We start from the raw sequence: 141,869 nt of genomic DNA, 5'->3' as shown, positions 1-141,869 counted from the left end.
ACATTTGTGGGGCACCTGGGTGGCTCAGTCGGTTAAGCATCTGCCTTTGGCTCAGGTCATGATCCCAGGGTCCTGGGATCAAGTGCCGCATGGGCTCCCTGCTCAGCGGAGAGTCTGCTTCTCCCTCTGCTTGCTGCTCCCCCTGCTTGTGCTCTCTCTCTTTCTGTCAAATAAATAAATAAAATCTTAAAAAAAAAAAAAAGAACACTTGTATAAATGAAAAAGATACAACATGTTCCTGGGTAGGAAAACTCAAAATTGTCAAGATGTCAATCCTGCACAAATTAATATATTTGTTACAATTCCAATTAAAACACCAATGGATTTTTTTTAATATTATGTTATGTTAATCACCATACATTACATCATTAGTTTTTGATGTAGTGTTCCATGATTCATTGTTTGCATATAACACCCAGTGCTCCATGCAGAACATGCCCTCTTTAATACCCACCACCAGGCTAACCCATCCTCCCACCCCCTTCCCCTCTAGAACTCTCAGTTTGTCCAATGGATTTTTACATAGTAAAAATTCTGTATTTCTCAATTAATGTGAAATGTCACTTTTCTTATATAATACTTTCTATATGATAAAAGTGGCACTTCAATGAAGAATTTAAGTTTATATTTTATTTATTTATTTATTTAAGATTTTATTTTAAATGATACTGGTTAACTGTTAGAAGCAGGGGACAAGAGGTGGACCCCAGCTTCAAAATACACATTAAAAAAAATCAATTGCATTACAGAGTAAAAAAAAATTTTTTTTTAGAATTTATTTATTTATTTATTTGCTTTACTTTTTAGAGAGAGAGCACCAGCGCGAGGAGAAGCAGAGGGGGAGGGAGAGGGAGAGAGAAAGGGAGAGAGAATCTGAAGCTGACTCCAGGCTGAGCACAGAACCCACTGGGGGGCTCAATGTTGAAACCAAGAGTCAGACGCTTAACTGACTGAGCCATCCAGGCTCCCTGAGAGTCAAAAAAATTTTAAAGCCATTTCTTCAACAAAAAATGAGTAGAGGAAGGAAAGGGAGGCATGGAGGGGAAACCTACAGATTAAAAGAAACTTCAATACATATCAACCAAAGCAATGTATGGATCTTACTCAATTCCTAATTTCAAACTTTTAAAAATAATTATAATTAGGAAAATGACACTGAATGATGGATATTAGGATTCTTTACCTAAACTCTTTACGTGTGGTAATGGTCTTGTGGTTATGTTTTAAAAAGTGAAGCCCTTTTATCTTTTAGAGATACAACCCTAAATATCAGTAGATTAAATGATATTCAGATGTCTGAAATCTGCTTCAAAATGTGCCAAGAGGGTCTGGAGGCAGCGATAGATGGAATAAGATTGGCCACACATTGATATATCCTAAAGCTGAGGGATGGGTGCCACAGATTCATTATGCTTCTCCCTGTACTCTTAAATATGCTTGAAATTTTACACAATTGTTTTTTAAAAACGAAACCAAGAAAGAACCTGAAGAAAACAACTTATTCTGATATTGGATGGGAAAGGACTTTCTACAAATTAACAGGAAAAGATGCATAATGAAAAGGATTGAGATTTGATTAAAAATCTGTATAAAAATAACAAAACTTAGACACACACTGCCTGCAATATACAAGCGAAAAGGATGACTATTCTTACAAAAATGAGTAATGAAATAAATATAATTGATCAACAGGCACAATAATATACCCAGGCTTTATTGGAGTAAAATAAATAAAAATTAAAACAATGAGCTGTCCTTCATACTTAATTTTTTAAAATTTTAATGACAATATTCATGATTGGAAGGGCACTTAAAAAACAATGCCACATACCATTTCTAGAATGCAAATAACAAAAGACACCAGGACTAAAATATGTGTCTACGCTTTGAGATAATAATTCCCATTGTAGGAATTTAATTTAGGGAAGTAACCAAATACACACTCAAAGTTTTCAGTTCAAGGATGTTTATGAAAGCATTCTTTATACTGGGGAGACACTGAAAACTAGAATACTCGACAACAGGTGACCTGCTAACTGAAGTACAGCACACATTTACAATGGGATATTCCATGAGCACTAGAAGTCCAATGATGTGAAGGTGCTCAACATAGCCAGGATCATTTACTAACCTAATGTGGGGAAAAAAAAAAAATCTGTGTAGATAGGAGTGCCTGGGGGGCTCAGTCGGTTAAGCGTCTGAGTCTTGATTTTGGCTCAGGTCATGATCTCAGGGTCCTTAGATCAAGCCCTGTATTGGATTCCACGCTGAGTGTGGATCCTGCTTAAGATTCTCTCTCCCTCTCTCTCTCTGTCCCTCCCCCCACTTACGTTCACACTCTCTAAAAAAATTTTTTTTAATTTAATTTAAAAACATGATTAGATTATAAATTTTTGCTTATTTTTCTGTATTTTATGTTACTTTCATACTGAGAAAATTTTCAAGGAAATTATTTCATACTTTGGAAAATGTACTTTATTGGCTAGGAATTACTCTAATTTTTTGTTCTCTTACAAAGGGGTTCAAGTAAAAAGAAATATAGTGAACGCTACTGAAAATGAAATCACCATTTTCCCTTGTATGTTATCCAGTTGCTATTTTAAGTGAAAATTTAACTATTTGGAGTGTTAGAGTTTTTTGAAATGTGGATCTGTTTTCTCCCCCCAGAGTAAAGCCAACACGACTTAAATTCAGATTCGATACATATTTCCTCTTTATGAATTAGATGATCCTGTAAACCAAAAAGGAAATCTTCCTTCACACATGATATACTGTCTCCTGTGGGATCAACCAGTCTGGCTGAGTCTTGTCCCTGAAACAATCATTGATTTAGGACCAAAACCCTCCTCTTCAGTACTCCGTACACAAAGACTGCAAACGACTTAAGAGGTTTCTTCACCAATTTTCCAAGTATTATCCTAAGTTTTCTTCTTACTTCTCTCTGGCTGTGTGTGGGTGAAAAACACAAGCTATCCCAATTTCTCCTCTTAATCGTGGCCAAGGGAACATTTCTCAGCTAGTTGTATGGCACCTACTAAAAATCAGTTCAGGTATTTTCCATTAGATAAAGAGTAAAAATCTACAACCGCAAAATTGAAGCAGTTTGCACAAAACTGTGGCTGTAAATGAAAGTTGTTTAAGCCAAGTAGGCAAGTAAAATTTGTCAAAAACATTAGCCTTTCTAAAGCCAGCCGCACTCCAGTGCTGTTTTCACAGGTAAACTGTCTCCATCCTTGATCACGAAGGCCCTTAATGGGTTCTTACGAGGTTTGTAAATTTTAAAAGAATCTAGAAACAAAGTCTAACATTATCACAGCACCATCTTTCACTTAAATACTTCTTGAGCACTTGCTATGGGCCACACACTATCAGTCAGGAGAAGGAGTACTTGTAGATAAAGGATTTTTTTTTCCCCTGCTGCCTTCTAAATGTTCTATAAACTCAATATACCTCTATATACACTCTAGGCCTTCACCTATTCCTGGACTGATTTTTTTTTATGGGAATAAATTGACAGCTCTACATTTTTAATGAAAAGTGAGCATCATGATTAGAGAATACTCCTTTACAGATCACTTTTCAGGAGCTACTCAAAGGAAAACAAGAAATACCTGTATCTGAGACTATGAAATCCTTGAAAGAGAGAAGATCAAACTGCAAACCTTATCAGAAATGAATTCATTTTCCTGCTTCCTCCTGACCCAATTGAGTTTTAAATAAGCCTGATCATATTTTATTTTATTTTATTTTTTTAAAGATTTTATTTACTCATTTGACAGAGAGAGACACAGCGAGAGAGGGAACACAAGCAGGGGGAGTGGGAGAGGGAGAAGCAGGCTTCCCGCGGAGCAGGGAGCCCGATGCGGGGCTCGATCCCAGGACTCTGGGACCATGACCTGAGCCGAAGGCAGATGCCCAACGACTGAGCCATCCAGGCGCCCCATATCTTATTTTAAATATACTTTAGCTGCGGCGCCTGGGTGGCTCAGTCAGTTAAGTGACTGACTCTTGATTTTGGTTCAGGTCATGATCTCAGGGTTGTGAGATTGAGCCCTGCGTCAGGCTCTGTGCTGAGTGTGGAGACTGCTTAATTTTCTCTCCCTCTCCCTCTGCCCCTCCTGCCCCGCTCATTCTTTCTCTCTCTCTCTCTAAAAAATATATATATATATGTATATATATATGTTTAGCTATAACACATACTGGTTGTTCAGTATTACAGATTACAAAATTCTTATTAACAGAAAGACTTTACACCCTTTAGAGTCATTTACATATAAAAAAAATCAGGAGGCACCTGGGTGGCTTAGTCGGTTGAGTGTCCGACTCTTGGTTCAGGTCATGATCCCATGGGTTATGAGTTTGAGCCCCACCTCAGGCTCCGTGCTTAGCAGGGGAGTCTGCTTGAAGGTTCTCTCCCTTTCCCCCTCCCACTGCACGTGCCCATGCTTGTGTTCTCTCTCTAAAATAAATAAATCTTTTTAAAAATTAGTAAATGGGGACACCTGGGTGGCTCAGTTGGTTAAGCGTCTGCTTTCGGCTCAGGTCATGATCCCAGGGTCCTGGGATCAAGTCCCACATCCGGTTCCTTGCTCAGCAGGGATTCTGCTTGTCCTGCCTGCCGCTCCCCCTGCTTGCGCACTCTCTTGCTCTCTCTCTCTCTGACAAATAAATAAATTTTTAAAAAATCTTTTAGGGGTGCCTGAGTGGCTCAGTCGTTAAGCGTCTGCCTTTGGCTCAGGGCATGATCCCAGTGTCCTGGGATCAAGCCCCCCATGGGGCTCCCTGCTCAGCGGGAAACCTGCTTCTCCCTCTGCCTGCCACTCTCCCTGCTTGTGCTCGCTGTCTCTGACAAATAAATAAAATCTTTTTTTAAAAAAGTTAATTTTAGGAAGTCTTTTATATTCATTCAATAACAATTTATTGAACCTTTTAATATAAAACATTATGGTAGAAACTGAAAAATATAGACAAATCACAAGATACAAAAGTCAGTTATAATAACAGAGCATTTATGATTTTGGCTTTCTGATTTTGTTGACAACTTTGTGACTGTTTCACTGAAGAATGTTCTGGATCAATGGATTCATTAAACTCAGGCCTGAAGTGAGTGATGCTCAAAGATAATCATTGCACTAGGAGGAAACTTCCATTCTTCCCCTTCCCAGCCCTTAATCTGCTATCGTGCAGGTCACAGATCCATCATTACAAACAGAAGGAGACAGACATCAAGGAGTTAACTGATGGTGCAAAGTCAAAGCTGATGGGAATTAGCAGTTACAACTATCTTCCAGCTCACTCCCCATCATTCACATTCACTAGAGTCTGCACTTTGCTTCCAAGCGTAGTCTTGATCTCCACTACTACTCTTATGATCATTCTGATTCCAAAATGCATGTAAGGGATAAGTGGCACACTCTAGCCTCTCAGTGACTCAACTTCCTTACATCCACTGATCACATCCTCACTCTCTCTTCAATCGCCCGCTCTCAGAGTGATCTTTTGGATATTTAATGTAGCAATTAATGTATCGTGAGCAAAGTCTTAATTTCAAGCATCCCACTCCGACCAGACTCCTGCCTTTCCGGTTCATTTCCACTAGAGACAATGAGTCCAATAGTTCTTCAACCCCACCAGAACCTACGATCTCTTGATTTTTCACTCCCCACCCAAATCAGATTCCATAGACCACGTATCTTCCTGGGAATCTCTTCCTCCATTCTACCTGCCTAATAAAATCCAAGTTCTAGTTAGAACCAACCCTCCACTAATTCCACGCCTGCACCCATATAGCTCACCACGGCTGGAGGGAAATGTACACAGTAATGATATCTGCTCTCACTTGCAAGTTAGGCTAACAAACCTCATTTTACTTCAGTGCTGTCCAGTATTTCTATTACATTTCCTTATTCCATTCACTCTTCACACCTTCACCTCTCTTCCTAGAAGAGAGAAGAATGGAATATATCCAACTGCCTACTCACTTCTGGCACTGACATGTCTAACAGGCATCTCAAATTTAACCAAACTCAATTTCTTCACCAAATCTCATGCTTGTTAACTCTTCCCCAACCTTTAACTCAGCTGCTCAAACAGGCTTAGAGTCACCCCCTACACACACACACACACACACACACACACACACACACTCCATCTCCTACCCCCTCTTGCCAACCTCAGTGCTACCACCTCAGGTGAAGCCACCATTTCTTTCCTCAACTCATACAAAACCCCCAACAGCTTTCCCTGCTTCCACGTGTGAACAATACACTCTGTTCCCCAGGAAGCAACCAGTAATCCTTTTAAGGTAAGTCCTTTCACTTTATTCGCCTGCTCAACACCCTCCAGTGACCCTGGTCATATTTAGAATAAAACTCAAAGCACTCTCTCTAATGGCCTAATGAGACCCTAAATTACCAGTTAGCAAACTAGGGCCAAGATCCAAAATCTGGCCCATGGCATGTTTTTGTAAAAAAGGTTTTTCTGGAACACAGCCATGCCCTTTCGTCTTTGTAACGCGTCTGGCTACTTTCCTGCTACAAGGTCAAAGATTAGCAGCTATGACGGAGACCTGAAAGCGCCCAACTATTCCTTACAGAACAAAGGCTGACGTGCCTCTGGTCTCCCCTCACACGCTGGGTTCCCGCCACACTGGCCGGCTTTCTCTACGCGCAGCGGGCCGAGCCCGCTCCCATCTCAGGCCTGGAACTTACACCCTCTGCCCAGAGCATGCTTCTCCCACACGTCCCACGTCCCACGTTAGCCAGGCCTCTCTGCTCAAACGTCACCACCACAAAGAGAACTTCCCTGACTTGCTCACTAAAACAGCACCTACCTTTCTGGTTCCTCAGGCTGCTTCACTTCTCTGCCTGGCCTTCATCACTGACCTCACATATGTCGTCGGCTTATCCCTTACCTCCCCACAGAATGTTAAGTTCTATGAGGGCAGGCCTTCTGTTCTGTTCATTCCTGCATCCCCAGAACACTGCACACAGTAGGAATTCAATAAGTACTGAACAACTGTTTTTTCTTGGTCCTCATTTGAGCCTTCCTTGTTGCTCACTTGATTCCTCCTTTTTCTTCAAGTTCCTCTACTTTGAATAGATTGTAGAGGAAAAACAAAACTTAAAAATCATAAAAACGAGAATACTGTACTTTAATTTTGCCTGAGAATGCTTAATGTAAGATGATATAAATTACATAACATGCAATCTGAAAACACATCTCTGACCCTTGTATATACTTAACTCTCATTTACAGTAATGACACCAGAGCAATGGATAAATCAACAACAGATTACTATTTATTTCTAACAGTTTGAACTTCTGGTTTCTATTCTGGCATGTAAGGAGTTTGGAAGTCATCACTCTGTCCTAACAAATGAAAAAGCTGAATTGTAAATCAACAACTCTTCTTAGATCCATCAGAGTATTGGGATCACACGGCAAGCCACTGCTCCCAAAACTGGAGAGACAGACAGGTGGATAAAGAGAATCACAACTTTCCTGGAGCGGAAACCTCCATGGGAACCAGCACTGGGGTAGAAACACCTAAACCATAATTGGCAAATTGCTAAGGCGGAGTGTGGGTAAGTCTGAGAGGTAAAAACTGCAAGGGCACGCAGTCTTAGGGAAGGCCCTCCTACAGTTTTCTAACTTTTATCTCCAGGAATTCTAACAGATTTTCAGAGCGAAGACAGAAAAAAGTCCTCTCCTGCTTTTGGCAGAAGGAGGGGATTTTGAAATACACCCAACGCATTCTTCAATTTTTAACAAGACCTGTCCTCAAGAGCCTAAACTTACATAGTTTTATGAGAGCCTCACTGACCTGGGAGAAGTCTTCCAGGTGGGATAAGGTCAATACCCAACTCCAGCCTCGGCTAGCCGTCCTGCCCCAGCTGAGGAGGGAGAAAGAGGAAGCACTTGTGACGGTCACAGCCTGGGAGTCCACGCTCCCCCAACAGCCGGACTATAACACCCTTCCCCTCCGCCTACCTCGCCACTATGTTGCTGATGCCAAATACCACAGTTCTTTGTACCAGGCACATCACGTCCAGCTTTCAGCAACTAATGGAGGCTAAAAAGCAAAAAGCACATTTTAAAGAGACTGAGCAAGCATCAGAACCAGACCCAGATACAGCAAGCCTGTTGGAATTATCTGATTGAGAAATTTAAAAAATGAATATGGTAAGAGAAGAAGTATTAATATGCTAATGAAAATAAGCAGGCAACATTCAAGAACAGATGGGTAATGTAAGCGGAGATGGAAATTAAGAGAATCAAAAAGAAACGCTAGAAATCAAAAACACTGTAAGAGAGATGCAGAATGACTTTGATGGGCTCATTTGTAGACCAGACACAGTTGAGGAAAGCATCTGTGAGCTTGGGGATCTATCAGTAGAAACTTCCAAAACTAGAAAAGCAAAGGAAAAAAGAAAAGAAAAAGGGAACAGAATATCCAAGGACTGTGGGACAGCTACATGCAATGGGAAGACAAGGAGAGAGAGAAATGAACAGAAGAAATATTTGAAGCAATGGAGACAGAGAATTTCCTAAAATTAATGTCAGACAGCAAACCACAGGCACAGGAAGCTCAAAGAACAAGCAGGATAAAATGCCAAAAGTATTTACAACTAGGCATGTCATATTCAAACTACCGAAAATCAAAGATAAAAATTCTGGAAAGAAGCCAGAGGCAAAAAATACCACCTTCTCCATAGAGGAGCAAGGATAAGAATAACATCAGACATCTCCTCAGAAACCACACAATTAAGGAAAGTGGAATGAAATATTTAAAGTGTTGAGAGAAAAAAAAAAGCTAAAATTCTGTATCCTGTGAAATTATCCTTCAAAAGTGAAGGAGAGAGACAAATACCATATGATTTCACTTTATATGTGGAATCTAAAAAACAAAATAAATGAACAAAACAGAAACAGACTCATAGATACAGAGAACAATCTGGTTGCCAGAGGGGAGGTGAGGTGCGAAGAGGGGCAAAATGGAGGGAATTAAAAAGTACAAACTTCTAGTTATAAAATAAGTAAGTGATAGGGGTGCAATGTCCAGCATGGAGAATACGCTAACAATTTTGTGCGGTGACATATGGTGGCTAGATTTATCCTGATCACTTCATAATGTGTGTGTGTGTGTATATACATATATATATATATATATATATATATATATATATGTTGAAGCACTCTGTTGTATACCTGATACTAATGTAATATTGTATGTCACTGACACTTCAATTAAAAAAAAAAAGTAAAGGAGAAATGCTTTCTCAGGCAAACAAAAATTGAGAGAATTTGTAGCCAGTAACCTGCCTTGCAAGAAATATTAAAAGAAGTTCTTCAGGGGCACCTGGCTGGCTCAGTCAATAGAGCATGCGACTCTTGATCTTGAGGTCATGAGTTCAAGCCCCATGTTGGGTGTAGAGCCTACTTAAAAATAAATTAAATATTAAAAAAAGAAAAGAAGTTCTTCAGAGAGAAGGAAATGATATAGGTCAGAAACTCAGATCTGCATAAAGGAAGAACATTAGACAAGAAATAAGTGAAGATAAAAAACTTCCACTGTTGCTTTTTGTTTTTTTTTAACCCTATTTACCTTGTTATATGTCATAAATTAAAAGTAATTTCAAAAAAAAAATTTTTAAGGGGCGCCTGGGTGGCTCAGTTGGTTAAGCATCTGCCTTCAGCTCAGGTCATGATCCCAGGGTGCTGGGATCGGGCCACATAGGGCTCCCTGCTTGTGTTCCTGCTCTCGCTGTCTCTCTCTCTCTCTGTCAAATAAATAAAATCTTTAAAAAAAAAAATTTTTTTTTAATTTTAAGTAATTTCAATCCCTAGGCAATCAGAGTTGCATTAATAAGTGGAAATAGTTTGGAAGCAGACAAGAAGATGAGGAAAACTTGGTTAAGATTTCCTTGACACTAATTGATTTCTTCCTGAGATGCTTATTTAAGGCTTTCAACACAGCCTGGACAAATACATTCAAATAATTTACCACTTATGAAAAAGGCATAGTAGTGGGGCACCAGGGTGGCTCCGTCAGTTAAGCGTCTGACTGCCAGTTTCGGCTCAGCTCATGACCTCAGGGTCAGGAGATGAGCTCAGCCCTGGGTGTGGAACCTGCTTAGGATTCTCTCTCTCCCTCTTCCTCCGCCCTCCTCCTTCGCCCCCCACCCCACCCCCAAAAAAAAGCATAGTACTAAGGTCTCTGGGTTTAGAATCAGGCTCAGCAACCTGCTGGCTGTAAAGTATCGGGAAAGTTACCTAAGTAACTCATCTATAAAACAAAAATAGTGAAACCCGTATTTCATATGTTAATTGTCAAGATTAAATATGAAGGATATGCAAATTCACCCAGCTCTCTGTCCAGCCAATTCTAATGCTTAATGACAGAGTATAAACACTATGGATCATGTAACTTTCTCTTTACACTAGCTTCATAAATTAGCTTAAAGCTACAAGTTTATAGCCAATCTTTAGTAAATGTATACAATTCCAGAGCATGCATTTTGTGGACATCACCCCAGCTGTACCTTACTTTCCTGTATCTCGGGGCACCTGGGTGACTCAGTCAGTTAAGCATCTGCCTTCGGCTCAGGTCATGATCCCAGGGTCCTGGGATCGAGCCCCACATTGGGCTCCCTGATCAGCGGGAAGCCTGCTTCTCCCTCTCCCTCTGTCACTCCCCCTGCTTGTGCTCTCTCTCTTTCAAATAAATAAAATCTTTAAAAAAAAAAAAAAATCCCTTGTATCCTATATTTATTTTTATTTTTTTTAAAGATTTTATTTATTTATTTGTCGGAGAGAGGGAGCAAAGCAGGGGGAGCGGCAAGCAGAACAGGCAGAGGAGGGAGCCTGCTAGCAGGGAGCCTGATGCGAGGCTTGATCCCAGGACACTGGGATCATGAGCTGAGCTGAAGGCAGACGCTTAACTGACTGAGCCACCCTAGTTTTTTAAACAATAGTATCATGCTTCATCATAATAGTACGAAACCTTTAAAACATGAGGGGATGGGGCACCTGGGTGGCTCAGTCAGTTAGGTGTCCGACTCTTGATTTCAGCTCGGGTCATAATCTCTGGGTGATGAGATCAAGCCCTGAGTCGGGCTCAAACTGGGCATGGAGACTGCTTAAGATTCTCTCTCCCTCTCCCTCTGCCCAGCCCCCTGCTTGCACGCATGCACACGCTCACACACGCTCTCTCAAAAAAAAAAAAAGTAAAAAATAAATAAAACAAGAGGGGAAATAAAAAGGTAAAGAACAAACGATTCGTTTTCCATTTTCTCGAAGGGATGGATGAAATGATCCTAGGAGAGCATTTTAAAAGTACCTCAACCTCCAATCTTCATAATAGGGCACCTAACAGGAAATGCCCACTACATACATCTCTGTTGCTCACTATGATTCACTTCTATATTTTCCTTTTCCTTTTCCTAGCAGACAAAATTTGAACTGATATTAACTAAATTTGCTTTGAATTTCTGTCTCATGTTCAAATTTCTTTGTAACTATACATAGCAACTACTTTTTCCATATTAAATATTGTTCTCTATTTTAGGAAATATTCCCTATGTTGCTAAGTTCCTAAGGGATTTGCACAATGTCACAAAATAAGCCATGATGCTGAACACAAAAAACAATTTTTGGCTCAGTCCCACGGTAATGAGGTTATATATTTTCCCTATTTGGAAATACATCCAGGTAGGACTTGTCTGCCAGTTTGAATATGACATACCTTATAAAGGCGAGATCACTTTTTTAAAGATTTATTTATTTATTTGAGAGAGAAAGGGCAGGCACGGGGCCGGGGGGGGGGGGGGGAAAGGAAAGGGAGAGAATCTCAAGCAGATTCTCCACTGAGGGCAGAGCCTGACACGGGCTCGATCTCACGACCCGAGCCAAAATCAAGAGTTGGTCGCTCAACCAACTGAGCCACCCAGGCGCCACAAGGCAAGACCACTTTTAAGGACTTTAAGGGCATTTTTGATGTTTTATCTCTCACAAAGATAAAATGAGCAGTGTACTATATTCTGTATTACTCCATTACTTTTTTATATCCCATTTTAAAAGAAAACATGTAATGGTACAGATCATCACAGAGCAAAAAGGACACTTGTTCTTTTTTTTTTTAAGATTTTATTTATTTGAGAGAGAGTGTGAGTGAGAGCAAGAGAGAGAGCTCAAGTTGGGGGGAGGGGCAGAGGCAGAGGGAGAAGCAGGCTCCCCGCTGAGCAGGACCCTGGGATCATGACCTGAGCTGAAGGCAGATGCTTAACCAACTGAGTCACCCAAGCGCTCCAAAAAGGACACTTATTCTAGTCCCTCACCTCATTCCAAAGCAAGTCTGAATTTGATAGTATATTTGATTAAAATCTGATATTAACTTTCCCAGTAGTGAATTCCATTATTTTCAAACCTTGGAAAATTACTTTTCAGTAAAACTTAAACATCTCTGAAAATTGATCTACTCCTTTTTTTTTAGTTTTTATTTTTTAAAGATTTTATTTATTTGTCAGAGAGAGAGAGAGCACAAGCAGGGGGAGCGGCAGGCAGAGGGAGAAGCAGGCTCCCTGCTGAGCAAGGAGCCTGATGAAGGACCCGAAGATCACGACCTGAGCCGAAGGCAGACACTTAACCGACTGAGCCACCCAGGCGCCCCTGATTACTCCTTTTATTTTCCACTCTCTGGACAACAAGGCACAGCAGCAGCCTTTGGATGAGTCTTCGCATCGCTGCTCCACCAAACCCAGCTTCGTATCTACTCCTAGGCATGGTGGCCAAAACAAATCTGACCAACAGTTCCCTTGCTGCCACCTTAAATTGCTCCCATCAATCTTTCACATAGAGCCCAAACTGTGACACATGGAGGGAAGGTCCTCAGCAGGGGACCCTACCTCTGCGGACTTCCCACCCACCCACCACTACCACCGGCCCCGACCCCCGACCCCAGGCTGTTCCTTGCTGTGGCACATGGAGATCCTCCTGGGTTAAACCAGTCCATCTCCCCCTCCATTCTCTAGCACTAAGTCGGTCATCATCTTTAACAGGTAACTGAATGCTGCCTGTCTAGTGCTTCAGGACTGGCCAAATGCTCGCTGTGCTCCACAATACCCCAGGCGTAACTCCAACATGGCACTTCACACCGTACAGAAATTATGTTACTGCCATCTTCCCCCTACTCTCAAGTCTGTGAAGTATGAACAGAAAATATTCATTTTTGTTCAAAGTAGTTTAAGTAGGCGTTGGGTACTAAATATTTACACAATTGTACTAAACGTTTTGTCTTCTTTGAACATGCCATTTCCTCTGGCAAATTCCACCTGGCCCTTCTATGTCCAGGTTGAAAGTCACTTCCTCTGGGATTATTCTGGGAGAATTCACAAATTCTCCAAGAAACTTCTCCAAATATCTACTGTTTATGTGATCTTGGAAATATCATTTAACCTCTCTGCAACTGTTTCCTCCACCATAAAATGGAGTGACACCAACTTCACAGAGTTATTGTAGGGATTAAATGCGTTAATGTATCTGAGGTACTCAGAACAGAGTCTGGCACTTAGTGTTTGATAAATGTTCACTATTCCTACTATTTGAAGTGGTAGTGTTAATGCCTACTTAACCCACATTACTAAGGAAAAGATTTAAGATGATTCAGTTAATTGCAAATGATATCCAATAAGGGGCTAATATCCAAAATATATAAAGAACTCCTACAACTAAAAAAATAATAATCCAATTAAAAAATGGCAGATGACCTGAATAGAAATTTTTCCAAAGACACACAGATGACCAGCAGACACGAGATGCTCATTTATCACTAATCATCAGGGAAATGCAAATCAAAACCACAATGACGTATCACCTCACATCAGTCACAATGGCTAGTATCAAAAAGACAAGAAATAACAAGTGTCGGTGAGGGTGTAGAGAAAGGGAACCCTTGTGCACTGTTGGTGGGAATGCAAATTGGTGCAGCCACTGTGGAAAACAGTATGGAGGTTCCTCAAAAAGTTAAAAATAGAACTACCATATGACCCAGTAATTCTACTGCTAGGTATTTAACCCAAGGAAAACAAAACCACTAATTCTAAAATATATATGCATCCCTATGTTCATTGCAGAATTATTTACAATAGCCAAGATATGGAAGCAACCTAAGTGTCCATCAGTAGATAAATGAAGCTGTGGTGTGTATGTGTACATATATATATGTAAAGATGATGGAATATTACTCAGCCATAAAAAAGAGATCATCCTTTGCAAGATGGATGGACTTAGGGAGTATTACACTAAGTGAAATAAATCAAAGAAGAAGTCACAGGGATGAAAAGCACAGCATAGAGAATACAGCATTTTGTAATGTACAGAATTGTTGAGTCATTATGTTGTATACCTGAAACTAATGTAACATTATACGTCAACTAAATTTCAACTTTAAAAAATTTCTGGCTGGGGGCGCCTGGGTGGCTCAGTTGTTGGGCATCTGCCTTCGGCTCGGGTCGTGATCCCGGGGTCCTGGGATCGAGCCCCGCATCGGGCTCCCTGCTCAGGAGGGAGTCTGCTTCTCCCTCACCTCTGCCCCTCCTCCCCTACTCATGCTCTCGCTCTCGCTCTCTCAAATAAATAAAATCTTCAAAAAACAAAACAAAATAAGATAAAACATTCCCATGTTAAAAAAAAAAGTGATTTAATTGGGTTTTGGTACACAGGATGTAAGGATAAGCAGTTGTCTTACTATACTCAAATTTTTTTTTTTTTAAAGATTTTATTTATTTATTTGACAGAGAGAGACACAGCGAGAGAGGGAACGCAAGCAGGAGGAGTGGGAGAGGGAGAAGCAGGCTTTCCGCTGAGTGGAGAGCCCGATGCGGGGCTCGATCCCAGGACCCTGGGATCATGACCTGAGCCGAAGACAGACGCTTAACGACTGAGCCACCCAGGCGCCCCGCTATACTCAAATTTTTTAACACAATCAACTTGAACCATTGATCATTCTTTACCACCATTTGGCAGCTGGTACGCATATCAAGTAGTATCTGTTTCTACCAGGCCTTAGGTGGAATTACTGCAGCTCGCCGCTTGTTCCAAAAGCGCCCAGGGTCCTGCTTTTGCTCAAGCCGACTCTCAAGGAATTTATAAACTCTTCATTGGAAGTGAAATGATAAACTCATCTTTATGAATGTGTAGCAACTTCACCTAGATTTTCAAAGAAAGTATGTAAATTGCATTCACCGGTCTTCTACCTTAAATCATTTCCACTGTAAATTCCTCTAACTCAGGGCGCCTGGGTGGCTCAGTTGGTTTCAACTCAGATCATGATCTCAGGGTCCTGAGATCAAGCCCCGTGTTGGGCTCAGCCCTCGGCGTGGAGTCCGCTTGTCCCTCTCCCTCTGCTCCTCCTGCTACGCACGCTCTCTCATAAGTAAAATCTTTTTTTTTTTAAAGAAAAAAATAAATTCCTCTAACTCATGATACCTCTGCCTTGGCTGTCTGATAAGCAGCCCAATATAAATCATTCAAAGCTTAATTCAGCTCTCCCCAAACCCTGTCCATCTTGCAGTCTTTCCCATCACTACTGAGGCTGGTAGTTCTAGCCTTCCAATATTTCACGCCAAAGTAACCTGGAGACATTCTTAACTCCCATACCACATCTGAAGCCTCAGCAAATCTACCTCCAAATGGATTTCCAAGTTCCAACTTGTTACCACCACGCATTCTGGTTCCAGATTATACTTACGGCCTTTTAAATGCTCATCCAGCCTCCGTCTTTGCTCCCTTATAGTCAATTCTTCAGTCATTAGAATGACCCCTTAAAAACAATGCAGAACATAACTTTTCTCTGCTCAGATCCTTCCAATGGCTTCCCATCTCCTCAAAGATAAAATTACTTTTTAATGTTTTTTAATGTCTTGCTAAATGCAGCATCACCAATACCTGCAGTCATGCTAGGACAACGTGAGAAACGAATGTGTATTTGAATAAATGACCTTGCCTCAAGGGTTTTTATACTTGCTCTTCTCTCTGCCAGGAATGCTCATCCCTCAGATACCTGCATGGCTTCCCACTCAGCTCCTCCAAGGCTTTGCTCAAGTATCACCCATCAATAAGGACTTAATGAACTATCCTACTTAAATTGCATCACAAATTCTCTATCCCTCCCTCCATTTTGTTTTCCTTCATAGAAATTATACCACCTCTCTCCCTCTGTACGTATTACTCATTTACATGTTGCCTGTCATCTCCCATCCACACACTTTTAAGTTCCATGAGATCAAGAACATTTATTTTGTTCACTGCTGAACCCCTAGTATCCAGAGCAGCGCCTTACACTTTCAGAGACTCTTAAGATTCTGTGTTCCATTAATATTTTATTAAATCTGAAGGCTAACAGTTAACTTCAAGACATCCCTAGTACAACAGCAACAAATTTCTTTGCTAGAAATACTTGCTCTAACATCTCCAGTATAAATACCTAAAGACTTCCATCTTAGGCCACACAACTACCTTAAAAACTGATAATAAGTTACGATTAAACAGGTAACTGATTTTTAAAAACTCCCTTAAAAATATCTTTAACAGTGCCTAATCACATCCCAGAAATCTTTTCTATTTAATAAATCTCAAGTAATGATCTGGAATAATAATCTTAAGTCCGAAGAGTTCAGATAATTTTGTGCCCCCACTACCTACTTAAAATACAAATAGAAAACACAGAAAAAATGTGATCACTAGATAAGCAGAAAATGTAAATATTTAGAGTATTTATTGTTCCATTTCAAAATCATTATGCTGAGTGAAAGCCAAACACCATAGAGTACATTCTGTATGATTCTATTTATTTAAATTTCAGAAAATGCACACCAATCTACATTAAGAGACTATAGCTCAGTGGTTGGCTGGGCTGGGCTGCAGAGGACACGCTACAGACAAGCAAGAGGCAACTTATGGGTGGCAATAGAAATGTGTCTTAATTGTTGTTGATTTCACGGTTATGTGCATCTGTCAAACTCACCTAATTGTACAATTAAAACTGATTCAAAGATAAAATACTTATTGAAGTTAATAAGATGAAAATGAGCTTATTTTTGTGATTACACATGATTGGAGAGCTTATTCCCCAAGAATAATCAGAAAGATGAAGGAACTTACATGAGATTTCTTCCAATGACAAGAAAAGATGCATCTAGAGTGGGTTTAACGGGATAAGAAGATATAGGGGCATCTGGGTGGCTCAGTCATTTAAGACTCTTGATTTCGGCTCAGGTCATGATCTCAGGGTCATAGGACACAGCCCCAAGTTGGGCTCCATGCTCAGCAGGGAGTCTGCTTGTGTCCCCCTCTTCCTGCCCCTCCCCCATTTGTTCGCATGCTCTAAAATAAATAAATCTTTTTGGGGCACCTGGGTGGCTCCGTCGTTAAGCGTCTGCCTTCGGTTGAGGCCATGATCTCAGGGGCCTGGGATCGAGCCCCACATCGGGCTCCCTGCTCAGCGGGAAGCCTGCTTCTCCCTCTCCCACTCCCCCTGCTTGTGTTCCCTCTCTCGCTGTGTCTCCCTCTGTCAAATAAATAAAATCTTTAAATAAAAAATGAAATAAATAAATCTTTTTAAAAAAGGTGGGTAAGAAGATATAAAGATTAAGACTGTACTCTTTCAAACCATGCTCATCAAAACAAGGAGTATAAAATCCTATCAAGTTATAACAGCATGCCATTTACAAATGAAAAAACAGACACAAGGAGTTCAACTTCTCCAAAACCACAAAGTTTTCAGTTGAACTGAGAATCAAACCCAGGAAATTCTCATAACCCACTTTTCCACCTCAGACTGACTAAAATTTAAAGGTTGATAATATTTAAGTATTGGTACACTGAAGGGGAAAAACACATTCACATCCAGTTGACAGTTTATGTTGGCAGCACCTTTTCAGGAAAACATTTTGGCAATACCGAAACTTAAAATAGACACAACTCATTTAACTCTTTAAATCAGCTAATCATCCCTCCCAGGAGACTACAATATAGAAATCTCTCCAACGATATTTTCAAGGATGCTGCTGTATTAATCAGCAAATCTGTAAACAATGTGAACCAGTAGGGAATGACTAGATAATTTATGGAACATCATACCTGGCCATAAAAAAGAATAAAGATCTATACAGAGGTCTTGAGTAAGAGCCAAATCCTAGAACTGAGTGTGTAACAATTTAAGAAGCAAGCACAGAAGTAGTTGGGGAAGGATTCAACAAAATATTTATCTGGAGACCAGGAAAGCGTGGTCAGTTGAAAGTGAGGATTTTCACTTTTATCACTATTTCCTACACTATTAATTTCTTCATTTTGGCAATTATAAATAAACTAAAATATATTTTTTAAATACTACTGATGTTGAAGACAAATTTTGAATGAAGTGCTGACTATTCTGAATTACATTTAAATAGAAAACTAGGTATTTTGGTTGATTTAGGGAAGAACATACACAGAGGAGATACACAGAAACTTAAATAAGTTTCTTAATTTCTATAAAGAATGACATTTATGACACTACACTCTTTTAAAGCTATTATGCAGGTATTAAGAAAATATTTAAATATTAAGAAGATAACCAATTAGGCTCTCTTAATTTATGAAATTCAGGAAGACCTAACCTTGGAATCTTCTGACCTACTCTTCTGCAATGCTCGACGATGTTTATACTAAACTACTTACACTGGGCCCAGCTGTCAAGAGTAAATGCCCACATTTTACAATCTATTATTATTCCCTTGCTACACAGTCTCTAAGAAAACTGTTTTTCTAAAAGGAAAAAGGCCCAAAATGTAATAATCTTATGTAAGACGTATTAGGCATAAATGAATTCCTGAAATGGTTTTAATAGGAACATATAAGTGCTTGGCAATTTCTTAATAAATTCCTAAGATTTGTAATGCAGAGATTTTTTTTTAGCAGAAGCATATAAATACTGAAGAAGAAAATAGGTCCTTTGGGGGACAATGCTCTGGGACCATGACAAAATATTAAATAAAGAAATCAAATACTCGGTAACTCCTTCAAAGTAGTGTTATTACTTAAAAATGTTACTCATAGCACTGGGGGTTATACACAACTGACTACCGAACACTACATCTGAAACTAAGTATATACTATACGTTGGCTAATTGGATTTAAATTTTTAAAAATGTTATTCATATCATAAATTGAGGTCTTACTATAAAAAAAAAATGGAGCTCTACCAAAAACTAAATTGAGCCCCTTTTTAATAAACCCAAAATGGTTAATTACAATTGAATATGTAACACCAATAATCCTTTGAGAATGTTCAAACTGAAGTATAGCTCCCTTTGTAGGTTCATAAATAAAGGTACATAAACATTACCACAGTGTGGCTTAAGCCAGGTTGTTTCAACCCTACTGGTGTTTTATGGACATAATTCTCCAAAATATGTTCCTGTAACAAGTACTCACCTATGACACTCTTTCAACAAACGGACTATTTTACAGACTATTTTGTGCCATGTATCATGCTAGGGACTGGCTACGGCAGAAACACTGAAAACGACTTTACAGTGGTATTACAATGTACATTTATTTCTTCTCACACATTGCAAAAAGCAGTTTGGTATAGTGAAAAGAATACTGACCTAGAAAAAAAATGTGGTAATTACTGCTGTAGCTACTTACAACTCCTTTTTAATTTTCAGGGTAATAGAACCATGTATTATATACTATGCAAACCTGATTCAGAAAATAAATTGGACTATGTAAATATTTTAAGTTTTTTTAATTAAAAATAAAAATACAGTATTTCATTACATTTTTAAGGCTCCCGAGGCTCATAACCACCATTAGAAATGACAAAATACTCTTAACCTAAAAAGAAAAAAAAAAAATGCTGCAGACCCTTATTTATATTAAAGCTGTTGGGGCGCCTGACTGGCACAGTCGGTTAAGCATTCAACTCAGTTTCGGCTCAGGCTGTGATCGGGGTGGTGATGAGGGTCGCGAATCGAGCCCCACGTCTGGCTCTGCGTTCAGCGCAATCTGTTTCAGACTCTCTCTCCTACTCCCTGCCCCTCCCCACCAAATAAACAAATAAATCTTTAAAAAATAGTAATATGAAACTGTTAGTGCTGGAATTATAAAATCCTCCACCAAGTCACAGATTCTTTAAGAATTAAAAAAAAGGGGGTGCCCGGGGCTCAGTCGTTGGGCATCTGCCTTCGGCTCAGGTCATGATCCCAGGGTCCTGGGATCGAGCCCCACATCGGGCTCCCTGCTCAGCGGGAAGCCTGCTTCTCCCTCTCCCACTCCCCCTCCTTGTGTTCCCTCTCTCGCTGTCTCTCTCTCTGTCAAATAAAATCTTAAAAAGAAAAAAAAGAATTTAAAAAAATGTACAAAATTTTCTAATAAATTTTATCCTTTTAAGAAATAGTCTCTACATCTTCTAGAAGAATATTTTTCATTTTCAAAATGTACCATTACCTCTCCCAAAAAACCCAGAACATTCAGGGTGCCTGGCTCAGTCGGTGGAGCATGCAACCCTTGATCTCAGGATTGTGAGTTCAAGCCCCGTGTTGGGTGTAGAGATTACTTAAAAATAAAGTCTTAAAACAAAACTCCAAAACATTCAAATGATATACAGGATTTAACTGCCTTTCTAAGAAAGACTATATGTTTATTAGCATTTCCTTGTAGGTCTGCAACCCTAGGCCTTGTTTTACAGATAAATATCAGTTTTTCATACTGAGAAGCTACCTAAACTAAGAATTTGTGTTTGCCTTTTAAAGAACTCTGCAGAGGTATTAAAGACTTAAAAAAAAAATATTAAGCATATAGAAAGCCCCCACCAACTATTTTACAGACTTCAACCATATTTTCCCATTTTAAATTTTATCTGAGTATCTAACACTTCTGTTAATCATATATTATTAAAACAAGAATTCAAATAGCAAACGATAAAAGATGTTTTAAATAACTGTGGCAAATTCTAATCCTTTTAAGAGTACTTGTATATTTAAAACATTTTATTAAGGTGTGAAAGGGAAAAAAGTTTTACAGTCAAAGATTTACTGACATGATTATCAATGCTTTCAATCAGAGTAAAACAAATCTTAAAATATGCATTGAGAGGTAATTACTCTTCCATCTTAATTTCCTTTCTTCTGAAATTCAGAAGTCATGTGTGTCCACTTTAGGGAAGATTTATATAGGAAAAAGTTTATTAGAAAAATAAACAACTTTAAATTTTACAATATTTTCCACTTCCAAAATTCTTTTATATAGAGGAGATGTGCCTTATGATTTAAATATAATCTGATTTACAAAATCTCATTTAGTCCTAAGGATACAAAAACACAAATGGTGAAATGTTGGTAACTATTAAGAAATTCAATGTAAATTTTTTTTAAAAACACCATTTGTTGCAGGTACCTAATATAGCAATATTTACTGAAAAGTATAAATGACTTTCACTGAAATTTACTGTACTGGCTTATTACCAAAATTAGTACTGTAAGATTAAAATGTAGATTAATTTGTGTGACCTAGGTGTGTTTTTTCAAAAATTTTATCGACTACACCAGGAACTGGCAAATTTTTCCTTAAAAGGTCAGAGACGAAGTATTTTGGGTTTGCAGGCCTTCTGTTCTCACTACTCAGCTCTGCCACTACAGGGAGAAAGCAGTCACAGACAACGCGGACATGAATGGATACGCCTGTGGGCTGCAGTTTGCCTGCTGCTGAACTATACAATGGATTCTGAATAAGAGACTGATAATTTCAGGTGCCATATTCCAAATACATCATATATGGGGGTTAGGAGGAAGAATATAAATGGTAAACATCACTAAATGAACTATTTTTGGTTAAAATTTTCACACTTATTTCCCAATCTTAATTGCATGTGTGTATACATGTATATATACAAGTTATAAAACTATTTCGTTTTAATTCCATATTCTTTTTGGTGTGTTAATATATAGTATCAGACCAAAGTCAGATAAGCAGCAAAGTACCATGAGTGATTGAGTACTCAGAGGCTAGCTAATCAATAACCATGAAATTTGATTCTGACATCTAAATATTTCCAAACAATGAAAAAACTAATTTATTTGCTGTGCCCTTAAAGAAAATATGAGATGTGTATTTCAGATGTCGTTTTAAAATTTAATTGAATTGTTACAATTTTGAAGCTAAATGTGATTTGCTTTGTTTTATTAGAAAAAATACTCAGGCAAGGTCTACAATCATCGGTCAATTAAGAATGACTTACAAGAACATGAGGCAATAAAATAAAAAATACAGGTACAAACTATATATCTGAAACACTTCTATTTGGCAATTTTATAACAAATCAAAATTTTAAAAGAACAAAGGAGATTGCAGATTACTTCGTAGATACAGAATAAAGCAATTGATGAAGTGCTTAAGCAAAAGAAAACAAAAAAAAAAAGTAAAACACACTGCTTTTCTTTTCTTTTCAAAAATAAAATCACATTTGCTACAGATCAAATGGATAATACCCTTATTAAACAACCATTCCAGAATGTCTTCTAGTAGCAGTGCTTTTATTTGCACTTCATTTAATTTTATATGACTCATTTCATGTATATAGCTCTTTACCCCACTGTTAACGAATAAAGTCTCCCATAATTTTTATTCTTTTTAAAATTTTTTAAAGTAAATGAGAAATGACTTATGTATCATGGAACCTTTCCCATTTTGGAACCAAAGGCTTAATTCTATATTTTTGTCTATTCTTTAAAAAATTTAGTGTAAAAATTGCTGGTTTTTATATCACTGTAGTAAAGTGAAAACTCCTCAATCAGGAGTATTTTCTGCAGTTTGACTGCATATAACCACATATACTTTACAATATGTCCTTCCAACAGTAAGGAAATAATTGATTTCACGGTCACTGTCAGAAATGAGTGCCATAATTCTATTATGGGTATAGGTCCTCCCTCAAAGACTTTCTGGAAGGATGTTCAATGTGTTTTGTTCTTATAGATATTAACAGTAGTACATAGTCCCTTAAGTCTGCAAAGACATTTATTGTTAAAGAAGGTGCTTTATTAACAATTCCTCTGGCAGCACTAGTGAATTACAATATCCTTCAATATTATTTCTACCCATAATATATACATTTAACTTTCATGCCTCTAGAAAAACATCTACAGTACATTTCATAATATAAAAATATATTACAAATCTGCTGAATTATTTACAAGCAATGTTCTATTATCTCTATGCAACATTTGTTTGATACAATACTAACAAGTTACACATATTTCCATTTCTGTAAGTTAAAAAAAATCCATATGGCCTCTTGCTTACCAAGCAAGAAAGTGATTTTATTTTCCTTTTCAAAACCAACTTTGGTGCATAAAGGATTCAGTTTGAAAAAACTTAAAAAAAAAAAAAAAAAGAATACAATTTTTCTTACGTTAAGAAAAAACAACTCATAAACCAAATGCTTTCCTCAGAAAAAAAAAAAATTAGAGGCTTATATAGGTTAAAATGAAAATATGAGGATTATTCAAATAATTTGAAATAGAGGTTTTTCAAAAACCATTAACAGATTAGTTATATAGGTAAATATTAACATACTGTACTCCATGAGAAAACCCTAGTCCTGAAAAGGGAGCCACCAGACATACTGCAACACTCTTTAACAGAAATTTTCAGCCCTAATTCGATAGACGAATTTTTAGTTGATTGCAAATGTCGTTCACTGTTTGCTTAAATACAAATTGAACACTTTTCTTATCAGAGTTCTGCAAAAGAACACAAATGGCAACCAATCACATCTATTTATCATAATTGAAAGGTAAATTATCTCTTGATAATTTTCATTGTCTAAATATTTCCTAATATGACTTCAAATCAATAGACACTGTCAAGACAAATATCCTTACAGTGCTTTTGGTATTTTTAAGGGCACATGTTGTAATTGTTTTCTTTCCAATATAAACTACTGTAATCGCTAAAAGGGGGGAAAAAAAGCAGCTTAAAGCAGCAAGCATGCAAAGCCTTTAAGAAGCTGTTCCACTAAGTTGCCAGAAGAGTGTTTGCTCAGTCTCCCACAGTACCATTCCATGAAAATGTGGATATACAGTAATATATTAATATATTCCACAGAAGAGCCTACTTCATTCACAGAATGTTTACACTAAGCATAAATATTATTCTAAATACTGGATTTAAGAAAAAAAAAAGGAAAGGGGTTGACTCTAATGTGCAACTTTTACTAAACCCATTGTCAGTGACTAAGACTGCAGGTGTCCCCGCTTGTTTGCTTTTTATGTATTTATTTATTTTTTACCTCTTCAACCTCTTCTGCGGCATTGTTCTAAAAAAAGAGAAAAGGAATATTCTTTTATTCAACTGAATCAAAACACATTAAGTATTACAAGAGACATTAAAAACATTAAATAAGATATAGGCAATGTGATAATCATTGATCATTAAAATTTATTTCCAAAGCATTCACACTTTAATGGATGCAAACTCAGTTACCCAATACAGCTTTTTAATAAATCCTTTTTATGTAACCTGATTCTGAAAGAGATTCTCATGCTTAACACATGCACTTTAACCAACTAGGACTTTAAAACTGATGCTTAAATCTTAAATAAATTATGTTCTTTTTAGTTTCATTTTGAAGTTAGTATGTTTTTGGAAGGTTTGTCATGGTTTCATTTTGAGATGTGTATAAGCCACAAAGTAATTCTCCTAAAACAAGTTAGAACAAATGCTTTTTTACCTCATTTCACAAGTTTTCAAAATCAAAACCCAGCCCTTGCTCACATGTTACACCACAGCAAACGTTGCCAGTTCTATTAATCTGTACCACTTTAGGAAAGACTCAATTCTAATTTCCCGAACAGTAGAAGCATGAAAGTTTAAACTCAAAATTAAATGTTAAGACCCGGGCAGGGATTGGAGGAGGGGGGTGAAATACAGTTAAAGAAAATTAACTCCACAGATGCATTTAATATGTCTTAAGAACATGTTCATTACCCAAAAATGAAATCCATAAGAACTGTAGATGTACACTTTTGAGAACATGCAATGGAATTCCTACGCCCTTTTGGACAGTAATTCTGCACCTGAATGCTTTTTTTTTTTTAAGTCACTAAAAATATTCACTAAAATATCTAATTTGCTTCCTATATACACAAGAATTACAAAAATAAGCTGGTCTGTGAAAAAGGAAGACCCTTAGAGAGGGGGAAGTAGAATGCAGGGCAGAAACACAGAAGTTAGTCTGAATCTTATAATTAAGATTCATGCCCCTTTGTCAACCCTCTGCCTAAGGGATGTTTACAACCAGTTCTAATAGCAGGGTGGCTTTCCCAAAATATCACTCTTTTAGAATGCTAATTTTAATTACTACCTTCAAAGAGTAAGCAGAAATAAACCCTAAATTAAGTACCAGTAAATAAAGAATATTCAATTATTTTCTTATAAAGAGAAAGGTAAATCGTGACTTTCCCGTATTTTTGGTAGTGGATTTTCTTCAATCTTCTCCTTTAAGGTAATTTCACTATTTACTACACTAGTTAACCTCTTGTTAACATAGTTCATCCCACAAAAAAACAAGTTTTTATGGTACTTATTATTAGCACCTTCATCAGAAGACATTTAAAATAAATTTGGGAGGGGAGTAGGGAAAACTCAAGAGTCTCAATGTTTCCACATGGCAAGGCCCATTATGTTAAAATTTCATTCTCAGAAGATATCTCCAATTATAAGAAATCCTATTATACTGAATAACATTCCAAAAATTGAGTCATAGAATGAACAGAACCTTCAAAGTGTTTAACTGCTTCAGAATTTGGCATAGATCACGGTCTCTTTATGACAGCTAAAATTCATATTTGGGATTTTCAATTATTATATTCTATCTTATATTCTTATTCAACCTATCCCTATGCAAAATACATATCAAATTAAAACTGATTTTAAAAACACAGGAAGTTTGCTCATGAAGAGTGCTTTTAAGCATTTGTACCACTTTCTGAATCACCCTAGTATATGTCATTTGGATGGAGGCAGAAAGGAGAGTTCAGTCACATACTATCTGTGTAACCTTGGGCAAGCTACTTAAACTCTTGCCTCAGTTTTCCAATCTGTAAAACAGAGATAGTAACACCTACTTCACAGGCTGCTGTGAGGATGAAGTATATGTAAAGCACCTAGCAAAGTGACTCAGCACATAGTCAGAAATGTTGGTCTCTTCTCCTTCCCCCCCTATACCTTCATAAGCACAGCACACTAAAACAAAGGTCAGATCAGAAAGTTATTAGCAACGTGAACACTGAGCTACCTCTTAAAAACAAACACAACAATATTTAAACTGCTCTACTAAAAAGTTTGGGTGGAGTATAAGTTTAAAGATTCAACCATTTATGGTATTTTAGCGCACATGGGATATATTCCCAGACCCACAAAAGTCTGGTATTATAGAAAGAATTACATACTTAAACAAAAGGCACTTATTTTCAAAATACTATATATATTACAATCTAAGCTACATAAGATAAATCGGGAAGTAAAGTGGCATATAAACTTTACCAAAATATTATCTTTCTGGATCCTACAAATTTATAAACGTTTGTGATGGAATTTCCATATACAAAGCTCCAGAAAGCAAACTATGCTTGGTACTGAAATTCAGTACTTAAAAATAAGTCCTAACCTTATATCCAAAATTTAGGGAGATTTACGATTACAATTCAAAAAGTAAAACATCAAATCAAGAATTAAATTACCTGTATATGTTTGGATCCAAAAGCAAGGCAGTATCTTTGGGTAGCTTTGATAAATGAACTACTTTAGTTTTTAATTGATGTCGTTCACTTTCATTCACCCACACGTCAGGCAGACTATGTAAAAAACAAGTCATAAATGAAATAACATTAATCTTAAGCTTACTCTTCATATAACTTCACATTACCCAGACTTTTCTGCTGGGTTAACAAGCTTTTCAGGAGCCAAGAACAGCAATGGGATGCAGAGTCTCAGCTAAAAAATGGCAGTGAAATTTCAGGCATGAATTTGGGAATGAGTTAGGAATTTCTGGTGGCAAAGCCGTATCAAACTTGGAAACATGAATTATAAAACACTGTCTTAATTCACGGAGTAAAATTCATATTTGAGCTTGACTTGATGACATTTTGACAATGAGCTGCTTTTTATTTTTATTTTTTTATTGAATTACAGTTGACTTACAATGTTATATTAGTTTCAGGTGTACTACATAGTAAATTCAACAATTCTAGACATTACTCTGTCACCGTATCACATTATTATAGTACTACTGACTATATTCCTTATGCTGACACCAAGGTTTGTTTTTTTTTTTTTTTTTTTTTAAGATTTTATTTATTCATTCGAGACACAGAGATACAGAGAGAGCAAGAGCATGAGCAGGGGGAGAGGCAGAGGGAGAGGGAGAAACAGGCTCCCCGCCGAGCCAGGAGCCAGACGCGGGGCTCGATCCCAGGACCCTGGGATCATGACCCGAGCCGAAGGCAGACGCCCAACCATCTGAGCCACCCAGGCGCCCCGACACCAAGTTTTTTAATGAAGAAATAAGTAAACACTCCACTAGATTAAAACCCATGTAAAAAAATGCAAGTGATCAAATCCTGAATTCAAAGAAAGCTAATCCTACCGGGAAATTCAAATAAAAGCATTCTGATATTTGGACTGATCAATTTCCAAAATACTAAGAATACACATATATTTCAATATATCTTAAAGGAACTATGTTTTTAACCTTAATATAAAAAGAGCTCTTACAAATCAGTATGAAACAGGTGAATACTCATTGGGGGAAAAAGGGACAGGGGAGACAAAGGACACAAACCCAACAATTCACCAAAGATTAAAAAGTTTAAAAATTATATGTAATCATAGAAATACAAAATTTGTGATAATAATCAATGTATTAATAGTAAGCCAGAGAAATAAGCTCTCTAATGTAGTAGGTGGGATTATAATTGGCACAAACTTTCAGGAAGGCAATGTGTATCGAAAACCATTAACATTTTGCAGTTTGCGTATTGATTTTAATAGCTCTTAACAGTAGAGAAAAATGGGTAACTTCAATGTTTCAGCTAAAAAGGAGCTCATTAAATAAATTTTACAAAGCCATTTCAAAATATTTTACAGTAGCATATCCACAAAACCTGGGTGGGGAGGGGGGAAAGTGGTGGAAAGTATGTTCTGCATTAATGGCAGTTTGATAGTCACAGATTCAAAAAAAAAAAGCTAGATTTCTTTACCAATATGCTAGCATGTATTGTAAACTCCCAAATCTATTTAAGAACTCTTAATTCATGGGGCACCAGTGACTCAGTCTGTTGAGCATCTGACTCTTGATTTCGGCTCAGGTCATGATCTCAGGGTTTTGAGATAAAGCCCCACGCCGGGCTCCACACCCAACATGGAGCCTGCTTAGGATTCTCTCTCTCCTTCGGCCCCTTTCCACCCCCGCCCTTCTCTTAAAAAAAAAAAAAAAAGAATAAGAACTCTTAATTCACATCACATTCATTAACATCTCCTTAGAATGAGAAAATATTATAGAAAGGTATTTAATAACAAAGACAAATGTTAACCACATACTACTGATTTCTGAAAAACCAAGGATACATGAGATTCCATCCACTTAACTTTATTCTATTCTTGGTAGTTTTTTATTTTATCCAAAATTTCTATGATACACTTTCATTACCTTTTCTAACAAGAAAAAAAAATTTTTAATGAAAAGATAAAAGGAAAATTGAACATGAAATGTCTGATTAAGGGATGCCTGGGTGGCTCAGGTGGTTAAGCGTCAGCCTTCAGCTCAGGTCATGATCCCAGGATCCTGGGATGGAGCCCCACCATCAGGCTCTCTGCTCAGTGGGGAGCCTGCTTCTCCCTTGCCCTCTGCCCCTCCCCCTGCTTGTGCGCGCTCTCTCTCTCTCTGTTAAATAAATAACAATCTTTGGGAAAAAAAAAAAAGAAAGAAAAGAAAGAAATGTCTAATTAAGGAGCATGCGAGCCAGAAAAACATAACCTGCTAGAAAACTAGCCAATTGATTTTTCTTTAAAATACCTTGTGTGGTAAAAAACATTTAGAAATTTTTTAAATAAACGATTCAAACAAAGGCACAACTAAGGCTGCTTGCATACTACCTAAGGGTCACTGAAAAATCCTAAAAATAATCACATAATCACATCCTAAAAATGATGCTATTACAACTTTTATTAAAAACAGTAAAAAAGGAGCGCCTGGGTGGCTCAGTCGTTAAGCGTCTGCCTTCGGCTCAGGTCATGATCCCAGGGTCCTGGGATCGAGCCCCGCATCGGGCTCCCTGCTCAGCGGGAAGCCTGCTTCTCCCTCTCCCACTCCCCCTGCTTGTGTTCCCTCTCTCGCCATGTCTCTCTCTGTCAAATAAATAAATAAAATCTTTAAAAAAAAAAAAAAAAAACACACACAAAACAGTAAAAAAGCTAGTTGTAAAGCTTATACCTTGACCCAGGTACTCTAAGAGCTTTCACAGATTATCTTTTTAATACTGACAAGTCAAAATGTTTTGCAGTTTAATTTCTGTAATTCTTTTATGATATTCAAATCCAGTAACTTAAGTAATTTTTTAGTATAAAATTTTAATAAAAATAAGAGTCTATTCATTATACATAGTATTCCAAATACTTACATGTCTTCAGGCATCCAATGAAGCAAAAGTTTTATCTTTCCAGAATCCTCTTTTCTCTTAGCTATTACCTAGCAATGATATAAAAGAGATCATAAAAATGATTTGTAGAACATTATTTTAATATATCAATAAAAAGCACTTTTGATTAATCAAGATTTTTTAAGTGTTCATATCCTAGACCATTTATTACTACAATATTTTGTTCTGACCTGCTTTGAGAAGCTTCACCTTTGATAATGTATTTTCACAAAAAAGAGAAAAAAGGGGCGCCTGGGTGGCTCAGTCGTTAAGCGTCTGCCTTCGGCTCAGGTCGTGATCCCAGAGTCCTGGGATCGAGCCCCGCATCGGGCTCCCTGCTCTGTGGGAAGCCTGCTTCTCCCTCCCCCACTCCCCCTGCTTGTGTTCGCTCTCTCGCTGTGTCTCTCTCTGTCAAATAAATAAATAAAATCTTTAAAAAAAAAAGAGAAAAAAGGAGTTGAAGTTTTGCATTGCCAAATACTAACACCATGTTAACTTTATTAAGGGACTGAAAATGCTATTTATTTTACTATCAATTAAAGTCTGAAGATCAGCTAGATTGCCAACCAAAAATCCGTATTGGCTGGAATATCTTTTTTTTTCTAAATGAATGTCAATTCATTACCAGATTCTGAAAATTTAAGGAAATGCTTAAATAACTGACCAAAATTGTTATTTTATAACTCTTACAACTTCCATATTAACAAAATTAGCACTTTAGTGTTCTCATAATCTAAATCTCAGTATTTTTACCAAGTTTAAGCAGCAGCCACCTCAAACTATATTAGAACTAAGTAAAAACAGCACTTTATAAAAAAATACCTCTATTCCCATTATTTAAAAACCAACACTAACTCTAGACCTGGCAATGAGATTAATTTAAGAGCCCAAAGACAGATCTGAAGATGTTGAAACAAAATACCTCTACAAAAAAAAAAGACATGAAAACAATGCAAACCAACCAAGCACAGCAAGGCAACTAACTGGTAACTAGGATTCTGCTGACCTCTTCTGGAGAAGGCTCAAAAGAAAACGTTTCAATTAAAGAAGTAAGACAAATTAGGCCACCTGCACAGTACGTACCTCACAACCTATTTTTCTGCAAACTGTTTCACTATCAGTATGGTTATTTCCTGTAATTGCTTATTTGGTTGCTAGGAAACTTAAATTTGCAGTTAATATTGAATAGTCTGCCTACTAAAAGAAGATTCAGGGCGCCTGGGTGGCTCAGTTGTCGGGCGTCTGCCTTCAGCTCGGGTCATGATCCTGGGGTCCTGGGATCAGGCCCCGCATCGGGCTCCCTGCTCGGTGGGAAGCCTGCTTCTCCTCCCTCTCCCTACTCCCCCTGCTTGTGTTCCCTCTCTCACTATGTCTCTCTCTGTCAAATAAATAAAATCTTTAAAAAAAAAAAAAAAGAAGTGATTCTATTTAACACATACCACCTCCATCAAAACCTTCCTACTCATGGAATTTGGGAGGTCCACCTAACCCCCTTCTTTTCTATTGTGTCCAATGAAGTACCTTTTCCCATACTGTTACCTCTTCCTTCCACTTTCCTCAGGAAAAAGCACTCCTCAGATTACACACTACCTTTGTGGCTCTTCCTCAGTTCAAGGTATTCATGCATCCCCGATGTGACTTCAGGGTGCAAATCACTCTTATTCGTTAGTTTTTTATTGTATGGCAAACATTAAGTATCATGTTCTTAAAACCTCTCAGATATTTTCTACAGCTAAAAAACTGATTTTCATGTTCACAAACGATTTTGACGCAGTGAATTAAAAAAAATTTTTTTCCAGACTCCTAATATCACCAGTTTTTAGTTCCTTCATTCTTTTGATCATCTCTGTTCTTCCCATGGTGAACCTAAAGATTTCATCACAAGAAGCTGCTCTAATGAAAGCATGTGAACATTGGTGCTTCATTTTCAAAACACAAGCTTATTCACTGTCACCATCATTATTCCTTAATATTCATGATACTCGCTCATTACTAAACCATTATTTCATCAGATCTATTGCCCTTTAAAATCAGTGATAAGCCCCAAACCTCATTCCTTACACTTCTTCTCTATTTATACTTAGTTCCTAGGTGATCATATCCAGTCTGATTCCTTTAAATACCACTAATATGCTGAAAATGTCCACATTTGTATCTGCAGCCACACCTCTCTTGTGGGCTCGAACTCTTACATCCATCTGGCTAAGTGAAAGAGGCAATAGATTCTCTATTGAATGTGTCAAAAATTAAGCTCTTGACACTGCCCTCTCCCTCAATCTGCTCTCCCCAAATTCTCTGTGAGATGGCAACTCCATCCTTTTGTCCAGTTGCCCAGGCCAAAAGCAGTGGAGTTATCCTTTACTTTATCAAACACAACATCTGATCCATCCATAATTCTGGTCAGTACTTTTTTTTTTTTTAAGATTTTTTTTTTTTTATTAGAGAGAGAGTACGAGCAGGGGGAGCAGCAGGCAGAGGGAGAGGGAGGAGGAGCCCGATGCGGGGCTCAATCCCAGGACCCTGAGATCGTGACCTGAGCCGAAGGCAGACGCTTAACCGTCTGAGCCACCCAGGCCCTCCATGGTCAGTACTACTTTCTAAAGATATTCAGAATCTAACAATTCTTAGCATCTCCACTGTAACCATTCTGGCCTTTTCTCACCTCAGATACTAAAAGGACTGATCCTCTTTTCCCCATCCTGACCTACATTCTGTTTTCAACACAGAAACCCAAGTGAGCACATTAAAATCCACATGAGAGGAAAGAGATCAGTGAAGTTTTACACTAGAAAACTTTTGAGTGATGGGAATGTTGTATATCTTAACTGTGGCGGCCGGTGGTGGTTTCATAGATCAAGTGTCAAAACTCATAAAACTGTATACTTTAAACGGGTGCAGTTTATATTTATTATACCTCAATAAAAATTTCAAAACAAAAAATCACATCAGATCATGGCTACTCAAACTTCTTCAATGGCTTTCAATCACACAAAGAATAAAAACCAAAGTCTTAGTCCAACAAGATTCTCCCCCATTACCTCTCTGACTTAACTCCTACTCTCTGCCTTCTCGCATACTTGGCATATTTTCAGACATACTTAGCATATTCCTATTTTTCAATTTTATATTTGATTTTCCCTCTAGCTATGACGTTCATCCCCCTAATAATTGAATGGCTCATACCCCCACTTCCTGTAAGTTTTTGCAATTTACTACTATTTCATCTTGTTTATCATGTCTCTTCCAGTAGACACAGTTGTTTTGTTTTAATGGTTTTGTTCACTGTTGTATCATTAGTACACAGTAGGTGCTCAATATTTAAGTGAATGAACAAACAGGTACTAATGCCATACTTTGGGTCTGGTGACCACATCTTACTTACTGACCTTTGACAAAAAGAACAATTATAGACCTACCAAATCATAAACCTATGTTATCAAACTTCAAAGGAGGATTTCAGGGGCGCCTGGGTGTTCAGTTGGTTAAGCATCTGCCTTCAGCTCGGTCATAATCCCAGGGTTCTGGGATGGAGCCCTGTGTCGGGATCCCTGCTCAGCGAGGAATGTGTTTCTCCCTCTCCCTTTGCCCCTCCGCCCACTTGTTCTCTCTTCTCTTCCTCTCTCAAATAAATAAAATATTTTAAAAACAATAACAACAACAAGGGAGGATTTTAACCATTACTGCTGAACAAGTACCTGATCTTGCTGAATCCCAACAGAATTCCCAATACAGCCATTTTAACTTTGTCTTCTCAAACTCTAATTTTCCTTTCAACCCTTTCATTCTTATTTAGATAACTATATTTCCAATGTTCTTTTTTTAATCCAATGTTCTTTAAAAGAGAATAAATAACGGTGCACCTTTCCTCAAACCAAACTCACAACACATGCTCCAATCTCAGAAAATGTCCCTTGCTTTCGGTCTAATCTTTACATTTCTTGCCCTTCATTCTGGTAATCATAATCAAAATTGGGAATGTTTCACTGGAAGTATACATAAAAGAAAAAGTGAAAATGCAATGCAACAGAGTTATAGGAGATGGAAAAAATATTCAAACCAGTAGAGAAACTGGTATCAATACTGATTTTTTTAGGCAGCTCTTTCTGCCCACAGGTCCTGTCTCCATGCTATACTAAAACCACGTTTTTGCACCAATAATAATAATAATAGATCTTTTGTATTTAATTCTTGTGCATTCTGACTGATATAAGAAATAAAACCTAAATTTAGTATATTTTATATTTCAACAGTCAAAATTAAACAATCCCTTTCTCCAGGGTTTCAAATCACCAAGGTCTGGTCTAAAATTTATCTCTACTAACTTACCTACACCAAAATACACCAATTTAAGGATGACTGGATAATAAAATGGCAAGGGGCATGGGAATAAAGAACAACTCTCTGTTACTTCCTAGCTAACCAAAAATAAAAGTATTTATTGCTTTTTCAAATTTGACACTTGAAATTTGAACTTGATACTGAACATAGTCATTCAAACAAATATACAGACTGCCTACTATGTGTCAAGGCACAATTACAGAAATTTAGGATACATCAGTAGAATAAACAAAAACTCCCTCCTTCACAAATCTTTAATCTGTGCCCGTTATCTTATTTAATTCCAACTTTAGATGTGTTCTGGGGGGTGAGGGAGAAGCATGTAAGCACTTACGGCTATGAGTTAAAAAGAGTCTAATATTCTAATTTTACAAATGAGGAAAGCAGAAAAGACACCTAGTTTAAGGTTAGAGCCTGATCTTCAAATGCCTACAAGCCCAAATGTCACCCCAATATTCCTAAATAGCTCAAATTAAAGGCTAAAATATTCAATTTAATCATCAAAATGTTGAATTGTGGAAAATACAGTTAACTCTTGAACAATGCAGAGGTTAGGACTGCCAACCACCCATATTATCGAAAATCCACGTTTAACTTTTGACTCCCCAAGAACTTTACAACAGTCTACTGATCAGAAGCCTTACTGATAACATAAACAGTCGATTAATATATTTTATACATTATATGTATTATATACCATACCTTCTAATAAACTAGAAGAAAATATTAAGAAAATCATAAGGAAGAAAAATACATTTACAGTACTTTACTATATTTATTGAAAAAAAATCTGTGTTAAGTGGACCTGTGCAGTTCAAACCCATGTTAAGAGTTAACTGTATTTGCTTTATAACCAACAATACATGTAATTTTTAAAATATTGATAAAGCAGAACTTTTTGTGATTTTGTTAAAATATATTTTAAGATTTTGAGCAGTTTAGAAATATGATTGTGAAAGTCAAAATACATGTTCTTGCAAACCTACATTGATAATTAAAAAAAAAAACAATAACAAATACTTACAGTACTATGAAAAACAACACTGTGTCCCTTCCCTAAACTTTCTATATGAGCTGAGAGGTTAAAGCATATGGCTCGATGTCTTATCGCATCCAGTGTTTGTGCATCGAAGAAATCATGTGGTCGTGCTAAAAGTCAATACAAAAAGGTAAAGAATATTTAGAAAAATGTAACAATCTGCCAAGATTTTCCACAAAAATATGTAAGAAGAAGGATTGAAACAATTAACATACGTATCTGGTATTTAAATAAAAAATTTTATTTTGCTTTCAGAACACGGGGTCTACCTGACAAGAAGGATACACAAAAGTAGACTTCCAACTAATGAGTGAATGTGGGTTAACTATGCCCATTGGTGTGTGAGGTTCTAACCTTAGGCCTCATGATTCCACACTACAGCTACTATCTTTCCCATATAATTTCATATTTTATTTCAGTACCTCTCCTGAGCACCAGTCCTGTATTTTCAACAATCTGATGAGTATCTCATCTATCAGTATGCTGAGATCTAATTCACCACAGCCAAATATATAAAATACATGTCATGAATATTCTATATTAACATGTGATCAAAAATTTTCCAAATCTGGGGCACCTGGCTGGCTCAGTTGGAGGAGCAAAGGACTCTTGATCTCAGGACTGTTGAGTTTGAGCTCCACGTTGGGTGCAGAGATTACGTAAATAAATTAAAAAAAAAAATTTTTTTCCAAATCTGAAAAACCTGTAATATTATTTTGGAGTTTTTGGCAAGTATTTTCTTGAATATAAATAACTCTTCTGGGGCGCCTGGGTGGTACAGATGGTTGAGCATCTGACTCAGTTTTGGCTCAGGTCCTGAACAGTATCCTGAGATTGAGCCCCGTATCAGCTCCACGCTTAGTGGGCAGTCTGCTTGGGATTTGCTCTCCCTCTCCCTCTCAAATAAATAAATATTCAAAGAAAAAAAATAACTCTAACAACAATCTAAGAAAATTATAAATACAGTTTTCAGTGCCAATGAGTCTGCCAAAATTCTAACTCCCAACTCCACCAGTTATTAGCTGTGTGACTTTGGCAACTGCTTAATCTACTTAACCTGTTTCCTTATTTGTGAAATGAATATACAACAGCTATAGACTATGATTAAGTAAAAGAAATGCATATGAAAAATGTCTTAAATCACAAAGTGGTTTATATTAATAAGCTTATACTACTTTTTAAAATAAGTTCACAAATCTGGAGTAATCAATCTCTTAGTGTAATCACAACAAAACTATACACTGAAGATTTAATTTGGTAAGAACATTTTTTAAATTTCTATTTTCATCCCACTAGTATTATTATAAATTATGCTATTTTTATTCCTAATAAGAATGTTGCTCAAAATAAGGAAAGTGAATTTCCTATTTTACAATTGTGGAGCTTACTAATACATGAAAATTTTCAAGATCATCTGTAATTAAAAATTATATTTTATTGACAATAAATGAAATGGCCTGATTTCCTGGTACAGTATATTCTGAATTACATGTATGCTGATTTACCACACTATTCTGATTTACTACGTGAGGTGGATTTGCCTCTACTAATCATGGAGTTCTCAGAACATCTACACAAATCCACCAGAGCTTTTGTGGGAAATGTTTTCACCAGTTGGCATACTCAATAATGAATAGCTATTTTTTCACTGTACTTTTCTTCAAAAGGAAATAAGCAAAACATCAAGTAATAAACTAGCAGAACCCACAAAACTAGGAATGCAACAGTAAATCAGAAAAAAATATTTGACGTTTATGGGACCAAAAAAAAAAAGTCAAAAGGAAAAACAAACCCCCTTCCTATCAGATTTGTGCCTACTGGTGGGGGGAAAAAGTGTACTCTACTCTGTCCGTGCTCTCCAAATACGCTTTTTCCTGAGCAGGATAAGCACTTAGAGGAAACAGAGAAACTAGAACAATAGTCTCCAAAGCAGGTCTGTGTCATGATCCCTTAGAGTAAGGGAAGAAAATACTATCACTACTTTTGTTTTTCATCTTGATGTTTTTCAATATACCCTTCTTGGTAACTGCTTTATAATGTGTATCAGTAGCATTATCTGTGTGCACTATATAAGCACAGATGTTGGGACTGGGTGCTCAAGCATTTTTTTTTAACTGATGAGCTATATAATCAAAAAACCTTTGGAGACCACAAAAATAAAGACTGTGGCTCAAAACTATACACGTTACCTGATTTCTTTTTGCCTTTTTGGTGTGGTATTATGGGTATCTCCCCAAGAATGGTATTATGGCCATGTAAAAGAATATCTTTATTCTTAGGAGATGCATTCTTGTATGTTGGAATCAGGACACAAAAGTATGTATGTAGGGAGATAAATCAAATACGGCATATTCTCTAAATGAAAGATATACAACTATTTATTGTACTATTCTTTCCACTTTAAAGTATGTCAAAATTGTCAAACAGTAAGAGCTACAGTTCTACTATCTGTTAATGTACTTTTCACCCAGTTAAGTGAAAATGACCTCTCTGAATTACATGAAGAAGGTACTATCAAAGTGATTTTAGTACACTACTATAGACTTGTATATTTTTAAGGAAGGAATGGACTGCAATGGCAGCAGCTCTGCCATTCAAACCACAGCACTTAATAGTGGCTACTCACAGTGAAAGGTCTTGGATCTTTTAAAGTTCATATATTCAGGATTATCCTCATTCTCCCCCATAAAACAGGAAACAAAAAGATTTTTTTTCCACCTACCACAAGACCTCCCTCCCCACCACTCTCCCTGCGTAGCCCGTTTTATTAGTTAATATTGGAAAAAACATTCTCAAAAGAGGCCAGACTTAATTAAAAGCAGCCACCGGTCCCTCCATTTCTAAGTGAGGACTGGATACTTAACTGAACTGTTCTCCTTAAGAGAACTAGCAAACTGTACAGGTATTACCAAACAAATAATGTGAAAAAGTCAGTAAGTTTAAATGATTACTATGTATACACTCAGAAGAAAATAATGAGGTTATTAAGTGGAATAGGTGGGAAAGTTATTCTCAGTTTTGAATACCATAATATATATTTAGCAATTTTCTGTGATTGCAAGCCACCCAAATCAATAGTCAAGTAAAATAAACAGATGTCATTTCTGTTTTTACAAAATGGAAGGTAAAAGGAAAATGGATCCATAACCTAAATTCAATAGCCAACTCTGAAAAATACACTTGTTTATTTCAACAAGAAACTTAAGAGTTTAGAAAAGTTTGTCACCTATGATTTGTTCATTTGTCCACTGCAGCTTTGTAGTAACAAAAAAATGTTAACGTTCTAGAAACAAACCTTCTAATCTAGTTTACTGTCTGGAGTCTCTTCTATAATCAAATCTCAAGAGAAAGGAGGGTACAGTGCAATCTATTTTTTTCTTTCTAGTTCACCCTTGCAGTGGACTCCCTTTCACTGACAGCTGCAGTCAATCATACTTCTTCATTTAGGACATATTTATTTGCCAGTTGACACTAAGAACCAGGGCCAGTACTAGGCTCTGGAGGTTCTAAGTCAATTCCTGCTCCCTGCATTTGTAAGCCTCATCATCTTGTGTTCTATCCTAAATATTGAGGATACATTTCATAATCTGGTAATTGAGCACATAAGAGGTGTTACAATAGACTTAAGTACTGAGACACATACTACAAATAGTTTTTGCTATTCACACATACCGCTTTGGAGCAGACTAATTACTTTTATTTCATTATTACCTTTAACATGTCCAAATTTTCTAAAATACCAACATTGCCATATTTTAAATTTTCTTATTTTAGAACAGAATCAAAGGAGCCATCAAAATGTAATTCTATACAGATTTTATATTCTAAGGCCACATATACTTACCCTCCCTTAACTACTAAGATAAAACATTTATCACACTGAACTCTCACACTGACACCCAAGGGATCCTATCTGTTTATCATTGTTAACAAAAACATGCAAGCAGAGTTAAAGAACAGTAAAACCTGAATTCCATGAATGCCCAAGATATAAACAAAAGATATCTAATACACATACAGATTTTTAGTGAAACACTTACGTAATGAGCGTCGTCTTTTGTTCTTTAATTTTCTCCTTTTGTTCATCCCAGCTTTAGAGGGAGATTCTTCTTTGGCCTTTGGCTGGCTAGAAACTTTTGAGGAGTTCTGCTGACTGAAGTGTGTGGGTACATGGCGAGCTAGCCCTCCCTGAGAAGCAAAGCTGGCGTTGCAGCCACCAACAACACACTAAATAAAAATAAAAAAGGATGTCAGGGATGCCATGTAGGGCACAAGTATAATATGAATGAGGGAATATTTTGTAGTTTCACAAGTAAATCGGTAACACTATAGAACTATTCCAGATAGGAATTATGAGACTACTACATCCTTTATTTTTATAAGTTGCCCAAAATAATAACACACTAGGCAGTGGCAGAGCTGGAGAAGAAAACTCTATAGTTTCACAACTCTCCAGTTTACTGCGCTTCCTGCTATACACAAGACAAAAATAGTGAATGTTCTTCCCAGAAAAAATATGGGTCTTCAATTAATCACTTTCCTAAGAGAAACAGTAAGTTTTTATTTTTTTTAAGATTTCATTTGTTTATTCGTCGGGGGGGGGGGGGGAGGAGAAACAGGCTCCCTGCCAAGCAAGGACCCTGATGCGGGACCCGATCCTGGAACCCTGGGATCATGACCTGAGCCAAAGGCAGAAGCTCAACCGACTGAGCCACCCAGGCGTCCTAGTAAGTTGTTTTTTGGTTTTTTTTTTTTTTAAAGATTTTATTTATTCATTTGAGACACAGAGATACAGAGAGAGAGAGCATGAGCAGGGGGAGGGGAAGAGGCAGAGGGAGAGGGAGAAGCAGGCTTCTCGCTGAGCCAGGAGCCCGATGTGGGGCTTGATCCCAGGACCCTGGGATCATGACCTGAGCCGAAGGCAGACGCTTAACCATCTGAGCCACCCAGGCACCCCAAAGTTGTTTTTAAATCAAAGAATTAGATATCCGGGGGTGCCTGGGTGGCTCAGCTGGTAATGGCTCATGACCTCATGGGTAGTGGGATCAAGCTCCACATCAGCTCCACGCTCAGCTTGGGATTCTCTCTCTCCCTCTCCCTCTGCCCCTCCGGCCAAACACACACTTTCTCTAAAATAAATAAATAAAGCTTAGAAAAAAAAAAAGAATTAGATATCCTAACAACTACTTAGGACTCCTAGATTTTTCAAATTACTTTTATCTTAATGATACATACTACTTCAAGACCTTCGGCAGCCTCCCTACTGTTCTACACTGTTTTAACGGGAAGATAGACAGTGATACTGACTTTTAAACTACCAGATCCAGCTGCTCAGAGAAGACTTATGCCCAGGGTTGGTCTTATGCAACTCTCTATAAGTTCCATTAAATAATGCTCTTTAGCCTTCTGCACTTGCCAGATTGAGAAAACAAAAGGTTAACTCTCCAAGTCCCCTGGCAGAGCACTATCCCACAATGAATGCAGAATGTTTGAATATCACTAAAATCATAGTACACAAATTAGCTATAGTACAAGTGTGTGACTTCTAACAAATAAATGTTACTAATTAGAACAAACACCATTTTCAAAATGATCCCCAAACAGTAAAATCCACAGCTGGATTTCTGGTGGCTTTTCTAGTAATAACTCATCCAATTTACTTAGCTTCTGACTTAACAACCAAACTCCAAGCATGCACATCAGTCATGCTGAATACCAAATAAATCCATCACATTAGTCCTAGGTGGTTCAACTTATATTAGAGTTTATCTAGATAATACCACAAAAAATCTACATGTTTCCAGGCTCTTTCTTTCAATCCAGGCACCTTTACCATTTTAAACTTTTAAAAACACAATACAACTCTGTTGGTAGAGATCGTACCTTTATTTAGAAAGTCCCTCTAAATCTACCCAACTTTTAAAAAGCCCATCTTCCTCTGAGGATATCCTGACACTTTCCTGCTTATCTAGATACTTATGCCAATTCATCCTTTCTCCATGCATTCTGAAGGCAACAATATACTTTTAAGAATATATGCATATATATATATATATATATATATATATATATATATCCAGAAGCACCTTACAAATCCTATTTCTAAATATATCTGAAGAACTAAACTACTTAGAGATTCTGATAAAACTGATGCTGGCTGAAATATTTCACAGCAAGCTCCTTATACAGTGCCATTCATAATTATTCTATTTATTTTGATAGACAAGAGACATTTTATGGGCTCTAATGGTACTCAGCATTACTAATAAAAATCTTTGCCCATTTTAAGGTGCACACTAAGAGGCAGAGGAATGAGTCAAGGTTTTAGTTCAAATATTTACCTATTCTATGTACTATGTAAGATGCTAAAAGTAGGGGCTTCTGGGTGGCTCAGATGGTTAAGCATCTGCTTTCGGCTGGGGTCATGATCCCAGGGTCCTGGGATGGAGCCCCACATCGGGCTCCTGGCTCAGCGGGGTGCCTGCTTCTGCCTCTGCCCCTGCTCGTGCTCTCTATCTCAAATGAATAAAATCTTAAAAAAAAAAAAAAAAAAAGCTAAAAGTCTAAGAATGAATACTTAAGTTCCCACCCTTAAAGTGCTGACATGTGGTCAGCAGACATACGAAATGACAACTTCAACTACATTCAGGGGTAAGGGACAGAAAGGAACAATCACCCCTATCCAGTGTTTTATTTTTATTTTTATTTATTTTTTATTTATTTGAGAGAGAGAGAGTGAGAGAGAGTGCACGAGAGGGGGCAGGGTCAGAGGGAGAAGCAGACTCCCCACCAAGCAGGGAGCCCAACGCGGGACTCGATCCCAGCACTCCAGGATCATGACCTGAGCCGAAGGCAGTCGCTCAACCAACTGAGCCCCCCAGGCGCCCCTATCCAGTGTTTTAAAATTAGTATTTCATTTAATTCTTACAATGACCCTATCCATAGTGTCCTCAGAGAGCCTGCATCAACAATGCTCAGCCACAGATGCTGACAATGAGAAGTTTAGCAACTAATGGTTACTGAATTCTCAGAATTTAAAAATTTACTATGTATATTTTGAGTGCCAAGAAATAATGCTTTAAAAATTTCCATCTCCTATAGGGGCGCCTGGGTGGCTCGGTCGTTAAGCATCTGCCTTCAGCTCGGGTCATGATCCCAGGGTCCTGGGATCGAGCCCCACATCGGGCTCCCTGCTCAGCGGGAAGCCTGCTTCTCTCTCTCCCACTCCCCCTGCTTGTGTTCCTGCTCTCGCTATGTCTCTGTCAAATAAATAAATAAAATCTTTAAAAAAAAAAAAAAAATTTCCATCTCCTATAGATTACCAATAGAACACTGTCTACTACAAAATCCACTAGGCAAATGTTGCTACTTAAAACTTTAAGAATACTCTAACCAAGAAACAAAACTTTAATTTTATTTAAATTAATTATTAATTGAGGTAAATTCATAGAACATACCATTTTAAAGTGTACAATTCAGTGGTCTTTAGTGCATTCACAATGTTGTATAACCATCAGCTAGCTCCACATCCTTGCCAACACTTGTTATTTTCAGTTTATTTTATTAAAATCACTCTAGTATGAGGTAGTAACTCACTGTGGTTTTTATTTGTATTTCCTTAATAACCATTTAATTAAAAAAAAAAAAGTAATGTCTTTTTACTGTAACAGTAAGACCAGCCCTTCCACTTTAATTTTCAATTGAATACCTGATACTCAATTTCACTACTGAAAAACTTTTAAGTATATGTGAACAGCTTGGTATGTGAATCTACCTCTCCAATTGCAAATTTTGTGATATCTAAATAAAGATGAAATGTTTAGCATCTGAACTGAGAATGCTTAAGTAGAATTACCCTAATGGGTTAATTTTACACTGTCCAATACATTTTAGGCATTGCACACATATAGTTAGTGAGCACTTGAAATGTGGCTATTCCAAATTGTAAAGAATTTTAAGTATAAAATATACACTGAGGGTACCTGGGTGGCTTGTAGGTTAAGCGTCTGCCTTGGGCTCAGGTCATGACCCCTGGGTCCTGGGATCAACTCCCTGCTCTGCGGGGAGTCTGCTTCTCCCTCTCCCTTTGCCCCTCCCCCTCGCTTGTGCCTGCTCGCTCTTTCAAAATAAATAAATAAAATCTTAAAAAAAAAAAAAAAAATACACACTGAATTTTGAAGATTTAGTACCCAAAAAAGCAAAAAATTTCATTAACTTTGTATACCGCTAAGATGTTGAAATAATAAAATGGGTTAAGTCAAAGATACTGCTTAAATTATTTTCATCTATTTCAATTATTTTAATGAAGCACTGGAAAATCTGAAATGATATATTTGGTTCACACATATTTCTATTATACAGTACTGCCACAGAATAAAGCCATACAGTATTTATTTCTCTTACTTTTTAATTTTAGAAGATATCATCCCTGTATTTCCTAACACCTAGTTAAAAACATACATTGTCCTTTGTGGTCCTTGTGTCATGTGATTTAAGGAATACAATAAAATAAGACCATCTTTGCCCTGGAATTCCCAGTTTAATACTAGTTATTCAAACAAATTTGTTGAAAAACTCTGTATTTCAAATTTTAGAATAGCTACCTGACTACAATTAAGGAAGAGATGACAGTTCAGATCCAAGCCCTCAGGTTTAAATTCAGAAGGACTTTGTGATATAACTCCACCCAGGAATATCCTTAAATGTAAGAGTCCCAGTAGGCTAGCAGATTCATTTTGTCCCAGAATCCTTCAATACTTCAACGAACAGGCCCTGATAGCATCTAGAACTGAGTAAATATCACAAATGTATTTTAATCAGCAACGCTTCAATGTTCTGGAAATTAATAATGAGAATTCTAAAAGAAAACAGTTTTGATTTTAACCATTCATCCATCAAGAATCATAAATAAATCTAAACAAGAAAACACAAAAGTACAATGAGAATTTAGAATGAGAAGTACTTTAAAAAAAAAAGAAATAACAGAATTACACACATTTCAGTTAAATACAAATTCTTTTACCCTAGAAGAGAAAATAATTTTAAGCATCATCTAATGAATATTCCATTCATTAGGTATATATCACAGAGAACAAGGTGAGACATTTGAGCTATTGCCTCAAATGGCCTTTCATTCCTCTCAACATGAGCATCTCATGGTGCTGAGTGTGATTTTAATGTTCAAATAGTCATGTTTTCACCAACACATAAAATGACCCCTGAATTTAAGCCACCACTCTGATGTTCTGATTTCAATAATCAGGGAAAAATCTGGTGTTGGACACCCAATGTTTTAAATGATCTATCTCCCAAATCCACTGAAATACTCACGTTGGCTACTGTTGTGGTCAAGTAGCTGTTCTAAAATGTGAAACATGGAATCGCTGGTTTTGTTTTTTTTTCCAAATGTGTTTGAATGTAGTAATAATGAGACTATCTTTGCTAGTACTGTCTTATTCATATATTACGAGAAGTGCTATGAAAATCTAGGAGGGGCTACTGAAACACAGAGCAGAAAACATCAGTTTCACAGAAGATAGGGTAGTATTTATTAGCAGGTGATCTAAAGAAAAATAAAAATTCCAGATAGAAATGTTGGTTTCTTAGTTGTGACAAATGTACCAAAGTACTCTGAGGTAACACCCAGGGAAACAAAGTAAGTGAAGGTATATGGATACTCTCTGTACTATCTTTTCTTTGCAACTTACTTTCCTGTAAATCTAAAATTTTTCCAAAATAAAAAGCTTTTAAAAATTCCAAGCAGGGGTGTTTGGGTGGCTCAGTAGGTTAAGCATCTGACTTCGGCTCAGGTCATGATCTTAGGGTCCTGGAATGGAGCCCTGCACTGGGCTCCCTGCTCAGCAGGGAGACTGTTTGTCCCTCTGCCCCACCCCACCCCCCCACTCGTGCTCATGCTCTCTCTCTCTCAAATAAATAAATAAAAGTTTAGGGAAAAAAAAAAATTCCAGGCAGAAAGCACAGCCTATACAAAGCCATAATGATGGGGCACCTGGGTGACTCAGTCGTTAAGCCTCTGCCTTCGGCTCAGGTCATGATCCCAGGGTCCTGGGATCGAGCCCTACATCGGGCTCCCTGCTCTGCGGGAAGCCTGCTTCTCCCTCTCCCACTTCCCCTGCTTGTGTTCCCTCTCTCGCTGTGTCTCTTTCTGTCAAATAAATAAAATCTTTAAAAAGAAAAATTTCTTTAAAAAAAGAAAAAACACAATGAGCGTGATCCACTTGAGACCTACAAGTAGTATATAGTATAGCTAGATCATTATAGTAAGGGAATGAATGAGTTAAGCAGGTAAATAACACATATGAAGACCCCATTATGCATCATGCTAGGAAATAGGGATTTTAATTTGGAGAGAGTGAGGAGTTACCATCTATTTAAAACTGAGTGACTAGGGGTGCCTGGGTGGCTCAGTCAGTTAAGCATCTGCCTTTCACTCAAGTCATGATCTCAAGGTCCTGGGATTGAGCCCCATAGCAGACTCTCTGCTTCTCCCTCTCCCTCTGCCCCTTTCCCCACTCTTGTGCACTGGGCTCTCTCTAATAAATAAATAAAATCTTAAAAAAGAAAAAAAAAACCTGAGTGACTAATAGAATCACAGAAGATAACTGGGGATAAAAGAGTAGGGAGAGGGGTGCCTGGGTGGCTCAGTCATTAAGCGTCTGCCTTCAGCTTGGGTCATGATCCCAGGGTCCTGGGACAGAGCCCCGCGTCGGGCTTCCTGCTCCGTGGGAAGCCTGCTTCTCCCCCTCCCACTCCCCCTGCTTGTGTTCCCTCTCTCGCTGTCTCTCTGTCAAATAAATAAATAAAATCTTTAAAAAAAAAAAAAGAGTAGGGAGAGTAGTAGTAGTCATATTCAAAATATACTGAGGCTCAAATTGACAGGATTTGCTAATGCATTTATGGGAGTACAGGAGAAGTTCTTTAAGAGAGGAATCAAGAATGACACAGGGCTCTTAAAGCCAGAGCCCTTGATGATCTTACTATTTACTGAGTCTAGAGCAGAACCATGTCTGAAATGAAAAAATACTTTGACATCCAAGCCAAATATTCCATTCTGGAATCCAAGAGGGAATATTGTTAGGGCTAGAGATAAACATCTGAGAGTAATCAGTATATAAATAATATTTAATAGTATTTAAAACCAAAGGACACCTAGGGTAGGAACTTTAAGAAAAGAGAGCACGCTCCAACATTTAGAAGTCTGGTAGAGCAGAAGCCAGCAAAGGTGACTAGACAGAGCAGCCAATGAGTTTGGAAAGAGGGGTGGGAAGGATGAAGAACAGGCAAGTGCGGCATCAAGGAGGCCTAGAAAAGAAAGTTTACATCAATAAAAACAAGATCCCAAATGCAACATGCACACAGTATACACAGCATAACTCTTTGTCCTTCTATTTTTTTCTCCCTTTTCAAGGACCACTGAACTGGTAGTTGCATTTACCATAGCAATGCTATTTAGTACAAGGTACCCCATAAGAGAAATACCTTGTAGAACAGTGGTTCTTAAGCCTAGGTGCACATCCAAGTCATCCAATTTTTTTCATTACAGCAAAATGCCTGGCCGCATGCCCCAGATTCTAATTTAATTGGTCACAGATGCAACTCAAGCACAGGATTTGGACACCCAGTGGCAGCACAGTTCACACAGTAAAGGAAAAACTACTTGATTCTTACCAGCTTTCTAAATAATGAGATCACGATCATCCTCCAATGGTGACCAATTAAGTTTTTCTTTTGGAGGAAGAAAGGGAATCATTTTTTGTCTTTTAGAATCATGGGGATCACTGCAGTTATTATTCTTTATAGTCAAATATTACCACGTTTGGTCAGCGGGAGCATCCTAAACACTGGCTGCCAAGGCTAGGGAACATGAGAGCTTCAAATACAGACAGACATACAAAATGTCAAAGACAAATTAAAGAAAGATAGCAGCACAGGGTATTTAAAGCTTCGTGTTACTACAGAGAATGTCTGTTGAAAATCCAAAAGATTTGGGATGCCTGGGTGGCTCAATTGGTTAAGCGTCTGCCTTCGGCTCAGTCATGATCCCAGGGTCCTGGGATCAAGTCCCACATCAGGCTCCTTGCTCAACAGGGAGCCTGCTTCTCCCTCTGCCTGCCGCTCCCCCTGCTTGTGCACTAGCAAGCTCTCTGACAATAAAATCTTAAAAAAAAAAATCAAAAGATTCTTACCAAAAAAAAGCTATATATATGAGGTGATGGATGTGTTAATCAGATGGAGAAAATCCTTTCATCACAACTGTATATACATATCAAATCATCATGATGTATAATTTAAATATCTTACAATTTCATTTGTCAGTTATACCTCAAAAAGCTGGGGGCCCCCCTCAGGCACTATAATACATACATACATACATAAAATTATCAGCATCAACTACTACTACAAAACAGGTCATAAAGGAATAAGAGAAGGAAATTATTTCATCATCCATCACAGTGATGATGCAATAACAGTATCTATCATTCACTATACAACAAGTTACCAGAATTAACCTGTATGCAGAACTATAAGGATATCATAGTTTAAGTCTGATTTGATAAAATTTCTTTTTTCTTTATCAACAATTTAGGCTAGGATCTTGATTCCAAAACACCTAAAAAGATAGGCTATTTAATGTACCAACCTTGAAAAAAAGTCTGAGTTTTTCAAGCACTACTCCAACACAACGAGAAGTCATTCAAATATGTCAATATTATGAACGTAATCAATCATGCTGAGCTATAGAAGACTAGTTGCTGAGGAAAAGTTACAATAAATAAATTAACCCAAGACAAGTAAATAACTGTACTATGTTCAAAGTAAACAAATACTGGCAGAGGGGAGAAATGTGTGTGCAAAGTAAAAGTACATTGGGCGCCTGGGTGGCTCAGTTGGTTGAGCGACTGCCTTCGGCTCAGGTCATGATCCTGGAGTCCCTGGATCGAGTCCCACATCGGGTTCCCTGCTCAGCAGGGAGTCTGCTTCTCCCTCTGACCCTCCCCCCTCTCATGTGCTCTCTCTCTCATTCTCTCTCTCTCTCAAATAAATAAAATCTTTAAAAAAAAAAACAAAGTAAAAGTACATATTAATAAGCTTATCTAATAAAAAGTACACCTATGTAATTTCTAACATACACAAATCTACCAAGACAAACCACTGCCTCATTAGCAATAAAGTAAGGAAATCAAAACCATCACTAAACATACTGCATATAACTACTTTTTATTTTCCTCAGTTAAGTAATATATGTATTTCTAAGCATGGTAGGGTTAAAGCCACTTAGCTGTCATAAAGCTTAACACCAGATAACTAACAAGAATCAAAATTAAAATTGAAAAGGGAAAAAAAAAAAAAAGGCCAAGAACAGTTTAAAATATTCCCATACCCTACTACTGTAAACACATGTCATTTTTTTCTTTTAAAGATTTTAAGTAATCTCCACACCCAATGTGGAGCTCCAACTTACAACCCCAAAAGATCAAGAGTGCTACCCCCTCTACTGACTGAGCCAGCCAGGCATCCCAAAACATGTAATGTTTTCCAAACCCTTAATAATTAAAATGTTTCACTACATTTAACAAACCCTAAATGTATACATTATGCAGATGTATATATACATGATAAAGTGAACATAGGGTGGGGAAATCTTATCTAGGAATAATCTTTGCACTTTAATTATCAAAGATAAATATTACAAAAACCCTTGGCAAAGCAGCTATATTTACATTTTAGGAGTATGTTGATTTTACAAAACTAAAATTCATAATGAGCTAACATCAATTATTTTCATAGGATACATATGAAAGCCAATTCCATCAAGTGATCTAGGTAACATCATCTATAATGGAACAAATTGTCATCAGGTACCCCTTAAAGTGATACAGTGAGAATTTTGTTCTATTTTCTCCAAAATTGCATTAACCAAATCTGATCATTACAAAAACACCAAACAAGCCCAAAATGGGGAGTATATAAAATTAAAGGTTTCTACTCTTCAAAACTATCAGTGACATAAAAGATTTAAAAAAAGGTTGAGGAAACTTTGAAGGAGTCATGAAAACTAAATGCGATCCTTGATCCCCAACTGGATTCTAAGCAGAGGAAAATAAAACTACTACAAAGGATATTATTGGGACTTAGTGCAACTTCAATACTAATAGCATCAATGTTAAATTTCTGGGTCTTGATAATTATGCTGAAGTTATGTAAATGAATATCCTTGTTCTTAGGAAATGCACACACTGAAGTATTTAGGGATTCTGTTCCTCTCAACTGTTCTCCCAAAAAAAGTGTGTGTGTGTGTGTGTGTGTGTGTGTGTGTGTGTGTGTAGGTAGGTAGGTAGGGAAGGAGAAAGAGGGAGAGACTGGGGTAGGAAGGCAGACAGATGGAGAGACAAATGATGGATGGATATGAGCAAATGTAGCAAAATGACAACTGGTAAATCGGGGTTAGGGTATATGGCATTTTATACATTAATGTGTGACAGAGAAAATATATGAGAGTTTTCCATCTTCTCTGGAAGCTGAAATTATTTCAAAATTCAGTTTAAAATTCTGCCTTTCAAAAAAAACACCATTAAAAAAGTCAAGAAAAACAATGTCAAAATGGGGGAAATTAACTCCTATCACAGCAGGGAAATGATGTTTTTCCTACTTAATAAAGATGAGTAGGTTAACAAGATTTCCATTCTAAAAATAACAAAATTGGGGCGCCTGAGTGGCTCAGTCGGTTAGCATCTGACTTGATTTTGGCTCACGTCATGATCCCAGGGTCATGAGATCAAGCCCCACATCAAACTCCATGCTCAGTATGGAGCTTGGGATTCTCTCTCTCTCCCTCTGCTCGTACTAAATAAATAAATAAATAAATAAATAAATAAATAAATAAAATCTTTTAAAAATAAAAATACAAAAACAATACAGGAAAAAGAGTAATGCAAATATATAAAAATATATTTACATTGTGTTTACACTGCATATATCTACATATATATATGTAGAAATATATGGTAATATCACTACACAGAAACTTCTTGATGGCAGAACACACAAAAGCTTATGAGAAATGACAAGCCAGACCAAGTATCTATTACATGCAGGAAATATGTACATTTAATATTAAGGTTTATATAAATCAGGAAGAAAAACTCCAAAAGAAGGGCAAAGCAACCAAATAATCAATTTAGAGAAAAAAATACCAATAGCCAGAACATGTAAAGATACTCAAATCTTGCTAGTAATCAAAAAAATGTGCTTGGTAAATTGGCAAAGATAAAATAATGCCAATTATTAATGTCAATAATTAATGCCAAGCTTCAGGAAGACTGGAGAAACAGCACTATATTATATACACTGCTAGTTGGACTATAAATCGGTATGGTTTTCTGGAAGGGGATTTAATAATACCTATCAAAAGCAAGCCTATACATCAACTCTTTGAACTAGTGAAATAGCTTCTAGGAATTTATATTAGCTCCCAAAAGCAGTTTATAAAATATGTTCATTGATTACATTGTTCTTTATATTGAGGATAAGTGGACCAAAAAAGATCCATCAAGAAAGGACTAATTAGGGATGCCTGGGTGGCTCAGTGGGTTAAGCATCTGCCTTCAGCTCGGGTCATAATCTCAGGGTCCTGGGATCGAGTCCTGCATCGGGTTCCCTGCAGCAGAGAGCCGGCTTCTCCCTCCCCCCTCTGCCTGCCACTGCCCCTGCTCATGTGCACTCACTCTCTCTTTCTCTGACAAATAAATAAATCTTAAAAAAAAAAAAAAAAAAAAAGACTAATTAAGAGCACCTGGGTGGCTCAGTCGGTTAAGCCTCCTACTCTTTAATTTCTGCTCAGGGTCATGAGATCAAGTCCCGTGTTGGGCACCACGGTCAGTGGGGAATCTGCTTGAAATTCTCTCTCCCTCTCCCCTACCTCTTTCAAATAAATCAATCTTTAAAAAAAAAAAAAGGACTGGGCGCCTGGGTGGCTCAGTTGGTTAAGCAACTGCCTTCGGCTCAGGTCATGATCCTGGAGTCCCTGGATCGAGTCCCGCATCGGGCTCCCTGCTCGGCAGGGAGTCCACTTCTCCCTCTGACCCTCCCCACTCTCATTCTCTCTCTCTCAAAAAATAAAAAATAAAAAAATCTAAAAAAAAAAAAATAAAAAAAAAAAAGGACTGATTTAAATATGATAAACTATCTCACAGGAATAGCATACAACCAGGGGTGCCTGGGTGGCTATGTTGGTTAAGCGTCTGACTTCAGCTCAGATCATGATCCCAGGGTCCTGGGATCGAGCCCCGCATTGGGATCCCTGCTCAGCGTGGGGGGGGGGCTGCTTCTCCCTCTCCACCTGCCCCTCCCCACCACTCATGCTCTCTCTCAAATAAATAAAACCTTAAAAAAAAAAAAATAATATACAACCATTAAAAAGTAATATTCATTGATGTGAAACAATGCCCAATATAGAACTGATGACATAAGTTACATGTAGGTGCAAAATGATTCAATTTATTTCTTTATTTCATACATAGGTTAAGAAATCCAGTATGTACTACAGAATAAACAATGGTTTTCTATAGATGTTATAGTACCACTATCTTCTTGAAGGTTTTTAGTATCCAATCTTTAAAATAGTAGCTGGTATTACATTTATAACATATTTATTTCCATGTGACAAAGTGCAAGAGCAAGACTCTACTAGGAATTAAGAAAAAACTTTGTTGGCTGTGAAATTTCAAAGTCTGTCATAATCAGGCAACATTAGGTGCTATACTTAGCCCTTCCTTTCCCTATTCTCCATCCCTTTTCTTTATTCAGACTTCATCCTGAAGAATTAACAACTTTAAATATTTTCAGTAAAGACAGTGCACATTTTAAAAAATTCATCATCAAGATGATTTTATCAATTATCCACACCAAAGCACCACTACAGAGCAGCCACGTTGATATTTTTTTAAGGTATGAATAAAACTGAACTCTTAGGTGAATGCTTGAAGCATACTGTAAATATAATGAAAAAGGCCCCAAAATACAATGCAAACTCCGTAGGATAATCAAATTCCAGAATAAGATATAGTAAGAAATAATAACAGTAATCGAAACACAGTACACAATACATATATTGCACAGGGGCTATTCTGCATTATAAATTATTGAGAGGCACCAGAGCGTGAGTGGTTAAGGACTAAGACCCTGAATTAATACTGCCTCTGAAGTCCTCAATCTACCACCAACTAGCCATGACCGTAGAAAATATTTAATCTTGGGGCGCCTAGGTGGCTCAGTTGGTTAAGCCACTGCCTTTGGCTCAGGTCATGATATCGAGCCCCACAGTGAGCCTCTCTGTTCAGCAGGGAGCCTGCTTCTCCCTCTCCCTCTCCCTCTCCCTGCAGCTCTGACTACAAGTGCTCTCTCTCTCCCAGTCAAATAAATAAAATCTTTAAAAAGAAAAAAATATTTAATCTCTTCTTACCTCAGTCTCCTCATATCTAAAATGAGAGCAACAGTAATTACTTCAAAGACTATTGTAAGAATTAAATTAGTTAAAATAGGTAATGCAATAAAATATATGGGTAATATGCAAGGCACAAAATAGCATTATTAAAGCCTCTGCTAATCATGATTATTTCTGACCCCTACATTTCCCTTATTCATTATACAACAAATACTGTAACAGTAAATATGAAAAACTTTTTGAAGTCAATTGCTTATACATTTAATTTCTAGATAGTCCAAGCTCACCAATCTACAGAAATAGTTCTAAAAATATTTCAAATTGCCACAATAAAGTATCACATACATATATGAAACATGCTACTCACGGGGCACCTGAGTAGCTCAGTAGGTTAGGTGTCCGACAATTGATTTCGGCTCTGGTCGTATCTCAGGATTATGGGATGGAGCCCTGCAGAGTGCTCCACGCTCAGCGGGGAGTCTGCCTGAGATTCTCTCTCTCCCTTCTCCTCTGCCCCCCCCCCCACACGCTCTTGCTCTCTCTCAAATAAATAAGTAAATCTTAAAAAAATAATAAGAAAGAAATGCTACTCCCTAAATAGTCCACTCATTCTTTTATGCTTCCTTTTCTTTCTCTCAAAAGCTATTAATTCTGTAAGTAAATAGTGGTGATGGTTGCAGAACACTATGAATACACTAAAAAACTACCGAATTGTACATTTGGTAAACCTTATAGTATGCAAATTATATTTAAATATTAGCCTCAAATGATTTCCCTACAACCATTAAGACAAAACTCTTAGATTTTCTATAATACCCTCTTTTTTTTTTTAAGATTTTATTTGAAAGAGAGAGAAAGAGAGAGAGAGAGAAAGTACAAGCAGGGGGAGGGGCAGGGGGAGAGGGAGAAGCAGGCTCCCCGCCGAGCAGGGAGCCCGATGCGGGGCTCGATCCCAGGACCCTGGGATCATGACCTGAGCCAAAGGCAGACACTTAACCAACTGAGCCATCCAGGCGCCCCAACCCTCCTCATCTTCATATACTAAGGGTAGGCAAAAATTTCTTAAACAGAATACAAAAAGCACTATTTAAGAAAAAAAAAAAAGTTGGTAAATTAGGTTTCACTGAAATTAAAAACTATTCTTCAAAAGATCCCATTAGGAAACCAAAGACAGGAGTGCCTGGCTGGCTCAGTTGGTGGAGCACATGACTCTCGATCTCCGGGTTGTGAGTTTGAGCCCCACACCGGGTGTAGAGATTACTTAAAAAAAAATAAACAAAATAGGAAACCAGACAGATTGGGAGAAGGTATTTGCAATACATATAGATGACAAAGAAATTGTATCCAAAATATATTAAAAATATATATAATAAAAGACAAGCCAGGGACACCTGGGTGGCTCAGTTGTTAAGCGTCTGCCTTCAGCTCGGATCATGATCCCGGGGTCCTGGGATCGAGCCCCACACTGGGCTACCTGGTCCACGGGAAGCCTGCTTCTCCCTCTCCCACTCCCCGTTTGTGTTCCCTCTCTCGCTGTGTCTCTGTCAAATGAATAAATAAAATCTTAAAAAAAAAATAAAATTAAAATAAATGCTCATGTTATTTTAAAAAAAAAAAAAGGAGAGAGAGACAAGCCATAAATAGGCACTTCCCCAAAACAGGAAATTCAAATAGCCATAAGCACATGAAAATGTGCTCAACCTCACTTCTCATCAGGGAAGTACAATTAAAGCCAAAATGAGATACCACTACAAATCTACCAGAATGGCTAAAATTAAAAGACTGATAATACCAAGATATAGAGCAACTAAAACTCTAATTCACTGCTGGTGTGAATGTAAAATGATACAACCAATTTGGATAAGAGTTGTAGTTTCCAAAGCTAAAAATGCCCTATTCTATGACTTGGTAATTCCACTCATAGGTAAACAGCCAAGAGAAATTAGGTTAAATAAAATGCTACAGCCAGAACTAAGCCAGGATGACTGAAATCATAATAGAGCCGGGGGAGATTAGAGGACAGAAGAATAGACTAGAAAGGGAATTAAGAAATTCCGTTTTACTGAGAATATTTTTCATCAGGGTGGTGGTGGCACAGGTGCATACATCACAGGTGCATACACACATATGAAACAATCAAACTGTTGAACACTTAAGTATACTTTAGACACTTCATTGTACATTATAACTAAAATATTTTTTCAAAAAAAAGAGAATCCCTCAAACATCACCACCTCATGACCTTCTCTCTATAGTTGACGCCCACTTACTTTCTACTACTCCTTCCCAGTCCTTATTATAGTATTTTTAATTGATCCCTAATCCCTGTTTCCAGAGAACCTTTCACAGGTCACTATTAAAGCATTTAAAACATTTCATTACTTACATCTATTTAGAACTGTATACATCTGAAGAAATGTTAAGTTCCCTGAAGAGCTGAGGCCTGGCTTTCTTATTCACCTTGCTTCCAAGGTGCCTAGCACACTGCCATGTATTGGAGATACCAATAAATGTTTTCTGCACTTGATCTTAGCCAAAAGGCCGAGAAGCAATCAATAAATGTTTTCTGGATTTAAATGATGCCTATGGGGATGCCTGGGTGGCTCAGCTGGTTAAGCGTCAGCCTTCAGCTCAGGTCATGATCCCAGAGTCCTGGGATGGAGCCCCACATCGGGCTCCCTGCTCAGCGGGAAGCCTGCTTCTCCCTCTTCTTCTGCCTGCCGCTCCCCCTGCTTGTGCTCACTCATTCTCTGACAAATAAATAAAATCTTTTTTAAAAAAATCAATCAATAAATAAATTAAATGATGCCTATGACTTACAGAACAATGCCTCACTAAATCATTCCCCTTAACTTTTGTCTTTTAAAGACAATTTGTTTCCCCCTCTCCAATGGCAATCTTCTACCATTTCTAAAAAGAGGATTTGGGCATAAATAAATAAATAAATAAATAAATAGAGGATTTGGGAGAAAAAATGCATCTGACAGGCTTTGAAATGGATCTGCACATCATAATCAACCAGCAGGATTGCTGCTCTAAATAAAAATTTATGGAAATACACAAAATGAGAAAGTACATGATTCTTCTACTTTAACAACAATAAGCTCCTACATTTATTGGATACATACTATACAGCTCTATGAGGTAACTATTCTTACCAGCTACACCTTAAATGGGAAGTTTAAAAACTGTCCCAGATCATACACTTCCAGTACCTACCAGGGCCAGGATCACAAGAAAGACTAGGGTGTTAAAGTTATATAAGACCCACATGCCAAGAGAAAGCTCAATGAGACCATTTATTTAAAAAAGAATAAAGAGGGGTGCCTAGCTGGCTCAGCCAGTAGAGCATGCAAATCTTGATCTCAGAGTCATGAGTTCAAGGCCCACACTGGGCACAGAGCTTACTTAATATAAATTAATTAATTAATATTTTTTAAAATAAAAAATAAAGAAAATTTGTAAGAAAAAGAAACCCAAATAGTTAAACATATGAAAAGATCCCCAAATTTCCTCATAATGAAAGAAAAGCAAACTCAAACTACATTAGGATGCAATTTCTCATCTATTAGACTGGCAAAAACCCAAAAGTTTGACAACACCTTCTTAGCAGGGCTATTGAGAAGGCAGATGCTCTAATAATGATGATGAGGACACAACTCCTAGGGTGGGCAATTTGGCAATATTTATCAAAATCACCAATACTTACATAACCTTTGATCCACCCTCTCATATCACTTTTAGGAATTTTTCCTACATATATAATTATACATGTACAAAATGACATTATGGTCAAAGATTTATCACTGCAGCACTATTTAAAATAGCCAAAGACTAGAAATAACCCAAGTGTTTATACAAGTTTGGTTAAATAAACTGAAAGAACATTCTCTATGAACAAATATAGAAAGATCTCTAGCATAAAGTAAGTTAAAAGAACAAGGTACACATACATGCAACAAAGATATTAACAGTGGGCGAAACTTGGTATAGGGTATAAGGGAGCTCTGTAATCTTTATATTACTGTAAATCTAAAACTGCTTTAAAATAAAAAGCTCAGGAGCACCTGGTGGCTCAGTCAGATAAGCATCTGTCATGATCCTGGGGCCCTGGGATTGGGCCCTGGGATTGAGCCCTGCGTCCGGCTCCCTGCTCAACGGGGAAGTCTGCTTCTCCCTCTCCCTCTGTCCCTCCCTGCCAATCATGCGCTCTCTCTCTCTCAAATAAATAAAATCTTTAGAATAAAACAAAATGAAAAGCTCATTTAAAAAAATAAGGTATAGACAGTATACAGTTCACTGGATTACATGTAAGAAAGGAGAATGAAACTACATATTTACCTGCTTACACTTTCATAAAGAAATACTAGAAGAATTCACTGGAAACTAGTAACAGTGACACATATTTCACGAAGAAGGAACAAGAAAACAGGGGGCAATATTTCTCAATATAAGCTATTATTTTTTTTTTAACTTGTTAAAGATTGTCTTTCCAAAAAAAAAACGGAGTAATTTTTAAAAAGCAGCTCCACAAGAATTATCTCCTTCTCTAATGAAACCCAAGGAAAGTTTCTGGCACAGTATTTACATACCAGCAGATTATGAGTTTAACAACTATTAAACTTCTCTAAACACAAACTTTTAACCTCTATGGTATATGCTTTCCATAATTAAAAACCAAAATATTTTGTTCAATTTTTAATGAAGATAAATAGAAAAATGGTTTTTATAAACACTTGCTCTTCATACAATTTCTCAGAATACACCTATTAGACGCAGTAATTTACAACAAAGCTCAGTAATATGATCTCAAAACTGAGTGAAAACAATCAAACCCCTTAATGTTGTACAATTTCACTTTTTTGTATAATAATCAGTGTTGTTTGCTAATAAAAAGACTGAAACCTATGGCAGTGAAAAAACAAAGAGCACGAAGTATTAAAAGCCACCAATTTTAAAGACATGTATTCAAATTGGTCTGCTCATTAGCTATTTTGAAGACCCTAAACTCACTTTTTTTCTGTTCTCCAAATTTTAAGAATTGGATTATCTTTATCTCCACCTATTTTTTAAATTCCATGTATCCACAGGAATGTCTAAACAAGTGCTTCTTTTAAACATTTTAAGAAGGGCAAAAGTATGCCCATTAAGAAATACACCAACTAAAAGTTAAAACAACTCACATATGCTTACTTACCTTGAAAGGTTTGTCTCCACTGTGTGTCAGCATATGCCTCTGTAACCAACTCTGACTGGTTGACGGAGTGTTATATACTTTGCAACCTTTCCATAAGCAAACAAATACCTGTTAAAAGAAGAGCCGTAATTTTCATCACTCATTTCAACAGTTTTATTCCTTGTAAATTCAAATGAACACGTTCCAAGTCTTTAATTGACAAAAAGAGCCATTAATGTATGAATCAGTCAAAATGCTTAAACTTTTGAACTTCCAGTATGAGAGGCATGGTTTTAACCTTTTCCCCTTAAGGCTGCTGTCCAATTCCTTAAATGGGGACTGACAAACCAATCCCAAAGTGTCACTGAGAATGAAATATACAAAATATTAACAATATATCCCTAAGGAACCAGGACTATACACCATTATTTTTATATTTACTACATGAGGGAACAGGCATGTATTAATCATAAATATCAGGAAAATATAAGGGTATAAAGAAACAATAAAAATAAATCAAAATAATCAAATATTAATTTTTAAAGATGAACTTAAAAAGATTAGTAAAGCAATTAAATTTTTCTGCTCTTGATTCCTTATTCTCACATGCATACTAATACTCAATTTTACAGTGTTCATTAAAAATTATTTCTAATTATCTTGATTATGAAGCAAAATTTAATACAAAATGTTAAATTAATACAGTTGCAAAAGCAATGGGCATAAACTGTTCTATCATCATGATAGATCCACATTCCTGGATTCACGTAATTGAGTATAACTGGGCTTGGAAAGTATTAATCTAACAACTAACAATCTAATCTTTATCATCTTCCTACTAATGAGAGATCAGTTTTCTAACATTATATTTCCATCAAACTGAACACTGAAAACTGTCCCCCAACATCAGTAAAAGTATGAATCCACTGTAATCATAACCTTCAAAGAATCATTTATAGGCTCTGCTCTCTTCTAAGGTAAGAGCAATTATAAATAGAGCGACACTTTGAAGACTTTACTATATGTAGAACAGAATAAACTTACAGAACTGAAGAAACAATCATTAAACAGTTTAAAATAAACTTTTTTTAAAGCCTAGAAAAATCAACAGTCTAAAATAACTGAATTTTGGGGCGCCTGGGTGGCTCAGTTGGTTGGGCGACTGCCTTCGGCTCAGGTCATGATCCTGGAGTCCCTGGATCGAGTCCCGCATCAGGCTCCCTGCTCGGCAGGGAGTCTGCTTCTCCCTCTGACCCTCCCCCCTCTCATGTGCTCTCTCTCTCTCTCTCTCTCATTCTCTCTGTCTCAAATAAATAAATAAAATCTTTAAAATAAATAAATAAATAAATAAAATAAAATAAAATAAAATAACTGAATTTTTACCGAAAACCAAAACCATTTTATATCAGATAGGTCTAACAAGGCAATACTGCTTTTGCTGTTTGACACAACTGTTTAGATACATATCCTGACTCCTGTACAGATTGGCTAATTTCTTTTAGTTACTTTTAGTTAAAGAGATATAGAAATCATTACCTTTCCTCCTTCATACTTCAAATCCCTGACCCTAGTGTAGGTTTATAAAATGATTCCTGAAGTTCCCAGTAATTAAAAGCTACTTTTTAAATAAATGTGAAAAAAAGAAAAAAGTTCTTAAAACTACATGTATTATCTTGTGGAAATTAATTCAATAATGTTTAATAATCACATGCAGATGATCAGTGCTATCTATCAATTTCCTGACTCAAGACTACTAGATTCTAAGTCTTGAATATTCAATTCAAGTAATAAACAGGACTCAGAGGTTTAAAATTCTCTCACAAGTCATACCACATAAAGAAAAATGCCTTAAAGCAAGTAACTGGAAACAAAATTAATGTCATTTATGTAATGATTTTTATAACAGTGAAGAATTCTGCTGTCTTAACTCTTAAGTAAGCTCTGTGCTGAGTAACTTTCAAACAATAAAGGTAAATACTCAAACACTGCCCCTACCTAACATTAGCCAACCACTGCATTTGAGAGCAACAACAATCTGACTTCTCATTTTTTTCCCTGGTAATAAACATGAATATGGAGACAATGGCAGACTGTAATTCCACTCGATAATAGCCTTCACTCTGAGTAGGTATGGGCTAGACTCTAGATGGAATAATGTCTAGTAACATTATTAGAGAAACACCTTCAGGTTCAAAGAAAAACCATAACCTTCAACCTAACACATTTTATAGGAAATGAAGTAAGTGTAAAAAGAGACCAAAGTTAACTATGTTTAGCTATAATGGGGTGAAATATTTGGAAAATAATTCCCGAAGATGGGGGGTAGGGGAAGAGGAAGCACTAAAGTTGCACAAAGACAAAAGAGGCACCACAACACCACACCAAGAATCCATAAAAACCACAAAACTGTTTAAAAGCTGAATTTTTTCCCTAATCTATGTTAGGAAGACACTTTGATTAAAAAAAGTTCAAAATCTGACAAAAGGGTCTTTCTTCTAACGTGAGTTTTTAGATGCACAGTATCTGAAAAATGTTTTCATACCCAATTTTTAGAAACTTTCTCACTGTAAAAATTAACCCTGAAAACCAAACACCATAGGAATCCAATCCAAATGTGAAAGGAATTATTCAAAAATAAAATCTGTCATGGTTCCTCTATACCATCTTAAAACAAATTAAGATCTAGCTGTATTAATTAGAATGCTGAGGCACAGAGGTGCATAGTGTAGTCTCTCATGATAGGCAGACATATAAGGTTTATTATTAGATGTAATAGAAACAGGGGCGCCTGGGTGGCTCAGTCAGTTAAGTGTCCGACTCTTGATTTTGGCTCAGGTCATGATCTCAGGGTACGCTCAGCATGGAGTCTGCTTGAGAGATTCTCTCTCTCTCTCTCCCTCTGCTCCTCCCCCTGCTTGTGCTCTCTCCCTTTAATATATAAATAAAATCTTTAAAAAAAAAGAAAAGTAATAGAAATAGCACAAAAGTAAATGACCTGAATTCTATCCAGAGCTTTCACACTTTGCAGCAATGCTGGAAGAATACTTATCTAAACCTCTATTTCCTTTTTCATCAAACACTGTGAGCACACATTTGCTAACTCCAAAATATGATGAAAATGCAAGATTATATATTATATGCTCTCTCAGAAGGACTACTTAACAGAAAAATTGGGTTTATAATAGAGACTGGCAGTCCTTTCTCAAAATAACTGCCACCAAATTTTTCTGCCAGACTGTCTTAAGAAAAAATAAAAGAGGGCGCCTGGGTGGCTCAGTTGGATAAGTGACTGCCTTCAGCTCAGGTCATGATCCTGGACTCCCGGGATCGAGTCCCACATCGGGCTCCCTGCTCAGCAGGGAGTCTGCTTCTCCCTCTGACCCTACCCCCTCTCGTGTTCTCTCTCATTCTCTCGCTCTCGCTCTCAAATAAATAAATAAAATCTTAAAAAAAAAAGTGGGGGGCGCCTGGGTGGCTCGGTCGTTAAGCGTCTGCCTTTGGCTCAGGTCATGATCCCGGAGTCCTGGGATCGAGCCCCACGTCGGGCTCACTGCTTGGTGGGGGGCCTGCTTCTCTCCCTCTCCCACTCCCCCTGCTTGTGTTCCCTCTCTCGCTGTGTCTCTGTCAAATAAATAAAATCTTTAAAAAAAATTTAAAAAAAGAAAAGAGAAGAAAAGAAACCCCACACAGTTATCTAAAGAATATTTCTGGACTACCAAAGAATCTTCAAATTTATAATGACCTAACTTAAAAGATGGAGAGGTCTAAAATTTCAATGTTACAGGGAGGTTTGGGCTTTCTGCTGAGAAGTCTTCTGGAAAACCTTCCTCATTACTATCAGAATAGGTCAATTTTACCTTAAGGGAACTCCTCCAAAATGCCCCAAATTAAAAAGAATGGTACAAACCTGGGGACCAAGTGTAAATCTCCTTCACTTTCGTCAATTTCTTTGACCAAATGTACCAAGGGTATTTTTCTGACTGTATTCATGGCTTACTCCTTTGACAGCTTGTGACAGTATAAAGATACATGCACTTAAACCTATCTGGCCACTAACATTTCACACTTGGAAGTGTACAAATGAATCCAACAAAATTTTAAGTAAATTGTAAAATCTACTGCAAAAGAATACAATGCAACGTGACAGAATCTAAGTATGCGTAAGGAAAATTCAGTTAGTAGTAAGGTAAATTAAAACCAGCCAAGTATGGGGTGCCTGGGTGGCTCAGTCGTTAAGCATCTGCCTTCGGCTCAGGTCATGGGCCCAGGGTCCTGGGATCGAGCCCCACATTGGGCTCCCTGCTCAGCAGGAAGCCTGCTTCTCCCTCTTCCATTCCTTCTGCTTGTGTTCCCTCTCTCACTGTGTCTCTCTCTGTCAAATAAATAAAATCTTTAAAAAAATAAAATCAGCCAAGTATATTCTAAGTAGAGCCAGTAGGCAATATAATTTATATGGAGGGGTGGGGAAAGGGGCTAGTTTACCAAGGAATTAGATTCCTTTTGCAGTAAAATGATACAAAAAGATTTTATATAAAACAAAAGATACACCATCTACAGTCAGGAAGGGGTTGAAGGATTTCATGGATCCCTTAAGCTTTAATATTTCTTAGGAAAAAACCCAGCTCACTCTTTTACAAGATTTGAACAAAGAGAAGAGAAACAAAGTATTTTTATATGTAATTATTTTGTCTCAAATTCAGTTTGCTCTTCCAAGACCTAAAATGACAGCTATAATTTTGTTTTTTAGCCACATTAAATGAACATTTTCAATTTTCTCTGTTAAAAGATATTTAATAAAAGAGAGGACAAAAATACTTAATAGAACACTCAAATTACAAGAATTAAGTATTTCTCCTTTATTGCAAAAGGTATGACCAATTTCAGGTTGTGTTCAGGAGATACCAGATAGGCAATCAAAACTCAAAGTGACCTCCTAATGATTTCACTTCCTAGGAGCATTCCAATTTAACCCTGAGTGTCTACAAATGTCATTTTATATAGCATATAAAGGTAACTGACTTCATTCAAGTCTTTGAATATCATCCCTCCCCCCGCAAATCTCCCTTGGGACCTCTACCCTCAAACACCCAAGAACATATACAAAAATAACTTAATAAAATGACACATGTAAAATAACTCCTACATCAAGAAACAGATTTCTTTCTGGCAACTGTTTTTAAAGTGAGAAATAGTTAAAACAGAAAGAACAGAACACTAATGGATGTTACTGAACCACTGAAATCCTACAAGACGAAAACTTTCCCACCTACCAAGACTTCAGTGTATATTAAGAGGACACTGGAATTTGAAATTTGATTAGCAAAATAGTTCAGTCCAGTTTTTGAAATCCAGTCATGCATGGAAGTATGGACCCAAGAACACAATTCTACCATACCTAACAAAAAAAGGTTAACTTTTTTTTTTTAAGCTTCTTTGTTTTTATATTTTAAATAGGAGCACTTTCATAAATGTTCCTTAAAAGGTACATTTCAGGTGCTTGAGTGGTGGAGTTGGTTAAGTATCTGACTCTTGGTTTGGGCTCAGGTAGTGATCTCAGGGTCGTGAGATTGAGGACCTCATCAGGCTCTGTGCTCAGCACAGAGTCGGCTTGAGACTCTCCTGTTCCCTGTGCACCGCCCCCCCAAATAAATAATCTTTAAAAAAAAAAGTTACATTCATAATTTGGTATTTAAGTGGTTAGTTTAACTTTTGAAATAGAAGAATCTACCCACTTTGATATATGAAAAGGTCAGGAAAAGCTACTCTACCCAATTTCAGGTTCCAAATATAGTTACAGTCCATGTGACATGGCAACATAAAAAGTTTAAAGGGGGGGAAGAAGTTTCTAAGCTGTTACATGATGGTTTTATTTTCCCAGGGTGACAATTAGAATGGGATGAGAAAAAGAACAGGATTAACATAGTATTTAGATCTTGCTAACTTACTGCTCCAATAAAACTGTCATCTTTTAATAATTAGAAGCATAAAATCCTCTAGAGGTACCAATTTTTTCCTCATTTGTTTCTGTTCCATCAAGACAGTTTAACACTTGGGGTAGAAAGAAGAGAAATAAGAAATCTAAAAAAATAAAATTATGTCATGAAAATCATCTGTTTTCCACATACAGAAAGTAGAATAGTGGTTACTACGTGCTGGGGAAAGGGAGGATTAGGGATTTACTGTTGAATGGGTACAGATTTCAGTTTTGAGATAACTGAAAAAATTCTGGAAATGGATAGTGATGATGGTTGTACAACAATGTGAATGTACTTAATGCCACTGAACTGTATGCTTAAAAACAATGATTTTTTTAAAGTTCCCTTCAAAGAGGCCATTCAAAAAAAAAAAAAGTCCCAGCCAACACCCACTTTATTTTAAGCACAAAACCAGATCAAGATTTCCTGTTATATAGCTGTGTCTAGTTTTCAAAGTTTCATTCATACTTTCATTCTGAAAGCTTAAGTCTATGTACCAATGACTGGTATGTAAAAAATAATTTGAATGTATTTTCTCCACTGCTGATTCTTTAACATTTGTAGTTCAGCAATTAATGTCCTTCAAAGATCAGGCCTCCTTTCTGTGGTCAAAACAGCATTAGTCTTAAAAATTAACCAGATAATCTTATAATAAAGTAATTTTATGAATATGCATTCAAGAAATGACATGGGAGCAGGGAGGTTCATTTTAGCAAGTTTATACTTATAGAAATACCAAGACTTCATGTCTAGCTCTTTGATATCAATAAAGTAAATATAGCTGCAGTGATTATATGATACATTCAGTCTGCACCTCCAATTTTTTCTACAGATCCTTAAAGGGCTAAAAACTTTCTCATAAGGCTGTGTACCAACTCCTCAACATGTAGGATCCAACACTTACAAATGTGAAATTCTCCCACACCTACTAAGAGAAGCCCAGTAATCCATGATCCTATATATAGTTGCTAAGTAACTAAAAAAGCATCATGCCATGGCTCAAAATGCTATCTTAGTGACATATACCAAGTGACGTCAAGCACTGGCTCACAAAAGGCAACTCTGTAATAAATAGGAAACCAACTTGGTTGATAGTTCACACTAAAAATCTGAAATATGTCAGAAGGGAAAAAAGACTATTACAAAAGTAACCTAACCATTGAGCTGGGCTGGGTTAGAAGGTGAAAATACCATATGATGGGCAAAGTTCATTAATATACCATCTGTTGTCAAAATCAAATCTATTAAGACAAATCTTTACTTATCAAATTTAAGTAATCAAAAGATTGTTGACACATTACAACATATTGTGACAATGGCAAAGACTTCTTAGAAGAAATTTCAATGCACAAATACCACCGGTTAAAATGTTAGAGATGCTTATATGGTTGCATGGTTTTTTTTTTAAAAATCAATAATGCAATCTAAATATCAATGCAACCTTGGAAACAGTTACCCACTCAAACCATAATGACCTTAACCATTTTAATATCAGTATTATCTCAATAGCGGTAGCAGGCTGATAGGAAATTATGTGGCCTAAAGATTATCTGTACTTACAATGTGACATTAATTTCTGGAAAATGCACTAAAGTGTGGTAACTATTCAAGACAAACCTAGTAAAGTTGAAAAAAATTTCAAGTAACATTATAATACTTTGATCCATTACACTTTGACTCACCTAATTTACTTAGCTCTTAATTCACTATCCAATAAAAACTGACACAATTAAATGTATTCCTAAAAGGGTATAGGTCAATACTCACTAATCATAACTTCCTATCTAAGCCAGCTCTGCTAAGACCTGGGAAAAGACAATCAGTTCTCATTCACAAATAAGAATGCAAGTTGTCATTTAACAGAACTCTATATATTAATCCTGGTACCAATAGTCTCTCCAGTTAATTTCAGCATCAGAGATAATTTAGGACCATTCTAACAAAAGAAATCCTAGATAGTGCCAACTCCTAAAACTCAAAACAGAAACTTGGAATAGGCTGCATTCATTTATTATATTCCCACTATATTTTAGAAAGTCTAGTATTACCACTATATTTTAAAAAATTGAATTTCTTCCCACTATATTTTAGAAAGTCTAATTTCTTCTAAAGGCAAATAAAATCCAACACATATTATGTTCTCTATTTGATTCCATCAAGTATGTGCGAAATAACCAAAGGAAAAAAATTGTGAAAAAATAAAGCCTGTGTAAAAACAATCCCAAATCACTTTGAGAAAAAAAGCCTAACTAGCAATTATAAATTAATAAAACTAATGAAAACAGGGAGTGAAAAAAAGAAATGACAAAACCAACCCCTCCTCGCTGACCATCTACATGTATGGAACGGATGTGATCTGCCAGATCTGGACTAGAGTTGAAGCAAGCCTGGCACTGGTCCCAACAACAATTATAGGCAATATTTTTGCTTGAAGAAGTAGTGCTTCCTTGTCCATTCATCATTGCTGGAGTTGAACGCCCACTGGAAATTGTGCTGTCTACATCCATTATAGTACTGCTTATGCTACAAAAGAAGAAAAAAGGCTGTGTTATTCCTAGAAATTCACTAACATGAATATGATCTTATAAATAATTAAGATTACTACTTGACATTCTGCTCCATACAAAGCATACTAACCATATTTTCTATTAGAAAACAACACAGCTTTGAAATTATTTAGTTGGCAATGAAGTGCAAATCAAGGCAAAAAACACTAGTACCTCAAAACCAGATATGGAATAATTTAAGCAACTTTTGGCAGACATGAACTCCCCAATACTAAAACCTACAGAAAACACACACACACACACGCGCATACACACACACACAGCTCAACACATTTCATCCCTTCCATAGTTCTAAGAAGCACAATAAAGTAACAGAGTAATAGCTACTCTAGCTATAAATACTTAAGAATCAAGAGTATCTTTACAGTTCTGCAAGTCACGTGTTAATCCAAAATCTTATCTTCTATTCACTAATCTGAGGACACAACTGCTTGTCATAGCCTACCTCTCTCCATCTCAAAGAAGTTTGGAAAACTGTGCTGTATTTTCCCTTCTAAATAAAAAAGCAGGGACACCTGGGTGGCTCAACTGGTTAACCATCTGCCTTTGGCTCAGGTCATGGTCCCACGGTCCTGGGATCAAGTCCCACATTGGGCTCCTTGCTCAGCAGGGAGCCTGCTTCTCCTTCTACCTGCTGCTCCCCCTGCTTGTGCGCACTCTCTCTCTCTCTCTCTCTGACAAATAAAATCTTTTTTAAAAAATTAAATAAATAAGCAGAAGAGAGAAAACTGGGTACAATCAAAGTTTCCCTGATTTTACTGAAGTCCAAATAAAATGTCTTTCCTGGCCTTCAATTTTTTTTAAACTCATCTCAATCCACAAAAAAGGACTGAAAAGCCAATCAATCCTTCTTACTTTTTATTTACTAAACAAAGTATAACATATTAGTAACCCTTTTATTAAGAAAATCACATATTAGTAGAAATAAAAGTAATAGAACTCTGAATGCCCAAAATTTCATAAAATGAACACAGTTTTGCCTTCCTTTTAAAAGCAATCAATTTAGGGGAACCTGGCTGGCTCAGTCAAGAAGAATATGTGACTCATCAAATAAATAAATAAAATCTTAAAAAAAATCTTTAGAGGTGCCTGGGTGGCTCAGTCAGTTAAGCAACCAACTTGGCTCAGGTCATGATCTCAGGGCTGTGAGATCAAGCCCCTCATCAGGCTCCACGCTAGGCAGAGTCTGCTTAAGGTTCTCTCCCTCTCCCTTTGCCCCTCCCCTCGTGCTCGTTCTTTCTCTCTCCCTAAAAAAAATAATTTTTTTTTTAAATTAAAAGCAATTCATTAAAAAAAATTTTTTAGTTATCTTCCCAATACAGAAAGTACAGGGAAGTAGCTTCAACCACAGAGGCGTCAACAGTAACAACGTTTGCAGGCTAAAATCCATCAAAAGCTATGTATCTGCTTGCAATTTAACAAAAATTATGAAAGTTATATTAACTCTTAAGGGGTATGCTTCCCTACTCCCAAGTTTTTAATTACAGAAAATTTCAAAAACACAGAAAAGTGTATCTAAATCTTAACTTCACAATTTACATTTTGTCCTTTCTGCTGTAATTTTTTTTCTCAATCATCTGCAAGTTGCAAACATGATACTTCAACCACAATTATTTCAGAACACACCTTCTAAAAATAAGAACATTCACCTAAAACCACAACCTTATTTGCTCGTATGTAAAAGTCAAAATAAATTTTAACTTAAGTAAGCTTTCTGTTTTGTTTTTCCCTCCCCCCTTATTAAGTAAGCTTAATAATAATTTGTGTCTAACATCCTATGCACCCATTTAAAAAAACTAGCAAAAATGTTTTTGTAGGATGCTTCAGACATGAAAAATGTCTCAGATTTCCCTTTAAAGAATATTCACATAAGTTCATCTGGCTATCTACCAGTCAATATATATGTTCTAAATTTAAACTCTAAAACTTCATTCTAAAACTTTGTAATTGGCGGGCTCAATCAGTAGAGCATGTGACTCTTGATCTCGGGGTTGTAAGTTCCAGCCCTACACTGGGTGTGGAGATTCGGGTTTTCTCCTTTGTAATCTCTATTCAACTCTCAAATGCAAATCAGCTCTTGAATACCTAAACATTTATTCACATTTTTTTGTTTTTTGCAGGAATAAACTGTGAGTATGGCAGTTTTTCTATACTGAAATGCGTATTTTAATTTGAGCCTTAGAAATTTCAAGTTTCATGAGGCCCTTAACCACAAAATGGTTGGTTACCTATTTTCCTTATTGCTGTTTCATACATTTTGACTATAAAATTCATACTTTTGTAAACCATACTAACTCCAAAGGCAAATAAAATACTAATAGTTTTAAGTGAACAACCAACCACACTCAAATTATAAACAATCTTAGGGAAAGAGATAAATTTCAATGACCTACTATGATACAATCTCTAAGGTATAGCAAAGCAAAGCGTAAACACGCACACATGCACAAACGCACGCATGCACACACGGCAGTAATGCTCTAATTTCCATACCTAGGTCAGAAAGGGAGATATAGACACAACTATCCTCTAAAGGCAAACCTTGTTTTGAAGGATACACAAAACACTGTCCATGTTTTTTTGGAGGGGGGGAAGGGGTCAGTAGGAGAGAAACTTTCACTATAGATACCTTTTGTATAATTTTAAATCTCATACATGTACTACTTTCATGTCAAAGTCCAAAATTAGTTGAAAATGAAACCAATTTTCTCCTTAAATTGGACAGAGTAAAGGTCAAGAGACTCCTACTTGTAACATAACCAACTAGCAATATAAAGACTATCTACACAGTGCTTAATGTACTTTTGCTTATTAATTTTACCATAGAAGGGGAACCTTGTAAGTCCAAATATCCATAAACACTAAGCACTGGGTAATCAGTCTATGTGCAGTATCATTCACTTGAAACACAGTACTTCATGTGGATACAGATCCTCATAAAAAGATGGCGTAATGCTGATGTTAAGAGCATGAATTCTATCAATGGCAACTAAGCTGCAAATGCAGTGGCAGAGGAGGTAAGGGACAGGTCCCATGCCCTAGAAGACTCAAGAGACCTTCACACACGTGCAGCATACCCACAGAGTCTCCCATTCCCTAGCAGGGCCAACTGGAGTCCTGCCATTTAGCCCTTTTAGGTTCCTCCAACTTCTAGGAAGTGCCCAAATCCTAAGCCTCCAGGCTCCCTTTTGGCCCCAGACCCATGCTGAAATCAGTGGTTCTCCCCATTCCTAAGACTGATAAAGGGCAAAAGTCCTGATGCAGGAGGGCACAGGAGACAAGCTGTGGTTAATTTCGATTTTGACAGGACACTGAGCTAGATGTAGATCTCATAGAAAACACTGTCCTCCTCCTTCCTATAACAATAAGATATCAAGATGATCTGAACTAGACGAGGACATTCCTTTCACTTGATCCTGTAATATTCCTAGGATAGTAAATACATTAAAAGTTTTCACTCAGTTCTCCTTCCCAATGAACACCTATTGATTCTGTAAAATGTGAACAAAAGCAGCCTAGTATTTGGACAAAAACCGAAGCCAGAAAAAGCACTCTTACTATTCAGATAATTATAATAATCTAAAGCAGTACTTCTCAATATCATATGAATTACCTGGAATCTTATTAAATAGATACTGATTTGGTAGATTTGGGGGTAGAACCTGAGATACTGTATTTTTAACAAGCACCTACTTGTTGACACTACTGCTACAACAGTGTAAGTAGCAAGACTCTAAGAGATCTTTTACCATTATTACCCAAGTTAGACTGATCAGACTATGTAAGGAAGTATCTCCCATTGCAAAATGATAAACTAAAGCATACACAAAAACACACAGACACACACGCACACCCTGTGACAACAGATAATCCCTAAGTTTCAAAAAAAACACATGTTGGAAATTCAAATGCAATATTTAGAGAAGGACATGAGACATTTTCAACATAACAACATCCCTTTACCCTCTTTTCCATGGGCCCTTTTCCTCTTAAGAAACACCCAGCACACCAGACTTTTTTACACCAACATCTAAAGTACACAGATTTTATGAAAATGATTTCCCCTGAGAATTCAAAGGCCAACTCACTATAAGAACAGACTCTTCTTTGAGAACTCAAATACTATCAAGCAAAACATCTGTGTGGTGGATATGACCACAGCTGACAGGGTTGCCAACACTGAAAAGTAAAGAGCAGCTTGCTAAATGACAAGATACAGGAAAAGAGGAAGCAATACATGGATGCTATATTATCATGATGGAAGACAAGACCATGGTCTTCATGTAACAGAGTAAGTTCACCAATACGGTTTCAGATTCTACACTGCAAACACTATAAAACAAAACAAAACAAAACAAAAAACTATGCCTTGTATGAAATAGCCATACAATTAACCAAAAATGCTATTAAAATATCCTTCCTTCTCCAACTAAATATCCGTATGAGGCCAAGTAGTCTTCATATAGTTCAACCAAACAATTCATTGCAACAGACTGAATGCAAAAGTAGATATGAAAAACTAGCTGTTAAGCCAGATATTAAAGACATTAAATATAAAACATCACTCTTCAATTTTAACTGGAAAAGTTATTCTACACTAAGAAAATACTGTTTAGGGGTGCCTGGCTGGCTCAGGCAGTAGAGCATGTGACTCCTGATCTCAGGGTCATGAGTTCAAGCCCCACACTGGGCAGGGAGCCTCCTTAAAAAAAAAAAAAGAAAGAAAATACATATACATATTGCTTTATTTTTTTTTTAAGATTTTTATTTATTTGACAGAGAGAGACACATCGAGAGAGGGAACACAAGCAGAGGAAGTGGGAGAGGGAGCAGGCTTCCCGCCGAGCAAGGAGCCCGATGTGGGGCTCGATCCCAGGACCCTGGGATCATGACCTGAGCCGAAGGCAGACGCTTAACGACTGAGCCACCCAGGCGCCCCCATATTGGTTTATTCTTAATGTTTCTAAAGTTCTTGGTATTAATTTCTGCTCCTGTAATAGTGATAAATGTAACCCACATAAACAAAAGCTCTTTAATTTTTTTCAATAACTTTTTTAATAGCTTTACTGAGATCTAAGTTATATTCCTCAATATTTAAGAACGCAAAGGGGTTTTTAAAAGCAAAATGTTTGAGAACCACTGTTCTGGAGCAAAGCTTAAATGACTCCCTAAAAGAGATTGGAAAGAGTATGTTTCTGAGCTGGAATATTTTTATTTTATTCTGAGTGTAATTGCTGAATTTGAAATTGAATCCGAGGCCCAATGAGTAGAAGCCTTATCAGGAGGTTTCTTTTCAGTTACCTATGAGGAAATTCATTTGAATTGTGGATTTTCCTTGGTAAGATACCAAGGATACTTTTCTTCTCCCTGCTCCTAATTTCTAGGTTACTGAAATGTCTAACTTTATTTGTAAGGTTTTATTTATTTGACAGAGAGAGAGAAGGCATGAGCAGGGGGAGCGGCAGGCAGAGGGAGAGGGAGAAACAGGCTCTATCCCAGGACCCTGGGATCATGACCTGAGCGGAAGGCAGATGCTTAACCAAATGAGCCACCCAGGTGCCCCTGAAATGTCTAACTTTAAAGGAGGGTTGAGAACAGGGGCCTGAAGGTATATGGGTATATAATTTCAATTCAAGTATAATTTACTCTTGTCACTCAAAACACTTAAAATATCAGAATTTCCTAATAAATATGTCATTGATTAGCAAAGTTGCAGATCTGTACTGCAGATCTAATTTAGGCCTCCACACGTCCATTTACATAAAATTAGACCTGCAAATCACACCCTTATGCCTTACCTAGTAAACACCTTCCAAGAACACTCACAGTTACTTGCTCCATGCTCTCCCCTCCTAGGGAGCTAATAACAAATTAAAGGGCTGACATGAAACAATACTAAGAGTTTTACTGCTTAAGTTTGAGGTTCTAGGGGCGCCTGGGTGGCTCAGTCGTTAAGCGTGTGCCTTCGGCTCGGGTCGTGATCCCAGGATCCTGGGATCGAGCCCCACACTGGGCTCCCTGCTCGGCAGGAAGCCTGCTTCTCCCTCTCCTGCTGCCCCTGCTTGTGTTCCCTCTCTCACTGTGTCTCTCTCTGTCAAATAAATAAATAAAATCTTTAAAAAAAAAAAAAAGTTTGAGGCTCTAGTCACTTTTGCATTTGTGATATAAACACAATTAAGATCATTAAGTGGGGCATCTGGGTGGCTCAGTCGTTGAGCATCTGCCTTCGGCTCAGGTCATGATCCTGAGGTCCTGGGATCAAGCCCCACATCTGGCTCTCTGCTCGGCGGGAAGCCTGTTTCTCCCTCTCCCACTCCCCCTGCTTGTGTTCCCTCTCTTGCTGTCTCTCTGTCAAAATAAATAAATAAAATCTTTAAAAAAAAAAAAAAAAAGATCATTAAGTAATGGTATTTTTCAAACAAAATTTCCCTACTAGTAATCCCCTTTCGTAGCTCTTGATCAGTAGAACTAAGTGTAGTATATGGAGACTGAAAGACAAGCTGCCCATATCTGCAAGTCAAATTTTCAAGACTAAGCAGCCAAAATAGAACAAGGTGGGGCACTTGGTGGCTCAGTCAGTTGAGTATCTACCTTAGGCTCAGGTCATGATCCCAGGGTCCTGTGATCCAGCCTCAAGTTGGCTCCCCCGCTTCTCCCTCTCCTCCCTGCTCGTGCTCTCTCTCGCTATCTCTGCCTCTTTCTCTAATAAATAAAATCTTAAAAAAAAAAAAAAAAGGGGGGTGGGTACCTGGGTGGCTCAGTCAGTTAATTGGGTTAAGCTCAGATCATGATCCCAGGGACCTGGGATCGAGTCCTACATTGGGCTCTTGCTCAGTGAGGAGCCTGCTTCTCCCTCTGCCTGCCGCTCCCCCTGCTTGTACATGCTCTCTCCAGACAAATAAATAAATAAAATCTTTTTTAAAAAAAGCTGAAAACCTCTGGTGAGACTGACAAAAAAAAAGAATTTAAAAAATAGAATAAGGAAATTTTGTTTGAATATCAAAACTGACATAAACTTGTAATGTTAATTTACAAAACCTACTTCGAATTTAAATTCACTTAAGTTTTACTGTTCTGACTTTATAAATTAATGTAAAATTTTTGAACTTATAAAAAATAAATACTAATAAAATATCATTTTAATATGTCTTAGGCATTGGGGTTCCACACAAAAATTCATTTGGGGGAAAATGTCATCCACTACTCAGTCTGTAAATTGTTTTTAGATTGTTTATTTTCTCAACAATAGTCCTCAAAACTGTCAAACTACAAGTTATGAAATGGATAGTACTTCTATATTAAAAAATTAGAAACAACAACAAAAAAACAGTTAGAAAACATGGAGCTGTATCATATACAGAGTAAGTGACAGAGAGGATAAAAAAGTGCCATAAACTTAAAGAATGTAGTAGGAAGGAGCACCTGACTGGCTCAGTCAGTGGAACGTGCAACTCTTGATCTGGGGATTGTGCATTCAAGCTCCACATTGGGTGTAGAGATTACTTAAAAATAAAATCTAAAAAAAAGAATATAGTAGGAAAACAAGATGATCAAGGCATCTAACCACTTCCTTCAGGATCTCGAAGTTATTGATTGAGGTTCCACAAAAGAACCTTCCTAATCTCTAAAGAATCAAGGCTGTTTTATTTTTGTTCTTCAATGAAAACCATATAATCTTTAGAAAGTCTTAGGTTCATAAGCTTCTATCTGACTTACTATAAAACAAATATTCTATAATTCTTATTTTAAAAGAATGAACATGGTCCTCCATATGGACTGAAGAAAGTGGCATGAGATAAAAAGAAATAAAAATTCTAATGATTTATAAGTTACATTTAACAGGGTCAGAGCAAGCATTATAAACTTAGCTTAATTCTAACTGGTAATAGCTTTACATAGAAATATGTAAACTATACATAGTTTTCAAGGTATTTATCAAACTGTAGGTAAACAGCATTATATCCACATTAGATTCCTAATCTAATCACAGAATGAGGTAAGTTGTTATTTGGCTAACAGGTGATGTTCCTGTCATCTACGAAATTGCCACTCACTATTAGAATGATTACTCTATGTCTCTCCCATGCTTATAATCAAAATTATTAAAGGCTAAAATTCAGGAGTGCCAAGCATTTAAGACAAGCCTGTATTCTTGACAAGTGTGAAGTTGTATACCTGATATTATATGAATATACAAACTTTAAGAGTGAAATTCTACTATTCCTCACCTCCATTTGTTGGAATGGACTATAATTTTGTGCCCTGGCTCCTTATTCTAGGCATTGAAAATGGGATTGAAAGTCAAAACTAAACCAGTTAAAAGAAACAGGCAGTTCAAGAATATTATGAACTGCCTGCCTGTTACATTTTATTACTTTCTCCTAAGGAAAAAAAAAAGATCATATAACCTACTGAATCAAAATTTGCATCACAAAAGGTGCTCTATTTAAATCTGCGCTCCTATTCTTTATCATAACAGCTAAAACTTACTGAGTTTATTTCCCAAAGATGGCCACACCATATACACTTTCCCATATCCTTTTCTTACAATATAGCATCAAGGTGCTGGGGGGTCATTATTACCTCCCCTTGAATGTGAACAAGCCTGAGACTACTGCAAAAGTGATACTGCAAGACTTACAAAGCGAGGTCATAAAAGGCAATACTACAGCTTCAGCCTGACTCACTCTTGGGACACACAGCTTGGGAGACCAGAACTACCACATAAAGAAATCTGGCTCCCCTAAAGCCACCATGTTCAAGAGATCTCATGAAAAAAGTACACAGAGCTAGAGAGAGATGCCAGGGAGTCCCAGCTGTTTCGGTCTTCTCAGCCCAGGCACCACACATGTGACAGATAGGTGAGTGGGTAAGTAAGTTTTCTGGTGATTACAGTTCCCAGCCTTTATGCTGTTCTAAACTGACACCAAGTAGAGCAGGAATGATCTAACCCTACCCAGCCCTGCTCAGATCTTAGATTTGTAAGCAAAGTAATTGTTTTAAATCATTAAATGTTGGAGTTGGTTGTCATGGAGCCATAGTAATTGGAAGACTGCTTGACATGTATTAACTCATTTAATGTTTACAACAACCACATAAGATAGGTACATCAGTATCCTCATCTTAACAGATAAAAGACCGAGACACAGGAATTACGTGACTTGCCCAAAGTCACACAAATACAAAACACCAATGCCAAACAACTCAGCTGCTACATTTATACAAAGGAAAAATATGGGCAAACTACAGATTTGAGAAATACTGAAATGCAGCCCATATCACATGTCAAAATAACCGTTTCACTTGGTGTGCTCATACAAAAAGTTGTTTCTTTGCTTTTGTACATCTATAACACACACAACACAAAAGATATTTAACACTTACATATAATTTGATTCTTTGAGGCATCTAGTTTTGCTAACAAGATAAACTATTAAATTTGATTCCTGGGGCGCCTGGGTGGCTCAGTTGGTGGCTCAGTTGGTTAAATGCCCCACTCTTGATTTTGGCTCAGGTCATGATCTCAGGGTTATGAGATCGAGCCCCACATCTGCCACTAGCAGGGCAGGGAGCCTGCTTAAGATTCTCTCCCTCTGCCCCTCCTCTCTCTCTTAAAAAAAAGGGGTGCCTGGGTGGCTCAGTCTTTGAGCATCTGCCTTCGGCTCAGGTCATGATCCCAGGGTCCTGGGATCGAGCCCCGCATCAGGCTCCCTGCTCAGTGGGAAGCCTGCTTCTCCCTCTCCCACTCCCCCTGCTTGTGTTCCCTCTCTTGCTGTGTCTCCGTCAAATAAATAAATAAAATCTTAAAAAAAAAAAAAGATTCCTACAAGCCAATTAGCTTCATAAAAAAATTAATTCAAGGTCATAGAAAGCAACACTATCCTCAGATAGAACTTGTCCCAAATTTAGAACTTAAGCCACTAAAACAGATAGGAGCCTAAGAGTGCCAACATAAAATTCAACTCCAAATATTCATTTTGTGTAGGGACAGGGGCAGTCACTTTGATTTTTCTTTATCAAGAACAAACAGTAAATTATGAAATGGGGTTTTAAATGGCATTAAGGAATTTAGATCACATCAGATTTCTGTAAGGCTGCCTGGTTTTGCCTTCCAAACTGCTACGGTGCTGAAGGCTTTTAGATCTTTCAGCTCAGAAGCGATCAGAAGAAATAAGTAAAGGTTCGCCTGGGTGGCTCAGTCAGCTAAGCATCTGCCTTCAGCTCAGATCATGATCCCAGGGTTCTTGCTCAGCAGGGAGCCTGCTTCTCCCTCTGCCTGCAGGCTCCCCCTGCTTCTGCACACGTGCTCTCTCTCTCTCTCTCACAAATAAGTAAAATCTTAAAAAAAAAAAAAAAGTAAAAAAGAAAAAAGAAGTAAAGACAAGTGCTTGTTTTATTACATGCGTTATATATGCTCAAGTCACATTTCCTTAAGGCCCTCCCTACTCACCTAAGGTGGAAAGAATTCTGCTCCTTCTGATCTGCTTGATTTGTACTATGAATCACCTAAACGTCTCTCATTTAGAGTAAACTCCTAAGCCTAGGTAGTGTAGTGCCTTGCACACAGTAAATGCTCACATACTTTTAGTGACAAATTTAAGTACGATTTTTAAGGCAAGTAAAATATATGGCTTTGTCATACTGAGATAATCATAAAAATTAATTGGAGGCACACTAAAAATCATTAGCCAAAACCAAGATATTATTATTACTATTGTTACTGTAATTACAAGCTATTATCACTGTAATTTAAAAAGCTAAAATGGGTTTTTCTAATCAAGAAAAAGACTACTCTCCATCCCTACAATTATTTCTCTGAATAAAAACAAAAGATTTTTTCCCTAAGACCCAGCAGCATTCACTAAATTGGTCAAAAGGGACTTTATGCAACAATGATGAAATACAGCTTATGGAAAACAAGTAGGCTGCATTCTTATATTGCCACTGTGCACATCATTTTAAATCTGCTTCTCATTTCTAGTCTATTGCTCTTTAAGATTACTCCACCCACATTTTTCACGCAGTTTAAGACCAGATCAGCAAGCAATTACCTTCAAAAAGACTATTACTAAAAACATTCTATTCCAATGTAATTACATTATAAGGAGTTATCTTTTACCTTCTTTTTTTTTAATCTTTTACCTTCAAAAAGATTTCCAGGAAAATGCCTATATGCAAAGACGGTATGTAAAAAAATCTATGAAGACTAACACCCATTTTATAAGAAACAATCACATTTACTTGTTTTTAAGTTAGTGTTAAATCATAAAAATGATTTTATCAGATGATTTCAGTACACACATTTCTGCCAAAAATGCCTACAGGAGTCCTCAACACCTCAAAAGACATGTTCAAATGACCGCCAACATGAACGTAAAGCACTAAAAAACCTACTGCTGATTCATCCACTCTCGGTACTTTAACAAATATTTATAAAAAGTAATGACAAAAATTTTATAATTTAGCAATGATATAGTAAATGTATTTACTGAGAAATACAAATACCCTTCTACAGTCTCTATATTTTCTCTAATTAGTAACACTTCATCTTTCTAGAAATTTGAAACATAAATGGAAACCAGAAAGCAAGACAGGGACTTCGAAAAGCATTAAACGTAAATAAAATGCCAATAAAGACTCTCTATTCCCCTAAAGACTGAATAACTACAACACTTAAAAACAACTTTTATACTTCATAGTCTTAAAAGGGATCTAGGCTATGTATATTATAATTACCAATGAAAATGAGGCTCAGAAAGGTAAATGAATTCAAGCTCCTAAGTTATTCTTTGCAAAAGAGGCAGTTGAAATTTAAACTAGCCACTGACTTAATAGTATTTTAATTAAACTTCCAGTCAAGGCTGGTTACAAGAGTCATACAGGCAGTATAGTAGCTAAGAGCACATCCAGAGCCAGGACTGCCTGCATTCTCAAGGAGCGGTGTGAGTTTGGGCAAGTTCTAATGTCTGCACTTCCTTGCCTCATTAGTTTGTGAGGACGCAATGAAGTGAACTTCATAAAATCCTTCCAATAAGCTCAAAAGTCTCAGATTCATAAGCAAAGTACAGAATAGTAGTTTTCTCCTAAAATAGTATCTAAATTTATTTTTTTGTTGGGAAACAAAATATTAGTTGGGGAAGTCTGCTTTTTTTAATTTTTCAAAAATCACAACTTTTTTCAAATACTGTTTCTACATATGCTGTTAAAAAGAATTGGGAGAAGGGGTGCCTGGTGGCTCAGTCACAAGAGCATGAGGACTCTTGATCTTGGGGCTGTGAGTCTGAGTGCCACGTTGCATGTAGAGATTACTTAAATAAGTAAACCAACTTTAAAAAAAAGAACTGGGGAAGATATAAGGCACAGAACGGTTCTCCTTCCTGTTTCATACAGTTATGATAGTGAAAAACAAGAAATACGTATCAGATACATCCACATTCAGTTGAATTCAACCGATTATTAAGTTCTGAATATAGGCAATGCAATAGGTAAGTACAGCTGGTAGGTAATGGAAGTATAAAAATAAACAGAACCAGATTTTAATTCTTAAAAATGTTATAACCTAGAAAACACAAACACAAATGGATATTTCAATATGACACCATAAATTATGGTGATTTTTGAACCCAGAAGAACCTATGTAAAGTATCTTTGAGATCCTGGATACAGCAAAGCTATGCTTCCAATATTCTGGGTTATTGAAAGGATAAAATAGAGCATTTGCCAAGTCTACAACAGAATCACCAAATTTGAGCTCCAAATTATTTTACATTGTTTAAAACCCTCACTTTTAAGAAAAGGAATCAATCTGAAGTTCAGAGAAATGATTTGCAAGCAGTCTCTAGTAAGCCAGTACTATAATATCAATTACTTACTCTCACAGAAGTTTTCTTTCCACATCTATCTGCATAAGAAATGGAAGCATAAATGACTCTATGAATTAAATATAGCCCTACGCCCTTTACATATTCCATCTCATTTAATCACAGCACTAAGATATTCTATTTTACAGGCAGGGAAACAACTTCTGAGAAGTTAAATTATAATTCCTTCTAAGTTAAGGTTAACTTTTCCTTGAGTTATTTTAGTGACGGATGTGTCTGGAAAAATAAGCAAGCTATTGTTCCAATGAAATCCTCAAGAAAAAAAACATTTTACTCAGAAATAATAATATTTTTCTTATAAGCCACTCAGGAAATTAGTTTTTCTTTCCTTTGATTTAGTTTCCCAAGCATGACTTTTTCCCCAACTTGTACCCTAGTTCAAGTCTCTTCATTTCACACCTGTAACTATTCCTACCACTTCCTAATTGGTCTCCCAACTCCCAAAATTTCCTCTCTACTTTTGCCAAATTTTCCTGTAACAAAGAAGTTTCATCATTCATCCAAAATACATTTAAGAATACCTAAGGGGTGCCTGGCTGGCTCAGTCGGTAGAGCATGCAACTCTTGATCTTGGCATTGTAAATTTGAGCCCCACATTGGGTGGAGAGATTACTTAAAAATAAAATCTTAAAAAAAAAAAAAAAAAGCACCTAAAATAAACATCAGGCACTGTGCCAAGTGCTCTGGATAGAACAATGATCAGAAGAGACATGATTCCTGTTCTCAGGGAGCATAACCTCTAGCAGGAGAGATGAACAGTAAATAATACTCAAATTGTAACAAGGGGAATGAAGAACTTGGGAGTGCTAGCATGTGTCTAACAAAGAAATCAGGGATGGTCATGCCTGTGAAAATGTTTGAGATAAAACCTGAATGTGATTAGGAGTTACAAAGAGAAGTTGGAGAGAGGCAAAAAAAAAAAAAAAAAAAAAAACAAAAAACTGATTCACAGACCTACACTGACAAAAATGCCAACATCTGTTATTGGCATGAAAAATCCCACTTTAGCCATTCTTATTTCTCAGTTCCAACGTGAACCCTCTGACCTAGGCAGGAAGTCTCCTGAATATGGTAGGCTCTATTCTTCCTATGTTTCATTTAGGCTTTCTAAAAATTTCTCCTTCCCTCACCTGGGTGGCTCAGTCGGTTAAGGCTCTGCCTTCAGCTCAGGTCATGATCCCAGTGTCCCACTCCCTGCTCAGTGGGGGACGGGGGTCTGCTTCTCTCTCTCCCTCTGCCCCTCCTCCCTGTTTGTGTTCTCTCTTTAAAAACATTTTCTCATCACTCACCTAACCCTAAACTCCAACCCCCTCTCCACCAAAACTTTAACCATTGACTACAATACTTGCCAGTTTTTATTTTAATGTACTGTGTCACAAACACTTTACAGAAAAACTAGAGAACAGTGGAATCATCTTTTTAGTCTTCTCATTAAAAACTAGATATCTGGGGGCACCTGGCTGGCTTAGTCTGTAAAGAGCATCTGACTCAAACTCAGGGTAGTGAGTTCAAGCCCCACATTGGGCATGGAGCCTACTTTAAAAAAATAAAAACTGGGGAGGAACCATCACATTTCTTTCTTAACACTAGACAGAGCACCATGCTAACCATCAGAATAAATGCTCAAAGTGTGGCTTTTTTAAACATCCATACATCCCTCTCATCTCCTCTGATGCCCAAAATTGTCCATTTAGTTCCAAGGCCAATATAACCATGATTTTCACAAATACAAACTATCCATCATAAAAATGAACTCAACATGTGATTAGATCACTGTAAATCCATTACTATTACTAGAGAATACACTCCAAAGATTTTTACTAATAGATCAGTAGCTTCACTTACATATTAAAAACTATTATATGACCTTTTAGGTCAACCACTGAATATGTGTGTGTGTGTGTATATATATGTTAAAAAACCATTAAAATGTAGATTTTGCAATGAAGTATTTGGCCAGGCATATCCTTTTGCAAGTTTCTGCAGCACTCATTTACAGATACTTGCCACACATTTAACAGTTGGCCTAGTACCTTCTGGCATTCAGATCTGATATTGCTTCATAACAATAGATCATTACTAACCATTTCTACTTCATTTGTGCAGTCTGTCTGCCCACCCGTGAAGTCAGGGGCTTTGTTTTACTCACTGCTCTTTACCCTGCACCTAGAATACTACCTGGCACAAAACAAAGGGGTTCTATGTATGCAGTAAACATTTAAAATAGACTGTGTGCCAGGGCGCCTGGGTGGCTCAGATGGTTAAGAGTCTGCCTTCAGCTCAGGTCATAATCTCCAGGTTCTGGGATCAAGCCCCATATCGGGCTCCTTGCTCAGCAGGGAGCCTGCCTCTCCCCCTGCTTGTGCTCTCTCTCTCTCTCAAATAAATAAATAAAATCTTTAAAAAAAAAAAAATAGACTGTGTGCCGCCAGGACGTCTGGGAGGCTCAGTCGGTTAAGCATCTGCCTTTGGTTCAGGTCATGATCCCAGAGTCCTGGCATCAAGTCCCACATCAGTCCCGCCATCAGGCTCCTTACTCAGTGGGGAGCCTGCTTCTCCCTCTGCCTGCCACTCCCCCTGCTTGTGCCCTCTCTCTCTCTCTCTCTCTCTGACAAATAAATAAATAAAATCTTTAATCAAATAAAATAGATTGTGTGCCAAACACTCTACATGTAATCCCCATAACAATCTTACAGGACAGTTAACGATTATTGACCCCTTTTGCAGATGAGAAACCTGAATAGTAAGATGGTAAGTAATTTAAATAACTGTCCCATAGTCACCCAGTTTAAGTGAGAGCCAGAATTCAAACCACACATTCTGACTCAAATCAGTCTTAAACAACTGCTCTCCCTACACTTTCTCCCTCCTTAACTTCAAAATTTCCACTTAACTTTGATAAAATGTTATGCATTTTTATACAGTAAATGCTTCTTTTTTTTTTTTTTGTCAAGATTTTATTTATTTGACAGAGAGAGACATAGCGAGAGAGGGAACACAAGCAAGGGGAGAAGCAGGCTTCCGGCCGAGCAGGGAGCCCGACGCGGGGCTCGATCCCAGAACTCTGGGATCATGACCTGAGTCGAAGGCAGACACCTAACAACTGAGCCACTCAGGTGCCCCTACAGTAAATGCTTCTTTTTTTTTTAAAGATTTTATTTATTTATTTGAGAGAGCGAATAAGAGACAGCACGAGAGGGAAGAGGGTCAGAGGGAGAAGCAGACTCCCCGCCGAGCAGGGAGCCCGATGCGGGACTCGATCCCGGGACTCCAGGATCATGACCTGAGCCGAAGGCAGTCGCTTAAACCAACTGAGCCACCCAGGCGCCCTACAGTAAATGCTTCTTAACAGTGATTTAGGAGGGGCACCTGGGTGGCTCAGTCAGTTAAGCGTCTGCCTTCTGCCTTCAGCTCAGGTCATGATCCCGGGGTCCTGGGAATGAGCCTGGCATTGGGCTCCCTGCTCAGTGGGGAGCCTGCTTCTCCCTCTCCCTCTGCTGCTCCCCTGCTTGTGCTGTCCCTCACTCTCTCACTCGCTGTCAAATAAATAAATAATATCTTTTAAAAAACAAACAAACAATGATTTAGGGAAAAAAACCCTGTGGTGATTACCCATTTCAGATTTTTCATACCCAAACTCATTTATAAAAATATGTATACAGAAATTCACAATTTCAGAATTGTTCCAACATTTTTTTTTATAGACTTGTCCACAACCATTTAATAAATATTCATTATGCACCTCTGGATCTCCTTTACATTGGTAAATTGTTTTTGTTTTGTTCTAAGACTTTATTTGAGGGGGGGCACATGCATGTGAGCGGGGGAGGCACAGAGGGAAGAGAGAAAGAATCTCAAGCAGACTCCACGCTCAGTGCAGAGCCCCACATAGGGCTGGATCCGACAACCCTGAGATCATGACCTGGGCGGAAACCAGCAGTCAAGAGTAGGACACTTAACTGACTGAGCCACCCAGGCGCCCCATGTTTTGTTTTGTTGTTTTATGTAAACTCTATTCTCAACATGGGGCTTGAACTCATGAGCCCGAGATCGAATCATAAGCTCTACCAACTGAGCCAGCCAGGCGCCCCTAAATAGGTAGTTCTTAACTTAGACCAAACTCTTGAAAATCTGATTAAAAGTTGTTGACATCTTCTCAGAGAAATCACATGAAATTCTGCATAGGATCTCACAGGCTTTATTGGAGTACATGGACCCAGTAACTTTAAACTTACCAACACCAAATACAATGATCCAGCCAAAGGCACTAATTCCTGGCCCCCAGTTTACAGTCTCCTTTATTTATATAAATGCTACTGTCGGTATTTCAATTTAATTCTAATAATTAAAGTACTCACAAATCCAAGGTACTGTGTTTAGATCTAAATGAGCTAAACTGTCCCTGCTCTCAAAAATACCACTGTACAACAAAAAGGATGAACCAAGCATTCAAATAACATGGATTCTTCAGAGAAGTTCATAGGACTCGAACAGAAATTCATTTGGACTTTAGAATACCTTCATGGTAAAACCTAACTCTTTTTCGCAGTTAAGGAACTAAGGCTCAAAGATTTAACTTAAAATCATAATACAGGCAGCAATACAAAGATCTGAATTCAGACTGACTCAGATTACATGCTCTGTATACAGATGTAGAGATATTCTACATCCCACCACCTACAGAACAGAGCCATAAGCAGGGAGGAAAAGAACAAAAATACATCCATGGGAATTAAAAGGAAAAAGAAATTAAAGCCAGGATTTACTGTGGCATTCTGATGGGCTTTGAAAGGTGGCCTTAGTGAACAAAATCTGAAGGAATTATTGTGTAACAGGGTATGAATGAAAAGAAAAACAGGAAAAACTCATCCGCTAAATGAAAACATAGGAAGAATAGGGGCGCCTGGGTGGCTCAGTCATTAAGCGTCTGCCTTCGGCTCGGGTCATGATCCCAGAGTCCTGGGATCGAGCCCCGCATCGGGCTCCCTGCTCAGCGGGAAGCCTGCTTCTCCCTCTCCCACTCCCCCTGCTTGTGTTCCTGCTCTTGCTGTGTCTATCTCTGTCAAATAAATAAATAAAAATCTTTAAAAAAAAAAAGAAAAAAGAAAACACAGGAAGAATAAAAAATAAGCAAATATTTTAGGTCATAAAAAGACTCTGCGGCTTCTTCCTTGCTCTCTCAAATCACTTGCTCTGAGGGGAAATAGCTGCTATGTTATAAGGACACACAAACAAATATTGACTTGGTGAGTAACTGAAGGATCCTGCCAAGAGCTACAATAAGTAAACCATCTTGGAAACACACTTCTAGCCCCAGTCAAGTCTTCAGATGACTGCAGTGCTGGCCAACTTTTTCACTGCAACCTCATGAAACCCTGAGCCAGAACCACCCAGCTAAGCCTATCCACTCCTGACTCTCAGAATTAACAAATGTCTGTTCCTTTAAGTTGCTAAATTTGAAAGAAATTTATTACACAGCAATAAATAGCTAATACAATTGGCAAAGTGTGAAATTTGACTTTGTTTAGAGTCAATGCAGTTTTGTGCTAGGAACTAGGGCAAAACCTACACCTTGGAATTAAAAGTCTCACAGTAATATGCAAGATGGATGAAGTGAGAAGCATTTTTTCTTCCCATCTTCCACAATACTCAGTAAAGAGTTCAGCACACAGAAAATACCTGTGTTTGGTTAGCAAATCAACTACACACAGGTTTCTCTAATTGACTCAACATAGTAGTCTTAATTTTTCTTAAAGTAAAATGACCCCCTAGAATCTCTCCATAAATTCAATCCTGAAGTCTGTCAGTTTTTTCATGATTTTGTTTTGGGCACAGAGCCATGCCTTCCTTAACTGGGAGTTACAGGTCGTCAATGAAAACTGAGACCTACTAAAAGTTCTTTTCCCTCAAAAACTAATGATGTGAAGTATGATGATTAACATAATAAAAAAAAAATTAAAAGCTCTTTTCCCTAAATTTAATCAAAATAAAAGGGTAGCTAAAAGAATGATTTGAGAGACAACAGACAGCTGCTTCAGAATTGAAGAGGTTAAGTACTGAAAGTTTATCATGAAGTATGAGCAAAAATTACTTTACATAAAAGTATTGTATTGCCTCAACCATTCAGATCCTTAATAAATCTTGATGATAACTTCAGCAACCAGCCTTCTGGCATTAATAGGATTTAGAAATTTAGGCTCCGTATTAGATCTTCCCAATCATACTACTAAGAAATTGGGCAATATAAGCCTGTTTTCCCAGCATCAGAGCAATGTCAGTTACACCTCAAAGTTTGCAACTCCTAAGACTGGGTTTCCAAATTTTGATCCAAAAACTGGTAAGGGCCTGTGGCCTTTCCTGATCATTAAGTTTCATACTATATGCCTTTCCCTATCACCGCATCCTTACACGTGCACTTTTCACCTGACATCTGAATTTACCCAGAAAGGCTGATAAAAGTCTAAAAGTGGTCTTGGTTTTTCAAAACAAGTCTTGGCTTCTATTCTAGTTGGGGCGGGGGGAGGGGGAGAAGAACATATATATATGTGTATATATATTTATATATATATATATATATATGAGACAACCACAAAAGTAGTTATTATCAATTCACTTATACAGAAAAGGTAAGAATACTTTCAATGTATAATCTGATTCAATAGCTAGAACTAATTTGTAAACTAAAAAAATTTCAGAAATATTTTAAATTCTATTCAAAAATTAATTAGTCTCAGAAATTAACTTTAAAACGGTGATTATTTTTTAAAAGGCAGTAATTTTTTAAAAAGTAGTTAAGCTTAAGTTTGAAGTAAAAAAAAAAAAGCTAGCTTATAGTGGTCTCGAGTAGCTAAATATCCCCCTAAAGAAAATAAATTACGTATCAACATTGTTTTCTAACTTTACCAAAATAAACATACGAACACCCTTACTCTGGTTTGAATAACTTTCTCATGGGGAAAATAATCAATGTTTTTGTACCAAGTGTCATTTATTCATTTTATAAATTAGTCTCTTTTCACCACACAACACTTCCAATACATGTTTGTAAACTGACACCTTGGATCATGAGCTTTAATACCTAAGCCTTTATATCTAAATGTTTCTTAAAAAGAAGCACTTACAGTTAAAATAAGACATTTCAACAAATTTTAAAGTATGTTAACTCAAAAGTATGATCTACTTTCAAAGTAAGAGAAAAACTGAATAGGCATTCTAAAAAAAAAACAGTAAATTCTAATAATAAAATCATTGATAGGAATGCCCCAAGTTTTTTAAAAGCACTTTAAAATCATGATATCCTTCCATCAGTCACAAAAATAAAAGCCTCCTACCATGAAATCAATTTATAAAATCCACATAGATTAGTGTAATCTGCAGGACAGTCCATAAGAACTATGAATCCTTTCCAAATTTAAAAGGACTCTTAAAAAAAAAAAAACAAAACTTAAAGGCAACAAGGGGTCGGTCATTTAAGAATGAAGATTATTAAAATCACCATATCCAGTTTCACCAGTAAAGCTTTTTCATACAAGTGATAAATCTATTACCCTGAAACAGTAAAATGATTACAATATTTTATGGTCTCTAATGTTTAAGAATTAAGAAGAGCAAGTATGTTTGACTATCAAGTTTTAACCTTATTTGGACTTGTGGCACTAATATCTTACTCTGAAAGATTATGTAAAAGTTAGATATTCCAGTGAATATCTTAAAATATGCAATGAAGCCAAAACTCCACTTCCTGAAATATTACTTGACCAATAGTTCATCATCTCCTAAAGGGATGTAGCATAGATATTAACTCAAAAAAAAGAAAAGAAAAGAAAAATCCTGACACAGCTTATTATTTAAGTTAAAGTATTCTAACTCTTGTGAAGTGGAAATAGCAGGGGGCTTGAAAACCTTTGTTCAGATCCAGCTCTACCACCACTTCCATTCTAGACTTAACTGTTTTGAGTAAGACACTCAACTTGCTTCTTCATCTGTTAAATGGAAGTCAAAATAATTCCTATCTTGCACCAGAGTTCTGAGAATGGGATAGACATTTAAACTGTGCAGTGCTAAGCATTTATGTGTGTGCCCGCACACGCTAGGTAAATGGAAGAACTGTGGTAGATGCTAACGTTATAAACTGATGTCAACTTTCAAATATCTACTGGTACCAATGAAGGAGGATATAATAAAATGATAAATAACATATGCTTCATTGTGTGATTCACACCAATTTTAAATTGTCTTGAAGACTCTCCTTCCTGCCATGCCTATACAGTTCAGCACAATTTCTCTAGGGTTTGTACAGTCTATTTTATCCCATCCAAAATATTTTTTTCACTAGGTATTAAAGTAAACGTCAAACAGAATCTAATGCTGTATTTTCATAATATTTAGAGCTTTGTATTCCTTATAACATTAAACATAAACCAAAGTTTTCTTTTTATTAGTTACCAATCAGAATTCCTAGAACTTTAGAATACTTAAACTTTTAAAGCCAAGTCAATACCGATGGTTAAAAATCTGTTCATCGAAACACTGATAGTCAAAATAAATGCTAGAAGCAGCATAAAATTCATGACGTGGTTCTCTCTCTGTGTTTAAAAAGTACATTAAAAACCAATTAGTTAAAATAAAGTTTTCCAAAGTGATCAGAAGTAATGATAATAACAAATAAAACATACTAATGTAATAAATTTTAATGTCTCAGAAAAAATGAAGTGTATTTTTGTCAGTATCCACGTTATTTCTAACAAGCTTTAGAAAAAAGCTAATTTCTTGAGATCTCTCTCCAATACATGACTTTAAATATTATCATCTAAAATTATGACATTCATGCTAAAGCATTATATAAGGATTATAAACCACACGCTATCATGATGTACCTTCCAGGCTGTATTTTATTACGATTCCAATTCTTTGATTCCGTAAAATTATTTTAAAGGACATCAATTCATTATTCTTTTCTACACTAATTTATACCTCTTTTAAACTTTCTCCCAGATTTGATCAAACACACACAAAAATATAGAAGTTATTAAAATCACTTTGGAGAGTATCTTAATGACTACACAGGAGGAATTTTAGAAGCACTGATTAAATATAAAAGACTAGTCTTTTCCTTAAGTAGTGAAAAGTGATAGTTGGGGGGTCTCCTCCCTAACAAGGAAGTTCTGTTAAATCCAGGCGAGACCAGCCATGTTGGAAAACACTTGTCAATTATAGTTCTGACAAGTGTTCGCGAACACGGTTGGATGAAGCTAACCCTGTGTACCGAGGTGTGTACATCAGGGCCCTCTTAAGCTCCGCCAGAGGATCTGGGCCTACTTTGAGGTTTGTTTCTGAGTTAGAGCTGTCCGTAGGTCCGTAAAGAGTGCAGAGCGAGGGGAAAGAGGGCGGGGAAAGGAGAGTTGGGGGGGAATTGGTTTGAGAGTTGGAAGCGGCTATCCGCAGCGAGAGGGGCGCGGCGACCAGGAGAGATTTCCGAGTTGAGAGCCTGGGGGAGGGGCCGAAGATTCGGGGAGCAGGGGGATCTCAGCAAAAAGTCCCCTTGGCCCCCTCTGAGGGGCACACGAGTGTAAAATGAAGAAGGGAAGGGAAAACGCTTCAGTGCACTGACCTGTCCTCCGAGTCCATGCGGCTCAGGGGTTCCCCATCCGACGACATCTCCAAGCTGCCTCGCCGGCCCCCGGAGGTCGCGCTGCTTCCGCCTCCCCCGGTCCCGTAGCCCTCGTCGCCGCCACTAGAGACGACGCTGCTGCTACTGCTGCCGCCCCCGCCGCCGCCCTGGCTGCCCCGCGGTCCCTTGGGTTCCTCCAGGCCCTCCTTGCCGTCCCCATCCCCGCTGCTGCTGCTGGCGGCGCCGGGGCTCAGCGAGCGCGTCTCGTCGCTGCTGCTCCCGCCGCTGCTGCCCACCAGGCTCTCGGCGCTACTCTCCTCCTCGCCCCCGCCGCTGCTGCTGCTCTCGTCCTCCTCCTCCTCGTCCTCTTCTTCGTCCTCGTCCTCCCCGGCCTGGCTGGCGCTCTCGGGGCTCGGCTCCGACATCGTCTCCGCCTCGCCGCCCCCCACTCCGCCGCCGCCGCCCCCACCGCCGCCGCCGTTCAGCAGCAGCGCTGCCACCGCCTCGGCCTCGGCCTCCTCTTCCTCCTCCTCCTCTTCCTCCTCCTCCTCGGGGGGCTCAACCCGGCCCCGCGCCGCCGGGCCAGGGCTGCCGGGGGGCAGAGGGCTCAGGCGAGAGAGCTCCTCCAGGTCGGCCATGTCGGTGATAGCGGCGGCCATGGCGGCGCCTGCTCCTCCTCCTCCTCCTCCCCGCCGCCGCCTCCCTCTCCTGACTCTAGCTCCCTCGCCCCCTCCCAAACGCCCAAAACTCCGCCGACGCCGCTGCAGAGCAGGAGGAGGGCCCGCGAGCTGCGTCAGCCTGCACACGCGCTACGGAGCCCGCGCGGGGACAGGCGCGCGACTGCGCGCACTCACGCGGAGACGGTTGCGCGCCTGCGCGGCGGCACGAGGTAGCGCCTCCCCCGGACCGCGGATTCCGCGCCCGCGCCCGCGCCCCCACCCGTGTCCCCGCCGGGCCCCCGCCCAGACCCGCCGAGTGCTCAGAGTTTCCTTGGGGCCTGCCCACGCCTTCCCCCGCCTCGCAGCCGCCGGGACACGCAGATCGAAAGCCTGAGTGCTAGCCGGGGATTTTAACAGCCCTCCGAGTTCTCACGATAAAGTCATTCATTCCGGGGATGTTTGGGGAGTGTCCCCCGTGTACGGGCAATGAGCCAGGAATCGAACAAGTCCCTGGTCTTCTGAGAGCTTGCAATCTACGAGGAGAGACGATTAAAATGAATAAAAATAAATAATACAATGCAAGGTACTAAGTCCACACACGTAGCACAGAGCCACAGGTTTCAATCCAACCTTCGTTTGAATACCCCAAGAAACGGTTAAGTCAGTCTCAGAGCAAACGTGTCTTATGTTCAAGATCTTCAAACTTTTTAGCTCATGAGTCCTCTAAATTCTGTACATCCTTGTACAGTTTAAAAAGACATCTACGTTTTTCTCCAGCATGTTATCAATATTTTGTAATTGTCACCCTTGTAAATAAAGCCAATGAACTCTACCGCAGGGATTTAATACCCACCAATATCCACTTTTTAAAATACAATTTTTTTTGTACTTGGTCAATTTCCATCCTTCCTTTATCTTCTGGAACTCATATTTACATTCCATATTCCCTCCAGAATTTTACCCTAATAAAAGATTTTATATTTGAACTGTTTTATTGATCATCTTATATTTCCTTGTAATAAAATGAAATAAATTGAAATTTAAGGGTCGTTTTTTAATTTCCTGTGATCACAGGAAAACTCGAAGTCTTATTTCAACTGATCAAAACACATATTTTAAATACTTATATAAGTGGGGCACCTGGGTGGCTCTCTCCGTTAAGCCTCCGACTCTTGTTTTCTGCTCAGGTCATGATCCCAGGGTCCTCAGATTGAGCCCCAGGTAGGGCTGTGTGCTCAGCAGGGAGTATGCTTGAGATTCTTTCTCTCCCTCTCCCTCTTCCCCTCCCCACCCCTGCATGCACACTCTCCCTCTCTCTGTCTCTCTCTAAAACAATAAATAAATCTTTAAATACTTATATTAAACACAAAAGTAAATTTTTGTTGGAAATGCATCTTACAGAGATGGAACTGCTAGTTCCAACCAGTTTTTTGCTTGTTTGTTTTTCAAGTAGGCTCCACACTCAGCATGGAGCCCAAGGCAGGACTTGAATTCATGACCCTGAGATCAAGACCTGAGCTGAGATCAAGAGTTGGACTTTTTTTTAACTTGAGCTTTTTTTTTTTTAAAGATTTTATTTATTTAACACAGACAGGGAGAGAGCAAGCACAAGCAGGAGGAGGAGCAGAGGGAGAGGGGGAAGCAGGGTCCCCACTGAGCAAGGAGCCCGATGCGGGACTCGATCCCAGGACCCTGGGATCATGACCTGAGCTGAAGGCAGCTGCTTAACCGACTAAGCCACCCAGGCACCCCCAACTAGTTTATCGGTAGTTGAGTAGAATGAGAACAAGTTCAGTATCGCTTCTATTCCTAGTTTTCAATGCCATGGATGTACGCAATGAGCAAACTTATTCACATAAATAAGTAGATGAAAATGAATGGAGTTTTTAGTAATGCCACTTGATTCTTTGAACTCCTTCCAAATTATATGCCCCAAAAAAAAATCACATAAAGAACTAACAAAAAAATACTTTTCATGATATATCAGCTGACAACTCTGATTAGGTTCTCTTTCAACTTTGCTGAAAGCAAGTAACAGAAAACCGCCTGACTTCTAAAGGATGTGTTACCCATTCTCATTCACTAGTCAATTGTTCCTTTTTTGGCATCCTGGAGATTGTTGTTTTTTTTTTTAAGATCTCTGGGAGGGGAGAGAGAAACAGAGAAAGAGAGTACAGGCAGGGGGACCGGCAGGCAGAGGGAGAAGCAGGCTCCCCGCTGAGCAAGGAGCCAGACACGGGACTTGATCCCAGGACCCCGGGATCATGACCTGAGCCAAAGGCAGATGCTTAAACCGACTGAGCCACCCAGACGTCCCCAACCTGGAGATTTTTGCTTTCCCCCCCCAACCCACCCCTAAGATTTGGGATGGGGAAGAATTATGCTTTTCTTTTGTAAAGCAGGGGAGGGGCAAGTGGGATAAAGAAGGCTGGAAAGAACTTTACACTCTGACCCCAGAGGTGGATCTTTAGGCAGATCACTTTTAGGAACAGCCACCTAAGGGAAGTGAGGATTTGAGAACTGCTTACATTAAAACATAGTGTCCTGGGGCTCCTGGGTGGCTCCATCGTTAAGCGTCTGCCTTCAGCTCAGGTCATGATCCTGGGGTCCTGGGATCGAGCCCCTCATCGGGCTCCCTGCTGGACAGGAAGCCTGCTTCTCCCTCTCCCACTCCCCCTGCTTGTGTTCCCTCTCTCGCTGTGTTTCTCTCTGTCAAATAAATAAAATCTTTAAAAAAAAAAAAAAACACATGGAAGTGGCAGGTATCAAAGCCACAGGTTCTCTCGCTCCCCCCCCATCTCCCTCCCCCTTTCTTCTAACCCCCACCTCTATCTCCTCTCCCTTTCTCTCCCTAGGCCTTGGTTCAGTTGCAGAGGTCATTACTCTGCATGTATCTCCTTAGAACAAGGCCACTCTCCTCCATAACCACAATGGGTAATGACGCAAAATGTCATTATCCCACTCACTGAAGTGTGTGGCTAGAGGACAGACTTGTGGATGATGGAGTTCTTTCAGGTGGCATCAGATGAGAGGTGGGATGAAAACATGAACCCGCAAGAAGCAGGGTCTACCAACCAGTGCACATCCATAAACACCTCCATAAACTGTGACCCGTCTGTAGCTAGACAAGTACTGAAATTAGCTTCTGGAAACTTTCATAACAACTTGACAGAGTAATTTTATGCCTACTGAATCTAATAATAAACAATTGGGGCTTATATGTTTGATGTCATCAATTTATTCTAGTATTCTTGTAATTCACCTTTCCTATATTTTGCAGAAGTATCAGTCCACTGAAATTAAAAAAAAAAAAAAAATACTGGTCCTTTACAGATTGAAAATCACTGTTGTAGAGTTCCCTCCTTCCCACTAGGAGAGTGTGTGATTCTATGCATAATTAGAAGTTACCTAATAACACATCACTGAGTAAGAACTATTTGATTGGGAACAGTATTCAAACTCATCGACCACAGTACTAATGGGGGCAGATTAGCAATAATAACTTGAATTTCCCCTGCTTTTCTACCTACCAAGCCTGCTAACAGAGTGAGGACACCTCTAGCTTTCTGGGAGCCTCTGGGGTGGGAGGTCTCTTGTACATTCGCACGCCCCCTCTCTCCCAGTGCCCCCCTCCCCTGCCCTGCTCTTCTAGGCGCTGCAGGCTCCTTACCAGGATCTATAATACAAGCCAAACAGCCAAAGCCATGGTGCAGCCTGAAGAAAGGGAGACCACTGTGTTGACCTCTTTTAGGGGAACCCCGAAGCAGACTGCTTGTGCCCAATATCTTAGAAGGTTTTCAGTGAAACAGCTCTTTATGTTTTACTCAGAGCTCTGTTTCTCTTAGGAACCCAGACATGCTTTCATGGGCCTAGATTGGCGACAGATTTGAGTAACAATTACCCCAAGCTGTATTTATTACTCCCCATCCAATGACTAAGTCTTTCTTTTTTTTTTTTTAAAGATTTATTTATTTATTTATTTGAGAGAGAGAGAATGAGAGAGCAAGCACATGAGAGGGGGGAGGGTCAGAGGGAGAAGCAGACTCCCTGCCGAGCAGGGAGCCCGATGCGGGACTCGATCCAGGGACTCCAGGATCATGACCTGAGCCGAAGGCAGTCGCTTAACCAACTGAGCCACCCAGGCGCCCCTAAGTCTTTCTTATAGAGCTTCTCTGTCTAATTCTCTTCCACTAAAATGAGTTCTGTTCTAGGAAGCAGTGTCAGCCCCCATGTCAGCAGTTTCTTTCAGGCCTGCCTTACCAGTTTGCCAGACATGCCCAGACACGCTTGTGAACCCAGCAACAGACCCAGCTGAGATTCAGGCTGAGATTCCTGCTCCACCACACGCGAGAGACTTCTGCAAACAACGTCTCTAAAACATGCAGCTATAGCACCCTTTCCACCTTTATTTCAGGTTCCTCATTCCGCATGTTGAGACTGCCATAGTGAGCAAGATCGGTAGCTGCATGATGACTTCATCCTCTGATGGACTTGGGGTCTAAAGAAAGTATGCATGAAAAGATAGAACATCTTACAGAATGAAGGAATGATGGGATCCTAAAGCTGGAAAGAACTAGAAATCAGATGAAATCTTCCCCAACCTGCAGTTTGTCATCCAACCAAAACACAACCAAATAATGACTATAGTTTTGTGTATAGTTTTATAGTTATATATACACACACAGATTATAGTTAAAATTTGTCAATGTGTCCATTTTGAGACATAACTGCATTTGGCTGACAACTTCCCACAATAAGGAGATCATATACATGTTTGGTATTTTGGATAGTTCCTCATTTTGAATATAGTAAAAACGCTTTCCTATAAACTAACAGTGATGGGTAGGCAAATGTGAAAGTAAATAAGTTGAACACCACATTTTTTGTCCTTTCAGGCATTTTATTTTCTTTATTTAATTTATTTATTTGACAGAGACAGTGAGAGAGGGAACACAAGCAGGCGGAGTGGGAGAGGGAGAAGCAGGCTTTCCGCTGAGCAGGGAGCCCCATGTGGGGCTCGATCCCAGAACCCTGAGATCATGATCTGAGCCGAAGGCAGACGCTTAATGACTGAACCACCCAGGCGCCCCCTTTCAGGTATTTATATCTGACTTGCTAACCAAATAACTTTTGTCAATGTTCAAAATACTCTTAATTACTAAATTGAATTTGCTGGATTAGTTACTAGAGCCTGCAAATTACAATACCAGTTAGTACTAAATCTCTAAGAAGGGAGGGAAAAAACTAAACAAAATACGTAATGGGTGAAATATTTTAAAAAGCACTCAGCAGCTAGGATAAATTACCTTGGCTTCAAGCCAAAAAAAAAAGGCGTTCCACCCCTTTCTTTTCCTGATGAATGTATGTATGGCATCTATTTTGACCACTAACCTTACTCATACACTTTTTTCTCCCTGTTCTTCCCATTCTCCCTTATTTTGTTATTTGTTTTATATCTACTTTGTAGCCCTTTATACATCTTGGTAAATTATCTCAAAATATATATATATTTTTTAATGAAACTCCACTCCCAACGTGGGGCTTGAACTCAGGACTCCCAAGATCAAGAGTTGCATGTTCACTGACTGAGCCAGCCAGGTGCCCCTCAAATTAATTTTTAAAGTGAGGTTTGTTGGTTTATTTTGTTTTTGTTTTTTGCAGAACCTGCTAATCCTCCTCCCCCCTCACTCCCACTTGGGTATCACTTGCAGCTAGATTTGGCCATGTTACTAAGTTCTGACCAATGAGCTATGAGCAGAAGGATCACATCCTCCTAAGGAAAGCCGGTTGCCCTCCCCCCTCTCACTCTTCCTGTGTCTTGTCTTTGGGCTGGGGCAGAGACTAGAATGTGGGGGTGATTCATGGTATGCAACCATGCATACCAGAACCACACCCTAGGATAACAGAGCCACAGAGAGAAGGGAACTGTGTCTCCAGATGAAGATGAAGGAATCAAGATCTCATTTTACAATACCGCCCACTCCATTGGACCAATAACTCAGATTTTTTGTAATGAGAAAGAAGTCTTTTATGTTGTCTGTCTGTTGTAAACCAGCCAAATCAATATCCTAATTAATGCATGTTAAATGAACAAATAGATAGTGTTCCTAACCACTTCCAGTTTGGTCCTCCCTGATTGGAATCAATTTTGCTCAAATAAACTCTCAATTAAATTTTTGTTTGTTCGTTTTAGAGAAGGGGGAGGGGCAGAGGGAGAGAGAGAGAGAGAACTTAAGCAGGCTCCGTGCCCATTGCAGAGCCCGAGGTGGGGCTCGATCTCACAACCCTGAGATCATGACCTGAGCTGAACTCAAGAGTCAGACACTCAACTGAGTGAGCCACCCAGTCACCCCCCAAATTAAAATTTTCTTAAAAATTAAAAATAATAGGGGCACCTGGCTGGCTTGGTCCGTGGAGCATGGGACTCTTGATCTCGGGGTTATGAGTTGGAGCCCCAAGTTGGGTATAGAGATCACTAAAAATAAATAAATAAATAGATAGATAGATAGATAGATAGATAGATAGATAGATAGATATAGATAGATAGATATAGATAGATAGAATTAGAAATAATAAAATAAATAAACAGACAAACATGGTTTCTTATTTCCTAGAAATCTGAGACCCTCAGGAGTGAGGCCTTCAATTTTCTGCTCCTTTATCTATAAAATCATCTATATCTACACTAATTTTTTTTCTTCTCTAAACAAGCCTAAGCATTCTACTGTGGTGAACTCTTAGGTGTCCTAAAAAGAGAAAAAATGACCATATATGTATGCATGGTGGGATTCCCCCCTGCCCTCACCTTCTTCTTAGGCACTTGGCTACCTAGCTGGAGGCATTTCCCAGCCTCCCCTATGCTCCCTTACATTCAGTTAGTTAACCTAAGCAATATTTGGTCCATCCAAATATTGGATTCTTTCAGGTAGAGAGCAGTAGCTACCAAAAAACTGTAAATATAACAAGTGTGTAAGCAAGGTGAAATTGCAGCTCTCTTTGTCCTTTTAGGTGCTCTGGTGACATGTTGAATGAAAGATACCCTCGAGAGAAATATAAAACCATTTCAGGGGCAGGATTCTGTGCCCTGCAGTTACCATTTTGGAATCAGAAATCCCAACAGCTCAGCATAGGACAGTTTAGGACAAGCATCATGAGAAATCTCTAAGATATCAGATAATAAAGCAAAACTTGCTGATCTGCAAACATAAGGAAAGTCTCCTAACTATTGTAGACAAGCTTTATACCTTGAGTAAGTTTAATGTCACCGTTTCTAACATTCATCCTGCTGTGTAACAAATCACTAGCTTCCCCAATACAAAACCCTTTTATAACATTCATTATGCCATTTAGTGAGGCTTTGTGGAGATCTTGATTGTAAAAGATGTGTTAGCAGCAACCTCTGGGGTATGCCACTTTCTGATAGAATGCTAGCTAAAGACCACTGACCTGGGATTTTTTTTTCGTCAGTATACTAGTTAACTCTATAGAATTAAAACTTAACGCTGTTGGCATAATATCACACAAACCAACTGAAATACGGTATTTTAAACTGAATTATGGAAATATTAACAGTTAATGTTAGTTCCATGACTGAATTCTTACCAAGAGAATGTGAATAGAGATAATATGTACAACCTCCATGTAATTTGTTCTTGACTTCCTTCCCCATGTGCTGGGAAAGAGCTGTACCATTAACCCACCTTCAACATGCAGCGATGGAAGAAATAATATGGAAGGAATATGGGTCCCTGAGTGACTGCGCCATGTAGAGCTAGAGGCCAGTTTACACTGACCAGGCTGTTACATGGCAGAGAAATAAACTATTTTATTCAAGCTACTGTATTTTTGGGTCTCTCTTTTTTTAATAACAACATGAACTTTACTCCAATTAAGAAAACTTTACATCTTGACCCATCAGCTTCCATTTCTTCTTCTGTGTCTTCAATCCCACCCTCTACTCTGGCTCCTTTTCAGTTTATGAACATGATCAAGTCCTTTATTTTATTTATTTATTTATTTAGAAAGAGAGAGAGAGAGTGCGCACGTGCACTAGTGGGAGGAGAAGGGGGAGAGGGAGAGGGAGAGGGAATCTTAAGCGTGAAGCCCAATGCAGGGCTCAATCTCATAAATCCTGAGATCACAACCTGAGCCAAAACCAAGAGTCGGAGGCTCAGCCGACTGAGCCACCCAGGCGCCCCCATGATCAAGTTTTTCCACCCTTACAAATAAGTATTCCTTTCTTTTTCATCCAAACTTCTTAAAATATGAACTATACTTGCTTATTCCACTTTCTTACCTCCCACATACTGCCTTTCTACTATAGAATGATATCCATCCCCCAATTTTTTTAAAAAGATTTTATTTATTTATTTTGAAAGAGAGAGAGAGGAAGAGAGCGAGCACGAATGGGGGGAGGGGCAGACGGAGAGGGAGAAACAGACACCCTGCTGAGCAGGGAACCCGATGAGGGACTTGATCCCAGGACCCATCCCCATGTTTTTTAAGATGACTCTCAGTAAAATCATTAACTCAATCGGGAGGATACTCCTCAGCTCTGCGCTTACAAACTTGCTATCACATTGCAATGCAATTAAGTCTCAGACCAAATTCTGCATTGTGCGCTTTGCTGCATTTTCTCCTCTGCTCCATCCTCTTTTCCTCTCCTCTCTTATTTCTACAATGCCACAGCTTCTAGATTGCTGGTATCTTTCACGGTTTCTTCTTGATCGTCCTGTTTTTGAAATGTTGGTTCCCAAGTCTACCTCCTTGGCCCATTCTTTTCTTGTTCTAGGAAGTCTTCCTGGCAAATAACGTCTGTCCTGCTGATTCTGATCTCAGACAAGAGGCTCCTGTATTCATCCTCCATGTTCTTGGACAGCACTGATTGTCTCTTGAGGAAGAAGATCATTGATTTGTATTGGCACCAATATATAAAATTTTATGTGCTTCTACCTCAGTTTTCCCCGTGTATTGCAAATTGTCTTCAGTCCATTTGACCTTTTAGCAATGATCAGTTTCTATTAGTAACTGTCAATAGCATCCATTGATTGGACTAAGTGAAAGCTGGGCATGCCTTCCTCCCAGCACTGAAAGCAGGAGGTAGATTACAAGGAAAGCAAGACTTCATCATAATTCTTCCAATGTATAAACTTTTATTGGCCAAGTGGGCAAAAAAGTCATATAACATGTTCATATAAGTTTCAGGAAATCTTCACTCTTTGTCCTCAGGTATGCCCACATGAGTCTTGTATGAGAGACTCACTCTGAGGTAGGCACAGCAATATCCAACAGAGAATCAGCCAGCCTTCTATTCAGGTCTGTCTGTCAAGTCTGTCATTCCCAAAAATGGAATAGAAGGCATTGGGGAGAGGTGGATAACACAGAATCAAATGGAACTTAGACCAAGAAGGTGGTAGATTGCTGGGCTTCCTACCAACTTACTCACCATGTATTGAATAGATTGTCTACTCTGTGTCAGGCACTGTTCTTAGCATTGGGTATATAGCTATGAATAAAGCCAATAAAAATCCCTGCTCTTGTGAAACTTATACTCTGGTCAGGCGTGTTCTTGGTTTTTTTGTTTGTTTGTTGGTTGGTTTTGTTTTGTTTTGAGGCAGGTATCTTCTTGCATCTCATTCACATGAGTGACAGGGCTGTGACATCTTTCTAGCCAGCCATATATCTGGGACATCATTTATTTCACCAATGAAAATGTATTTCTAACGTCCCTTAAGCTAATTAATGAAACTTCTGATATAAATTTCAATAAAGATCCTTGAAATGCTTAAGTAGCCACCTGGGGATTATGGATCCCTGATTAGGGCACTTCAGATTATAACTAACTTCCCCTAGAGTGTGAATTCCTAATAGGGTAACTCTAATGATACCCAACCTTCCCCAGGGTGTAGATGAAAGCTGATTTACACACAAGTACATTACACTGTTTATAAGGAAGTGTTTTAAAGTAAACTATAACAGAAGTAATATAACAACATGGCAAGAAGCATGGTTGTACAGAGCTCTCAAGTTTCATATACAGGTTTTAAAATACTGAACGGCACCATCTCCCTTAGGACCTCTGGGTTCTCCTCATGATCCAGCAACTACAGGGACAACAAACAGCATATCAGGGGCTTCCAGACCATTGTAGTGTAACCTGGTTTACAATCACGATTGTAAACCATCATTCTGAATGGCCAGTGCCCATACTATTCCAACCATTGAGTATGTTCAATAACACTTGCTCAATTCTTTAGCCATGAAGAAACTGACAAGACTCTTTGAATTTTGACTCCAAATACCTTGAGGAAGAGATTATAACTGTCCTATTTTGGGCCTGAGATTCATGCCAAAATTGATTTGGATTGGTAAGGCTAGAGGACCTTTACATTTTTGTTCAGTGGGGTGATGGAGATGCTTGAAGAAGTTCTTAGGAGTTTATGACAAGTGTATTGGATTGTTCTGGCACCAGGGTTTTGCCAGGAGAGTAAATCAAAAGGGCAAAGAAACAAAAGACTTAAAGATATAAGCAGGAGCATGAACAAGAAAATTTAAGTTGGGTAAAAAAGGAAGTAAAAAGAGGACTTTATGAGGGCGCCTGGCTGGTTCAATTGGTAGAGCATGCAACTCTTGATCTCGAGGCTGTGAATTCGAGCCCCATGTTGGGTATACAGATTACTTGGAAAACAAACAAACAAACAAACAAACAACCCACAGGACTTTATTAAGACATTTGTAGTAGAGAATATTATTTATATCAAAGGAGATATCAGGGGGGCCTGGGTGGCTCAGTCGTTAAGCATCTGCCATTGGCTCAGGTCATGATCCCAGGGTCCTGGGATCAAGCCCTGCATTGGGCTTTCTGCTCAGCGGGAAGCCTGCTTTTCCCTCTCCCACTCCCCCTGCTTGTCTCTTGTCTTCCCTCTCTCGCTGTCAAATAAATAAATAAAATTAAAAAAAAAAAAAGAGATATCAGCATATACTTGAAATGCTATCTGTTTTGGTCCATTTATATATATATATATATATATATATATATATATATATATATATATATAGTTCCACAGATGATCTTGTAGTGTTAATAACTGCTACTTTATTTCTTTATTTTTTTTAATAACTGCTACTTTATAGTAATGACATTTTCCATATCTTCTTGTGATATAATAAGAAATATATGTTTTGGTCTTCATTCCTGACTCCAGGCCAAGAGGTCCTAAAACCTTTGTAATTTCCTAAGAAATAAAGGTGCTAAGGAGCACCTGGGTGGCTCAGTCGATTGAACGTCTGCCTTTGGCTCTGGTCATGATGGAGTCCCAGGATCCAGCCCTGAGTGCAGCTCCCTGCACAGCGGGGAGTCTGCTTCTCCCTCTGTTCCTCCTCCTGCTTGCGCTCTCTCTCTCAAATAAATAGATAAAATCTTAAAAAAAAAAAAATTTTATCTATTTATTTGTCAGAGAAAGAGAGAAAGAGCACAAGCGGGGGGAGCAGTAGATAGAGGAAGAAGCAGACAGAAGGAGAAGCAGGTTCTGAGCAAGGAGCCCAATGTGGGACTCGATCCCAGGACCCTGGGATCATGACCTGAGCTGAAGGCAGACACTTAACCAACTGAGCCACCCAGGCTTCCCAAGAAATAAAATCTTAAAAAAAAAAGAGAGAAAGAAAAGAAAGAAAGGTGCTAGAAACATCTTTTGTTCTAAAATTTGGTCTTTGAACCCAGTTCCTGAGCCAGAGTTCCTAAATCACTTGGAATTTCCTGGGTGATAGGAGCACTTTTTGTTCTAATGAGGCAATGCTTGGTGGGGTCCTGGATAAATTCAGGATGGGACCTGGTCACCCAAAGACCAAGCCATGATTAGAAGCTTAGAACGTCCAGCCCCACCCCCATCCTCTGGGGAGGAGAGAAGGAGTAGATATTGAGTTAATAATTTATCATGCCTATGTGATAAATCCTCCATAAAAATCCCTGAACTACAGGATGGTGAATACATCCCATGTGCCGGGAGGATGGTGCACCCCAACTCCGCAGGGACAGAAGCTCCAGCATTTGGGACCCTTCTTGACTCTGCCTTAAGTATCTCTTCATCTGGATGTTTTTCAGTATCTTTTTTTTTTTTAAGATTTTATTTTTAAATAATCTCTACACAAAATGTGGGGCTTGAACTCACAACCCCAAGATCAAGAACTGCCCGCTCCCACGATGGAGCCAGCCAGGTGCCCCTCATCAGTACCTTTTATTGTATCCTTTATTATATAATAAACTGGTAAATGTAAGTTTATTTCTCTTAGCTGTTCTAGGAAATTACTGAACCTGAGAGGGGGTCATGAGAACACCAATGTAGAATCAATAGATCAGAAGTACAGGTGACAACCTGGAACTTGTAATTGGCATCTGAGGTAGGGACAGTCTTAGGAGACTGAGCCTTAGCTTGAGGGATCTGAGGCTAACTCCAGGTAGATAGTGTCAGACCTGAATCAAATTGTGGGACACCCAGCTGGTGTCTGAGAACTGTTTCACCCAGCTGGTGTCAGAAGTATGATGAGTGTGCGAGTAAAGGAAACCACCGTGTGATTTTCCTGCACACTCGTAATGACAAGGGAAGTGAAACATGCATTCATCCTTGACATCGACCTCTGAGGAATATAGGTGATCAAGGACATCACGGGTTTCACTGGTGTTTCCATTATGTCCAAAACTTCTTTTCAAAGAAAGTAAAGTTGCATGGGGGTATATTTAGAAGATCTGGCTAATAGCTGAATAATAATTGTAGCTGGAGTATACTGTAAGTGAAAGAGCCTAGTGGGGTATTGTTTTGAAAATATAGCTAAGGAGACAGCATATTTCTCAGATTATTTAAAATAGTGAAAAGTAGGGGCACCTAGCTGGCTCAGTTGGTGGAGCCTGTGACTCTTGATCTCGGGGTTGTAAATTCGAACCCCAACATTAGGTGTAGAGATTATTTAAAAGTAAAATCTTAAAAAAAAAAAAAGAATAAAAAAAAATAAACAGGGGCGCCTGGGTGGCTCAGTCAGTTAAGCGTGTGCCTTCGGCTCAGGTCATGATCCCAGGGTCCTGGGATCAAGCCCCTCATCAGGCTCCCTGCTCAACGGGGAGTCTGCTGCTCTCTCTCTCTCTCTCAAATAAATAAATAAAATCTTAAAATAAATAAATAAATAAATAAATAATGAAAATGTCGAGGTGCCTGGCTGGTTCAGTTGGTGGAACATGTGACTCTTGATCTTGGGGTCATGGGTTCGAGCCCTGTATTGGACGTGGAGTTTACTTAAAGGAATTTTTAAAAAAATAGCAAAAAGTTGAAAACTAGGAAACTGAAGCAATGAGAAAATATTGAAAACCTATTATGCGCAAGTCCTGTTCTTGCAAATTAATCTGAGTCAATTTGGGTAGGCACAACTTTTAGGTTCTTTTTGGTAGATACAAGTACCAAAAAAATTTCTTCTCAAGTAAAAGCCAAGATTCCAGAGGGAAAATTGGGTCAGGCACCCAGGATGCTCCAGTGTTTTGACCAGAGACCCACCCCTTAAAGGATTTAGCCTAGGGCATCATTGCTAAGGATACAGGCTACAAGTCTCTTGGGATTTGAACACCCTACTTATGCCAGGGCAGGGAGAATCTCTGGAATATTTTTAGATAATCATATATCTTGAATATCTTTTCATTTTGCCCTAAAAAACCCCCTCATTTCCAACATTCATCATGTTGGTCAACAAGCTACTGTTTTTACCGGTAAAATCCATTTCTCACATTGAGTAGGCAAATTGCAAAGAATCACTGTTGATCAAGATACTGATAACAGAAGCATTTGTAAAAGCTACCTCTGAATGTTAGAAAACCACCACCCTGCACTGTGAATTCCTTTTCTTCCCCTTTAGCTTTTCAGTATTAACATTTTTGTACATATGAAAAGTAGAGAGAATAGTATAATGAACACCCAAACACTCATCACCTAGATTTAATAATTCTTATAATTTCCTCATATTTGCTCAAGTATTATAGAGTTAATTATAGACGTCATGACATTTCACCCTTAATTACTTTAGTATGCACTTCTAACAAGCTAAATACATTTCCCCATGATCACACTTAATAAAATTAACAGTAATCCTGTAATATCCTCTAATGCTCAGTCTGTACTCAGATTTCCACATTTGTCCCCAAAGTGTCTCTTACAGTTGATTTTTAAATACCAGATCCAAAGAGAATCTTGCCTTGCATTTGGTTGTTAATGACTTGTAACTTCTGGATTAGAGCGCTGGCTGCCTCCGGGTTATGGTTTAAACCAAATGGCACACACCCATAGCAACACAATGTATATGCTACAATATTTTGAAGATAACAACAGACCTCACAATGATTTTACTAGATATTTTCACCAACATTATCTTATCTATTTCATATATATATATATATATATATATATATATATTTTTTTTTTTTTTTTTTTTTTTTTAAGTAACCTGACCCCAAGATCAAGAGATGCAGGCTCCACTGACTGAGCCAGCCAGGAGCTCCCTCACATTTTTCTTCCCCAAAGAGGAAGAAGGTGTCCAAAGAACTCAGCCAGACTAACAAGTATTCTCTATAGAGAAGAACTTTCTTTCTAATCAGTTCGGGAATTCTGAAGTTAAAAGCACAGATGGGGATACCTGGGTGGCTCAGTTGGTTAAGCAGCTGCCTTCAGCTCAGGTCCTGATCTCAGGGTCCTGGGATCGAGTCCTGCATCAGGCTCCCTGCTCAGCGGGGAGTCTGCTTCTCCCTCTGATCTTTCCCCCCCTCATGCTCCCTCTCTCTCTCTCTCTCAAATAAATAAATAAAATGTTTTTTAAAAGATGAAATAAAAACACAGATGATTCCAACACCATACTTTGAAAAACTTGCCCACAGTATAACATGCAAGGTCTCAGAAATGACTCTAAAAACACTCTAGGATTGGGCCTCAAACCACTTTTCTACTCTTTTGTACCCATCCAGGTCCCCTGAGTTCTTCAGTGTTTACTGACAAGGCCAGGACTAGGGTGAGGAGAGGTGCCTAGGACAGAAAAATGGAAGGAGGCAGTATTCTCATATGCCACGCCCCCACTTACATGACCCTGAGAGTAACATTTGAGATGATCATAGTAATAATAATAATATTTATTAAGTCTTCACTTCTGCCAGGCACTGTTCTAAGAACTTTACGTGGATTAACTCATTTAATCCTCCCAACACCATGAGGTTGGAATTTGTAAAATCCCCATTTAGAGATGCACAAAGGCCCTCACCAGAGCCCGGGGGCTTCTCTGGCTTTGCAAGAGTGAAGAAATGCAGGCACAAGAGGAAATTCTCTCTTTACATGGTCATCTTTCTTCTCTAGTCCATGTGGCTATCAGGTCATGCACACTGCCTGCCCAGGGGGTTTCCATGCCGAGTTGGTGAGCTATATCCACTCCTTTGGCCAATCCCTAATACTGTGTTCTCAGATAAGCTGTGTAGTTCTTACAACACTTGAGCTAATGATGAACACTAGGTCGTAAGATGATTTCCTCTGTTTTACGAAATACGAGAATAGGTAGGTTTGTCTGCTTAGCAGACTTGAATACTTTCAGAATATCCAGTCCCAAATCTGACATTATAAGCTCCCACACGCAGACTTTTAATAGTTTGCCAACAGCTTTGCCAGTTCTTTAGTTTATCAGTCAGCAAAATGGGTGTGTGTTTCACACCTAACCTCCCTGAAGAGCTTTCAGGAGCCTACTCCTCGCTGCCATCAGCAACTTCTTCTCTGCCATTGATATGGGAGTTAACTCTCATTTAAGTAACAAAAGTTAGTTTACCCAAAACAAACTCTGCATCTTAGCACTTGTAAAGCACGGTAAGCCTCCCCTACACAGCCTGAAATGCGGCTATCTACATAGTTTAGCATATCACTGACAGTTCTCTTCAAGCTCTCAGCAATGAGACCTCTTTCAAATGCTTCCAGCCCCAGAATTTGTAGCTCTCAAGGTCCACTTGGGCAGAAACAGGTCTGGTCACTACCAGCAGTCTGGCCAACAGGTCCCATACATGATAATACGGTATTTTTATTGATTCAGCAAATACGTACTGAACCCCTACTATGTGCCAGGATTTGTAAGGTCTCTGGCAAAGAATTCAAAACTCGGTTTTGGTCGGAGAAGGGGTGGATAAAGCCTAGAAACAAGAGAGCCGCAATTCCTAGAGGCACTAACTAATAGGCTTTGGAGAGAGCAAGGCATTTGAACTGAGGCTCTCCGCTGGAGAAACGGTCTGTAAAGGACCAGACACAAAGCAGGTTCTGTCTCAAATATTTGAATCTATTCCATCTACACCATTTGGCTGGCAGGAAGTCCCTGCTCTCTGTGGATTTACTAATGGGAGACACAAACCTCTGACATAATGAAGTGGCAGGAGGTGTGTTTTACTCCAGTTTCCCTTGAAGGGCAAGAATAGCTGCAAAAGTTTCTTCGGTTAATCCCAGGGCGCACATTTCCGTGTGGATGCGCATGCTAGTATGTGATTTTCTGTTAAGTACAACAGGCTTCAGCTCTGTAAGAGAGAGTAAATGAATTCGTTTATATTTTCGATCAACAACAACAAAAAAGGAGGCTTAGCAGTGAAGTTAGGACACTGGGCCCTATTTTGTTTTTATTTTATTTTGGTGGGCGGGGCCCTATTTTAGAAAGAGTCTGATCTCTTAGAAGGGGGCTGCTTGTACTGTTTTCTTGCCCTGTTCGGCTCCATTCTTGCCCATATCTGACAACGAACGACACAAACAAGCTACATGCAGGCTGAAATCAGTTCCCTGGAGCATACTGAGCTACCCATGAATCTAGGGGGTACTCTAGATTTTAGAAGGGAAAATCAGACAGTGATTCAGAAAGTTTGCTTTAAAATAAAAAAGGTGGGCGCCTGGGTGGCTCAGTCGTTAAGCGTCTGCCTTCGGCTCAGGTCATGATCCCAGGGTCCTGGGATCGAGTCCCACATCGGGCTCCCTGCTCGGCAGGAAGCCTGCTTCTCCCTCTCCCACTCCCCTGCTTGTGGTCCTGCTCTCGCTCTCTCTCTCTCTGTCAAATAAATAAATAAAATCTTTAAAAAAATAAAATAAAATAAAATAAAAAAGGTAATATGAATTATTGCTCAGAAGAAAATTTTAATGCAGCCCAAAAACAATTAGCTACAAAACCTAAATTAGATGCAGTACTTGCTAAATCGACTTTCTGTAACTTATGGAAAAACGATTCTGAAGCAAAGCCTACAACATTATAATGAAAAAAGCCATCTACTAAGCCTGGTCTGATTGACTTGGTCAAATGGTATATAAATTAAATCCATCTGAAGAATCTGATCTCCAAATGGGATTTTCATTTCCATAAGACTACAGTTTAAAAATGTACATGAAGTAAGAAAGTAAGAGTAAAATCATTTCCCCGCCACGGCTGGTGAACTTGGCAGCCCACGTGGAAAATGAGCAAGCTCTTCCCCTGCTGAACAAATCCATTCAAAATGATTTCATAGTTTTCCTTCCTCGTCCTTTGGAATGTGGAAGCCATTTTCCAGTGGGTTTTTAAAAAAAAATTTCTGAATTTTAACCCTTTGAAAGAAGATGTTTATTCTCTTTTTCTTTTGTTTTTCTAAGGATATGTAGAATAATGCATTGGGGATTTTTTTTTTTTTTAGCACAAAAGCTGTAGGCGGGAAGTTGACTCCATCTTATTTAATTAGGACCCATGGGAAATAGTGTGCCTAATATAATGCAAAGTTCTGTAATTGAACTAATGTGATTTTGTAGCCACCTGCCAGGGAAATACCAATGCAGGTAGATTAAATGATGCAGGAAAAAATTGTTTTTTTGCTTTGGTGTTGCAATATTAAGTAAGCTAATTAAAAATCAGTAGTTGAAGATTGCTGGCTTTTGTAGTCAGGTTGGATTTGTTTTGGGGTGTCTTTCTTCGCTGGCCTAATTTCCCCATATCTTATGCCAAACTCTATTCCAGGCAAAAAAAAAAGATATATACATATTTGCTTATATACGCATAAGATATATCTTCTAGCAGAGAAACACACACAAAAAAACCTTTACTTTTTGCATTTTTTTGTATTTAATTTTTGTATTGATAAAGTTAATTCACATATTTGGGATCCACAAAATGGAAGCTGTGCCCGTGGCCCAGACCATGTCACAAATCTAAAACTAAGTCAGCTTGCATTTACAGGAAACACATGTCAAAGAGTCCTAACATATACTGCTCACAAACTTTTTTTTTTTTAGATTTCATTTATTTAATTGACAGAGAGACAGTGAGAGAGAGAACATAAGCAGGGGGAGTGTGAGAGGGAGAAGCAGGCTTCCCGCTCAGCAGGGAGCCCGATGTGGGGCTCGATTCCAGGACCCTGGGATCATGACCTGAGCTGAAGGCAGACGCTTAACGACTGAACCACCCAGGCGCCCCACACTGCTCACAAACTGCTAACTGAGCTTTTGCTAGCTTACCTTACTCTAGAAAATAGGTCCTGCTAACCTTACAAGGCAATCCCGGACCTCCTAGCCAATCATACCCCATTTCTGGGTTGCCTCTTCTGACGCTTTATAAAACTCCCTCTTGCTCAGCATACCTCAGGAAGAATGCTCAACTGCTTGTGAGACACTATATGTATTCCTCTAATCCATTGATTATTTTCCCTTGAATAAAGCACATCAGATTTGTTACTAAATTGGTTTTTTAAAAAGATTTATTTATTTATTTTAGAGAGAGAGAGACCGTTGGGGGTAGGGGGCAGAGGGAGAGGGAGAGAGAATCCCAAGCAGACTCCATGCTGAGCATGGAGACTGATGCAGGGCTAGATCAAGACCAGAGCCGAAATCAAAAGTTGGACGCTTAACCGACTGTGCCACCCAGGCTCCCCTACTAAATTGTTTTTGTCATTTGACAGTATGTATTCATTCACATTAATCCAAATTGAGAAAGGGTTTACAGTGTTGGGGAGCAAGAATATCCTGTCCCCTTCAAGGTCCTTCTAACTGAATGAAGAATCGAATTGACATGATGCAGATTAACAGAAGAAAATAAAAGTTAATAGCATATGCATGGGGAATCCACACAGATACTGAAATCCAAAAACAGTCAGGCAGGGGCTCCTGGGTGGCTCAGTCGGTTAAGCGTCTGATCAGGTCATGATCCCAGGGTCCTGAGATCAAGCCCCACGTTGAGCTCTCTGCTCGGTGGGGAGCCTGCTTCTCCCTCTCCCTCTTCCTGCTGCTCCCCCTGCTTGTGCTCGCTCTCTGTCAAATAAATAAATAAATTAATTAATTAATTAAATAAAATCTTAAAAAAAAAAAGTCAGGCAAACGGGGTATATATGTCATCTGAACCAAGGAGAAGTGGGTAGGGGTCTGGGACTTCCCAAGGGAAGGAACGCAATTCACAGGGCAATAAGAAGAACTGATGTTTGGTAATTAGATGTTTGCCCTGCCATAGAGATGGGTCACTCAGAAAAATTTTTCTTTGCTAATAACCTTAATTCTGGGAAAGACCCCCAATTTAGATTCTTCTATGTAGTTAGGGTGGGGGGGATTTTTCTTTTGAGCCCACAGGGTCTTGATTGCCTTCAGCTCAGAATAATCTTCATGACGAAGTGGTCCACCTTGGGGCAGCCTGACCTTAGTCCCTCCAAAAGGAAAAGTCTTTCCAACTCTACCTCCTAGCTGCCCAATTTTCCTTTTCAAAATGAATATTATAAGCTTGTTTTGGCTTTGTTTTTGTTGCAGTGAGGAATATAACGCTGTCTGAGACATTTTATGGACATTTAAGTAACTGCATATATGTTTTCCCTAAACCCCAATCTTTATTTTTATACAAAGGATAACATAGCAAAATATTAATCTGTATTCTTTTCTTAACCCTCAAAATATATTTGACAAAGGAGCAAAATCTGCAACTGGACATCCACATCCAAAAAAATTAATTTGGACACAGACCTTACACCTTTCACAAAAATCAACTCAAAATGGATCATAGACCTAATTGTAAAATGCAAAAGTATCGCACTCTTAGACGAGGACATAGGAGAAAACCTAGATGATCTTGGGTTTGATGATGACCTTTTAGATACAACACCAAAGGTGATCCATGAAAGAAATCATTGATAAGCTAGATTTCATTAAAATTAAAAACTCTGTTCTTATGAAAGACACTGCCAAAAGGATAAAAAGACAAGCCACTGACCTGAGAAAATATTTGCAAAGACATATCTGATAAAGAACTGTTACCCAAAATATACAAAGAACTCTTAAAACTTGACAAGTGTGTATAATAAAAATATATTTGGTCTTTGTCGCCAATTCCTGACGGAGCTCCTAAAACTCTTGGAATTTCCTAAGTGACAAGAGTATCTTGTTATTCATAACTGGCCCCTTTGCACCAGTTCCGAGTTTATACTAATGAGGTGACTCAGAGTAGGGGTCCTAAGAGAGCCTGACCCAGTGATTAAAGGGTTGGAACACTGAGCTCCACCCACAATCTGGGGGAGGAAAGGGGGGCTAGAGATTGAGCTCTATAACAACCCTTGACAAAGAGATTGGAAGGGTTTCTGAGTTGGTAAACACAGTAAAGTGCTAGGAGGGTGTGTGTCCCAAGTGGGATTGGAAGCTCCACATCCCTCCATCCCTATACATTGCCTATGCATCTCTCCATTTGGCTCTTCCTGAGTTGTAGCCTTTATACTAAATGGGTGAACATAATAAAGGTGTTTTCCTGGATTTTGTAAGCTATTCTAGCAAATTACTAAATGCAAAAGGGGTTCATGGGAACCCCTGAGTTTGTAGTTGGTTAGGCAAAAAGTGTGGATAGCCTGGACACCTCATTTGCAGTTGGCATCTGAAGTGGGGGCAGACTTTTGAGTGTGAGTCTTTTTATCTGTGGCATCTGATACTGACTCTAGGTAGATAGTGCCGGAATTTAATCAAGTTGTTGGACACCCAGTTGGTCACGGAGAATTAGAGAATTGGAGAATTGACTGGTGTTGGAAAAGACACCATATATTTGGTGTTGGGGGAAAAAAAAGCCTCACAATAAGAAAACAAACAACCTGCCCCCTCCTTGAAAGAAAAAGAAAGAAAGAAAGAGAGAGAAAAAGAGAAAGAAAGGAAAGGAAAGGAAAAGAAAAGAAAAGAAACAACCAGATTTTAAAATGCATAAAGGACTTGAACAGGCACCTCACCAGAAAAAATATACAGAGGGCAGGCAAGCACAGGCAAAGACGCTCAACATCACATGTCATTATGGAATTGCAAATTAAAACAACAATGAGATACCATTAAACACCTATTACCATGACCAAAATACAAAACACCGACAATACCAAATCCTGGCAAAGATGGGGAAGGTGGAAACTCATTTACTGTTTGTGGGAATGCAAAATGGTACAACTACTTTGGAAGACAGTTCGGCAGTTTCTTACAAAACCAAACCTACTCTTACCATATAATCCAGCAAACATGCTCCTTGAAATGAACCCAAATGTGTTAAAAATTTATGTCTACACAAAAACCTGTATCCGCATGTTTATAGCAATTTTATTCATAATTGCCCAAATTTGGAAAGGACCAAGATATCCAGTAGGTGGATGGGTAGATTGTGCTAAACAATGGCATATTATTTAGCACTAAAAAGAAATGAGCTATCAAGTCATGAAAAGCCATGGAGGACAATGAAGTGCATACTACTAAGTAAAAGAAGCCAATCTGAAAAGGCTACATACTACATGATTCCAACTATAGGACATTCTGGAAAAGGCAAAACTATAGATACTGTAAAAAGATCAGTGGTTCCCAGGGGTTAGAGAAGGGAGGGAGGGATAAACAGGCAGAGCACAGAGGATTTTAGGGCAGTGAAACTATTCTGAATACCGTAAGGTAGATACATGTCATTGTACATTTGTCCAAATCCATAGAATGTACAACACCAAGAGTGAAGCCTAATGTAAACTATGGACTTTGGGTGATAATGTATCAATATAGGTTCATCAATTGTTAACAAATGTATCACCTTAGTGCCAGATATTGGGGGAGGCTGTGCATGTGTTGGGGTAGGGAGTCTATGGGAATGCTCTGTATTTTCCTCTCAATTTTTCTCTGAAACTAAAACTGCTCTAGGAAGTGAAGTCTAAGGGCGCCTGGGTGGTTCATTTGGCTGGGGGTCCAACTTTTGGTTTTGGCTCAGGTCATGATCTCACGGTCCTGAGATTGAGCCCCATGTTGGACTCCATGCTCAGCACGGAGTCTGTCTGCCCCCTCCCTCTTGCTCCTTCCCCAGCTCTTTCTCTCATAAATAAATAAAAACTTAAAGAAAAAAAAGAAAGAAAGAAAGTGAAGTCTAGTTTTATTTTGTTTAAATTAGCCAAAAAAGTAATTGAATATGTATCTTGGAGACATTTCTATATTGGTATTTTGAGTTTTTCAGTTTATTTGCTAGTTCTATGGTATGGATGTACTAGTATTTATATTACCAGTTACCTACCAATGGCCATTTATGTGTTTTCTAATCTTTTGCAGTTATTACAAACCACGCTGCTGTAGCGTATGTCATTTCACATGTGTACATGTGTATTTTTAGGCTAAATATGCATTTGTAATTTCTATAGGTGCCACCAAATTGCCTCTATAGAGGTTGTATCAATTTATACTCTTTTTTTGTTTTTTGTTTTTTTAAAGATTGATTTATTTATTTGACAGAGAGAGAGAGATCACAAGCAGGGGGAGCAGCAGAGGGAGAGGGAGAAGCAGGCTCCCCGCTGAGCAGAGAGCCCAATGTGGGGCTCAATCCCAGGACCCTGGGATCATGACCTGAGCTGAAGGTAGACGCTTAACTGACTGAGCCACCCAGGCGCCCCTATACTCTTTTTTTTAAAAGATTTTATTTTTAAGTAATCTCTACACCCAACATGGGGCTCGAACTCACAACACTGAGATCAAGATTCGCAACCTCTACCAACTGAGCCAGTGAGGCACCCCTCAATTTATACTCTTAACCACAAAATATGAGTTTCTGTGTCTGTTTCTCATGTCACAACAGAGTGTCTTAGCAAATATTTGGATCTTTGCCAATCTGATAGGCTTAAATATGTTATTTCAGGTCATTTTTAAAAAACTTTTTCTTATGGGTAATTTATATTTCCTGCTTTTTTTTTTTAGATTTTAACTTTCTCAAGGTTAATTCATCTGGAATTTATTTTGGGGAACAGTGTGAGAAAGAGATTACTATTTTTCCTTCAATATGATGAAATAGGGAGACATTGCCCACTCTTTCTTTATTCATTTGAAAGTCTCCCTCTTTCCAGATGCTGTTCTCTTTCGGGGCTGTATTTTGTTATATCAAATACCAATATCTTAATGGTTTTAATAACTATGGCACCAGGCTATGCTTCAGAATCTAATAGGGCAAGATTTTACTTACTAATCTTCCTTCCTTAAAATTGTTTTTTTCTATTCCTTGTCATTTATTCTACCAAATGAATTTAAGAATCAGCCTGTCAATTTACATAAAAAATCTCTATGAGAAATAATGAGGATTGACACTGAATTCATAGGCTGATTTCATGGGATGACTGTATTTCAATTTAGGAATATGGTATGTCTCTCCATTTAAACCTTCTTTCACTTCCTTCACTAATGTTTTCTATTTCTTGTTAAGTTTATTCTTAAGGCAATTTAGGGGCTCTGTTGCCATCATGACTCAGATCTTTTTTTTTTTTAATTTTTTAAAGTAATCTCTATACCCAACACGGGGCTTGATTTTACAACCCTAAGATCAAGAGTCGCATGTTGTACTGACTGAGCCAGCCAGGCGTCCCTCAGATCTTTTTTTTATTACAATTTTTTAATCTCTTGAATGGTTATTCCTATTGTGCAGGATAACCTTTTTTTCTTTAGTTTTTATGTTCATAATGAGATGTATCTTCTATCTGGTGACTATCTTTCAGAATGATTTCCATTATTTTTCCTGAAAAAAATTTTTTTAAAGATTTTATTTATTTATTTGACAGAGAGAGACACATTGGGAGAGGGAACACAAGCAGGGGGAGTGGGAGAGGGAGAGGCAGGCTTCCCACGGAGCAGGAAGCCCGACGCGGGGCTCTGTCCCAGGACCCTGGGATCATGACCTGAGCCGAAGGCAGATGCTTAACGACTGAGCCACCCAGGCACCACTTTCCTGAAATTTTAAAAATTTTTTATTTAATTTTTTAAAAAGATTTTATTTATTTATTTGAGAGAGAGAGAGAGATTGCAAGAGGGAGAGCACAAGCAGGGGTGGGAGAGGGAGAAGCAGGTTCCTCATTGAGCAGGGAGCCCGATGTGGGGCTTGATCCCAGGACTCTGAGATCATGACCTGAGCCAAAGTCAGACGCTTTAACAACTGAGCCACCCAAGCGCCCCAAAACTTTAAAGTTTATTTTATTTTATTTATTTATTTTTAAAGATTTTACCTATTTATTTGAGGTAGAGAGAGAGCAAGAGAGAGCTGGGGGGGGGGTAGAAGGAGAGGGAGAAGCAGTCTCCCTGCTGAGCAGGGAGCCCAACTCAGGACTCGATCCCAGGACCCCGGGATCACGACCCAAGCCAAAGGCAGATGCCCAATTGACTGAGCCACTCAGGCACCCCCAAAATATTGAATTTTAAATGTATTATTTCATTTTTTAAAAGACTTTATTTGCGGGGGTAGAGAGAACACAGGAGTGGATGGAGGGGCAGGGGAAGAGGGACCAGCAGACTCCCCGCTGAGCAGCAAACCTGACCTGGAGCTCAATCCCAGGACCCTGAGATCATGACCTGAGCCCAAGACAGATGCTTCAGTGACTGAGCCACCCAGGTGCCCCTATTATTTCATTTTTAATCTGCATAGCCTATCAGATTAAAAACTATTAAACTCATTCTATGTATGGGGAAACTTAGACTAAGAGAAATTAAGGAACAGGCCCATGGTCACACCCCAGTCCTGGAGTTCCTGGAATTCCAAAGTCAGTCTGCTTTCCATTGCTCCTTGGTACATCTCATTTTGTCTATTAAACTATCTTTTTATGTAGCCATTAATTTGATCTTTAGTCAAAGGTAAATAAATCTTGTAATCAGAGCTTCGGAGGAGGATGGAGATAACATATTGACATATCATTTCAGTCAAAGCAAATGACTTGATATTTTAGTTAATCCATAAGGCTCTTTTATAAGGAAATTTATTATTTTCCTTGCACTTTTAGAAAATGGCACAGCGGCCCTTTTTTATTCCAGCATCTTAAAGGGCAGAGCTCATACTCTCACATAAAATAATTGGCGGGCTCATACTCTCACATAAAATAATTGGTGGGCTTTTCTCTTCAGTATACTATAAAATACTATTAATTTAATATTTCTCACTCATTTGTCATAGAACAGGCACTACGCTAAGAGCTGGGTTAGAATGGTGAACAAAACAGACACAGTCTCTACACTTACGGGAGCTTCTATTTTAATGGAGTGGCATGTATTAAGAACATAATTTATGAAGTGTGATCATTGTTCTGATGGGAAATACAAGGTGATTTGAGAGCGTGGACTAGGGAACAGGGCTAGTCTTGGTGTGTGTTGGGGGAGGCTATCAGAGACAAGTTCTTCAGGAAGCAAAATTTGTTCCAAGATCTGCAGAAAGTGTGATCAAGGAGGTCTGCTCAAGGGACGGAGGGGACTCCAGAGTGCCCAGAGAATTGGTGAGGGAGGAGAACATCCACATTAAGGTTGAAGAAGTAAGCGTGTGGCACTTAAGGCATGTTGCTCTTTGGCTCAAAACTAATGGGAATCCCTTGAAGAGTTTCAGTAGTGTCTATTCACAACACTTCCGACAACAAAGGAGATTTTTCTCAACTATCTGACATCAGCTGGATGTGCAACAATTCATTTCAATGCAGACGCTTTCTACCTGGAATTAGCATCAGCTCCCACAGGTTAAAGGACTTCATCCCACAAGACTGCTCCCACCACAGACACTAATTACAAGTCTGGGCCACTCTTCCTTCTGACTGACCAGCTATGAGTGAAGGGTTCCTACAACCCCCTCCCGGGTTTGATAATTAGCTAGAATGACTCACAGAGCTCAGGAGAAGGGCTTTGCTTCCTATTATTGGCTTCTTATAATTTGACCAAACTGTCCTCTCTTCCAGTCTTATCATTTGGTCCCTAATAGGTACTGAATAAATGTTTGAAGAATAACATTTAAAGAATATTTTCAATGATTATTTGGACATCATTCTGGGCTGGTCATAAGAGCAAGTAAAATATCACTGGTTTACCTACCTCCCTTATTCCCTCTCAATTACACAATTTTTAGGCAGTAGAAAAGAGATAATGCCAGGAATCTTGTGTGTGTGTGTGTGTGTGTGTGTGTGTGTGTGTGTTTGGTTGTAGCACAGAAGAGAACCCTGACCAATATCTGTAAAGGACACAAAGGATACAAATCAACAGCCAGATGAGGAGACACATAGGGTGAGGTCCCTAACAAAGGAGCTTCTATCCTCATGGAGCCTGGTGGCATGTGCAAGCATTCTGGGTCCCCAAGTGTGGAAGCTCTCTGAAAAAAGAGAATAAAAAAGCTGTCCTCCTGTTTTTTTTATGGAGGCTTCATTACATAGTCATGACTGACTAAGCCTTTGGCCCCTGGCAACCTCCAGTCCCACTCTTCTCCCCAGGGGTCAGGGACAGGGTGGGACTGAAAGTTCCAACCCTCTAATCCTGGCAGCAGCCCCCACACTTGGATGGGATGCAGAAGTCACCTTCATCGATAAGAAGACACCCATTTCACCTTTATGGCCCTGATTTCAGAAACTGTGGGTGAAGGCCAAATATATCTGAGAAAAAGATTTTGATTATCTGAATGACTGAATATATATTTCTTATAAATCATTATATAATAATGCACGATCCCATAGAAGAAAATGCCATCTTTGGATCTCCCTGTACTCAAGATATACTTCCATCATAGCACCACCCATAATTCCATAATTCCAGTAGAGCACTGAGCCTTTCTTTGTGTATGGGACTGTCTCCCTAGAAGACTGTGAGCTCTTTAAAGGCAGATATGTGGTCTTAGTCCATCTTTGTATCTCCAGTACATTGCTTAGCATGAAGTAGGAAGCGCTCAACACATTTTTTTAAAAGAATACACTTTATCTTTTAGAGCAGTTTCAGGTTCAGCAAAATGGAGCAGAAAGCACAGAATTTCCCTATAACCCCTGCCCCCACACATGCTGCCTCCCACACTAGGGACATCCTGCACCTGAGCGCTATATTTGATATAATTGATGAACCCACATTGACACATCATAATCATCCAAAGTCTATAGTTTACATTAGAGTTCACTCTCGGTGTGGGAAATTGTACAGGTTTGGACAAATGTATAATGACATGTATCCTCCGTTATAGTGTCACACAGAATAGTTTCACTGTTCTAGAAATCCTCTCTGTTCTGCCTATTCCTTCCTCCCTTCTCTAACCCCTGGGAATCACTGATCTTTTTACTGTCTCCATACTTTTTGCCTTTTCCAGAATGTCGTGGGGTTGAAATCATAGTCTGTAGTCTTTTCAGATTTGCTCCTTTCACTTAGTAATATGCATTTAAATTTCTTTCATATCTTTTCATGATTTGATAGCTCATTTCTTTTTAGCATTAAATATAATACTCCATTGTTTAGATGTACCACAGTTGATTTATCCATCCACCTACTGAAGGACATCTTGGTTGCCTACAAGTTTTGGCAATTATGAATAAAGTTGCTATAAATATCCATGTGCAGTTTTTTTTTATATGTACATAAATTTTCAATTTATTCCGGTAAATGTCAAACAGGGTGAGTGCTGGATTGCATGGTAAGTTTTAGGTTAGGTTTAGTCTTGTAAGAAACTGCCAAACTCTCTTCCATCCTGCATTCCCACCGACAAGGAATGGGACCTCCTGTTGCCCCACATCCTTGCTGACACCACTCCATACTATTTGAGTGGCAGAAATACCTTAAATTTTGTTTTCCTACATCAACGGATGGCTTGTATTTATTGGTAAGGTGATGTGAAGCAGCTCAGAGCTAATAATTACTTAGGGGTTTCCCTTGTAAGTGAACTGCAAACTCGAACTTCCAAAACCTGCTGAAAATTAGATTTAGAAATAAAATCTGGATTTTATTTCTTTGGCTCCAATTAGTATGTAAAAATATGCTTTATTCTTATAACAAGCATAACGTTGGCAGATTAATAAGGACAAGAAAGAACTAGGTATTGAGTGTACCTGCAGATTGAATAACGAAATGTTTAAAGGAACATTTTGGGAAGTTTATTAGTCATTGTTGATTAAATGACAATGATTTGTTGCTCTGTGGGCCCAGCCCGCTTCCACTGCGCGACTCTGCTGATTTGTTCCTCTATATCATTTGGGAAAAAATAGGACATTAGGTCGCTAATGTTTGCCTATTTGTAAGATGAGCCCAAGTCATAAGTTATGTCTACAATGCTGTCCTTATTCACTTGAAATGCCCTTTAATATCCTACCAAGAAAGCTCCTATTCAATTACTTAAGAACACTTAAACTTCATAAATTATGAGCTGTTTGAACAGGTTGATTCAATTAAGAGTATACAAAAAACCCATATAACTATTGTCATAAAATTCTTTAAGATTATGCAAAAGCCACATGATCTTCCTGAGGTAGGACTGAAACACAAACAGAGCTGTTTTCTTTCTACTTCTTGTTATTAAGTTTAATTGCTTCATTCTCGTGATTGCTTTTGAAAGAGAAGGAATCAATCAAGCTTTCACCAAAAGCGGATGCCATTGCATTATGTATGAGGTTGGCAAGGGAAGAGAGACCTGTGACCTAGAAGGAAATCAGGATCTAAAGCACTTACAAATGGGGGGCTCTCATGTGTCCACGTCTCCTTTGTCAAGGGGCACGTTGCCTTTGAACATGAACTTCAACATTATTCACTTCATAGAAGTTTCTCGAGTTTATCTTCTAAGATTGGGCAGTCCCTTGAATGTGAAGATGATGCTGATACATTACAAAAATATAAAGACACACTTTCCCCAGGAGTGTTGAAAAGGCCCTGTCTACACTGCCTCCTCAAAGTCACTTGGGAATTCACAGCATTCATTTTTGAGATGGCAAAGAGGGATTAGGAGTGTTGATGACAGAAGAAATTTATCCTCTGAATCTCCTGGCTCCTGGGGGGCAAACCCTTGGCCTCATGGGTACCAGCACCCAGCAAGCTGAGTGAATTGGCCTAGATTCTTTTTTTTTTTCTTTTTATAACTTATTTATTTGTTTTTAAATAATCCCTACACCCAACGTAGGGCTCAAATTCACAACTCCAAGATCAGCAGTTACATGCTCTACCGACTGAGCCAGCCAGGTGCCCCTAACATTCATGGGGTTTTAAAGCCATGTTAGAACCCATGTTACCTCCAGCATAGTTCCAGAACCATTGCTTATTTTGAAAGCCTTTTCTTTCAACCTGTCAGCCAGCCCAGGATTCATTAATGTGTAATTTGTTTGTCATCTTTGTAGGCCCAGTTCAGCAGGCTGCAGAAATAGCCCACAAGGGCAGGCTATCCTAGGTGGAGACGAATCTCTGGAAGGAAAATAAGGATTTGGTAGAGAAAGCATCTTTTATTTATTTTTATTTTTTTAAAAAAGATTTATTTATTTATTTGAGCAAGAGAGAAAGAGAGAGCGAACGGGGGATGGGGGGAGGGGGAGGGTGGGGGAGGGGCAGAGGGAGAGAAACTGAAGCAGACTCCCTGCTGAGTGCAGAGCCTGACTCGGGGCTGGATCTCACAACACTGAGATCATGACCCGAATGGAAATCAAGAGCGGAAATCAAGAATCGGAGGCCTGACCGACTGAGCCACCCAGGTGCCCCTAGAAAGCATCTTTTAATGGGCCTTTCTCTAGAGAAATCACATCATCTTCTGGCCTGACAGAGATTTGACTCTGATCATTATAGTTCTATGCAAGTCACAGGTCATTAACAAACAACTGAAAACCCATTTTTCTATAAAAGAGGCATTTTTTCGTAAGTGTCTAGTTTCCCTTTTACTAAGAATAATTTTAATGAACTAAGTGGTTGTACGTGGACTGGACTTCCTGAACACAATCCTTTCTCTCACAGCCCTTAGTAGGATGGGGAGGAGAGAGAGGGAACTAACGTTTTTTGAGAGCCTCCTTAGGACCAGGTTCAGGACCCAGAAATTTCCCAGTTTCCTTTCTAAGGAGATGAGGAGAAGCAGGCAGAAGCCCGGCTGTCTAAGGATAGGCCTTGTGGCAGGGACTATGGTCTCGCCGAAGAGCTCGTCCCTGGTAGGAAGGGGGAAAAGGAGGGATAGTTGTACAACTGCAGGTAGTGCAGAAAGGCACTTCGCTCGGGCAGCCCTAACAGAGCGTCCTTCTGTGCCGCAACCGTGTCTACACGGCCTCAACAACACGTAGCCCAGTGCTCGGAACGTGGGGGTCCACAAGGGAGGTTTTTGGAACTGATTCCCATTAACTTTATTTATTTATTTGAGGGAGAGAGAGAGAGCAGAGTGAAAAAGAGAGAGAGCACCAGTGGGGGGGAAGGGGGGTGGGAGAAGCAGACTCCCCACTGACCATGGACCCCCATGTGGGACTCGATCCCAGGAGCCTGGGATCCTGACCTGAGCCGAAGGCAGACGCTTAACCGACTGAGCCACCCAGGCGCCCCCCATTAATATAATTTAAAGCATGTGTTTAATGTCAGCTGTCACCACTGCTGTAACAGATTTTGGTCATCCTTTGAGTCCCCCTTTTTTTTTTGGACAGATAAACACTGTTGCTGGAATAGAATGATTATGAGCAAGGGCTGGGTGGTGAGCTCCCACTGCAATTCCGCCGAAAAATCTATTATTAATATCACATTAACAGCTCAGAATTTGGTTAATCTCTTAATTAGAAGGCACTAGGCATTAAAGACGAGCTGACCCAAATAAAGTTGGCTGTCAGGTGCTAATTATCTGCGTCCACGTGCTGCAGAATCTCTCAGCGGTTGCCTCTGCCGGCTTGCAGGGGCTCTGGCAGCCAAGCCGGGCAGGCTGTATGCCTCCGGTGCATCTCCGAAGGGAGGAGGAAATGGAAGAATCTGTGGAGTGTGAGAGACTTGCACGGTGCTGCCAGAGATCAGTAGGGTACCAAACAGACATCCTGCCTCTGGGCTCAGACGTCTTACTTGTTTTCTGAAGTTAGTAGAAGCATCAAAACTTGGGAACATGCCCTTTCTCTCTGTCCCAGTTTTAAAAAGATGTAGAGGAGTACTTTTAGAAAGGGTTCTCTCTTTTTTTTTAAGATTTTATTTATTTATTTGAGAGGGTAGGGAGGAGCAGAGGGAGAGGGACAAGCAGACTCTGCACTGGGTGCAGAGCCCGATGCGGGGCTCAACCTCACGACCCTGAGATCAGGACCTGAGGCGAAACCAAGGGTCAGATGCTCAACCAACTGAACCACCCAGACGCCCCAAAAGGATTCTCTTTTGCATAATTTTATATTGAATTGAAGAGGTAACTGAGCATCCAAGTTCCCCGCGAAAACTTACATGCTAAAGTCTGAGTCTTGTGGTATCATCACTCGTAACAAATGATCACAAATCCCATGGCTTGCCACAGCACTCATTTATCAGTCACAGTTCTCTAGGTCTGAAGTCCTGGGGGGGCTTCGGGCCAAAATCAAGGTATCAGCCCAACTGCGCTCCGATCTGGAGGCTCCGAGGAAGATTCTCTTTCAAGCTCATTCAGGTTGTTGGCAGAATTCAGGTCCTGGTAATTGTAGGACAAAAGGCCCCCTTTCCTTGCTGGCTGTTAACCAGGGGCTATTCCTGCTCCTGGAGGCCACTTGCATTCCTTCTTTCGTGGCCCTCTTCATCTTCAAACCAGCAAGAGGGTGGCATCCAGTCCCTGAGTTGTTAACCTCTCTGACTTCTCCTCTTCTTGACGGAGAAATCTCCATGATTTTAAAGGGCTCATGAGGGAGATAAGGTGCATCTGGATAATCTCCCTTTTCCATTTAATGTCACCTGATCACAGGAGGGATGGCTCATCACAGTCATAGCTCCCACCCGTACTCAGAGGGGCGAGGTTCACGGCTGCTCTTAGCATTCTGCCTCCCTTAACTCTCAAAATCAGTTCTCTCTCAAAGGACAGTAAAGAGAAGGGACTCAGGCACACCTTGAAGGGTATCAGTTCAGGACCTCCTTTTCGACCTTCTTGCTGTGAGGATTGGAAAGGGCAGTTGTTAAACCTTGGCAAGTCCTTAACTTCTCTGTACCTCAGTTTTCTCATCTGTAAAAGGATGACAACCATGGTGTGTCCTTTGCCAGGTTGTTGTGAGGATTACACGTAGTCAAATGCACACATTTCGTTAATATATATAGGACAGTGTTTGGCATGAATTGGTTGAACCATATGAAATTGCTGATGGACTGCAAATTGGTGTACAGAAAAGGTAATTTTATGTGACTCAACCTAATAGCAAACAGTGTATGGCAGTTTGTTTTAATTAGGTAAGGGCCAGGGAAACATAGTTCATCTTTTCCCTGAGACTAACAGGGCCCTCATTAAAGGGTTTCAAATAGGGCAGTGACATGATGACGTATAGCAAATAGATAGAAAGGTTGGTGGGGAAGAATTGGAGAAAAAAAAAAGAAGGAAGTGAAAGGTAACTCTGCACGCAGTCCTTTTGAGGCTGGCGCAGGAATCTGGGTGAGATGGAACAGTGGCAGTGAGGGTGAAACTAAGTAGATGTCATTAAGAGAGCTTTAGAAGGTAAAATGGACAGGGAAGGGACACTGACCAGATGCGGGCGTATACTGCTTCTGTTGATTCTATCTCGGAAATGCAAATATTACTCAAACATCGTTAGTTCACTCCATCTCTGTTATCACATCAGCTGTCCAACGTACCATCACCTCTCAAGTAGCCTGCCGCAAAGATCTCCTAATCAGCTTTCCGTATCAATTATTATTTGCATTCCATTTTTTTTTCCCAATCCAATCTCCGTATTTCGAGGTGTTATTAAGAAAGTACTTCAGGGGGCGCCTGGGTGGCTCAGTTGGTTAAGCATCTGCCTTCGGCTCAGGTCATGATCCTGGGGTCCTGGGATCGAGCCCTGCATCAGGCTCCCTGCTCCTCAGGGAGCCTGCTTCTCCCTTTCCCTCTGCCTGCCGCTCCCCCTGCTTGTGTGCACTCTCTCTCTCTGTCAAATAAATAAATAAATAAATAAATAAATAAATAAATAAATAAATAAAATCTTTAAAAAAAAAAAAAAAAGAACGTACTTCAGGGGTGCCTGGGTGGATCAGTCAGTTGGGCATCCTACTCTTAGTTTTGGTTGGGGTCCTGATCTCAGGGTGGTGGGATCGAATGCTGTGTTGGGTTCCCTGCTCAGCATGGAGTCTGCTTGTCCCTCTCCCTCTGTTCCTCCCCCAACTTGTGCTCTCTCTCACGCTCTAAAATAAATAAATAAGAGATGCCTTATGTGGCTCAGTTGGTTAAGCATCTGCCATTTGGCTTGGGTCATGAACCCAGGGTCCTGGGATAGAGCCCCACATCGGGCTCCCTGCTCGGCAGGATGCCTGCTTCTCCCTCTCCCACTCCCTTGTATTCCCTCTCTCGCTGTGTCTCTCTGTGTCAAATAAATAAATGAAATCTTTACATATGGCTTTGTCCCTCTTGTAACGCTCCCGAATCATGTTCTCCTCTCCTCATTCCATCTGTAATTAAATGTTATAGATAGGTAACTACCACCCTGATTGTGGTATTTATCATTTTCTTACATCTTTATGCTTTTACAACATTTACATGTGTCCCTATGTGTTTATGTATTTGTATATTTTCTTGAATATTTTATTGCTTCGTGTAGAAGAAATCACATTGTGTGTATTCCTCTGTCACTGTTCCCCACCCCCACCCTACTTAAACTCAAATCAGTGTGAAGTTTTCATGCTGAAACATGTTGTCCTAGTGCATTGATTTTCAGTGAGGAGGAATCTTCATTGTATGAGTATATAAAAATGACAGTTATTCTATTCAAAAGGCAAATCCAATCATGTCAATCTCCTGCTTAAAATACCTCAGCAATTTTCCACGGCTCTGAGGCTGAAGACTATAATCAGGCCTGGCTTGATTTCAAGCTCCTTCTGGAGCCAACGCCTCATCTTAAGCCTCTTGTCTTCCCCTTCTATTAACTAACTCCACTCATTTTTCACATCTCAGCTCAAATTTACTTCTTTGAGAGTGTTAGCCCCACTCTCTCTACCATACCTGCCAGATCACTTCTCTTATATGCTTTCATAACACCACAGTCTTTCTTTGGGATGCCTGGGTGGCTCAGTTGGTTGAGTGTCAGACTCTTGATTGCAGCTCAGGTCATGATCTCAGGGTTGTGGGATCAAGCCCCATGTCAGGCTCTGTGCTCAGTGGGGAGTCTGCTTGAGATTCTCTCTCCCTCTGCTCCTCCCCTGCTCACCTGTGTGCACTGTCTCTCAAATGAATACATAAATCTTAAAAAAAAAAAAGAAAAACCCAAAAAACACAGCAATGTTTTCTTTATAGCACCTACCAAAATAATCACATGATTTAATTAATGATAGTCTCTCCCTCCCCAAACTGGAAGCTTGTGGAGGCCATATCTATTTTTGCTCATAATTGCATCTCCAAGAGCCATGCAGAGTGCTTAGTACTTAGTAAGTGTTCAATAAAATTTGGTTGAGTGAATGAAAAGAGAAATAGTACTGAAAGCCTTTTCCTGCCTAGTAGGTATATTTTCCCATTTAATTCTACTAAATTATGGGGCGCCTGGGTGGCTCAGTCGTTAAGCGTCTGCCTTCGGCTCAGGTCATGATCCCAGGGTCCTGGGATCAAGCCCCACATCGGGCTCCCTGCTCCTCAGGAAGCCTGCTTCTCCCTCTCTCACTCCCACTGTTTGTGTTCCCTCTCTCACTGTGTCTCTCTCTGTCAAATAAATAAATAAAATCTTAAAAAAAAAATTCTACTAAATTAAAACTTGTTAAATACTGTCAAAAGAAAAATTTCCACAGAAAATTTACTGATCTAGTAGGTTTTTATTCAGTGATTCACGAATTTGGGCAGCATCCAATCTAGCAGATAAGAAGGAGCTCTGAAGAGCCGTAGAAGGTGAGAGATTTTTATAGACCAAAGCTGAAAGGAACAGAAAGTTACACTAGGCCCTTGCTGATTGGTTAGAGCAGGACTATTTTGGGGCTCCAGGCTGGCTCAGCTCGTGGAGCATATGACTCTCCATCTCAGAGTTGTGAGTTTAAACCCCACTTTGGGTATAGAGATTACTTAAAAATAAAAACTTTGGGGGGGTGGGGGAAAGCAGGACTACTTTCCTTACATGAGGTAAAGGGAACTTTAGCACTGGGGCCTGGGTCTTCTTCTCCCGGGAGAGCTGAGTGTAGGAACTTATTAAGTTTTGCATTGCTGCTATAGGGCTTAGCACAAGCAACTCCATCTTGGGTCTACTTTACATATATTAACAACACATATTCCAGAATTTAATTTCAGACCATGATGGGGTAGCTGGGACTAGAGATACACCCTCCCTCTGTAAACAACTAGAAAACTGGACAAAGTAAATGAAACAACTCTTTTCAGTCACTGACAACAAACACTGCAGGACTGTGATCCCTGAGGGGACGGAAACAAATGAGGCCAGTCCTATTGGCTGCCCCGCCCCCGTATTTTTCTGGCTGGTGGTGCTGGGAGGGAGATCCTAGATTCAAAAGAAAGAAAAAAGAAAAAAGGACTAAAGAACAGATAAGACAATAGTAAACAAATAGTAAGATGGTAGATTTAAACTCAACCATATATTGATAATTACATTAAATGCTGATAGTCAAAACAGTCCAACTAGGATGCAGAGATTGTCACACTGAATATAAAAGCAAGGTTGGGGCGCCTGGCTGGCTTAGTCGGTAGAGTGTGGCTCTTCATCTCTGGGGCTGTGGGTTCCAGCCCCATGCTGGGCAGAGAGATTACTTAAAAATAAAATCTTAAAAAAAAAGGCAAGTCCCAACTATTGGGCTATCTACAAGAAATGCACTTTATGTATGTATGTATGTATGTATGTATTTATGTATTTATGTAAACTCTATGCCCAATGTGGGATTTGAACTCACAAACCTGAGATCAAGAGTCAGTGGTTTTGGGGCACTGGGTAGCTCAGTCAGTTAAGGATCCGACTCTTGATTTCGGCTCAGGTCATGATCTCAGGGTTGTGGGATCAAGCCCCTCATTGGGCTCTGCACTCAGCATGAAGTGTTTGTCCCTCTCCCTCCGCTTCTCCCCTGGCTTGCCCTCTCTCTCTCTAATAAATAAAATCTTAAAAAAAAAAGTCTGCCGCTTCACCGACTAAGCCAGCCAGGTGCCCCAAGAAATGCACTTTATTTATTTTTTTTTTAAGATTTTATTTATTTATTTGACAGAGAGAGAGACAGCGAGAGCAAGAACACAACCAAGGGGAGTGGGAGAGGGAGAAACAGGCTTCCCGCCAAGCAGGGAGCCGATGCGGGGCTCGATCCCAGGACCCTGGGATCATGACCTGAGCCGAAGGCAGACGCTTAATGACTGAGCCACCCAGGCGCCCCAAGAAATGCACTTTAAATATGAAGACACATAGAGGGTAAAAGGGTAGAAAAAGATACTAGGAAAACACTAATCATAAAACGCTGAGGTTGCTATATTAGTACCAGGCAAAGTGGACATCAGGACAAGGAATTTTACCAGAGTGAAAGAGTGACACTTCATGACAAGAAGTGAATTCACTGAGGGGCGCCTGCCTGACTCAGTCGGAAGAGCATGCAACGCTTGATCTTGGGGTTGTGAGTTCAAGCCCCACATTGGGTGTAGAGATTACTAAAAAGATAAATAAATAAACTTAAAAAAAAAGTGAATTAATTAAAAGACATAGCAGGGGCGCCTGGGTGGCTCAGTGGTTAAGCGTCTGCCTTCGGCTCAGGTCAGGATCTCAGGGTCCTGGGATCGAGCCCCACACCAGGCTCCTTGCTCGGTAGGAAGCCTGCTTCTCCCTCTCCCACTCCCCTTGCTTGTGTTCCCTCTCTTGCTGTGTCTCTCTCTGTCAAATAAATAAAAATCTTAAAAAAAAAAAAAAAAAGACATAGCAATCCAAATAAGCATGTGTTATAGGATTTTTTTCTCCTTCAGTGCCTGTGATTCTTAGGCCGCTTGGAAGAATGAAGAGGTAGACCAGACAGAGTGGTGTGCAGCAAAGCAAGGTTTATTGAGCGATAGTAAAGTGATAGTACAAAGCTCCCGAAGATGGAGGGGACCCAAGAGGGTTGCCATTGGGGTTGCTAAGTCTAGGGGTTTTTATGGGCTTGTTGGTGGGCTGTTTTAATCTGATTAACCCTCCCTGGGCCTGTCATCCAATCAAGCTTTTGTCATCTATCACGTGGAAAAGGGTGGAGGGATCCTTCCAGGGTAGGTATAAAATCCTTTTAAGGGTAGCTTCCTCTTAGGGCAGGGGCCCCTTGTCCCTGCCTGGCTTTTCTTCCAATTATCCTTCATCACTTCCACCTAAAACCAAAATTTCAAAATATGCTAAGGAAAACCTGACAGAACCAAAAGGAGAAATAGACAGATTCAAAACCACAGTTTTAGTTGGAGCTTCCAATATGGCTCTCTCAGTGATTGATAGAACAAGAAGATAGCAAATCTCTAAGGACAAAGAAGATGTGAAATGATATGCTCTTGTTAAGTACACACGGAACATTTACCAAGATAGTAATCTGGGTCACAAACTAAGTCTCCATAAATTTAAAATGACTCGACGGGATGTCTAGGTGGCTCAGTCGGTTAAGCATCTGACTCTTGGTTTCACTTCAGGGCTTGATCTCAGGGTCTTTTTCTTTTTTTTTTTTGATCTCAGGGTCTTGAGTTCAAGCCCTGCATTGGGCTCCAGGCTGGGAGGGGAGCCTACTTAAAAAAACAAAAGATTGGAAATGATTGGAAAACTACAGGATGTGTTTTTTTGTTTGTTATTTTGCTATAATAGAATTAAATTAGAAATTAATTACAAAAGTTATCCTGAAAGCCCCCAAATATCTGGAAATTACCATAATTTTTCTTTTTCTTTTTTTAAATAGGGTCCACACCCAACATGGGGCTCAAACTCAGGACCCCAAGATCAAGAGTTGCAGGCTCTTCCGACTGAGCCAGCCAGGCACCCCAGGCACATTTTAAAATTTGATTTTAAACAGTATATATTCTTTGGATTTCACCAGACATTTTACAAAGCTGCTAAGTGAACTCTGTACTTGAGTGCCCTTGACCTTTATTATTCTCTAAGACCTCAACCTGATCCACTTTCTGGTCCTTGTTCCCTTCTGTCTCTAATCCTCATATTTATATCCTTATTATTGTTTCCAGAGTTTTACCAAACTCTTCACTTCCTTTTCCTTTTGGATTTCTTCTACTTTTGTAAAAGGAGGTAAAGGGATCATAGTTCATATATTATTTCCGTAAAGTGTATGTATTGATTCTCCTTTCAGTTCAACCACAGGAATCTTATGAGAACCGATTACTGTCACTTTAGAAAGCAATCACAGACCTCCTGTAAGTTTTCTGGAACACTCTTGGCCCAGGTACTGTTAAGGTCAAAGCCTAGTGCCTCTTCAGACCTGACGATTTGGGGACAAGATAGATTTATGCTATTATTTTTTTAAAAAAATAGTGTTTGTTTTGGGGCGCCTGGATGGCTCAGTCCGTTATGCGTCTGCCTTCGGCTCAGGTCATGATCCCAGGGTCCTGGGATCGAGCCTCACATCGGGCTCCCTGCTCAGCGGGGAGTCTGCTTCTCCCTCTCCCTCTGCCCCTCCCCCCTGCTCATGCGCTCTCTCTCTCTCTCTCACCTCTCGCTTGCTCTCAAATAAATAAAATCTTTTAAAAAAATAGGGTTAGTTTTGATTTAAAAATATAACTCTGCACATTGTCTATACAATGTCTTATGAGCCATCCCATCAGCAATCAAATAAACCAAATCACTTGAAACTCCAAGGAGAACTTACGCTTTATGTTGCTGTTCCTGAGGTTTCCTTGGAGATGATACAACTTTACTGTATCAAATCCCACTGGACCAATTTACAAATAACTTTCTACTTAGCGTCCTCGGCCATGACTGCTTTTTGGCACCCTGATCAGCTTTTCTTCACCATTTTGAGCTGAGCCTATTCCTGTAGTAATTACCACCTGGCTTCACTGACTAAGCTTTGGTCAGGCAATGGAGGATGTGCTGGAGTTTGTCCTCTTAGAAGTAAAGTGAAACGGAACAGACTGCAAGTAACAGTATTTTCCAAAATGACTTATTTATGGTTTTCTCTTTATACTTGGCTTTGAGTCAATCTCGAGAAGGTTTAATGGCTAAGATTCGGAGGTCACTTGGGGGCAGGAGGCCTCATCAGGTTGATTTTAACGGACTAGTTTATCTCCTGTTTCAGGTCCCATGAGAACTTTCAAAAATGGAAATTTATGTTCTGTTCTTTATTCTAAAAGTAAAACATGATTGCTTGCCAAAAAAATTCAGAGAATGTAGAATCCTTAAAGAAGACCGAGAATTAGCAATACCACGCATATCAGGTTTTTCTGTGAGTGTAGAGTATCCATGTCTTTTTAGCAAAATGGGATCTTGTGAAACATATTATACTCTTTTTACTAAATATACAGTGAACAGGATTAACCACACCATAAGTGGCTGCATGGTATGGGTATTCTCTTCTTTAATCAGTTCCCTAACAACAACAACAACAACAACAACAAATCAACTTCATACAGGTGGACATGTAGGTCGTGGGGTATTTTTTGCAACTTGGCTCATTCAACACTCACTTCAACTTGCTTTCACTGCCCTGCTCTATTCTAGAAACTGGAAAGATGAACACTTGCTTTCCCAGACACCCTTACGGGTAAGATGGCCATATCATTTGGTTCTGACCACTGAGATAGAAATGGAAGAGGCTGAGAACATGTTCTGGGCTTCCTGCTCTCCGCGTGGCACGCCCGGGCCCAGCAGTGACTGCTGAGGGCAGGGCAGGAGGAGAGGAGCTTGGCTCCCCCTCTGCATCCCTTGCCACGGGCCCCCTACTCTTTGACTGCTTATGGCAAGAGATAAATTAAACCATTTACAAAACAAACTACAAGTGCCTCTGGATACTCACTAGATTGTTTCTCTAAGATATATTCCCAGAAGTAGCATTGCTGGGGCAAAGAGTATGTGTTTTTAATGCTTTCTAAAGGTTTTATCAACTGACACTCTAACCAACCCTATACGAGTATACTGGTTTCCCCCACCCTGCTCACTGTGGACATTACTTTTTTTTTATTCTCTTTTATTATGTTATGTTAATCACCACACATCATTAGTTTTTGATGTAATGTTCCATGATTCATTGTTTGCGTTTAACATCCAGTGCTCCATTCAATACGTGCCCTCTTTAATACCCATCACCAGGCTATCCCATCCTCCCACCCCTCTCCCCTCTAGAACCCTGTTTGTTTTTCAGAGTCCATCGTCTCTCATGATTCGTCTCCCCCTCCGATTCCCCCCCTTCATTCTTCCCTTCCTACTATCTTTTTCTTTTTCTTTTTTAAAAAGAAGCACAGCTTGGGCACCTGGGTGGCTCAGTTGGTTAAGCGACTGCCTTCGGCTCAGGTCATGATCCTGGAGTCCTGGGATCGAGTCCCGCATCAGGCTCCCTGCTCAGTGGGGAGTCTGCTATTCCCTCTGACCCTCCCCCCTCTCATGCTATCTCATTCTCTCTCTCAAATAAATAAAAAATCTTTAAAAAAAAAAAAAAGCACAGCTTTACTGAGGTATAACTGATATACAAAGAACTGGATGTATTTAATATGCAGTTTGATGAGTTTGGACATATGAACACCTGTGAGACCATCATCAGCCACAGTAATAAAGACATCCAGCACCTCCCAGAGTGTCCTTGTGTCCTTCATGTTTTTTGTGTGTGTGCATGGTAGGAACACCTGAGATCCACTCTCAACAATTGTTTTCCAGCTTTATTGAGATATAATTGACATAAAACACCGTAAGTTTATCTCTTAACTTTTGAAGTGAATAATACCACATTGCATTATCACTTTTTGGGGCATGATTTCCAAACTACTGAGTAAAAAGGGATTTTTAATTGTTTTGTGTATCTTTGATTACCACTGATAATGAGCATCTGTCCATGTTTACTGTGTACTTGTGTTTCTTTTATAAATTTCAAGTTACATCAGGGCCCTTACTGGAAGCCTTTGCTGCCTTGTCCTTGCTCTTGGGCAGTTTATGGGATAGGGCTAGGGGCCAATTTGTTTGAAATGCTACAACTCCATTAACTCCCTGTCACTTTCCAGTAGGGTATTATAGGCATGAGCTCTGTCTCAGGTCTGCTCTTTGGCAGCTTCCAGATGCCTCTACAACCCCAACACAAGGATCTAGGGGAGATATATTACTTCTTTTCTTATTTTAATTTTAAAAAAAGATTTTATTTGTCAGAGAGAGCACACAAGCAGGGGGAGTGGCAGGAAGAGGGAGAAGCAGACTCCCTACTGAGCAAGGAGCCCGATGCGGGGCTTGATTGCAGAACCCTGGGAACATGACCTGAGTTGAAAGCAGATGCTTAACCAACTGAATCACCCAGGTGACCCTTTATTTAAAAAAAAAAAAATTTATTTTTGAGAGAGAGACTCAAGCAAACTCCCTGCTGAGCGTGGAGCCCGACCCAGGGCTCGATCTCACGACCCTGAGATTAGGACATGAATCGAAATCAAGAGTTGGATCCTTAGCCAACTGAGCCACCCAGGCGCCCTGAGATACATTACTTCTTAAAAAAACAAAAACAAAAAAACCCTGCAGATCTTTGAGCATCTACTTAGGGCACATAGTGAGAAAGTTTCTGGACAGCTTCAGTTGCTACTTCAAATACAAACGAATGAGTCATTCGTTTTCCTGTTGGGTAGAAGTGAACAGCCTAATAGGCAGAGAGCAATAATTACAGCCTAGTAGCAATTTCTTATAAGTAATACAAATGTCTCTGTATAAATTGCACATTTTATTTTATTTTATTTATTTTTTAAAAGATTTTATTTATTTATTTGACAGAGAGATAGAAAGCACAAGTAGGCAGAGAGCCAGGCAGAGGGAGAGGGAGAAGCAGACTCCCCACTGAGCAGGGAGCCTGACGTGGGGCTCGATCCCAGGACCCTGGGATCATGACCTGAGCCGAAGGCAGCCGCTTAACCGACTGAGCCACCCAGGCACCCCTAAATTGCACATTTTAAATAATTTGGATAATGACATGGATTTTTTTCATGGGTGCTACTCTACATGGAATAACATGTCTTTGTTTACCCACTTTTTAAAAGGTTTTATTATTTATTATTTTTTTAAAGATTTTATTTGAGCGAGAGAGAAAGAGAGCACAAGCAGGGGGAGCAGCAGAGGGACAGGGAGAAGCAAACCCCCCACTGAGCAGGGAGCCAGACATGGGGCTCAATCCCAGGACCCTGGGATCATGACCTGAGCTGAAGGCAGCCGCTTAACCAACTGAGCCCCCCAGGCACCCCTAAAGATTTTAAGTATTCTCTACAACCAACGTGGGGCTCGAACCCACAACCCCAAGGTCAAGAGTCCCATGCTCTACCGACTGAGCCAGCCAGGTGTCCCCAACATCCTTTTTAAATAAAAAACATTGTTTTCCATTTTTGTAACTCCTCAATATCTGGATTAACAGAAGACAGTTGGATTTTTCACATCTCCTTCTGCATTCATTCAGTTGAAGTATCAGAGGTCAGACAGCCTTTGGGAAACTCCCCTGTTCACTACTTGGAGAATAAAGGGGAAAAAGGCAAATAACATCTTAGTGTCACTATGAAAATAGTTTTGATTTCAAGGATCCCCTGGAAAGGTCTTGAAAACCCCCAGGAGTTCCCAGCTACACCCAGTACAACTCTTGGGAGCCCCAGAGAGAAACTGGAGTGATAAGACAGTGCCATCAGTACATTTATTCTCCTGGATCTATCCCATGCAGGGTTGCCTACACTGAGGTTGGCTTTGTCTCTTGAAAAAGAGAGTAAGGGCTTCTCTGAAGTAACTCTCTTCTTTGGATTCTAGTTACTTCCCTCATCTCTTTGGGCCTTCGTGTGAAACATCTGAGTTACTGCGTTATCTTCGGTTCTTCTATATTCTGTGCACACCTTTGTAAATAACTTCTTAATGTATCCTCGCACTCTATCACGACATATAAATGAAACAAAAATTCAACAAACAACACAAAACCTTATTATATGTCAGTGGTTTTCCAAGGGTGGTCCCTGGAGCGTCAGCATTAGTATTATCCGGGACCTTGTTAGAATTAGAATTCAAATTTTTGGACCACACTCCAGAGTGACTAAATTAGAAATTCTAGAGATGGGGCCCAGAAATCTGTGTTTTAACAAGCCTTTCAGGTGATTTTAATGTATGCTAACTTGGGATCCAATCTGAAAACACTGCTCAAATAAGGTAATTAATAGTGCCTTGGAAAATTTAGAAACTTTAGATAAAATCAGCCCTTAGTTAATAAAAGCTAACGGTAGCAAGCATTTACATGGTGCCAGGAAATGTTCTAAACACTTAACACATGTTAACTCATTTAGTCTTTACAATAACTATAGTGTAATAGTAACTATTAGACCAACTTTTGATATGTGGAAAAAACTAGGCATAGAGTATGTAAGTACTTTGGCAAAGGGCGCATAGTAAGTGACAGAGCTAGGTTCCAATCCAGGCAGGCAATCTAGTGCCAGAGTTTGTGCTCCTGACTGCCACACAAGGAGGCCCCAGAGCAGTGACAAGGGTCTGGAGGGATTCAGGTTTCCTAGCAACAGAGGTGGTGGATGGAAGGTCCCTTGAGCCATCCTGCCAACCTAGGATGATGGCTTACACGGTTTCCCAGCACTGGAGGAACGGAGATGAGCCCTTTCTAGGAAAGAGCTAGAATGAGTCTTCCCTCAAGTGGACTCGATAGGCTTTTCTGAATATAGCTAACAGAGGATGTAAGGGACTTTCCAGGAAGTTTGTGAGGCACTGAGCTTGTGAGAGAGACACAGCTCTGGGGTCCTATCCTCCACTTAAATGTGTTGTCCCAGGCTTGAATTACATGAAATACTTCTGCTGTATTCCCCTCACGCCTCTGACCCAGTCTTTCACCTTATGTTTTAGGTTGACTTTTCATTGTTAATTATTTTAAAATAAAAAATTAATGTTAAATTAAAAAGTTAAATTTAAAAATTTAACATTTCTGCTCTTACAATACAATCCAAATGCTTCAGAGATTTATTTTTAACCTACAGATGAAGGTTGTGATCCATTTTTCTGGAAGAATTCTGGGAAAACTTTCCAAATTACTACTTTCGCATAATAAAAAATTTGTTTCTGCATTAGTCAATTTATTCTCATACATACATAGTTGTTAGCAACTGTTCAATAGTGAGTTTCTCTGCCACGGGCTAAATCTATATAAAACCTTTATATGGTTAAAGTGACCGGGTATGTATAAATCAATATGCTTACAAATATTTTAATGGCCAAATAGCCTAGGACAGCATTCTTCAAATCGGTACACAGAAACATTTCAAGGGTATGTGGGCAAGGATGACTTCAATGGACTTGGCATCCAGAACTTTACTTTCCACGTGAACTCTTCCCTAAAACATATCACCCCTCCGACTCCTGAGATCAAGGCACTCCTTTCACATTAGCTCCTTTCTCCTTCGAATACGAAAAACTTGTCCGAATCTTACTCTTACACCTCAGGGTATAAAATCCTCCAGGATGGTGAAAAAGTGAATGGCTATAATGGCTGAGTAACCAGATCTCGCAGAAATGGATGGAATTAGAAATAATTAAAATCATTTAATTTTATGTATCATAATTTGTTGTGATCAAGTATGAAGTAAAATGGAAAATATAAGTTCAAGGAGAAAAAGGATGATGTAAATTTTCCTATTTTAAAAAAAAAGCTTGTGGGGCGCCTGGGTGGCTCAGTTGGTTAAGCATCTGCCTTTGGCTCAGGTTCTGATCCTGGAGTCCTGGCACTGAGCCCCCATGTCGGGCTCCCCCCTCAGAGGGGAGTCTGTTTCTCCCTCTGTCCCTCCCCCTGCTTGTGCTCTCTCTAATAAATAAAACCTTAAAGAAAAAAAATGCTTGTAGGGTGCCAGGCTGGCTCAGTGGGTACAGCATGGGAATCTTGATCTTGGGGTTGTGAGTTCAAGTTGCACATTGGGCATAAAGATTACTTAAAAAGAAAAAAAAAAAGCTTGTTTGCATCTTTTATTTTTTTTTGAATCTTTGTTTTAGCCCCCTGGGGGGGGGAGGGTGCACTGTTTCTGGAGGTATTGCAATATCAGGAGGTTGATGCAAGGAGTGGCCAGAGCAAGCTCCTAGTCCATCTCCCTGCTCCAAAAATCCACTTCATACACTGTCCTTGGGTAGAGGATGTCAGATATTAAACTGATAAGAACAGAAACTATACTTGATGTTAGCCAGAAGGCCAAGAAGTGATGAATTATTATTATTTTTTTTAAAGTAAGCTCTACACCCAGGCGGGGTTTGAACTCACGACCCCAAGATCAAGTCACATGCTCTACTGACTGCCTCCGGCTCAGGTCATGATTCCAGCGTCCTGGGATCGAGCCCCACGTCAGGCTCCCTGCTCACTGGGGAGCCTGCTTCTCCTTCTCTCTGTCAAATAAATAAAATCTTAAAAAAAAAATGGATGATGAAACAATCAAAACAGTATTTATATTCTACTGGATACACTAAAAAAACTGATTTAACAGTTTTATTTTACAAAGTTAAATTGATAGGGGCACCTGGGTGGCTCAGTTGGTTAAGTGTCTGCCTTCAGCTCAGGTCATGATCCTGGGCTCCTGGGATACAACCCCATGTCGGGCTCCCTGCTCAGAGGGAGTCTGCTTCTCCCTCTCTCTCTGCCTCTCTCCCTGGTCCTTCTCTCTCTGTCGCCCTCTCTCAAATAAATAAAATCTTAAAAAAAAAAAGTTTCAAAGTTAAATTGATAGTATGCTAAAAATTGCATCTTTTCGACTATCTCAACTTATGAAAAACTAAAGGTGTCAAACTTAAAATGTGCAAAGGGAAACATAATTTTTAAAAATACTTTTGTGGATATGCAAAGAAGTCTGCAGATTGCTTGTTCATGATTATGTTTAATTTTTGACCACCATGGGAGTATGACTGTCTTTTTTTTTTTTAAGATTTTTTAATTTATTTGACAGGGAGAGACACAGCGAGAGAGGGAACACAAGCAGGGGGAGTGGGAGAGGGAGAAGCAGGCTTCCTGCTGAGCAGGGAGTCCGATGCGGGGCTCAATCCCAGGACCCTGGGATCACGACCTGAGCCGAAGGCAGACGCTTAACGACTGAGCCACCCAGGCGCCCCGACTGTCTTTTTTTTTTAAGAAAGGTTTTATTTATTTGAGAGAAAGAGAGAGAGCACAAGCAGGGGTAGTGGCAGGCAGAGGGAGAAGCAGACTCCCCTCTGAGTGAGGATCCCCACGTGGGGCTCGATCCCAGGACTCTGGGATCATGACCTGAGCTGAAGGCAGACGCTTAACCGACTGAGCCACCCAGGAGCCCCAGACCGTGAACTTTCTATAAACTGGGGGCAGGGGCATGTGGGGGACTTGGGCGTGATGTCTGAGTAACCAACCCAACAGGGACACGCATTAAACTTTGGAGCTTGCTTCCATGCTGGAAAGGTGGCGCCCATAACAACCCTGCATTTGGAGTAATGAATGGCCTTTCCTGCTTGTCTGCCGCCCTCCTTACTCTAAGTCTCCATACTTCCTGGGCTCTCTGCACACCTGTCCAATAAGACAGCAGGAGTTGAGTAAGGTGAGCTTTAGGTGAGATAGAGAGTATTGATCTAGTTCACAGTTTTGGAGAATAGTTCCTTTTGCTATATTCTGTAACAAGTACCTGTGCTGACCTATTGTTTGCAAGTATGGGATTTTCATCTGGCTTTCTGAAATGTTGACCCGAGTTACAACTACTCTATACTGTTTTTTCCAAACTCCCTAGGCTTCTAGCTATTCCAGTATGGGACATTCTTCCTTTTTGAAACAGTTCAAAAAAATGTTGTGTTTAAGCCAAAGTAACACACACCACACATACACAACAGACTTAAAAAGCCTCACCAAAAAAACCCAAGGAAAAACCAAAGAACAACAGTCACTCTCCCTGCAACACACTGACTGGAAGATCTGTAACAATAACCATATGGTGACTAGAGGGAAATAATAATCTGTAGCCTATTTCCTTTGGAAGACTTTGGCATGATGTCTTCAGATAAAGGCAGTATGCATAAACTTGTTTATGTGGATACAGTGAACTGAACACTCTCCTTCCATCTTAACCTCTCTTCTCATTCACCTCCTACAATATAGACTGTATCTATTTGCATTTCATTTTCTGTGTTTCTGTTTGGAGCAGATGAATTTTTATACATCTGCATTTTGAATTAAATCTAAATCCTCTTTACTATAGCATGGGAAAAAAAAAAAAAGACTGACCAGTGCCAATTTAGTTTCAGCCATTTCATATAGGAATCCAAAAGCATCAAATTTCCTTGTACTCTGGGAACAATATATAGCATGAACAAAAGGTTATAGAGGAAAGAAATGTAATTGATTCTGAAGAGCGTGAACATCTGCTAAGAATGTATTGTAAGAGAAAATGATCTCTGAGGGTCCTACTTCTGATGATGAAACGGTTTCTAGTTCCCCATGTCAGAGAAGTAACCCTCTGCTCCACACACCCCTCTTCAAGCCCAATCCACTGAGCGGAGAAAGCAGATGTTTGAAGCTAGCTTCCACAACACAAATAGAAATAAGTGTGGAAGACTTTGAGAAATGAAACCAGCCCGATAGTTTTCAGCTGATGGCCTCCAAGGAAATGTGAAAAAAAACTATGTTCTGGTCCAAATTCTGTCATTAAATATAATGTGACTCTGGGCCACTAAATAGATCTCCCTGGGCCTCAAGTTCCTTGAGCTCTCACATGGGAGAGCGGCCTGGATGGCAGAGAAGGTCTTTTTATGATGTTGTCTACAATGGTAAGATTAACAGACTACTGTTTCATCGAGAAGTCCCTTGAGTCTCAGACTTTCCATTTATTTTAATTAACTTATTTTTTCAAAGATTTATTTTTCTCAAGTAATCTCTACACCCAATGTGGGGCTTGAACTCACAACCCTGAGATCAAGAGTCACATGCTCTACTCACTGAGCCAGCCAGGCGCCCCACAGACTTTCCACTTTATATGGGAAGAGCAAAAATTCTAACACAAGTGATTTAAGAACATCAACATTTATTTAACATGATAAAAAAGAAATGAGATATGAACATTTGCATTTAAACAATAGTAAGTAGCCTTTAATACTTACATGTGCTCATTGTATAATATATACACAATGAACATAATTACATTTGTACACAAACTAAGTACTGGATTTGAAAACCTGCTTATTGCTGTACACATCTATCCCAATTGAAGTATAAGCCCAGTCCTTCAAAATACCTACATTTTAAATTGTATTTTTAATAAGAAAAAGTTAGCGGTAACATTTGTGTTTAAGCTGACAAGAGTGTGGCAGTAACTGCTGACACTGCAATCTGACTGAGAAATAATTATAGCAGAAAACAGGACGTACTTCACTTAGCAATAATAAAATGGCACATTTTAAATATATATATAAAATTTTTACAAATCAAGTGTGAAACAAAGCATTGCAGTAGCCAAAATGGGAAGAAAAAAAAAATAAAAAAGGAAAACAAGCTTCATTGGAAATAATAACTAAATTTATGTACTGAAAAAGCAAAAAGAAATATAAATCCACCTAAACTTTAGAAACATCAAAATCTGGAAATCAGCAACTAAGTAAGATCTGGCTGTAGACCGCACATTAAAAAAGCACCTTTACTTATGTGCTCTGAAATCATAGCAGCAAGCTGGTGTCAGAACAACAACCTTGAGATTATGGAGTGTACATATGAGCCATTAAAGCTGTTTGGAATAAACATTTTCCAGAAGTGATAAAATGATGCTCTGTGGCCAAAAGCATCAGAACTATGAATTTCATAGATTTAAAATATACTGTACAATATCTTCTCACATTGCTGAAGGTCCATGTCTTTAGTTTTGAATGGTTTCAACAGGAGTCAGTATAGCTGAAAAATAAAGACAGGGAAAATTACTTGACACCTGCAAAATTAATGAGTGACAATTTCCTAAAGTAATTGAGGGCAGTGTTCTATAACAACGGAACTGACAAGCATGGCCACGAAAATCCTAAGACATAATACAATGGAAGGACCTTTTCTTGTCATTTCATAGGTTTAATTCACAAAGCCAAGAATGCAATTAAATAACAATTCAGAATAAAAAAAAAAGTAACCAAATTTGTGGCTCAATCCAAAAGATCAACAAAATGAGCAAAGATTTGCATAACTTTGCTAAGATATATATTAAGCTGCCTATGCAGCAGCGTCACTTATAAACCTTTCCAAAGGTTTATATAAACCTGCCAAAAAGACTAAGTCAGCGAGATGACATACACACAGTGAGAAGACAGAAAGTAATACCGCTTTGAGTGCCACTAGCTATTCCAGGTGGCTGTGTGCCAGAAGTCTAGAAAATATCCGGCAATAACTGGACGCCATTCCAATATGTCATGCCACTGGCTCTTAGAGTGAAAGTAAAACGAAACAAAATCCAATAATAACAACTTAAGGAACCTGGAAATGTACTTGAGTTTTAACTGAACATACTCTTTATTGTCAGACAACATTCTTTATTATCATTGGTCTGTGTACAAAGAATGGTAACCTGTTTATTGAACCAAAAGATAATGAGACTGGATTTTAATGTACACTTCTCCACTAAGACGGACAGAGGCCATCTATCAAGTCCTTGCACAAGACGAATGAGATAAGCATGCTGACTATTCCTATTCTGGTATTTTTCTGTCACTAGCGGCCACTGTCACTTCAAAACACAGTCAGTTAAAAGTTTAAATGCCTGAGTGACAGAGGCAAGACACAGGTAAGACTATAACAAACGGTGGTTTGTAACTCGAGAAAGGATGTCAATCCTGCATAAATACCAACTGACAAACAAAGGCCTCTTCTAGGCTCTATGTAGACATAATCTTAAATAAAAGTTACAAATATGACAAGACAGACATAAATCCTTCCAGATGAACAAAAGGACACAGGTTACAGTTGCTACAAAAAGGTATGAATGGAAGAAGATTCTAGAAAATAAGCACTACTGGGTAAGTCAATTTAGTATTTGTACTAATTTATTTTGAGAATCTAAAAGTCAAAGAATATGTTAGCAACAATGTTTGTAATATCTCTATGTATTTTTGCTGCTTATAATTGTTTAACAGAAACTGGTGGTAACCCTAAAGCATACAATATTCCTAGATCTGATAGATGGTATGAGAAAAAAATGCAGAAAAAGGCATAAATGACTCCATATCTCAGTTTTCCTGAAAAGTAAAAAAAAGAGTATATATCTACAAGTCCAAAACTGCAAGAAAAATTTAGCATTTTTCTATAAAATTGCTAAAAGACCTTAGGAAATTATTCTTAGGTCTTAGACTGTGGTCCAAGGAACAATGTTCAAGTAAGGATTCCTCCTTTCCCCGGCCCCACCCACAGCTTTTTTAGTAGTGACCTCCCTTACTTAAAAAAAATTAATTATTTCAAAATAATTTCTGATAGATCTTAACGACTCCATGTAGCTGGCCGTACCACAAACACTCCTTTGTACTTTAAGATAATTAACAGACTCCCCATGCGGTAGACATGTCTCACGAACTGTAAAAAACATTACTTGATCAACATGTAATCGCTTCCACAGAATTCTCAGATCTGACTATGGAAAGGAATGCTAAGTGGGAGCACAGCTGCAAAACACCGTGAGGCTTGTCTTGGCACAGGCCATCCGCTCTTCGTTTTGCTGTTTTTATGGACGATGAAATAAGAGACAGAGAAATTTTGTCACGTAGCAAATCACTGGAAGGGCTGATGATGTTGGAGATCTGAGTGATTGGCCATGGCCCAAATACACAGCCTCCTTGCCCTGCCAGCGATCCCTAACGCACAGTCCAGGATCAATCTCAAGTTTTTGTTCACCAAACCAACGAGTGAATAGAACTCCAGTTAAAAACTCAAGTTCAAGCACAAATGCAAAGGGTAACGGACGTACTTTTTCCGAGACTACACACACATGAAATGAGATCCCTCTGTGAGCTGCGGCTGAGTAGCTGGAACGGGCGATGCTGAGGACTCAGGAGACGGGGACAGACTTTGCACTAAAACACACCAAGAGAATGCAAGAAGGTAAACATCTTTAGGACACATCTGGAGAAGGAAATCTGGACACTGTGATCCCATAAAATAAGAACATGCTTCAGGAAGGAATTAATAGTTGTATCTGGGTTCTTTGAAATTGACAATTATTATTTAGCATGAAATGTCTCTTGAAGACTGTTTAAAAATTCTTCTTCCTCCTATACCTTAAGCTTAGACATTGTACACAATGTTTTATGTCAACTGTACCTCCACAAAATTGGAAAAGAAAATTCTTGTCATCCCCCCCCCCCTTTTTTTTGGCTTTGAGGTTAATTTTTAGGTGTCTACCTATGAATCACTCCTGTTGGGTCTCACTTTTTAAAAATTAATTTATTAAAACAATTTTTTTAAAAGTACGCTCTACCTAACATGGGGCTTGAACTCACAACCCTGAGATCAAGAGTCCCATGCTCTACTGGCTGAGCCAGCCGGGCGCTTCTGGGTTTCACTTTTAAAAGCCTTTCTAGTTCCATGCAGCTAAATACCATCGATAGTTTAAATGTTGTGATTTTAATACACCCACACACTTTATGCCGTTGTGCCAAAACAAAAACAGAAAGTGGTCATTGATAATTAAAAAAAAAGGGAGAATTCCTGTGCATAATGCCTTATAAATGAGAGAGGCAAAAGAAAAGACAGTGCTTAATATCTTTTACAAGGAAACACGACTTACCACATAAATTTGCATGTTATATGTATATAAGCTATAGAGAATACTGCCAGAATCCCATGTTCTTCCTAAGAACAGTCCCAAATAATTGAATTTCACTGTATTTGCCCTTTTGCAAAATGATGGGGAGGAGGGTCAAAGTAGGGAGGATTACTATTTTTTAAAAAGATTTTATTTATTTGAGAGACAGCGAGAGAGAGAGAGA

General features: G+C 38.9%; 2 protein-coding genes and 1 non-coding gene across 16 annotated transcripts in view; all 3 read right to left on the bottom strand.

Moving 5' to 3' along the window:
* Nucleotides 1-20,429: 20,429 nt before the first annotated feature.
* Nucleotides 20,430-89,591, bottom strand: AEBP2 (AE binding protein 2). Its single transcript, XM_032391703.1, has 9 exons — nt 88,788-89,591; nt 66,045-66,252; nt 57,776-57,883; nt 39,155-39,341; nt 35,100-35,224; nt 29,720-29,787; nt 26,783-26,896; nt 24,331-24,357; nt 20,430-23,782 (listed from the first exon to the last, which is right to left on the bottom strand). The coding sequence occupies exons 1-9, from the start codon at nt 89,444-89,446 to the stop codon at nt 23,737-23,739; spliced, it is 1,542 nt and encodes a 513-aa protein (XP_032247594.1). The 5' UTR covers nt 89,447-89,591; the 3' UTR covers nt 20,430-23,736.
* Nucleotides 89,592-134,925: 45,334 nt separating this feature from the next.
* Nucleotides 134,926-135,117, bottom strand: LOC116624172. The gene has a single exon (XR_004297843.1). It is a non-coding gene; the product is annotated as a U2 spliceosomal RNA (small nuclear RNA).
* A 2,827-nt stretch (nt 135,118-137,944) lies between these two features.
* Nucleotides 137,945-141,869, bottom strand: part of PLEKHA5 (pleckstrin homology domain containing A5) — a 236,782-nt gene continuing 232,857 nt past the window's right edge. For all 14 annotated transcript variants that reach the window (XM_032391724.1, XM_032391727.1, XM_032391722.1 and 11 more), the window contains 2 exons: nt 140,849-140,954; nt 137,945-138,801 (listed from right to left, as the gene is read on the bottom strand). In XM_032391724.1, coding sequence (XP_032247615.1) covers nt 140,860-140,954 — 95 coding nt within the window. In that variant the 3' untranslated portion in view covers nt 137,945-138,801; nt 140,849-140,859. The remainder of the gene's footprint in view (nt 138,802-140,848; nt 140,955-141,869) is intronic.

The sequence above is a fragment of the Phoca vitulina genome, unplaced genomic scaffold (genome assembly GCF_004348235.1).
Source record: "Phoca vitulina isolate PV1807 unplaced genomic scaffold, GSC_HSeal_1.0 scaffold64, whole genome shotgun sequence".
NCBI classification, from domain to species: domain Eukaryota; kingdom Metazoa; phylum Chordata; class Mammalia; order Carnivora; family Phocidae; genus Phoca; species Phoca vitulina.
This window is presented reverse-complemented; position numbering and strand designations above follow the sequence as displayed.

Excerpts from the sequence above, each read along its gene's own strand:
- AEBP2 (XM_032391703.1), bottom strand. The coding sequence starts at position 89,446 with ATGGCCGCCGCTATCACCGACATGGCCGACCTGGAGGAGCTCTCTCGC. Across the intron at positions 66,253-88,787 it reads CGCATGGACTCGGAGGACAG|CATAAGCAGTACTATAATGG; the intron begins GTCAGTGCACTG and ends CTTCTTTTGTAG. Across the intron at positions 24,358-26,782 it reads TTGGATCCAAACATATACAG|AACAATGCCGCAGAAGAGGT; the intron begins GTAATTTAATTC and ends CTCTTTTTTTAG.